Consider the following 136,883-nt stretch of genomic DNA (forward strand, 5'->3'; position numbering starts at 1 on the left):
GGTGCTGCCTTGCCTGCGGCCTTAATTTCTGAATACTATCACGATCAGGATCAAGATCACGGCTGCAGGCAAGGCAGCTCCTGGGTCCAGGGGTGCCGCCTGGTCTGTGGTCTAGCTTTGAAATCACGAACATGGGCCACAGGCAAGGCGGCTCCAGGGACCTCGGGTGCTGCCTGGCCTTGGTCTAAGCTTCCTGATCGAGATCATGATCCTGGGCCACAGGTAAGATGGCTGATGATTCCTGCGGTGCCACCTTGCCTGTGGTCCTCCTTTCAAACCTGTCACAGGCGGCAGGCACACCGGTTCCGGGGTACGTGGATGCCACCATGCCTGAAGCGTGGCTTCTAAATCACAAACATGGGCCACAGGCAAGGCCGCAACTGGTTCCCCTTGTGCCGCCGTGACTGAGGACAGCCCTCTGAACATGATCATGATCACGGGTCCACTTTGGTCCCAGGGTGCCGCCTTGCATGTGGTCCTGCTTTTAAATCTCGATCAGGATCACCATCACGGCTGCAGGGAAGTCAGCTCCTGCGTCCAGGGGTGCTGCCTTGTCTGTGGTCAGGCTTTGAAATCTCGATCATGGGCCGCAGGCAAGGCCGCAACTGGGTCCCCTTGTGCCGCCGTGACTGAGGACAGCCCTCTGCACATGATCATGATCACGGGTCCAGTTGGGTCCCGGGGTGCAGACTTGCCTGTGGTCCTGCTTTTAAATCTCGATCAGGATCACGATCACGGCTGCAGGCCCGGCAGCTCCAGGGCCCAGGGTTGCCGCCTTGTCTGTGGTCCGGCTTTGAAATCACGATCATGGGCCACAGGCAACGCCGCTCCTGGATCCCCTTGTGCCACCGTGCCTGAGGACAGCCCTCTGAACCTGATCATGATCACGGGTCCACTTGGGTCCCGGGGTGCAGCCTTGCCTGTGGTCCTGCTTTTAAATCTCGATCAGGATCACGATCACGGCTGCATGCAAGGCAGCTCCAGGGTCCAGGGGTGCCGCCTTGTCTGTGGTCTGTCTTTGAAATCACGATCATGGGCCACAGGCAAGGCGGCTCCTAGAAACCGGGGTGCCACTTTCCCTGTGGTCTGTCCTTCTGATCTCAATCACGGGACGTAGGTGTGGCGGCTCTGGGACCTAGGGTGCTGCCTTGCCTGCGGCCTTAATTTCTGAATACTATCACGATCAGGATCAAGATCACGGCTGCAGGCAAGGCAGCTCCTGGGTCCAGGGGTGCCGCCTGGTCTGTGGTCTAGCTTTGAAATCACGAACATGGGCCACAGGCAAGGCGGCTCCAGGGACCTCGGGTGCTGCCTGGCCTTGGACTAAGCTTCCTGATCGAGATCATGATCCTGGGCCACAGGTAAGATGGCTGATGATTCCTGCGGTGCCACCTTGCCTGTGGTCCTCCTTTCAAACCTGTCACAGGCGGCAGGCACACCGGTTCCGGGGTACGTGGATGCCACCATGCCTGAAGCGTGGCTTCTAAATCACAAACATGGGCCACAGGCAAGGCCGCAACTGGTTCCCCTTGTGCCGCCGTGACTGAGGACAGCCCTCTGAACATGATCATGATCACGGGTCCACTTTGGTCCCAGGGTGCCGCCTTGCATGTGGTCCTGCTTTTAAATCTCGATCAGGATCACCATCACGGCTGCAGGGAAGTCAGCTCCTGCGTCCAGGGGTGCTGCCTTGTCTGTGGTCCGGCTTTGAAATCTCGATCATGGGCCGCAGGCAAGGCCGCAACTGGGTCCCCTTGTGCCGCCGTGACTGAGGACAGCCCTCTGCACATGATCATGATCACGGGTCCAGTTGGGTCCCGGGGTGCAGCCTTGCCTGTGGTCCTGCTTTTAAATCTCGATCAGGATCACGATCACGGCTGCAGGCCCGGCAGCTCCAGGGCCCAGGGTTGCCGCCTTGTCTGTGGTCCGGCTTTGAAATCACGATCATGGGCCACAGGCAACGCCGCTCCTGGATCCCCTTGTGCCACCGTGCCTGAGGACAGCCCTCTGAACCTGATCATGATCACGGGTCCACTTGGGTCCCGGGGTGCAGCCTTGCCTGTGGTCCTGCTTTTAAATCTCGATCAGGATCACGATCACGGCTGCAGGCAAGGCTGCACCAGGGTCCAGGGGTGCTGCCTTGTCTGTGGTCCGGCTTTGAAATCGCTATCATGGGCCACAGGCAACGCCGCTCCTGGATCCCCTTGTGCCACCGTGCCTGAGGACAGCCCTCTGAACCTGATCATGATCACGGGTCCACTTGGGTCCCGGGGTGCAGCCTTGCCTGTGGTCCTGCTTTTAAATCTCGATCAGGATCACGATCACGGCTGCAGGCAAGGCTGCACCAGGGTCCAGGGGTGCTGCCTTGTCTGTGGTCCGGCTTTGAAATCGCTATCATGGGCCACAGGCAAGGCCGCTCTTGGGTCCCCTTGTGCCGCCGTGCCTGAGGACAGCCCTCTGAACATGATCATGATCACGGGTACACTTGGGTCCCGGGGTGCAGCCTTGCCTGTGGTCCTGCTTTTAAATCTCGATCAGGATCACGATCACGGCTGCAGGCAAGGCTGCTCCAGGGTCCAGGGGTGCCGCCTTGTCTCTGGTCCAGCTTTGAAATCACGATCATGGGCCACAGGCAAGGCGGCTCCCGGGACCCGGGGTGCTTCCTGGCTTTGGGCTCATCTTCCTAATCGTGATCATGTTCCTCGGCTACAGGCAAGATGGCTGATGATTCCTGGGGTGCCGCCATGCCTGTGGTCCTGCTTTCAGACCTCAATCACAGGCGTCAGGCACACCGGATCCTGGGGCCTTGGATGCCACCATGCCTGAAGCGAGGCTTCTAAATCACAAACATGGGCCACAGGCAAGTCCGCTCCTGGGTCCCTTTGTGCTGCCGTGCCTGAGGACAGCCCTCTGAACATGATCATGATCACGGGTCCAATTGGGTCCCGGGGTGCAGCATTGCCTGTGGTCCTGCTTTTAAATCTCGATCAGGATCACGATCACGGCTGCATGCAAGGCAGCTCCAGGGTCCAGGGGTGCCGCCTTGTCTGTGGTCCGTCTTTGAAATCACGATCATGGGCCACAGGCAAGGCGGCTCCTAGAAACCGGGGTGCCACTTTCCCTGTGGTCTGTCCTTCTGATCTCAATCACGGGACGCAGGTGTGGCGGCTCCTGGGACCTAGGGTGCTGCCTTGCCTGCGGCCTTAATTTCTGAATACTATCACGATCAGGATCAAGATCACGGCTGCAGGCAAGGCAGCTCCTGGGTCCAGGGGTGCCGCCTGGTCTGTGGTCTAGCTTTGAAATCACGAACATGGGCCACAGGCAAGGCGGCTCCAGGGACCTCGGGTGCTGCCTGGCCTTGGACTAAGCTTCCTGATCGAGATCATGATCCTGGGCCACAGGTAAGATGGCTGATGATTCCTGCGGTGCCACCTTGCCTGTGGTCCTCCTTTCAAACCTCAGTCACAGGCGGCAGGCACACCGGTTCCTGGGTACGTGGATGCCACCATGCCTGAAGCGTGGCTTCTAAATCACAAACATGGGCCACAGGCAAGGCCGCAACTGGTTCCCCTTGTGCCGCCGTGACTGAGGACAGCCCTCTGAACATGATCATGATCACGGGTCCACTTTGGTCCCAGGGTGCCGCCTTGCATGTGGTCCTGCTTTTAAATCTCGATCAGGATCTCCATCACGGCTGCAGGGAAGTCAGCTCCTGCGTCCAGGGGTGCTGCCTTGTCTGTGGTCCGGCTTTGAAATCTCGATCATGGGCCACAGGCAAGGCCGCAACTGGGTCCCCTTGTGCCGCCGTGACTGAGGACAGCCCTCTGCACATGATCATGATCACGGGTCCAGTTGGGTCCCGGGGTGCAGCCTTGCCTGTGGTCCTGCTTTTAAATCTCGATCAGGATCACGATCACGGCTGCAGGCCCGGCAGCTCCAGGGCCCAGGGTTGCCGCCTTGTCTGTGGTCCGGCTTTGAAATCACGATCATGGGCCACAGGCAACGCCGCTCCTGGATCCCCTTGTGCCACCGTGCCTGAGGACAGCCCTCTGAACCTGATCATGATCACGGGTCCACTTGGGTCCCGGGGTGCAGCCTTGCCTGTGGTCCTGCTTTTAAATCTCGATCAGGATCACGATCACGGCTGCAGGCAAGGCTGCACCAGGGTCCAGGGGTGCTGCCTTGTCTGTGGTCCGGCTTTGAAATCGCTATCATGGGCCACAGGCAAGGCCGCTCTTGGGTCCCCTTGTGCCGCCGTGCCTGAGGACAGCCCTCTGAACATGATCATGATCACGGGTACACTTGGGTCCCGGGGTGCAGCCTTGCCTGTGGTCCTGCTTTTAAATCTCGATCAGGATCACGATCACGGCTGCAGGCAAGGCTGCTCCAGGGTCCAGGGGTGCCGCCTTGTCTGTGGTCCGGATTTGAAATCTCGATCATGGGCCACAGGCAAGGCCGCAACTGGGTCCCCTTGTGCCGCCGTGACTGAGGACAGCCCTCTGAACATGATCATGATCACGGGTCCACTTTGGTCCCAGGGTGCCGCCTTGCATGTGGTCCTGCTTTTAAATCTCGATCAGGATCACCATCACGGCTGCAGGCAAGTCAGCTCCTGCGTCCAGGGGTGCTGCCTTGTCTGTGGTCCGGCTTTGAAATCTCGATCATGGGCCACAGGCAAGGCCGCAACTGGGTCCCCTTGTGCCGCTGTGACTGAGGACAGCCCTCTGCACATGATCATAATCACGGGTCCAGTTGGGTCCCGGGGTGCAGCCTTGCCTGTGGTCCTGCTTTTAAATCTCGATCAGGATCACGATCACGGCTGCAGGCCCGGCAGCTCCAGGGCCCAGGGTTGCCGCCTTGTCTGTGGTCCGGCTTTGAAATCAGGATCACGGCTGCAGGCCCGGCAGCTCCAGGGCCTAGGGTTGCCGCCTTGTCTGTGGTCCGGCTTTGAAATCACGATCATGGGCCACAGGCACGGCGGCTCCTAGAAACCGGGGTGCCACCTTCCCTGTGGTCTGTCCTTCTGATCTCAATCACTGGACGCAAGTGTGGCGGCTCCTGGGACCTAGGGTGCTGCCTTGCCTGCGGCTTAATTTCTGAATACTATCACTATCAGGATCAAGATCACGGCTGCCGGCAAGGCAGCTCCTGTGTCCAGGGGTGCTGCCTTGTAGGTAATCCGGCTTTGAAATCACGATCATGGGCCACAGGCAAGGCGGCTCCTGGGACCTGGGGTGCTGCCTGGCATTGGGCTAAGCTTCCTGATCGTGATCATGATCCTGGGCCACAGGCAAGATGGTTGAGGATTCCTGGGGTGCCGCCTTGCCTGTGGTCCTGCTTTCAGACCTCATTCACGGGCCGTAGGCACACAGCATCCTGGGTCCATGGATGCAACCATGCCTGAAGCGAGGCTTCTAAATCACAATCATGGGCCACAGGCAAGGCCGCTCCTGGGTCCCGTTGTGCTGCCGTGCCTGAGGACAGCCCTCTGAACATGATCATGATCACGGGTGCACTTGGGTCCCGGAGTGCAGCCTTGCCTGTGGTCCTGCTTTTAAATCTCGATCAGGATCACGATCACGGCTGCAGGCCCGGCAGCTCCAGGGCCCAGGGTTGCCGCCTTGTCTGTGGTCCGGCTTTGAAATCACGATCACGGCTGCAGGCCCGGCAGCTCCAGGGCCTAGGGTTGCCGCCTTGTCTGTGGTCCGGCTTTGAAATCACGATCATGGGCCACAGGCACGGCGGCTCCTAGAAACCGGGGTCCCACCTTCCCTGTGGTCTGTCCTTCCGATCTCAATCACTGGACGCAAGTGTGGCGGCTCCTGGGACCTAGGGTGCTGCCTTGCCTGCGGCTTAATTTCTGAATACTATCACTATCAGGATCAAGATCACGGCTGCAGGCAAGGCAGCTCCTGTGTCCAGGGGTGCTGCCTTGTCTGTAATCCGGCTTTGAAATCACGATCATGGGCCACAGGCAAGGCGGCTCCTGGGACCTGGGGTGCTGCCTGGCATTGGGCTAAGCTTCCTGATCGTGATCATGATCCTGGGCCACAGGCAAGATGGTTGAGGATTCCTGGGGTGCCGCCTTGCCTGTGGTCCTGCTTTCAGACCTCATTCACGGGCCGTAGGCACACAGCATCCTGGGTCCATGGATGCAACCATGCCTGAAGCGAGGCTTCTAAATCACAATCATGGGCCACAGGCAAGGCCGCTCCTGGGTCCCGTTGTGCTGCCGTGCCTGAGGACAGCCCTCTGAACATGATCATGATCACGGGTGCACTTGGGTCCCAAGGTGCAGCCTTGCCAGTGGTCCTGCTTTTAAATCTCGATCAGGATCACGATCACGGCTGCAGGCAAGGCAGCTCCAGGGTCCAGGGATGCCGCCTTGTCTCTGGTCCGGCTTTGAAATCACGATCATGGGCCACAGGCAAGGCGGCTCCCGGGACCCGGGGTGCTGCCTGGCTTTGGGTTCATCTTCCTAATCGTGATCATGTTCCTCGGCTACAGGCAAGATGGCTGATGATTCCTGGGGTGTCGCCATGCCTGTGGTCCTGCTTTCAGACCTCAATCACAGGCGTCAGGCACACCGGATCCTGGGGCCTTGGATGCCACCATGCCTGAAGCGAGGCTTCTAAATCACAAACATGGGCCACAGGCAAGTCCGCTCCTGGGTCCCTTCGTGCTGCCGTGCCTGAGGACAGCCCTCTGAACATGATCATGATCACGGGTACACTTGGGTCCCGGGGTGCAGCCTTGCCTGTGGTCCTGCTTTTAAATCTCGATCAGGATCACGATCACGGCTGCAGGCAAGGCTGCTCCAGGGTCCAGGGGTGCCGCCTTGTCTGTGGTCCGGATTTGAAATCTCGATCATGGGCCACAGGCAAGGCCGCAACTGGGTCCCCTTGTGCCGCCGTGACTGAGGACAGCCCTCTGAACATGATCATGATCACGGGTCCACTTTGGTCCCAGGGTGCCGCCTTGCATGTGGTCCTGCTTTTAAATCTCTATCAGGATCACCATCACGGCTGCAGGCAAGTCAGCTCCTGCGTCCAGGGGTGCTGCCTTGTCTGTGGTCCGGCTTTGAAATCTCGATCATGGGCCACAGGCAAGGCCGCAACTGGGTCCCCTTGTGCCGCTGTGACTGAGGACAGCCCTCTGCACATGATCATAATCACGGGTCCAGTTGGGTCCCGGGGTGCAGCCTTGCCTGTGGTCCTGCTTTTAAATCTCGATCAGGATCACGATCACGGCTCCAGGCCCGGCAGCTCCAGGGCCCAGGGTTGCCGCCTTGTCTGTGGTCCGGCTTTGAAATCACGATCACGGCTGCAGGCCCGGCAGCTCCAGGGCCTAGGGTTGCTGCCTTGTCTGTGGTCCGGCTTTGAAATCACGATCATGGGCCACAGGCACGGCGGCTCCTAGAAACCGGGGTCCCACCTTCCCTGTGGTCTGTCCTTCCGATCTCAATCACTGGACGCAAGTGTGGCGGCTCCTGGGACCTAGGGTGCTTCCTTGCCTGCGGCTTAATTTCTGAATACTATCACTATCAGGATCAAGATCACGGCTGCAGGCAAGGCAGCTCCTGTGTCCAGGGGTGCTGCCTTGTCTGTAATCCGGCTTTGAAATCACGATCATGGGCCACAGGCAAGGCGGCTCCTGGGACCTGGGGTGCTGCCTGGCATTGGGCTAAGCTTCCTGATCGTGATCATGATCCTGGGCCACAGGCAAGATGGTTGAGGATTCCTGGGGTGCCGCCTTGCCTGTGGTCCTGCTTTCAGACCTCATTCACGGGCCGTAGGCACACAGCATCCTGGGTCCATGGATGCAACCATGCCTGAAGCGAGGCTTCTAAATCACAATCATGGGCCACAGGCAAGGCCGCTCCTGGGTCCCGTTGTGCTGCCGTGCCTGAGGACAGCCCTCTGAACATGATCATGATCACGGGTGCACTTGGGTCCCAAGGTGCAGCCTTGCCAGTGGTCCTGCTTTTAAATCTCGATCAGGATCACGATCACGGCTGCAGGCAAGGCAGCTCCAGGGTCCAGGGATGCCGCCTTGTCTCTGGTCCGGCTTTGAAATCACGATCATGGGCCACAGGCAAGGCGGCTCCCGGGACCCGGGGTGCTGCCTGGCTTTGGGCTCATCTTCCTAATCGTGATCATGTTCCTCGGCTACAGGCAAGATGGCTGATGATTCCTGGGGTGCCGCCATGCCTGTGGTCCTGCTTTCAGACCTCAATCACAGGCGTCAGGCACACCGGATCCTAGGTCCCTGGATGCCATCATGCCTGAAGCATGGCTTCTGAATCACAATCATGGGCCACAGGCAAGGCCGCTCATTGGTCCCTTTGTGCTGCCGTGCCTGAGGACAGCCCTCTGAACATGATCATGATCACGGGTCCACTTGGGTCCCGGGGTGCCACCTTGCATGTGGTCCTGCTTTTATATCTGGATCAGGATCACTATCACGACTGCAGGCAAGGCAGCTCCTGGGTCCAGGGGTGCCGCCTTGTCTATGGTCCGCTTTGAAATCACGATCATGGGCCACAGGCAAGACCGCTCCTGGGTCCCCTTGTGCTGCCCTGCCTGAGGACAGCCCTCTGAACATGATCATGATCACGGGTCCACTTGGGTCCCGGGGTGCAGCCTTGCCTGTGGTCCTGCTTTTAAATCTCGATCAGGATCACGATCATGGCTGCATGCAAGGCAGCTCCAGGGTCCAAGGGTGCCGCCTTGTCTCTGGTCCGGCTTTGAAATCACGATCATGGGCCACAGGCAAAGCGGCTCCCGGGACCCGGGGTGCAGCCTGGCCTTGGGCTCATCTTCCTAATCGTGATCATGTTCCTCGGCTACAGGCAAGATGGCTGATGATTCCTGGGGTGCTGCCTGGCCTTGGGCTAAGCTTCCTGATTATGATCATGATCCTGGCCACAGGCAAGATGGCTGATGATTCCTGCTGTGCCACCTTGCCTGTGGTCCTCCTATCAGACCTCAATCACAGGCGGTAGGCACACCGGATCCTGGGTCCGTGGATGCCAACATGCCTGAAGCGTGGCTTCTAAATCACAATCATGGGCCACAGGCAAGGTCGCTCCTGGGTCCCCTTGTGCCGTCGAGCCTGAGGACAGCCCTCTGAACATGATCATGATCACGGGTCCAATTGGGTCCCGGGGTGCAGCCTTGCCTGTGGTCCTGCTTTTAAATCTCTATCAGGATCACGATCACGGCTGCATGCAAGGCAGCTCCTGGGTCCAGGGGTGCCGCCTTGTCTCTGGTCCGGCTTTGAAATCACGATCATGGGCCACAGGCAAAGCGGCTCCCGGGACCCGGGGTGCAGCCTGGCCTTGGGCTCATCTTCCTAATCGTGATTATGTTCTTCGGCTACAGGCAAGATGGCTGATGATTCCTGGGTTGCCGCCATGCCTGTGGTCCTGCTTTCAGACCTCAATCACAGGCGTCAGGCACACCGGATCCTGGGGCCTTGGATGCCACCATGCCTGAAGCGAGGCTTCTAAATCACAAACATGGGCCACAGGCAAGTCCGCTCCTGGGTCCCTTTGTGCTGCCGTGCCTGAGGACAGCCCTCTGAACATGATCATGATCACGGGTCACTTGGGTCCCGGGGTGCCACCTTGCATGTGGTCCTGCTTTTAAATCTCAATCAGGATCACTATCACGACTGCAGGCAAAGCAGCTCCTGGGTCCAGCGGTGCCGCCTTGTCTGTGGTCCGGCTTTGAAATCACGATCATGGGCCACAGGCAAGGCAGCTCCTAGAAACCGGGGTGCCACCTTCCCTGTGGTCTGTCCTTCTGATCTCAATCACGGGACGCAGGTGTGGCGGCTCCTGGGACCTAGGGTGCTGCCTTGCCTGCGGCCTTAATTTCTGAATACTATCACGATCAGGATCAAGATCACGGCTGCAGGCAAGGCTGCTCCTTGGTCCAGGGGTGCCGCCTTGTCTGTGGTCCGGCTTTGAAATCACGATCATGGGCCACAGGCAAGGCGGATCCGGGGACCTGGGGTGCTGCCTGGCCTTGGGCTAAGCTTCCTGATCGGGATCATGATCCTGGGCCACAGGCAAGATGGCTGATGATTCCTGCGGTGACACCTTGCCTGTGGTCCTCCTATCAGACCTCAATCACAGGCGGCAGGCACACCGGATCCTGGATCCGTGGATGCCAACATGCCTGAAGCATGGCTTCTAAATCACAATCATGGGCCACAGGCAAGGCTGCTCCTGGGTCCCCTTGTGCCGCCGTGCCTGAGGACAGCCCTCTGAACATGATCATGATCACGGGTCCAATTGGGTCCCGGGGTGCAGCCTTGCCTGTGGTCCTGCTTTTAAATCTCGATCAGGATCACGATCACAGCTGCAGGCAAGGCAGCTCCAGGGTCCAGGGGTGCCGCCTTGTCTCTGGTCCGGCTTTGAAATCATGATCATGGGCCACAGGCAAGGCGGCTCCCGGGACCCGGGGTGCTGCCTGGCCTTGGGCTCATCTTCCTAATCGTGATCATGTTCCTCGGCTACAGGCAAGATGGCTGATGATTCCTGGGGTGCCGCCATGCCTGTGGTCCTGCTTTCAGACCTCAATCACAGGCGTCAGGCACACCGGATCCAGGGGCCTTGGATGCCACCATGCCTGAAGCGAGGCTTCTAAATCACAAACATGGGCCACAGGCAAGTCCACTCCTGGGTCCCTTTGTGCTGCCGTGCCTGAGGAAAGCCCTCTGAACATGATCATGATCATGGGTCCACTTGGGACCCGGGGTGCCACCTTGCATGTGGTCCTGCCTTTAAATCTCGATCAGGATCACTATCACGACTGCAGGCAAGGCAGCTCCTGGGTCCAGGGGTGCCGCCTTGTCTGTGGTCCGGCTTTGAAATCACGATCATGGGCCACAGGCCAGGCCGCTCCTGGGTCCCCTTGTGCCGCCGTGCCTGAGGACAGCCCTCTGAACATATTCATGATCACGGGTCCACTTGGGTCCCGGGGTGCAGCCTTGCCTGTGGTCCTGCTTTTAAATCTAGATCAGGATCACGATCACGGCTGCAGGCAAGGCAGCTCCAGGGTACAGGGGTGTCGCCTCTCTGTGGTCCGGCTTTGAAATCACGATCATGGGCCACAGGCAAGGCGGCTCCTAGAAACCGGGGTGCCACCTTCCCTGTGGTCTGTCCTTCTGATCTCAATCACGGGACGCAGGTGTGGCGGCTCCTGGGACCTAGGGTGCTGTCTTGCCTGCGGCCTTAATTTCTGAATAATATCACGATCAGGATCAATATCACGGCTGCAGGCAAGGCAGCTCCTAGGTCCAGGGTGCCGCCTTGTCTGTGGTCCAGCTTTGAAATCAGGATCATGGGCCACAGGCAAGGTGGCTCCCGGGACCCGGGGTGCTGCCTGGCCTTGGGCTCATCTTCCTAATCCTGATCATGATCCTCGGCTACAGGCAAGATGGCTGATGATTCCTGGGGTGCCACCTTGCCTGTGGTCCTGCTTTCAGAACTCAATCACAGGCGTCAGGCACACCGGATCCTGGGTCCTTGGATGCCACCATGCCTGAAGCGCAGCTTCTAAATCAAAATCATGGGCCACAGGCAAGGCCGCTCCTGGGTCCCGTTGTGCTGCCGTGCCTGAGGACAGCCCTCTGAACATGATCATGATCACGGGTCCACTTGGGTCCCGGGGTGCCGCCTTGCATGTGGTCGTGCTTTTAAATCTCGATCAGGATCACAATCACGGCTGCAGGCAAGGCAGCTCCTGGGTCCAGGGGTGCAGCCTTTTCTGTGATCCGGCTTTGAAATCACAATCATGGGCCATAGGCAAGGCCGTTCCTGGGTCCCCTTGTGCTGCCATGCCTGAGGACAGCCCTCTGAACATGATCATGATCACGGGTCCACTTGGGTCCCGGGGTGCAGCCTTGCCTGTGGTCCTGCTTTTAAATCTCGATCAGGATCACGATCACGGCTGCATGCAAGGCAGTTCCTGGGTCCAGCGGTGCCGCCTTGTCTCTGGTCCAGCTTTGAAATCATGATCATGGGCCACAGGCAAGGCGGCTCCTAGAAACCGGGGTGCCACCCTCCCTGTGGTCTGTCCTTCTGATCTCAATCACGGGACACAGGTGTGGCGGCTCCTGGGACCTAGGGTGCTGCCTTGCCTGGGGCCTTAATTTCCGAATACTATCACGATCAGGATCAAGATCACGGCTGCAGGCAAGGCAGCTCCTTGGTCCAGGGGTGCCGCCTTGTCTGTGGTCCGGCTTTGAAATCACGATCATGGGCCACAGGCAAGGCGGATCCGGGGACCTGGGGTGCTGCCTGGCCTTGGGCTAAGCTTCCTGATCCTGATCATGATCCTGGGCCACAGGTAAGATGGCTGATCATTCCTGCGGTGCCACCTTGCCTGTGGTCCTCCTTTCAGACCTCAATCACAGGCGGCAGGCACACCGGATCCTGGGTCCGTGGATGCCACCATGCCTGAAGCGTGGCTTCTAAATCACAATCATTGGCCACAGGCAAGGCCGCTCCTGGGTCCCGTTGTGCCGCTGTGCCTGAGGACAGCCCTCTGAACATGATCATGATCACGGGTCCACTTGGGTCCCGGGGTGCAGCCTTGCCTGTGGTCCTGCTTTTAAATCTCGATCAGCATCACAATCACGGCTGCAGGGAAGGCAGCTCCAGGGTCCAGGGGTGCCGCCTTGTCTGTGGTCCAGCTTTGAGATCACGATCATGGGCCACAGGCAAGGCGGCTCCTAGAAACCAGGGTGCCTCCTTCCCTGTGGTCTGTCCTTCTGATCTCAATCACGGTACGCAGGTGTGGTGGCTCCTGGGACCTAGGGTGCTGCCTTGCCTGCGGCCTTAATTTCCGAATACTATCACAATCAGGATCAAGATCACGGCTGCAGGCAAGGCAGCTCCTGGGTCCAGGGGTGCCGCCTGGTCTGTGGTCCGGCTTTGAAATCACGATCATGGGCCACAGGCAAGGCGGCTCCCGGGACCGGGGGTGCTGCCTGGCCTTGGGCTCAGCTTTCTGATCATGATCATGATCCTGGGTACAGGCAAGATGGCTGAGGATTCCTGGGGCGCCGCCTTGCCTGTGGTCATGCTTTCAGACCTCAATCACGGGCCGAAGGCACACCGGATCCTGGGTCCTTGGATGCCACCATGAAGAAGCTCGGCTTCTCAATCACAATCATAGGCCACAGGCAAGGCCGCTCCTGGGTCCCGTTGTGCCGCTGTGCCTGAGGACAGCCCTCTAAACATCATCATGATCACGGGTCCACTTGTGTCCCGGGTTGCCGACTTGCCGGTGGTCCTGCTTTCAGATCACAATCAAGATCACGATCATTATCACAGCTGCAGGCAAGTCCGCCCCTGGGTCCTGGGGTGCCACCTTGCCTGTGGTCCTGCTTTCAGATCTCAATCAGTAGCTGCAGGCAAGGCGGCTCCTGGGTCCTGTGATGCTCCTTGCCTGAAGCCTGGCTTCTCAATCACAATCTTGGGCCATAGGCAGGGTGGCTCCTGGGATCCGAGGTGCCGCCTTGACTGCGGCCTGGCTTTCAAATCACGGTCAGGATCACGGCTGCAGGCAAGGCAGCTCCTGGGTCCTGGGGTGCCGCCTTGTCTGTGGTCCGACTTTCAAGTCAAGATCATAGGCCACAGGGAAGGCGGCTCCTGGGACCCGGGGTGCCTGCATCCCGGCTTTCAGATTACAGTCATCATCATGGGCCACAAGCAAGCTGGCTTCTGTGTCCAGGGGCCCCACTTTGCTTGTGGTCCGACGTGCGGATCTCAATAACGGGACGCAAGTAAGGAGGCACCTGGGAGCCAGACTGCTGCCTTGCCTGCAGCCTCAATTTCCAAGTACTATCATGATCACGATCATGATCATGGCTGCAGGCAAGGCACCTCCTGGGTACAGGGGTACCACCTTGCCTGTGGTCCTGTTTTCAGATCTCAATCACCGGCCGCAGGCACGGCGGATCCTGGGTCCTTGGATGCCACCATGCCTGAAGTGCGGCTTCTAAATCACAATCATGGGCCACAGGCAAGGCCGCTCCTGGGTCCCCTTGTGCCGCCGTGCCTGAGGACAGCCCTCTGAACATGATCATGATCACGGTTCCACTTGGGTCCCGGGGTGCAGCCTTGCCTGTTCTCCTGCTTTTAAATCTCGATCAGGATCACGATCACGGATGCAGTCAAGGCAGCTCCTGGGTCCAGGGGTGCCGCCTTGTCTGTGGTCCGGCTTTGAAATCACGATCACGGGCCACAGGCAAGGCGGCTCCTGGGACCCGGGGTGTTGCCTGGCCTTGGGCTCAGCTTCCTGATCGTGATCATGATCCTGGGCCACAGGCAAGATGGCTGACGATTCCTGGGGTGCCGCCTTGCCTGTGGTCCTGCTTTCAGATCACAAGCACGATCACGATCATGATCACATCTGCAGGCAAGGCCTCTGCTGGGTCCTGGGGTGCCACCTTGCCTGTGGTCCAGCTTTCAGATCTCAATCAGGGGCTGCAGGCAAGGCAGCTCCTGGGTCCCGGGGTGCCGCCATGTCCGTGGTCCGACTTTCAAGTCAAGATCATTGGCCACAGGCAAGGCGGCTCCTGGGACTCGGGGTGCCTGTATCCAGGCTTTCTGATTACAGTCATCATCATGGGCCATAAGCAAGCTGGCTCCTGTGTCCAGGGGCGCCACTTTGCCTGTAGTCCGACTTGCGGATCTCAATCATGGGACGCAGGTAAGGAGGCACCTCGGACCCAGACTGCTGCCTTGCCTAAAGCCTTAATTTCCGAGTACTATCATGATCACAATCATGATCATGGCTGCAGGCAAGGCACCTCCTGGGTCCCGGGGTGACACCTTGCTTGTGGTCCTGTTTTCCAGATCTCAATCACCGGCCGCAGGCAGGGAGGATTCTGGGTCCGTGGATGCCACCATGCCTGAAGTGCGGCTTCTAAATCACAATCATGGGCCACAGGCAAGGCCGCTCCTGGGTCCCCTTGTGCCGCCGTGCCTGAGGGCAGCCCTCTGAACATGATCATGATCACGGGTCCATTTTGGTCCCGGGGTGCCGCCTTGCCTGTGGTCCTGCTTTTAAATCTCGATCAGGATCACGATCATGGCTGCAGGCAAGGCAGCTCCTGGGTCCCGGTGTGCCGAATTACCTGTGGTCCTGCTTTCAGATCACAATCACGATCATGATCATGATCATAGCTGCAGGCAAGGCCGCTCCTGGGTCCAGGGGTGCCGCCTTGTCTGTGGTCCAGCTTTCAGATCTCAATCATGGGCTGCAGGCAAGGCGGCTCCTGGGTCCTGGTATGCTGCCTTACCTGAAACCTGGCTTCTAAATCACAATCTTGGGCCATAGGCAGGATGGCTCCTGGGATCCGAAATCCAGCCTTGACTGTGGCCCGGCTTTCAAATCAAGGTCAGTATCACTGCTGCAGGCAGGCAGCTCCTGGGTCCCGGCGTGCCACCTTGTCTGTGGTCCGGCTTTCAAATAATGATCATGGGCCACAGGCAAGGCGGCTCCTGTGACCCAGATCTCTGCCTTGCCTGCGGCCTTAATTTCCGAGTCCTATCACTATCATGATAGTGATCACGGCTGCAGGCAAGACACCTCCTGTTTCCCGGGGTGCCACCTTGCCTGTGGTCCTGCTTTCAGATCTCAATCACGGGCCCCAGGCACAGTGGCTCCTTGGACCCGAGGTTCCGCCTTGACTGCTACCGGGGTTTCAAATCAGTATCACAGGCTGCAGGCAAGGCAGCTCCTGGGTTCCGGGGTTCCGCCTTGCCTGTGGTCTGGTATTCCAATCTCAATCACGGGCCGCAGGCACAGCAGCTCCTTGGTCCTGGGGTGCCCCTTGCCTGAAGCCGGGCTTCTAAATCATAATCATGGGCCACAGGCAAGGCGGCTCCTGGGACCCGGGGTGTCACCATGCCTGAGTGCAGGTTTTCAAATCACGATCATGATCAACGTCCAGAGGCAAGGTGGCTCCTGGGACCCGGTGTGCGCTGTGCCTGAGGTCTGCCCTCTGATCATGATCAGGATCACCGGTCCCCTTGTTTCCTGGGATGCCGCCTTGCCTTGGTCCTGCTTTCCGATCTCAATCTCAGGCCGAAGGGCACAGTGGCTCCTGGGTCCTGGTGTGCAGCCGTGCCTGAGGCCGGGCTTTCTGATCACGATCATGATCATATGCCACAGGCAATGCGGCTCCTGTGTCCCGGGGTGTCACCGTGCCCGCGGCCGGCCTTCTGATCATGACATAGATCTCGGTCCGCCTTCAGTCCTGGAGTGCTGCCTTGCCTGTGGTCCTGCTTTCAGATCGCGATCAGGATCAAGATCACGGCTGCAGGCAAGGCAGCTCCTTGATACCGGGCTGCCTTCTTCATGCGGCCCCGCTTTTAAATCATGATCACATGTTGACATGTAAGATAAATTCTCATATTTTCAGTTAACAAAACTTTTCAAATGTATACCACGATATAAAAAATTTAAAATCTCATTTTTTTCATGTGCACTTTAAAAATGAGGCAAAGTAAATTGAAAAAGTACGAAACTATATTTTTCAAAGGGGAATTCAGTGTAGTATGCCCACCTTAATTAGTTACTGAAGTAGCAAACTTAATATATTATGAAGCCTTTTAATCTATCACTGTGGATCTTACAGCACTGTCCACAGTAAGTATGCAGTATATACTAAGATACTAATAAAAAAAGTTACAATAAAAGTTCTTACTATTTCCTTACTTTTTAATATAGAGACTGGCTTTAAGCACCTAATCTTTACAAAAAATTTTAATTACTTTAACTATTCCTGCCAACATTCTGATAACTTTAATGAAATATTAAATATACCTATATGCAACCCAGTAAAACCTGGAAAATATTTAAACTCAATCTTAATGACCCTTTTGACTGACATCCTAGCCTAGTGAATATTTTCTACTCACTTCCTTCAACTGTATTATCAACTCTAAACATGTTAAAATTTTTGAAAGGTTATGCTTGAAAAGACTCAAGAAGAAACATCATGGGAGTGTTCCAATTTTTAAAATTCTTCCTTGCTAATGTGCTTTTATAATTTGCCATTGTAACTGCAGATTTAGGAGAGAAAATGCTGACATCACAGACACATTTTAACTCAAAAAGTCAATAGTGCAACACAGACAGTCCTCTAGGGAAAGCAATATGTAGATCACAAACAATGAGATTTTACTTTCTAGATACTGGTTGTCTAATTTCTTTAAAACCAATTTCTAGACATGATAGCTAATGGCATGCATTATAGGTAGAGTAAGTCACTTACTCAATGTAAGCCCTTGGAAATACCTGCTAGCAAGGCGGTCCTGGAAAGTAATACAGAACAGCCACCCTTTGTATCCAGCGTCTGTACCACCAGAAATCGACACTTCACTAGTTCATTGTGGCAGTTTTAAGGCCAGTTACACAAGAATTTTCAAAGGCTAAAGAGCACAGAATATATGATTTTTATAATGAGAATAGTTGTTATTTAATTTCTTTGAAAGAGAAACCTTCACCCAGGCTAGATGGCTCAGTGGATTGGAGTGTCTTCCCAGGCACCAAAGGGTCCAGGATTCAGTGACCAGTCAGGGCACATACCCAGGTGCCAGGTTTGATCCCCAGTCCCAGACACTGGATGGGAGGCAACTGGTAGATATTTCTCACATATCCATGTTTCTCTCCCTTTCCCTTTCCTTCTCCCTTCCTTTCCCTCTGACATCAATTAAAAAGAAAGAGAAATCTTCAAAGTCAGAAAAACTAAAATGAAAACTCATAATTAAAATTATTTTAAAGTAATTAATATATGGTAACAATGTCCAAAAGGTTCAGGAGGAAAGGAAACAGCACATAATATATATATTAAAAAAGTAGCCATTTTGCTCTAGGAACCAATATAAAATATTTAAGGAATTTTCTACTGTAAAATAATCCATTTTCCACATTATTAAAGTAAACATGAAAGCATTTCAAACTATACTAGTATACAGAAATAGGTACTTTAAACTTACTAAGTGAGAGGACCAAAGCTGAAAAGAAAATGTCAAGTGGCAGGTTAACTAGAAATTGTTAAAAATTTAAGAGAGACATTTCCTTTTTATCCAAAAATGAAAACAAAATTAAACATATGTAATAACCTCTAGTAATAAAAATAATCAAAAGGGAAATGAAAAATACTAAGGATCATAAATTAAGCATAGGCTAAAAAAGATCCTCATCAGGTTAAAACCTTTCACTTATTTTTAAGAGGAAATACTAAACTTTCCAGAATAGGGAATATTATATTTCAACAGTCCTTGTTTTGGTAGGTGAGATACTCATTATGTCAATACGCCCCCCCCCCCCCGCCGCCCCCGTCTCCCTTAAAAGGAAATAACTTATCTGGGATTGGAGCAGGAGCTGTGATTCTTCTCCAGTCCTTGCAGATGAGGCACTCATCCTGTCACAGCCCTCATTCCTCCTTAAGATAAGATGGCATGGCCATGCTGCACATCAGTAAGGTTAGCACAGCTGCCAGATTTTTTTGTGGCCACCCTGCACAGGTTTTTGTTTTCACAATATCTGGAAATGGCCTAGGGGGAGACATGAGATAGAACACAGGCACATTCAAAATAAAGGAGCTGCAGCTTTCACAGAGAAAGCATCACTGATAGCCACACAGTCCCACTTCTTTATATGGATTATACTCATTGCCTCTTCGTAGAGCTGGCGTATACACTGCATGGTCCTTGGTATCCTATTTTATGTTCATCCACGAAGTTAAGTAGTTTAGGGACTCTGATTAGATTGACAGAGCAAAGGGGAACTTAGAATTTTTTAAAGTTTGGGTTTTTTCAACAATGTCAAAGGTGTGACAGTCTTTCTCACAATAGTATCATCTGTTGTCTGCATACTTGGTTCCTTAAATATAATAAATATACAGTTGGGAAAAGTCATTGTTTACTCAGCTATTTACATTCTACCCAATCTTCATTAGTTAGCATTTACTCTAAGGAAATTTTAATGAGGCAGGCATGTGCTGTATTTTACTGAAAGGTCAAAAAGTGTAGTGACTGATGCACCATCAAGGTACTATTTCACTTGCACATTAAGGTAGACGCACATCTTACTCTAAAGGGATATTAAGTACCACAAAAACTGTCCATTTTAGTTATAATTTTGTTGTATACTCCCTAGAATTCATAAGCTATAAATATTATTTTGTCGCACATACTTTACAATTGCCATTAAAAACCCATATACTTGATACACCCAGTGTTTGAAGTACATATTCTACAATCTAAGTATCACTCTCTCAGGTTACTTCTGTCTAACAAACTAAAGGTACTGAACTGTGACCTATACAGAAAAGACATGAATTTGCAAACTGAGTTAAGAGTGATAAGTAGAATATGGTTGTAGATATGATTAATGATATAATTGTAGTAAATTATTCATGTATGGTTATAAAATAGAATACAGTTTCAAAAAAAACCATCAAAGTTTAAAATGGATTTAAATTATTCTGAATCATGGTCACAGAAAAGGTAATTTTTTTTTAATTTTTTAATTTTTTTTATTTTTCGCTTAAAGTATTACAAAGGGTATTACATAAGTGTCCTTTTTTCCCCCCCGCCTATGACAAGCCCCTGCCCTCCCTTACCCCCCAGTGTCTTATGTCCATTAGTTATGGTTATATGGGTGCATACAAGTCCTTCGGCTGATCTCTTACTCCCCTCCCAGAAAAGGTAATTTTTATAATGTAGGATTCTTATATACACCATAAAAATACTGCTAATATGATGTGAGAGAGTTAATAAGTCTTATTCAATGTGTTAGTTTAAAACAGCTTTTCATTTTCCTAGTCTCTACATAATATGATTTATGCACAGATACTGGTTTTTGAGTCTAATAGAAAACCCCACTTTGTGATTCCACAGCCTTACCTCTAGGTTCAGTGCTCTTTCTTTTCGAAGAGGAGTCAATGCAATAGGCAACAATCCATGGTCACTTGCTAAGGACCGAAGGTCAAAATAGTATTGGGCATAGACACTGGTAGAAACATACAGACGAAACCGCAGTAGACATATGTATTGCCTTTCCAACTCATTTCTGGGGAAGAAGGAAAACACAAAACCACCACAGGGCAATTTTAGTCAACATGGTTCTCTTCAATATTGTCATTCTAAGCTACTAGGTTGGCTCTGAGTTTAGTTTTGAATTAAATAAAGGCTACCCAGCTGGGCTAATACACTAATGTTCAACCAGGCAAACAAGGCTCAACAATTTGTGGTCCCCTTTGAGTTTGGGACAAGGGGAAGGACTTTGAGTTTGGGACAAAGGGAAGGAGGTTATGTCTCTTGTGCACAACAGCTGTTGACTAGGGGCTCAATTATCAGAGTCCCATTAGTGCAGCTGTAGGTTTATTCTTCTTGCTCACTCTCAGGGCTCCACTCTAGTGCTCAGATGAAAGGAATGATGTATGCTGTTTCTTAGCCCTGAAGAACTTGCAGACATTTTACCAGGCTGATAGCAGGAAGGGGATTAGTAAAATAGAGATGTGCCAACAAAAGGACTGGGCACATCACCACAGCAACAAATGGATCCATTCAGAACCACCACTCTTATCTTTGAGGGGAAAACTCTTGGAAAATTATCAGACACCAAAAAACAAACTGAGGAAGAGACAAATCAATGGAAGCATGTACAGTGCTCATGGACAGGAAGCATTAACACCTTTAAAATGTCCATACCACCTCAAATAATCTCTTTCAACCAAATTCCTATCAAGATGCCAATGCCATCTTTTACAGAAGTAGAACAACTAATCCAGAGTTTTATACGGACCCACAAAAGACCCTGGACAATTCGTCACAGCAGTTGAGAGAAAAACAAAAGAGGCTGGAGGTATCACACTACCTGATATCAAACCCCACTACAGGGTTATAGTCATCAAAACAGCATGGCACTAGCATAAAAACAAACATAGATCAATGAAACAAAATTGAAAGCCCAGACATAACCCCACACCTATATGTTTAATTACTATTTGACAAAAGAGGAGACTTCATATAACGGTATGAAGACAGTCTATTCAAGAAATGATGTTGGGTAAATTGAACAGATACATTCAAACATTGAAGCTAGACCACTTCTTACACCATATACAAGAATAGACTCAAAATGGATTGTTAACCTAAATGTAAGTGTCAAAACCATAAAACTCCTAGAAGAAAACATAGGCACTAAAATCTGGAATATTTCTCTTAGTGCTTTGCTGATAGATTACCCTGAGCAAGCAAAATAAAAGAAAAAATAAAGGATTGGGACTATATCAAACTAATAGTTTTAGTATAGCAAAAGAAAACAGCAACAAAATAAAAAGACAACCCACTGATGGGAAAACATATGTGACATTGATATATCTAATAGGGGGTTTAATATTCAAAATTTATAAAAAACATACATAACGCAACACCTTATAAAAAACATATACAGCTCAATACCAAAAATACGAACAATCTAATTAAAAAATGGACAGAGGACCTGAAAAGACACTTATCCAAAGAGAGCATACAGATGGCTGATAGATAGGAAAAGATGCTTAACATCACTGATCATCAGTGATATGCAAATTAAAACCACAATGAGATATCCTCACACCTGTCAGAATGGCTATCATCAACAAACAGCAAGTGCTGACAAGGATGTGGAGAAAAGGGAACCCTTGTGCACTTTTGGTGGCAAGGTATATTGGTGCAGACACTGAGGGAAATAGTATGGAAGTTCCTCAAAAATTAAAAATTGAACTGCCTATGACTCAGTGATTCTACCCCTGGTATATATCTGAAGAAAACCAGGCCACTAATTGAGAGGATATATGCACCCTATATTCACTGCAGTATTATTCATAATCCTTAAGCTGTAGAAGCAACTCAAGTGCCCATTAACTGATGAGTGGATAAAAAAGCAGTGGAATATTATGACTCATCCATAAAAAAGAATGAATTCCTGCCATTTGTGAGAGAATAGTTGGACCTAGAGGGTATAATGTTAGTGAAATAAGTCAGTCAGGGAAATACAAATAACATATGATTTCACTAAAAAGCAATATAAATGAACAAACAAAACAGAAGCAGACTCAGAGGTAAAGGGAACATTTTGATGGTTGCCAGAGGAGAAGAGGTTTGGGGGCGCTGGGTGAAGAAGGTGAAGAAATTGAGAAGTACAGACTGGCAATTACAATGCAGTTATGGGGATATAAATTACACCATGGGAAAGAGAGTCAATAATACTGCAATAACTATGCATGGTGTCAGGTCAGTACTAAAAATACTGTGGAAAACACTTCGCAAAGCACATGATTTTCTAACCATTATGCTGTACACCTGAGACTAATATGAAATAACTAGAAGCCCGGTGCACAGATTTGTGTTCTTCCACAACCCGGGACCCCTCAGGGGATGTCAGAGAGCCAGTTTCGGCCTGATCCCTGCAGGCCAGGCCAAGGGACCCCACTGGTGCACGAATCTGTGCACTGGGCCTCTAGTATGCATATAAGATCTTTGGTTAATCTCTTCCCGCACTTCCCACTCCCCCATTCTCTCTGAGATTCATCAGTCTGTTTCATGTTCCCATTCCTATGGTTTCACTCCTGCGTTAAGCATCTGCCCAGGTCGCCAGTGCACATCATAACTACTGGCTGGGCAGCCGGTTGCTTAGGTTTTTCTTTATATATAGATATTGAATGTAAAGTCTTATTGAAAATAAATGAAATTTTGAAAACGGGGGAATAAAAGACCTGAACTGGTAGAAAGCGTTAAGAAAGGCATGAAGGTATTTACATTACTGTTGTTTTTGAATCTGAGCTTCTACAAACTTTGCTACCAGAGAAATATACCAAATTATCACACAGATTATTACAATAATAACACATGAAGACATACTAATTAATGAGGAGTTTGAAATGTCAAAGCAAATATGGATAGAAAAATGTATGTAATTTTATGCCTAGTTCAGTCCTCTGCACAATGTAACCTTTCAAAATATTTCTTATTTTGTAAACTTTATGGGGGCAAATAAGGTATTCAAAAATGGTTTGAAACTTCTTCAAAATCTTGCCAACTCACAAGTTCTTGATTGTAATGCCCCTTAGCAATGAGAAGAAGTGAAAATTCCACATAGCCTCATCGTGCAGATACTTGTAGGTCAGAATAATCGCTCCCAAAACAATGCGTTTCCAGTTAGATGGGCAAATGTCGATTTCAGCATAAGATAAAAGTCTTTCTATGTAAACCTGCAAAGTAGAACACTGGTTTTTGATTCTAGTTCAGTTTAAGTGCTGTGATAAGAACTTTCAGGAATGATAGATTTCATTAGTTTTTGACATGCCTTTTATTCATAGCTTCTAGAGAGACTGCTTGGCCAGCCAAAGCCAGAGGCCCAGAAACAGTTGCAAATCAGACACTTCTACTGCCTACTTTCCCATGTGAATTTCCAGCCTGCTCACCAAAGAGTCGCTGGTTCCACTCTTGGCCCCTGTCAGGACTCATGCGGGAGGCAATCCATAGATGTCTCTCTCTCATACTGATGATTCTCTCTCTATTTCTCCTCTCCTCCCCTTTCTTTTCTACTTTCTCTGAAAATCAATGGATAAAATATCCTCTGGTGAGGATTAAAAATTTTTTTAAAGAGAGTCCCCCCAGTGGCTGCTGTGTGGTCCAGCAGGACAGGCAGTGCAAACAGGTGTGTCTGAGGCAGGTCTCTACAACTGTCAGGTATTCCTGGACTTAGTGCCTTTGTAAGAAACACACACGCACACCAAGGATAGACATTTCATATCCCCTAAGCCTCACATCTCCATCACGATTCTGTGAAATCCATCTCTGTCTTACACAACCTGAAGCTTGGTCAGTTCTGTTGGTTTCAGTTGGTAGCAGAGCTGCCAGTCTCTATCTCCCTGATTCTCCTTTAACCTGCCAGATAGCTGGTGAGATCTCGTGATTTCTTCACATGTATTACATGTCTATTCTACAAAGAACTGGGTGAAGTTAACAGCTAAGCAAAGATTATAGAGGCAAGCTGTGATTTGCTGTTTCGTCAAAGGGTTCTTTGAAGGAGAATATGTTTACTGTCTGAGGTTATCAGACTGACAGCCCACATTAGCCAAAGGTGTTAAAACCCAACTGTATTTTAGAAAGCAAAAGGTTACTGAACATTATGTGCTATTAGTGAAAGTTTGCACCAATCTCCCAAAGCTAAATGCTCCCAGATATCCTATGAATGAACCTCCTTACAAGGTTCAACTGTCAACTTTCTGGGAATAATTAGAGACATACACAACATTGGAAATCACTCAACTTTCCTTCATCACTTCTATAGATTTAGAATGTGCCATTACTCATTCATTTATACCACTTGCCCTCCTGTGTCAGTGGAATTGAGATTTCTCTTCTCACTGAAACTCTTCTAGCAGTGAAGTCAATCCCATCCCACTTCTGAAGAACACCTCCCACAATTACCTCTTCTTGAACACTTTCCTGTGCCAGAGATTCTCCCCAATATGAATGTATTTATGTGATACCCATCCCACTCCCCACAATCCCTAGATTGCCTCCTCTCTGTTTGCTCACAGTGAATGCCCTGAAGCTGCTTCTCATCTCCCACTCTCTCCTTCACCCACTGTAGTCTGCCCCTGGCACTGTCACTCAACCGAAACTACTACTGCTAAGGTCATCGGTGCATGTGCACATACACCAGAGCTCTTCACCCCAGCTCCCCACTCCCTACGCATTCCCTAATGTCATGTGGGGCACTGCCATTTGCCTAAGTGCTTGGCCAAAGACATCCAATTGAGTTGACCTGTTGCAAACTGTTAGCAACTCTTGTTATCGCTGCCTGTCACTGATAGTGAGTCTGCTTCCTAGTCTATTTGTCACTTCTCACCCATGTCACTGTTATTGCCCCTGACTTCTCGGCCTCCACTCAGACTCCCAGCTACCATCATTCTCCCCAAAGCAGCCTGGATAGCTTTTGTAATCAAGAGCACTTCCCCACCCTGCTCAACTCTGCCAAAGTGTTTCCACCAAACAAATAAAAATGTCACTTTCTCCCATGGCCTGCAAGCTGCAAGGCCCAATCAGGTAGCACTTGCCCTTCTCGGTCCACATGACCTACATTCTCTCCCTCATTCCACACTCTGACCACACTGGCCATACCTCACTCTTACTCAAATACCAAGTATAAGTTCCCGTCTCAGAGGCTGGCACTTATTCCCTCTGCATATAACGCCAGAGCTCCTCATCTTCCTCAGTTCAGTCAGGCCAGAGTCAGATGTCATCTCTTACAGAGGCTCTTCCTGATCACCTCTCTCAAGTAGCAAGCCCCTCTCAGCATGATATCACGTCACCCTGCTGTACCTTCGTGATATTTACTACTACCTGAGATATTCACCTTTTAACAACACTCAGTTAAAGAAATATTTCTCTCTTCCTCACTAGGACAGAAGCTCCATAAAAGCAAACACTTTATTCAACCATGGCTCTCCTCTATCCTTTGCACTTAGATCTGTAAGGACTCAGCTCTGAAGGAGAAATCATCAGGCATAGCTTAGGGTGCTATGGAAAACAGGGAGAAACAATAAAATAGAAGGAAGATAAGCGAGGTTCCAGAAAGAGAGTGAGGTCAAAGTGCTCAATGCTCCCAAGAAGTTGCTCATTCCATAAATATCCACTAAATACCTGCTCTTGTTACTCTTCCTGCTTCCATGCACTTTTTATTCACACATTTTCTCGGTATTGGAATAGCTAATACTAATTCCCTGCCAGTAGCTCAGATTCATGCTCGAATTCCACATATTCACACGCGTGGCCTGGTTCATCAAAAGCGTGCATGGAGGGGAGGGTTCCCTCAGCCTAGCCTACACCCTCTCCAATCGGGAACCCCTTGGGGGATGTCCAACTGCCAGATTAGGCCCAATCCCATTGGCCTAAACTGGCAGTCGGACATCTCCCTCACAATCTGGAACTGCTGGCTCCTAACTGCTCACCTGCCTACCTGCCTGATTGCCCCTAACTGCCTCTGCCTGCCTTCTTGCCTGCCTGCCTGCCTGCCTGCCTAATTGCCCCTAACTGCCTCTGCCTGACTCCCTGATCACCCCTAACTGCCCTCCTCTGCTGGCCAATTTGGTTCTGACTAGTCTCTTTCTATGCCAATCAGCATCAAAAGCTCTGCTTCCTAGGCAGCCATTGGCTCCTCACACTTCACCCAGATTTGGTTCTGACTGGTCAGTTTCTATGCCAGTCAGCGTCTCTGGGTCTATCAACAGAGCCTGCTCAGAAGTGCGGCACTGATGAGCAGCCCCGGTGGAGGCCTGGAGAGAAATAGAGGTGCTGCTGCTGGCCCGGCTTGGAGAGAAAGAGAGAGGCAAGTGTTGATCAACAGCTGCCACACAGGCTATGGATCAGACCCTGCTTCTCTCTTCAGGCCTCTCTCTGGGCCTGGTTTGCAGTCCCCTCAGCAGTCAGTGCTGGGTCATAGTGCCTGCAGCCGCAGCAGTCAGTGCTGGGTCACCACGGCAACCAAGTGCTGACTGCAGGACTGACTTTCGGTTGGCTGAACCTCCGATTATGACGAACTCAGGGTTTTTATATAGTAGGATGATCTCTGGAGATGCCCCTCTGTCTCACAGGTGCATCATCTTAATGTGTTTGAAAAGCACTCACCCTCTTCTACCCCAGATGCTCTCCTTGCTGAGTTCCCTAGCTCTTCAAGTGGGAGCACCACTCCCGCCTTTGATCAGCTGTGCTCAGCACTCCAGAGGGCTGGCAGATATGTGGAATGGCCTGTGTCTAATCCAGTGCCCACTGAGGGGTCTCTATTCGGAAGCACAGGCTGCCTCTCCAAAATTCTGACTGAACACTGACGGAGGAGGCACTGCACTAAGTACTCTTCCCTCAGACCAAGCAGGAGACTTTCCCCTTTAGGATTATCCGAGGGAGGAATGATACAATCCCCATTCTTTCTCACGAGAATGGACCACTCATTCCAAATGACACACTCTTTCCACAGGAATCCTGGATGAATGACACAGAGCCCCTTACACAGCTGTAGCTGAGCAGACAACCAGCAAAGCCCTTTCAGGTCCTACTGGCACTAGAATCCTGGAAACATCACAGGCAGGCACAAGAGGACAGCAAGGATGGATGAACACCCATCATCCAAGGAACAGAGAACATTGGGCTCTAGTTCTCAGTCAGGACACACATTACAACTGCCTGGGGAATGCAGCCTGCGACTCAGCTTAGACCTACACTGAACCTGACACTGCCTGGGGCCCAGAAGGTTCTGTTATTGCCCCCATCCTGCCCCATCAGCCCACCTTGTATGTATGCCTGTGTGCACTGCATGTGCCTATGTCTCCTGAGGTCTGGAGGGAGAAATTGGAAACCTCTCCCTCCTGCTGCCTTTGATAACAATCGCTTTGTGGTGAAAAAAGCAAGGACATTTTAAATCATAGTGATTATTAAGCTCAAGTGTGTGAACTTTACATCCTTTGATAGGTTTCCCTTAATAAAGTTCTGAAGGAAGAACTATCTTACCAATGTTGTTATGGCATATCCTCCTGTTGCCTTAAAGGCAATGAAGAAAGGTCGAATAAATCTGTAAATTGATTCGGGATCAGGATTATGATGAAAGAATTCCTCAGGAACCTTTTCTTCCTGAAAGAAAGTATCCATTGAAGAAAAATATTAAGTACTTTTGTAACAACCATGTTCCACTTGTGCCCATGTGCCGCTTAAAATAATTTTGATTGGGTGACATGTATTTTAGCCTTTTAAATATAAATAATGGGACCTTAAAAAACAGCGACTGAATATTGACACTCAATAAAGATAAATACAGGCACAACCTCAGAATATTTATATATTCCTTTCCACCTTCCCCTACAATATTCTGTCTAAATGTGAACTATTTTTAGGCTCCAAAGACTTGTTGGTTATCATGTCATACTTCTCTGCAATCAACTTTGAGAATGTAACCATCAGGCTCTAAGGCTGTGCTGTGCATACAGTGCTCACCAGCCACATATTGTTATAGAGCATATCTGAAGACATTTGAAAATTTCTGTCATTCTAATTAATTCAATATTTAAATAGCTGTTTAATTGTCTTCTAGAGATCCTGACATATCTATTAGGTTTATGTACAAATATTCATATTGCTTGATGGTATTGAAAATTTTCTTTTAAAAATATACATTTTTGTTTTTCAGGCATGTTGTCCACTGTAGCTCACTAATTATACAAAGCTGAAACTCAGTTCTTACTGACCTATCCTATATAATAAAAGGGTAATAAGCAAATCGACTGAATGGCGGAACAATTGGTCACTGTGATGCGCACTGACCACCAAGGGGCAGAGCCTCAACACAGGAGCTGATCCCTGGTGGTCAGTGTGCTCCCACAGGCAGAGTGCTGCTCAGCCAGAAGCCAGGCTGATGGCTGGCGAGCACAGTGTCTGTGGCAGGAGCCACTCCCGCCTCCGCGGCAGTGCTAAGGATGTAAGCCATCAGTCAGACATCCCCTAAGGGCTCCTAGACTGCAAAATGCACAGACTGGGCTGAGGGATCCTCCATCCCCAGTACATGAATGTCACGCACCGGGCCTCTGGTTTCTTATATAACATGAGAGGCTCAGTGCACAAAATCTGTGCATGGGTGGGTGGCCCTCAGCCTGTGCCCTCTCTCAATCTGGAACCCCTCGCGTAGGGTCCCTAGGCTTGACTGGTGATGAGGCCCTATTGGAGCTTTCCTTCTCCTGGCTACTGGCACCTGGCCATGCCCCCGTTGCTGCCACTGCTTGCCATTGGTGTGGCACTGCCAACCCCTACCCCATAACTTGGCATCACCCTCTGCGGACAACAGGCGTGGGGTGTGATCATTGGCTGGCCTGGGATTTCCCTCTGCGGGGTGATCACTGGCTGGCCCTGCACACCCACCACCACATTGCTAGCCAGAGGGCTGGGCCTCCCTCTGTGGGTTGATTGATTGTGGGGGCCCCCAGATCAATCACTCTGCAGAGGGTGGACCTGCCCACACACGACAGTGCTGTCTGAAGGGGTAGCCTGGGTCTTCCTCTTTAGGACAATTAGTCGTGGGGCTCTGCCCACCCAGCTGGGGCTCCACAAATGGTCACCGCCCAGAGGATGGCCTGGGCCTCCCTCATTGGGGCGATCACGGAGTGCCACCCCACCCCGATCGATAGCCCCGCCAGCCAGAGGCATGTGTCTCCCTGTTTGGGGCCTTGGCCTCCCTCTGTAGGGCGATCATGGGGCGATGGCCGGGCCCCCTGACCAATCACATTGCACCCACCTTGCCAGGCCTTGCACCAGTGTGTGTCATCCAAAGTTCATCTGGAAGGTCGTTCTGCTGTTTGGTTGTTTGGTCGGTTTGCATAGTACACTTTTATGATTATAAACTAGAGGCCTGGTGCACGGATTTGAGCACAGGTGGGGTCCCGCGGCCTGGTCTACGGGGATCAGGCCAAAGCCAGCTCTCCAACATCCCTCGAGGGCTCCCAGACTGTGAAAGGGTGCACGTCAGGCTGAGGCACCCCTCACCCCAGTACACAAATGTTGTGCACTGGGCCTCTAGTTTCTTATATAACACTAGAGGTCTGATGCACAGATTTGTGCACAGGTGGGCTCCCCTGTTCTGGCCTGCAGGGATCAGGCTGAAACCGCTCTCCGACATCCCCCAAAGGGTCTGGGATTACAAGAGGGCAGTTCTCGGGTTACACACCCCAGAATCGGGTCCCTCCTCTCTGGTTCCAGGTTCATCACCCGAGAACCACAGCTGCCAAGTCACAGCAACTCAGTAGCATCTGCATTGAGTGTCAGCCCCCTGTTGGTCAGTGCGCGCCATAGCTACCAGTTAGACAGTCGCTTATGCTTTTATATATAGAGATTTCTTTTGTAAAATAATTAGATACAACATGTGTTGGGGAAGAAAACTTAAAGGAAGGTAATGTGAACTCCAAGCTGGAGAAAGTAATTTTTTACTAGTGATTAATTTTGAAGCAAATCAGCATGGAATAAGCACAACTGTCTGAGAGAAAAGGACAACCTCAATACAACTGGCACTTACTGTGACAGGATGGAGTCTCTCATCAAAAATGTCCTTGGATCTATTTGCATCTCTAGAAAACAAGAACGTGATTGAAAAAAAACTAATCCAGGAATTGTCGTGTTAGCAACACATCTGCTGGGGGTAGAGGGGGGTGGAGGGAGCTTAACCTTCAACAAAGAAAGTCCTTCTACAAATTCTTCTCTTAGATCCCGTAGGAATTTTCTGACCTCTTTTTATTCAGCACATCAAATTCTCTGAAATTTTTTCTACAATGACCTGCCAGAGCTGCCTTTATAAGCATTGACCCTCCCTAATAGGCAACGCTAGGCAACCAAATCGATGGCCAGTCCTCTAACCTCTCATTGGCAGACACAGGAACATTTTACAACGCAGTAGTAGTGGGCAATTCTTCATGTGAGAATGAGATTCCTGTTTTTTTTTCCACTGTTTTCTCTCTTACTAGTTTCCTATATTATATTCTTCTTGATTCTTTACAATAATCTGAGGTTAAAATTTGCCTTTGTATTTTAAAAGTGACCACTCTATTGATTTGAGGGGGAAAAATGGATTGGCTGCCTCCTATACATGGAACTGGAAAACTAGCTATGTGGCCTTACAGTATTGAACCTACAACCTAGGTATGTGCTGCCCTAACTTGGAATCAGACCTGCCAGCTTTTGGTGTACAAGACAATGCTCCAACCAACTGATTGAGGGAAACCAGTCTTCTGGGGGTTTTTAGGTTAAATATTCCACACTACTACACTCTGCTCATTTACACAGTGGTTCTCCAAGTGTGTTTTGCAGGCTTCAGTGGTTCCACTAGACCATTTCCAGGAGACCCATGAGGCCAAAACTGTTTGTATAGAAATATTAAGGCACTGCCTGCATTTACACTGACATTTGCAATGACTGGATAAAAGCCAAAGTCAGTAAAACTGGTTTCTGAGCAAGAATCAAGGCAGGGGTCCCAATCTGTGCTAGTAGTTATTCTATTCTTCACTGCCACTTGTTGACAAGAAATATGCTTTACTTAAGCACATCTTTGATAAAGCAGTGACAATGAATAATGTAATTAGAAGTTGAATCTTCTTTTTATACTCTACAGTGGTTCTCAACCTTCTGGCCCTTTAAATACAGTTCCTCATGTTGTGACCCAACCATAAAATTATTTTCGTTGCTACTTCATAACTGTAATGTTGTTACTGTTATGAGTTGTACTGTAAATATCTGATATGCAGGATGGTCTTAAGTGACCCTTGTGAAAGGATCATTCGACCGCCAAAGGGGTAGTGACCCACAGGTTGAGAAATGCTGCAAGGGGAAGTATGGATTAAGCATTTCTGCATACTGAAATGTGGTTGTTAAGGAAAAACACTTGGAATTAGTTGTGAGATGAATGCCCTACTGTTCTCAGAGAATAATATTTTCATTTGATAATACAAGTGTCGTGCACTCAAGACTGAAAAGTGAGTCTGTCACTTCCAGGAAAATAACTTATACATTTCTTGCCAATTGCACAGTTCCAGCTATCAAGCTCAAAATCAAGATTGGGGAAAACTTGTATCCTTTTTGTAACCTAACAGTTTTTCAATACCTAAAGGTTTTTCTGGGAAGACTGGTGGTTATGTGATGCTACCTAACAAAAGTGAGTTTTGATACTGTAAAAAGAAATGTGAGCTGATACTTTCCAAATGACCAATGCACAATGTTATTAGAAAATTACTTACAATTTAAGAGATTCATTTAGCATAGAAGATGTATGCATGGGTACTAATTTAACAGAGACCTTAGTACAAGTTCAAGGATAGGATTTAAAATTCCATTGTAACTAATTTCAGAAGACAGCTTCTGTGGACTTCTGGTATAGTATCAAAAAATATCCAAAATTATCTGAAGGCTTTGAAAATACAAACTTTTCTAGCCATAAAGATACATGAGGCTGGGTCTGCATATTGTTTATTCAAAACAAATTATTGAGATGACTGAGGTAATCACTAAGGATTGAAGACAGGGTGTAAGTGAGAATCAGCTGTCTTCTGTTGAACCAGACATAAAGAGATTTGCAAAATGTAAATAAGTGACACAATTTCCATTAGACCAATTTATTGTAGAAAATGATTCTCTTTTATAAAGAATTTTGTTACCACTATGACTTGCTATCAGGGGTGTTTCTGCCCCCCAGGAAACATTCGGCCATGGTGGATACAGCTTTTGTTGTCAAAATGAGGCCTGGGAAGATGATGCTACTGGCATCTAGTGAGGAGAGGCCAGGGAAGCTGTAAACACCCTGTAACGCACAAGGCAATCCGCCACAACAAAGCAGTATCCTGCTCAAAATTTCAACAGTGCTATAAAAACCATGTTTCAACATACAAGGAATTCATTTTTAAATTCTCAATTTTAATTTCTAATACAGTAAATATCAATATAAACCACATAAACAAATTTTCTTCAGGATCCTCAATAACTTATGCATTAGGAGTCCTAAGACTAAAACAAATGGTTCGCTTCAACAATGTAATAAGAGCACTATAGCTTACTCCAATAATATCCATAGTTAAAATCTAACACTAACTTTATATCTTGTAAGTTTATTAGCTAGAATAACAAGACTGGTTTTAAAACTCACCTCTTCTTTATGTGGTAATATATTGCTAGTGCCAGGCTGTGGAGAAAAGAAAAAGTAACAATCGACTTTATGTCAGGTCTGAAGACAGGTTTTAAAAGGGTTGTGGTGGGGGAAGACCATCCCAGCTGCCCAGTGGCCATGAGATCCTCATTCAGAAAGTATCGCCCAAGCACTTTCTGCCTTGTGGTAGTTCTTTGTCAGTTACTAAAATTAGGAAAACCAAAATGCTAAGGAATATGCTGTTAGAAGACATGTTTTGGGTGATCATTATAACATATAAGTTATTACACTCTTGCCCTATCTTTTGCCTTTCTATTCAGAGAACCTTTCATCCTGTACAAGTTAGATCTACTTGTACACATGCTTAAATTTAAGCCACAGTAGTTTTTCCACCTGCCCACCTATTTTCCTTCTTCCCCTAAAGTTAAATAAAATGCTCTATACTGAAGACAATCATTTAAGGTCACTTTTACATAATTGTTAAGAAAATATAATGACAAATATAAGAATGCAATGAAGTAAAATTATACACCGTGTAGTATTAAAAACATTTATATCCAAATTAGTTTAAATAAAATTTTAATGAGCAGATGTAAGTCCTCACATACTGCGTAAGTTCCTATATCCCTATGTTATTCCCAGATGCTGTGTAACATGAAACAAAGGATTGCTGTAGATCAAGTTATATGCTTTTTCTCTTTGCCCCAAATGTCAGAAATGAAGCTCCAAATAATTGAGGAAAAGCAAACCTGAATTTTATAACTAGGTTATAGAATATTAGCAGTTGTACAAAGGCCTGCAGCATTGTTAGCATCAAAGATGGGCACTTCTATAGTGCTTCAAACAGTTTCATCTTCAAAATGATTTTAAAATCATAGAATTTGAAGCACATAAGCTGAATGGAACCAATGAACTTGTGATGATATTTAACTCAGCAACCCATTTTACAGAGAAAGTAACCAAGGCTTAAAACTGACTTGCTCAAGCTCCCACCAAGAGTGAGAAGCAGTTCTCCTTCTTCTACCCTCTAACCAGGCAGTGTGTTTCCCAAGCTTGGCTGTGCATTGGGATCATCAGAGGAGTTTTACAAACTGCCTCCTTCCACCTTGAGATGCTCTGATTTAACGGGCATTGGTTAACTTTGGAAGCTTCTCAGGGGATGACAAAGTGCAGCAAAGTTTGAGAACACATGAAGTAGAGTTAAAATCAAAATCATCCCAGATGCTTTTCTCCACATAAAAATGCCTTCCATCCCTCCTCAGCTTATCAGAAAGCTTGTGAGAGTGACAGAGTGTGTTAGGGAAGGAGAAATGGAATGCATGTGTTTAGAGACACATTTAGACAAAAATTGCGTAAGTGATTCTAATAAGGCTCACCCATCACATTGAGAACAATGCACTATTACCCCAGAATAAACAGTTTTTCAAAACCATTCCTAAAAGCTAATGAGCTCTATTAATATTCTCACTAAACCTTTAATTTACCAATAGTAAATGTACTGAATGATCATTTTCAAAACTTGATAAGAGCAAATGAAAATTTACTGTACTTCCAAAAATTAGACGAATTTGGAGGGAAAAGGGGTAACACCCACTTGTCTAAGTAAGGCTAATCTTCAAAACAACTCTTGAATTATATATTGTAACACCAGAATCATCTAATTCAAAAGAAGCTATGAAATGGAGCCAGAAAGGACTGGTTTTTACTCCCGGATTTAGTGGCCAGACTGAAGAAAAAGACTCAGTGATTGTGAGTTGGGTGCCAAAGCTCAGGACTTTAGAGAGAGACGGGCTCCAGTTTTGCTGAAACTCAATTTGATCTCAACTGTTGTTATGAGAGAAGAAACTTACATTATTATGATTGTGAACTGGCTGTTATAATTAAAGTAGAAGTTACTGAGAATTTAATTAGCCAAAAAAGCTGATACAATATAAACAAAATTAAGTTTATAAATAAATTATGTCTTAGGACTGAAAAATAAAATCAGGAATGAGGATTTTAATATTTTCAGGTAGAATTTCCCAAACTGTGTTCTGGAAAGTCAACCCTCTCATCTTGTAGAGACACCAATAATGATCCTTGGACAGCACCAATGGGGTTCAGGAAGCTCCACATCCTAGTTTGGTTTTATTTTGCTCTTAAGTAAGCTTGAAAGTTTCATATTAGGGTGTTTTTAAAGTGCATCTCCAATTGTGGACTATGAACTCACAGAATTTAATGAATAGTTTTCATCATCATGACACTGTTATGTTTGCTTAAGCGTAAACCTGACTGTGACTATGTTTCCCAAACTTCACCTCTCTCATGATTTTTTGCTTTGATTTTGTTATATATGGATCGATAAAATGTAGTGTCTTGAAGATGTGTAAATATATATCTATACATACATATATATAACTAAATTTAATTCATCTATGAAATTAAAATCTCAGTTGAACAAATTTAACCCTCAAAGAAATTATCCTGAAAAGTTGTTCCTTTAGACTGCTTTGATGCATTTTTCCTGGAAGGAGAGTGCATTTCAATATAGAAATAGTGCAGAAAAAAAGAAAGTAGGATGGGGGAAACCTGACACAATCCAATGGGATGTAATTGCAGATACACTCTGGTGCCAGTAGGGGACAAGCTGTCCCTTCTTCCAAGAGCAGCTTCCAGGGTAGTACACATGGTTTTAGGCCTGTATCTCATGAAGAAATACTTTATTCCAGAAACATTCAGTAAAACACACCTCTCCTTTCATTGTGTTCAACAATGTCTCAGGAACAGTAATGCCTCAAGTAAAGATAAACACTTTTGGGGGGATTTTTCAATTGTTAAGTGGGTTTCCCTTCTTCCAGTCACTCTAAGATTAAAATGGAAGTGGAAATCAATATATAATTGACACCAGTGTTTTAACCTGAGCACTGAAAAGGACAATCAAATGAAAGTACATATGGGCAGGATAAGGGTTCTGTCCCCTATTTGTACTCACCACTGCAAGGTGATTTTCAAATCAGACTGAGAAATAGTGCTGTCTACAAATACTGTAGCACACGAGCTGTACTTTTCCCTAAGGTGACCAGGAGACACCTGAATGGGAAGGGGAGCAGAAGAAAATATCACAGTAACTTAAACCTACAAAAGTGTGTATTTCCTCGGTTAAAATGTCAGACAATTAAGCATTACAATTGTTCTCATACCCTATGAACTGCTTCAGTGCAATACCATGTTCAGCTCTGCAGTAAACACACTGCATGCTCTCACTTCCAACGATGAGAATTGACGAAGGGGTCATAAAATGCTGCCCTGGACATACTACCTATAATCCAACTTGGCAAACACCTATGATTAATTCCCTTTATAACAATGTAAAACATTTAAAATAAGATTTTAGTGTTTTTTCCTTGAGAAATGAATCCTGCCAAGATTTCTATTTCTACTATTTATTTTCTACATTAAGACATACTGCCTTCTATAATATTGAAGCAAGAGCTTTTACTGAAGTACATAAAAGCCAATAATAAATGTTAGTTCAGGAGACAGTGTGACAAAATACATGTATCTGAGGCAGAGGTGTGTGTGTGCTGGGACTGGCCTGCGGCTCACAAGTTAGGGGCCAGAGTTCTCTCTGGGCCTCAGTTTCCTTACCTTGAGAATTAAAAAGTATTGTTTTAAGATTCTCTCACATCCAAAAATAGATCAAACAACTCTGAGAATTTAACTCTCTCCTCATGTTGAAATAAGACTATTATTACATTACTCAAAAGAGAACCTCAGATAATATGGTACTTAACATGATATTATAAATTCTACTAGAGGCCTGGTGCACACATTTATGCACAGGTAAGGGGTCCCTTGGCCTGGCCCGCCAATCAGGGCTGATTGGGGCCGTCTTGCCCAGTCCTGATCCGGGCTGATCAGGGCCAACCAGCCAGGGGGAGGGACTATGGGAGGTTGGCTGGCCACAGGAGGTTGGCTTATGAGCACAATTAACACCAGGGGCAGTTTCTGCATTGAGTGTCTGCCCTCTGGTGGTCAGTGGGCATCATAGCGACTGGTTGACTGGTTGTAACGGTCTCCTAGGCTTTTATATATATATATAAACTAGATCCAATGCATGAGTTCATGTACGAGTAGGGTACCTCAATCAGGGCTGATTGGGGCTGTGGGACGTTGGCAGGCGGGACAGGCCATGAAAGGTTGGCCAGGCAGCCTAATCGGGGCGATTGGGGCCAGCTGACCAGGGGAGGGGTCATTGGAGGTTCCAATCAGGGCCATTGGGGCCAGCTGGAGGGAGGAAACGTGGGAAGTTGGTTGACTAGCCTTGGGTTACGGCCATGGGAAGTTGGTTGGTCAGCGGGAGGTGCTGCAAAGGGTTGGTAAGTCACCTGGGGGGAGGGGCTATGGGAGTTTGCCCGGCCCAAGGGAGAGACTGCGGGAGATTGGCCAGGCCATCGGGGCCATCAGGCTGGCTGGCCAGTGGGGGGAGGGTTTGTGGGACGTTGGCTTTGGAAGTACACTGACCACCAGGGGGCAGCTCCTGCATTGAGTGTCTGTCCCCTGGTGGTCAGTATGCATCATAGCTACCGGTTGTTCGGTTGCTTAGGCTTTTATATATATAGATTCCCTAAGCTACATGATACTAATCAGGACTCTGCCTAACTCAGATGCTCTCTCTGACTACAAGGCCTTTTTCTTCCACTTTTTCTCAGCAAGGTTAATCCCACTTCCCAGCTACCTCCAGGAGATTTCTGCCAACAGTTACACGACACAACTGCTCCCTTTCTCTACTCTCACACATCTGAGTTACTACTTGTTACACGGTATCAACTGCTTCCAGGGCATCCCTCTCATAAAAAGTGAGCTTCTCTAGGGAAGACAGGACTTTCACTCCTGTTATACATCCAACCTTCTCAGCACAGAATCTGGGGCAAGTTGGGCGTGCGACAAGTATTTGACCAATTGTCTAAAATCAATTGCAACTGGAAGGCAAATCCTACTACTGAGACAAATTAGAATTTACCTGCAGTGGTGTCAGACATATGACAATGATTTTTTGAGATATGCTAGAGAATAAATTATCTTTAAAACACTAGAAATATTCATGTCTTTTAGAAGTATCCATTGATTTAAGAGCCCAACAATACAGCAATAATCAAATACGGAAGAGCCCAAACAATGTTACAAAAATCCTCTTAGAGTAAAACCAAAACCCAATTCTAGTCACTGTAAGTAGTTGAAAAGTAATAGTAGTAGTCTTTAATATGACAGAATACCAACATTCTAATAAGCTTCATTTTGTTAGTGGCAAAATGGCACCAAATGTTTGACTTTTGTCGTTGAGTTTGGCTGAGGAAGAATTTAGAGCCAAGAACTTAAATTATAAGAGAAAGTATATTTAGAAAGTCACAGAGGTAGAAGTGAGCCAGTGTTGCTGCATGGGCTCCACACACAAGTTACAGAGGCAGAAGAAGGGCCCCTGGAACTTAGAAGAACGAAAGGAAGAATATACACACCCAGGGAAACAAGAGGGGGAAGGCATGGGCATGCTCCAGAGTGAGAGCACCTGAGAAGAGGGCGGGGAAAACTACAGGCATGCTCAAGGGAGAGAGAGCACAGGTGCTGGGTCCTTCATCTTAAGGGCTTTTACCTAAAGGCAGAAATTTTAGGGACGGTCTTAGGGGACCTAAGCTGGGCCTGAAGCTGAAACCAACTGAGGCCTATATATTACTTGTACTTTGACCAAAACTCTGTCTCTAAGCTCAGCAGACCTGAGGCTTTGTTACTAAGGTTGTTAGAATCAGGCCAGAACCTCTTTTGTCCTCAGGGCTTAATGCTATGGGAGTCAGGATGCAAGGGCATGCATGCAAGTTGTATGAGACTATTCACTGGGACCCTTGTTTCTCGTTAAGGGTGTCCATATGCTGGGGGAGGAAAGATGAGGGGACCAGCGATATGAAAGTTCAGGGGCTGTAAACTGCATGACCGGTGATATGCTAAGGGAGGAAAGGTCACCCTTGGGTGAGGTCCCACCCTACAATACTTGGTTTCCCAGTTTTGCCCATTGCTAGGCACCAACAGCTTTCTACTTTGGTGACATACTTGGCCTATCGTTCCTACTCTGTTCTTGTCTGCCTCACTGCCTACTGTATCAGTTTTCTTGTGTTATTATAAACTAATTCAGATAAGCCTTCTTTCCTCATATTCCTATAAAATAGCTTTCATCATGCTGTCACACTTTCCCACCAGGGTATCCCTCATATACACAAAAGGCAGGAAGGGAGATTATCCGGTTGATATCTTTTAAAATGCAGAGCATTTAAAAACTGCCAGTAGCCAATAATCAGAAATATCTTTATATTATACTAGAAGCCAGATACAGAAAATTCATGCAGGAGTAGGCCTTCCTTTCCCTGGCTGCCAGCACCAGCTTCCCTCTGGCACCCGGGACCCAGGCTTCCCTCACAGCCCTGTCTCCATCTGGAAGTTGGTTGTCCGGGAGGATGTGGGGTCAAATTAGTATATTATACTTTTATTGTTATAGATAAAATATCATTTTGCCTGTTTCAGATGCTTCCCTTTAAAGCCACTGACTCCTCAGTAACCAGAAGCAAGAGATGGCATAATTTGAAAACAATCATTATTTAGAGGAATAAATTCTCCTTCAAGCTAGAAATATTTTAACTATAGCTAAAACTCTGATATGTTTCTTAAGCCATGCAGTTAACATATACTTTACTATTGGGATCTCATCAGACGAATACAGCTTAAAATATGAAAACTCAATCAAATACTTTTTTTTCTAAATAGAAGGTTTACTACTATACAGCTGCAATATGGCATATAATACACCATAATAAAGTCAATTATGACCAGAAACCTATATAGAGGGGAGTAAAAAGAATAGGAAAAAATGCACCAAAATATAGACTAATTAGTAAAACTTTGGGTGATATTTGCTCCCATTTCCTCTATTTAAAATTTTTTCCATTATAAATGTACATTGTGTTCTATTTGAAAATAGTGCTAAAACACTGAAAATTTTTAATCAGACATGGGCTCACAGGTCTATGCGGGTTCATTTAGTAAAACAACACTTTACAGTATAGTACTGTTAGGTCCAATCAAAGCAACACTGAGTCCTTCCCCATCAGTCCAGGTCTACTCCCAATTTTTCAAAATTTCCAGTACCAAGTATCTAGTACCCACTATGGTGGCAGAATTAAACCTCATAGCAAATCCTGGATATACTGGCTGCCAGATGATAATGTTTCTCTCATCTTGCTTGAATATGTAAAACAATTGTTCTTTATGGTTAAAACTTTACTGTTGCTAGCGTACAACCTCAATAAACTCCACAGAAAAACATAGAGATAAAAATGCATATACTAAAAAAGAAAAAAGAGCCTAAATGCTAATGACAAGGTAGTCTTTGTAGGTATTTCAGTAGGTCACTAGAATACACTAGGCAAAAATCCTACTGTATGTTCACTCATTCAGAACAAATGGTAGAATAGATTGACTTTTACAATCTTTTCAAGAAAGGGAAGGGGTTTGTTAGATTTACTTAGTTATTATTATCATTGTTTTTTATTGTCTAAAGTTTTACATGTCTACTTTTTCCCCAATTGACTCCCCATGCCATTCCCACCCCGTGTGGGCAAGCCCCTACCACCCCAGTGTCTGTGTCCATCGGTTATGCTAATATGTATGCATATAAGTCCTTTGGTTTCTCTTCTTACCCCCTCTCCCCCCTCCCCACTGCTATTTGTCTCTGGATCTATTCCTGTTTATCAAATTATGTTCATCATTATATCATACATATGAGTGAGATCATGTGATATTTATCTTTCTCTGACTGCCTTATTTCACTTAGCATAATGCTCTCCAGTTCCATCTGTGCTGTTGCAAATGGTAAAAGTTCCTTCTTTTTCATAGCAGCACTAGAGGCACGGTGCATGAAATTTGTGCACTGGGGGCGGTGTCCCTCGGCCCAGCCTGCACCCTCTCCAATATGGAAACCCTAGGGGTTGTCCGACTGCTCGTTTAAGCCCAATCCATACACCGGCAGTTGGACATCCCTTTCACAATCTGGGACTGCTGGCTCCTAACCACTCGCCTGCTTGCCTGCCTGATTGCCCCTTACTGCTTCTGCCTGCTGGCCTGATCGCCCCAACTGCCCTCCCCTGCCAGCCTGATTGCCCCCAACTGCCCTCCCCTGATGGGCTGATCTTGCCCTCAATGGCCCTCCCCTGCTGGCCTGGTTGCCTCCAACTGCTCTCCCCTGCCAGCCTGATCTCATCCTCAACTGCCCTCCCCTACTGACCTGATTACCCCTAACTGCATCTGCCTTGGCCCCCACCACCATTGCTTGGTCCAGAAGAAAGTTGGAGGTCCAGAAGATGGTGGGTCAACCCAGTCTAATTAACATATTACCCTCTCATTAGATTATATAGGATAGGATTGCTTTAAGGGGGTGGGGAGGGAAGCCTTTTTCAGCAGGAGGAGATGCACTTGGCAGACAAAAATACATAATCACTATATCTTGATTGAGAGGCAGCCGTATGCACTGTACAGCCAAACTGGTCATTAAAAAATTGAACCACTTTCTTACACCTTACACCAAACAACCTTTGCCTTAAAACCTCTCCTCAGCCCCCACCTTAAGTTCTGCCTTCACAGTTCATCCAGATTAGGTTTTGATTGGTCAGTTTCTATGCCAGTCAGAATCAAAATCTTTGCCTCCTAGGCAGCCATTGGCTCTTCTCAGTTCACCCAGATTTGGTTGATTGGTCAGTTTCTATGCCAGTCAGCATCTCTGGGCCTATCTCCGGGCCTGATCAGACAGGTGTGGCTGAACAGCAGCCACCCCAGGCTTCTGGCAAGCAGGCTGAACTGCTCACCTCTCAGAGAGAGAGAGCTGCGGCTGCTGGTGAGGCCCAGAGAGAGAGGCAAGGGCTGATCAGCAGCTGCCACGGAGGCTGTGTATCAGACCCTGCTTCTCTTTCCAGGCCACAACAGCACCAACAGCAGCTGATCAGCTCTGTCTCTCTCATTTTCTGAGAGGTCAGCATTTCAGCCCGCTCGCCAGTCCCTGCTCACCCGAGCCTGCTCCATGTGAAGTGTGGTGTTCGGTCATCCCTTCAGTTGTTTTGTACATTATGGTCCCTGGCTCTTTATATATATAGACTAGTAGCCCGGTGGAGAAATTCATGCATGGGGGTGGGAGGGAAGGGGGACCCTCATCCTGATTGGCTGGTGAGCGTAGTGGAGAGGACGGTACCAGAGTTGGTGAAAGTCCTGAGAGCCCCTGGGTGTGGCTTGGCGTGCCTCCTGGGGCTGGTGAAGGTCACAAGAGCCCATGGCCATGGCCACCGTCACCTCCTGGGGCACTTGACACAGGCATATGCAAATTAACCTCCATCCTTGTGGGATACTTTGTATAGTCACTCAGATTGGCTTGTGGATGTGGCTTGTGGGCATGGCTTGGGCATAGCAGAGAGATGGTTAATTTGCATGTTTCTCTCTTATTATATAGGATAATGAACTCACAGAAAGAGAAATGAAAAAAAAATCCCATTTATCCGTGCACCAAAAAAATTAAGATCACTGGGAATAAATGTAATTAAGGAGGTAAAAGACCTCAACACAGAAAACAATAGGACATTGAAAAAAGAGGTAAAGGAAGATCTAAACAAATAGAAGAACCTAATATGTGCATGGATTGGTAGAACCAACATTATTAAAATGTCCATACTACCCAAAGCAATCTACAGAATCAATGCAATCCCCATTAAAACACCAATTGCACATTTCAAAGATTGATAACAAACTTTCCTAAAATTTATATGGAATACAAAAATACCCTGAATAACCACAGCAATGCTGAGAAAGAAGAACAAAGTTGGAGGGATCACAATACCAGAAATGAAGCTATATGAGCAAGACATGGTTCTCACAACTGCCTGGTACTGGGACAAGAAAAGACATATAGACTAATGGAATAGAACAGATAACCCAGGGTTCCTTAGATTTAAGTTCAATAGCAAAGGCTAGAAAAATTATCATGCCTGGGAGTCTAAGTGACAACGCAAACCTTACTATCAAGTACCTGTTGAAATCCTGCCTACTGCCTCATCTTAACATATCCTATATAATAAAAGCCTAGGTAGTGTCATGTGATGTTGTCACAAGATGGCTGTCACAAGATGGAAGTCACAAGATGGCTGGCAGGGGAGGGCAGTTGAAGGTGATGAGGCCATCAGGGTGGGCATTTGGGGGCGAACAGGCCAGCAGGAGAGGGCAGTTAGGGGTGACCAAACCTGCAGGGGAGGGTGTTAGGGGTGACCAGGCCTTCAGGGGAGGGCAATTGGAGCTGACCAGGCCTGTAGGGCAGTTTGGGGTGATTGGGCCTGTAGGGGAGGGCAGTTTGGGGTGATAGGGCTGTAAGGGGAGCAGTTAGGTGTCAATCAGGTTGGCAGGGGAGCGGTTAGGGTGCAATCAGGCTGGCAGGTAGAAGCAGTTAGGGGCAACTAGGAAGGCAGGCAGGCAGGCGGTTAGTATCCAGCAGTTCCGGACTGTGAGAGGGATGTCTGACTGCCAGTTTACCTATATTGGAGAGGGTGCAGGCTGGGCTGAGGGACCACCTCACCCCTCCATGCATGAATTTCAAGGACCGAGCATCTAGTTAATAAATAAAATGGAACTTTACTGTTTTCTCTCTACTTTTTCACAAGTTGTGGATATTAAGAATTAATAATGACTTCTGAATCACTTAAAATTTCTAACACTTATATGCATTAATGGGAACTGCTCCATCTATGTGGCACAGAAATGGGACAATCTGATGAAATGCAGTTTGAATAGAACTCTTAACCAAGCCTTTAGTAGAAAAATGGAGTATTCTAACTATAGAAGTAACCAAAAATATTCTCTGAATTAATATTTTTAACTTCATTGAATTAAAAATTTAAACTTTGATTTACACTTTAAATATAAGTTCTAAGTTCTAATTTTGAGTTAGAACGTGTAAGTTTGAGATTTCTGAATTGACCTCAATTCCATTTCCTTTCCCCTTTCTTTCAGAGATATGTCATTAGAATTAAAGGCATAAAAAAGCTACCCAAAGTATAAGAACAAAACAGAGGAAGCACACTTTAGTGTCTAAAGAGAGTGATTGGAATAGGGGTAAGAAAGCCAGTTTGTCTTACAGAACCCAAGGCAGGCTCAGAATGCAGACCCCAAATCTTGCAGTGTAGCCCTGAGAGTTAAAAGTTCCTGCTCAGGGGAGAACCAAGATGGTGGCATAGGTAAACGCCTGTATTTGCTGCCTCCCACAACTACATCAAAATTACAACTAAAAGACAAAATGGATATCATCCAGGACCACTGGAAGGCTGGTTGAGTGGAAGTCCGACAACTAGAGGGAAAGAGAAAAGCACATCTAGACTGGTAGGAGATGCAGAGGAGCAGAAGAGCAGAGGTACAGAGGCACGTGAAATGCACTGGCAACTGGGTATGCTGTTGTCTTTTTCAATTGGGAGGGAGATACAAACTCCCGAATGCTCTGAAATCCAGTACTGGGCCAGAATCTGGGGACCCACACTCATACGAGGAGAACCTGGATTGTCTGGCATCAGGCCGGAACATGAGGGCGGGTTTCTTACAGAGGTGCTTGTAGTGATCATTCTTCCTGCATGAAGCCGTGGGACACAGAGACCCAGGAACCTAATGGGGCAGGGCTGATGGGCAACCATTGCTGTTTGCACCACCCTGTGATTCCATGAGACTACACTCCACCCAATTTATAACCTCACCAAAGCTGTGCACAGAGGCTTTTGCATATGAATGGCCTGATCTTTTGCAAGCTAATCTAACAAACTGCAACTGGGTCTAAGAACCCCAGAGCTTCCAAAAGAAGGCCTAAGTCTCCTTAGCAGCCTTCACTGCATCACAGCTGCACTCCATGTGGGAACCTCCAAACCCCAAACAAAGAGGAGGAATCTGCAGATCTCATTGTAGCTCCTGCTGGCTGGACTCAGGCAGTGGCTGACTTTGCACCTCCTTGGAAATCCAAGAGCCAGTGTACGCAGTGGTCAAAGTGAGATCACACCAGTTTAAAACCCCACAGATTCATAAGACACACACTCAGGGAGCAGACTCAGTGAGCATCAAAGACTCACTGAAGCAAGTCCTGCCTCATAAGGTTGTCTCCAGCACAGCAGTTCTCCTATTGTTAATCCAACTGGTCATCACAGCCGACTGGCCTGGAGGTCAATTCCTTCCAGTGATACCAACAACAGTCAAGGCTTCACTACAACAAAACTGTACACAAAGCCCACAAAGGGGTGCACCAAGAGCGTTGACCTCAGGTGAGTGGGGTTCTGAGCCACTGGGCCCTATAGGATACCTGGCACACAAAACCACTCTATCAACACAGGGAAGGAGCCAAAATGCAAAGACAAAGAAACATGTCACAATCAAAAGAAATGGAGGAGGGAAAACTACTGGATACAGAGTTCAAAACCATGGTTATAACGTTACCCAAGAATTATCTAGAAACCCCCGAGAAATTTAGTGAGACCATTAAGGATATGAAACAGGACCAATTAGAAATTAAGCATACACTGACTGAAATAAAGAATAATATAGAGAGATCCAACAGCACACTAGAAGATCCCAAGAGTCAAGTCAAAGATTTGAAATATGAAAAGCTAAAAACACCCAACCCATAAAGTAAAAAGCAAAAAGAATAAAAAATATGAAGATAGTGTAAGGAGCCTCTGGGACAACTTCAGATATACCAACATCTGAATTATGGGGTTGCCAGAAGAAGAGAGAGAGCAAGACATTGAAAACCTATTTGAAGAAATAATGACAGAAAACTTCCCCTACCTGGTGAAAGAAATACACTTACAAGTCCAGGATGCTCAGAAAACCCCAAACAAGAGGAATCCAAAGAGGACCACATCAAGACACATCATAATTAAAATGCCAAGATCAAAAGGCAAAGAGAGAATCTTAAAAGCAACAAGAGAAAAATAGCTGGTTACCTACAAGAGAGTACCCATACAACTGTCAGCTTATTTCTCAACAGAAACTATACAGACAAGAAGGGAGTGGCAAGAAATATTCAAAGTGATGAATAGCAAGAACCTACAACCAAGATTACTCTACCCAGCAAAGCTATCATTTTGCATTGAAGGTCAGATAAAGAGCGTCACAGATAAGAAAAAGCTAAAGGAGTTCATCACCCCCAAACCAGTATTATACAAAATGCTGAAGGGAAATCTTTAAGATGAGGAGGGAGAAGAAAAAGGTAAAGATAAAAATTATGAACAACAAAGTGACAACAAATACATATCTATGAACAAGTTAATCTAAAAATCAAGTCAATAAAAAATATAATGAATAGAATAAACTGGTAAATATAATAGAATCAGGGACATAGAAAAGGAGTGGACTGACAATTCTAAGGGGCAAAGGGGGTGGTGGTGCAGAAAGAGACTGGACAAAAATCTTACACCTATGGATGAGGGCTGTGTGTGTGGGGGGGTAAGGACAGAGGGTGGGTACTGGGTGGAAGGTAGCTATGCGAGAAAAAGAGGAACAACTGTAATAATCTGAACAATAAAGTTTTATTTTTAAAAAGGTAAATAGTACCTTTACTGTGGACAAATCTGGCAGACAGAATCAGGGGCATAGAAAGGGAGTGGACTGACAATTCTTGGGGGGAAGGGGGTGGGTGGTGCAGAAAGAGACTGGAAAAAATTGAACAGCTATGGAGGAAGACAATGGGGGAGTAAGGGCATGGGGTGGGGTGGAAACCATGTAGAGGGGAGCTAACGGGGGAAACAAGACGAACAACTGTAATGACCTGAACAATAAAGACTTATTTAAACAAGAAAAGAAATAATGAAATTCTGGAGTAAATATGAAAAAAAATTATGCTCACACCTTGTGTTTCCAATAGAAAACTATCTTTAGGTCAGGATTAAATTTTTCTCTATATAAAAGCCTAACAACCGGAACAACTGGACGACTGGCCGGTAACTATGATGCGCACTGACCCAGACCTTGCACCTGGGGTCCTGACATCCTCAAATCTGGTTCACCTGCACACCGGACCCAGATAGGAGGGAGGAGGGAGCCCGATTCCTCATGGAATTGGCCGTGCCTTAACCGTGCCTTGCTTGCTGCTGGCAATAAGGGGGGGCTGGCTGGCTAACTTCCCAAGGTCCCTCCCTCCTGCAAGCCCCCCCTCCCCCCGTCGGTCCCAATCACCGAGGGACCCCACCTGAGTATGACTCTGTACACCAGGCCTCTAGTAAATAAACAAACAAATAAATAAATAAACCTCAGAAAAGCAAAACATTGCATTGGTAAAAGAATGAAATGCTACAAAAAATGACAGGATATAAGAGAACACTAACAATTAAAAACTAGATAAACAAAACAGAATTATAAAGTATTGGTGGCCCTAGCCAATTTGGTTCAGTGGATAGAGCATTGGCCTGCGGACTGAAGGGTCCCGGGCTTGATTATGGTTAAGGGCACATGCCCCGGTTGCGGGCTCAATCCCCAGTAGGGGTCATGCAGAAAGCAGCCAATCAATGATTATCTTTTATCATTGATGTTTCTATTTTTCCATTCCTTTCTGGTATCAATAAAAATGTTTAAAAAAGGAGGTTGGTAAACAAAGTGAAGGAAATCTCCAGGAAGCAGAAAAAGACAAAATGGGAAATAAGAGGGGGGAATATTTAGAGATTTATCCAGGAATACTGGTCTAAGAGTTCCAATGTCTGAGTAATGGGAATGTTAGGAAAAAGAAGGAATAAAGAATGTATAAAAGAAACAAAAATATTCCCGGAAAGTAGATAAGACCTGGAGTCTTGATGGCCACAATTAAATGAAGAGGTGCATACCAACACATACCATCAAATTTTAGAATCCCAGGAATAGATAAGCTTCTAAATATTTCCAGAGAAGAAAGGGTGGAGGAAATTACTGAAATTGCAAATATACAATGTATCATACGTTGCCAATATATTTGAGAGCAACATTATAATGAGAAAACAGTAGAAATGTCTTTAGAACTGCAAAAATTAATTTCAACTTAGAATTCTCTGCTTTGTTAAGTAGGAGGCATTTCAGAGGGGCTAGATCTTCAAACAATTTTTGCCCATGTATCCTTTCCCAGCAAAAAGTGCTTCAGTGAAACAAAGGAGAATAACAATACGGAGGAAAACATAAACACGGGACAAAGATTTTCAACCGGTGTACCACCCAGCACACTGGTGTGTGGCAAGAATGTTTACAAAATGCAATACCTGACTGTTTGGGCAGGGGCACTGACCTTTTCCCTTACATTGTCAAATAACAAAAAGACAACAACCAACACCACAATAGATGCCAAAAGTGAATGAATCACAGTTATACTTTTTTTTTAGATTGGTAAGACACATATTTTTTTAGTGTGTCACAGAATTTTAGTCATTAGTTTATGCATGCCATGAGATGAAAAAGGTTGAAAATCGCTGATCTAAGAAATCGGGGATCCAACATAAGAGAGCAGTATGTGAGATCCCAGATGACTTTAAAGAAATATGCTTCAAAGCAGACACAGAGCAGGCCTTCACAGAACAAGTGCATAGTAGAGGAGGATAACAAAAGGCTAGGGAGATGGCTTCCAATGACAAATGTAACAAATATGGTCAGTAAGTGGAAAATATTTTTGACAGGCCTGTGACAAAAGTCACAGCATGTTCGGGAAAAAAAATAGAAAAGAAGAAGTGAATACACTAAAAAAATTAATTCCACTACATAAAAAGGAAAACTTACTAGGTATTATGTTAATGTAGCATAAATGTAGAGTTTTTGCCAACAGTCATCTTTCTCTGCCAAGTTACTAGATTGTTAGATATAAAGCAGTTATTTCTGAAACCAGAGAGACCAGCCTACATGCTGCCTTTGACTACGTGAGATCATGTTGACGAGGGAGAGGGGTTTGGATTATTCTGATGAAGTGTAGCAGTGCTCAAATTTCAGTAATCCAGGGGGTCCCAAAAATGAATACACATTTTAACAGATGATAACTCAATTTTCACTCCTTTTCAGGTTTAATTGATTCAAAATAATAGGTAAAGTCAGACTATGCTTTGAATAAAGGAAACTTATTCTAAACTCTGACTAGCCTTTTTATTAAATGGGGAGATAGAAAACCGGCAATAGGTGACAAATTGAGGGCACACAAATATCGACTAAAATATTAATTCTTGACATTTGCAATTCCACTGCTTAGTTTTGTTAGCAGTGCCTGGACCAGAATGGCCATCAGTTTGATAACAGGTATTCACAAAATTATTCACTTCTGTAGATTCTTTCAAAATTTTATAATGAACTGTCCTATATAATAAAAGCCTAATGTGCAAAACGACCAAACGGTGGAATGACCAGTCGCTATGATGTGCACTGACCAGTGGGAGGCAGGCGCTCAATGCAGGAGCTGCCCCCTGGTGGTCACTGCACTCCCACAGTGGGAGTGCCGCTTGGCGGCTCCCACAGCGGGCCAATCCCCACAGGCCTCACCCCCCACCAGGCCCTGAATCACTGGCATGGGGCCTCAAGTAAGTTAATAAACACCAACATAATCATGCGGAGTGCGTATACATTTTTTGATCAAAAGAATGAAGGGTATACAAGAACAAGGCACAGCCAGAGAACTAGATGGCTCAACGGTAACAAACATTTGCATAGTCACGATAACAGAAACACTGATTCAGATTTACTAACAACCATGATACATGTTGGGAGAACAGAAGGAGGGAAAGAAGACCACAGTGGAGGGAGAAAGCTAAGCTGTCAGCTGCTAAAACAACAAGTCAATAGATAACACAAAAATTGCCGTAGCTATGATATGGTTGTTACTTTTGTTAAAAAACAAAATTAAAAGTTAAGGCACAAAATTAAGGCAGATCTTTATATCACAACCATGTTACTGACATTTAACTTAAAGGTCAGAACCCCTTAAAAATGACCATTACTAAACCAAAACTTTCCTGCATATGTAAACCTGTTAATTAAGGTAACAGAAGTGATTAAGAAAGTCTTCCAAAACAGGTTCTTGCTAATGATACTGGACTCATAACAGATTTTTAACAATTATGGCAGACAATTTTTAATTCAAATTATTAATTTCTTACATAACTTTTCCAGTATTTACTTACATGGTAGAAATAGTTGTTCTTCCTCTTTCCTCCAACTAAGAATAAAAAGAATGAACTGATCAATACTGATACAAATGCCACAGAAAAACAGAAGTTACTTATTACCTGAAAGATTACTAATTTACAATTCCCAGTGAAGGAATTTGTGCACTGGTGGAGTCTGGCTGGCCAGGCCCCAGTTAGGATGGATGTGGGCGGGCCTGTTGAGAGGAGGAAATGACAGACGGTTGGCTGGCCAGCCTGCCCTGACTGGGGCCTGATCAAGGCCTGGCTGGCTGTGGGGAGGGGCCATGGGTGATTGGCCAGAAGGCCCCGCCCCCAAGTGAGAGTAATAAGGGGCAGGGCCAGCCTGGAGGAGGGGCTGCAGGCCAATCAGAGTAGTGGGGGCCCAGCAGGGGTGGGGCCAGCCTGGGGTAGGGGCTGCAGGAGGTTGGCCAGGCAGCCCCTCCCCACAATCTGGTCAGTTCGCTGGCCACAGTGGGCATCAAAACGACTGGCCAGACCCCACCCGTTACGGTGTTCTAGTCGCTGGCTTTTTATATATATAGATAAAAACAAATTTTATTCCATTTCTTTTATAACTTCCAACAAAATTGAAAATTTAAAGCACCTGGCAAGATGAGTCCCATAAGCAGTATCTTAAAACTAAGTTTTACACTTTTGACCTAATGGATATTCTGTTTTAGGTACAAATAAAAGTCTCTCATGTCCAGAAGGAAAGGGCAAAAGGCAAAGCCAGGGGAGAAACTTAGCTAATAAAAAAACTTATTTGTTGTGCCTCTGAGCCACTACTCAGTCATAGTTTCCAATTCTACATGGATACCCTCTGTACTTGAACCACCAGGATCTAACAGTTGAGGGCTCTAAGAACCAGTTTCTGGCCAGGCACCTGCAAGCATCCCGAACCCTTAGGTAACCACCTAGAATATCTTACTAAGAAATTAAATGCGTCTCTACTCAACTGCAAAGTAACCTATCCAATTTAAACTTTTAAATGATGCGGCTAACCTAAGTAAACAACTGTACAGCACACAAAATCGTTTTGCTCCAATAAAGATCTGAAGAAAAATAAAAGCTCCAAAGAGGGTCTTGGGCTGAACTCTGTTTCCCACTCTGCCTCCTTTAACGTGGGAGGGGCATCATAGGCACACATTCCTCAGGACTGAGGAGAGGGGCATGGGATAGCACTTCCTTTACTCTCTCACCCTCTCTCTACAGCTGAGCAGCCCCTGGCTCTGGAAGAAACTGAGAAATGCAGAAATCCTAACCAAAATGATCAGCTCCAGACAGTCATGCACACGTGCCATGAAAACGCATGTTAAAACCCCCACTTTGTATTGAGCTGCATGGATTCAAATAAAATGGACCCTTCCCTGCCTGTACTTCTGCTGTCACAATCAACGGAAAGCCTCGATCCTTGTGCCTTTTTAAGCAAGTAAACTCGATTGAACATAACATTAAGGAAATAAGCAGGCAAGCAGAAGCATTAAAGTCCTACAGTTCTGGTTCTTATTCTAAAACAAACAGGACACAGGAAATTGACATAGTTGCACGTGCTCCTGCTAGGCTTCTGGGAACCCCATAGGGCTCTGTTCCTCTGAGGTACTCTGGCAGCATTACATAGGGGAGAGAGTTTGAATAGCTTCAAATTCTAATGTGGGACAGGATTCTGTGCTTGAGCACTATGTAAGATCACAAATTCAATCCTCATATGTAAACAACTGAAATGTTTTTTATTTGTTCAAACAAAAACCTGTGACCTCAATCCTATCTTGACTTACCAATCATTTGACATTTCTTCCGGAAAATTGTGCCAGCCCCAGGATGGCCAGAAGGGATTAAACCTGAAGGAAGAAGAGAAAAGGCATACAATTTTGTTGAGTAGAAAAATTCCTAATTTAAAAAACAGCTACACATCAACTTATATCATTTACTTTTGGGAAGAATATTTTTAATAATTTTATTGATTTTTTACAGAGAGGAAGGGAGAGGGAAATAGAGTTAGAAACATTGTTGAGAGAGATACATTGACCAGCTGCCTCCTGCACACCCCCTACTGGGGATGTGCCCGCAACCAAGGTACATGCCCTTGACCGGAATTGAACCTGGGACCCTTGAGTCCGCAGGCCGACGCTCTATCCACTGAGCCAAACCAGTTAGGGCATGGGAAGACATTTTAAGTAATGGTAATCAGCCAATTTTAGTAAAGGCAACAATATAAAAATTCTACTCAGAAAATTCAAAATTGCAGAATCTTGCTATACATGTGCAGTAAAACCCGGCTATGTCTTAGACTTTTTTTTTAACTTGCACCTAAATAATGTATGGATTATTTATGTGTTTCCCCATTTCAACTTATCAATTAGAAATACAGTCACTATCTTTCACACTGATATTACCAGCACATTTCAAATTAAACTGTGGCCAATTATTGTCAGGTACCTGCTAATATATCAAATATGCCCAAATCATGAGCTATATTTGGCAAATGTTCTTTGCCATTTGGCTAATTCTAACTCCATTCACAAAATGAACTTATTTAGTTAGCTGTGGCTTACTCGGGGCTATTCATCGTGGCACCTTTAAAAGGATAGTATAAAAGCTCAATGCTTTAATCTACGGGGAAACTTTCACGAGAGTGACTTTTTATACTTTCATCAAAGTGATTTTTTTTCAATCTTTATTGTTCAAAGTATTACAGATGTCCCCTATTTTCCACAATTGTCCCCTTCTAGCCTACCCTCAGGGGGTCACCCCCCTATTGTCTGTGTCCATGGGTTACGCATACATGTGAAAGTTTTCACTTGCATTCTTTGCTTGATCTAGTCCCACCCACCCACCCACTCCAGCCTTCTCTCTGAGATTCATCAGCTGTTTCATATTTCTATGTCTCTGGATCTATTTTGGAGTGGTAATTGTTGTTTCTGAGTTGTATACAATAATTTCAAATGGAAATAATCAAGACTGGAGCAAGTTAAATAGGCTCACTTTGTGGAGAGTTTATAACATATAGGCTGCATTCTAAGGAGCGCTGTGTGCATCAACATATTGAATTTGGCACATCTATCACCTGCATGTCAGCCTGTCCTGTTCAGCAGCTGGTTACACATCCGTTCACATCTCTAAGTCTCAGTTTCTTCATCAGCAATAGAAGAATATACACGGGACTTGTTTGCAGTTAGAAGGATCAAATGGGCTATACATGGGAGTGAGCTGTAAATCTTAAATATATAAAGGTCCTATTTTGGTCTCTCATCCAACACTACCCATCTACTAACTGGTTTATAAAACCACTCAGACAGAGGCTTACCTTATAGCACCAAACAGAGTGAACAGAACATTTCACAGGTTCTCACTTGTTTTGTGTTTAAAGGTACAATTCATTAATTCAAGTAAGTTGCTCGTTTTTTCATACTATTTTAATATACTGAACAGGGAGTACTTTTCAGTTATAAAGACATAGCGACCATCCAGGCGAACGCCTAGGCTTAATTATTCTAACTTTTAAAGAAATTAAAAGCTAAACTAGAGTTTAAATAGAATAAGAGCTATGATGTGTTTTCTCTATGAAATAATCTCTACCATTTAAATGAAAAAAAAAGGGCCAAAGAGGCTTTAACATCTTTGTAAATGTATGTTTCCTACTTCACAAATCACAGTCTTCATTAGCTATATTTGTTACCCAGAATTATTTTAAACCAAGTACCATATTTCCACTCTTCTCCCTCTCTCCTCCCACTTCTCCATTCCCCAAACCCCTCTTCAGGCATCTGGTCTTCAGAACTTTGACCTCAACATTCTTACAGTTAAACAGGAAGCTACTGGCAGTACGGGAGACGATGAAGACAAACATCCTTGCCCACAATTTTACATCTTAACTGCCAAGACTTTATGTTACAAACTAAAGTCTACATATGTGTGTTCTCTTTAGAAACTTTTGACCAACACTCTTGTGAACCATCCCCGCTCCTTTAGGACAAACAATGTGACAGGGAAGTCTGTTAGGTCACTGAAGGAAGACTGAGGAAATTTTGTGTCAACGTGGACATATCAAAGTAATCAGAACTCCCTGGGTTCTGCTATAAGTAAAAAAACAAACAAGCAACTATTCTCTGTAGAACTAGCAGTAACATTTCACATGATTCGAGAAATTTTGAGTTCCCTCTCCCACCATTTCCTTCTGTGTTCAAATTATAAGTTGGAAGGAAGAAATAGCTTCTATCCAGGCAACTGAAAACAGCCAATGTAATAACACTATATAGGTTCTATGTCGGTTATCGATTTCGAGTTTACCTAACAACCCCTAAAATCTTTGCAGCAGAACTGTTCAGAGTATCAACTGTCTTAACAGGTGGAAACAAGGGTATCACTGGGCCCTACCTGATTCCTTCACTAAGAACCAAAAGGCTAGGTAAGGACAGGGAGATGGGATGGAACCTTGGAAGTTGGGATGTTAAAGTTTTCACTGAGAAAAAGGAGAGAATATACCCACAATTCTTCCTGGAGTCCCAGGAGACACTACAGAGAGCCAGGAACAGGATGGGCCAACTGGAGTGTCTCAGGCTGAATGGGGATGGAAGAAAGAACTGGGTAGTTGGGTACTGAACAGGGAAAGAAACTGGCCAGACATGACGGGGGTGGGGAAATAAAGGTTCGGGGTGCCAGAAAGAAGGCAAGGAGGAGTCTGAGGTGGTGCCCATCTAGAGGGTCCTGGGGTCAGCAGAGCCCAGAGGTGTGACTGAGATCAGCGAACCCCTGCCACCCCTTACCTTTGGGCGTTTGCCGGTTACTGAGGCGCAGCACAGGGTGGCATTTGCAGAACAGGAGACCCAAGTCCTCATGTGCCCAGGCAGCTTGAGTCACCTCACAGGCATCAGACTCAGGGTGCGGATTCACCCACTCCAAGCTCTGGCCCACCTTGGGGCTGGCATTGGGCTTCATGCAGCAGCTGAATTTGTTTCCCATGAGGAACCTCTACTCCTGCTGCTGTCACTGCCTTCACTCAACAGTCCCCCTAACCACCCCCCGCCCCGCCCAACCCCCAAAAGGGCAAACCCAGGGGCCCCCGCCGCCCCCGCCCAGCTGTCAGCTGCTGCTGCCTACACAGAGTTGACTAGTCTGTGAGGACAGCCAGCAGTCTCACGTATTTAAAAGGTGTGCTGATCAGGCAACTGCTGAGAATCACAACCACTGCAAGAAGAGAGCACAGCCGAAGCTCCACCGCCTGCCACAGCTGCTTCTCAACTGAAGGCAGGGCTCCTGGCGGGCCCCAGCCAACCAGAACACATTCTGTGGTCACCTGGTTACGAGGGACCAATCAGGGCAGCGTTCCCTCCACGTGCCCACCTGGCAGGGAAGGCAGTGGGTCAGAATGCTGGTCCTCCCTGCCCTGTAGGCCCTCTATCCCCTCTCCCAGCGCACTCATGTGGCCCAGCCTCGGGCTCCAAACAGCATTTCCTAAACACACTCAAATGTTGTCAGGAGGGCAGGAAACCTGCAAATGCCCTTGGCGATGGCAAAGAAGTGAATACATTTTTCAGTTACTGTACATGTTTTGGAGAAAAACAGAAAAAAATCAAGAAGAAAAAGATGTGTACAGTAATTGCAAAATCTACAGACATTTACAAACCCTTCAATCAAATAGTTGCCCCCCCAAAGGACCAGAGGGAGTGTTTTCCTTTATTAAAAGAATAGGAGAAAAAGGTCACCTCAAAAAATCAGGGAAACAGAGATTGTTAATATTCAACAGTATAAGAGATATAAGTCTGGTGACAAGAATGAGCAAGATATTAACATGTGGAGACCACAGTGGAATGGGAAATGACCTGATGAACTTCAGTTTCTTTTAAATAGCATCTAGTTACATCCTCAGAACCTGGATGTAACTGGATGCTATTAATAATATTATTGTCTAAAGTCCTAGGAATGTCATTAGATAGCATTTTGGATGGCTCTTGGAAGCTTGAGACAACACTGAAGATTATGTTGTAAACAGTGCCTGCACTTAACGACAGAAAAGCACACAACAAAACTCAGACTTCAATTGCCAGACATTTAAGGTTTTCCCTCCAGGCCCCAGAAACCTAAGAACAGGTGCTCTTTCTGAGGACTGTGCCCTTCCTCCCACCTTCCCTTCCCAGGATCAGCAAGGAGAAAGCCTGTGCCAGAGGGCATAAGCCAGTACCTACAGCAGCTGGAACCCACTCTCCCCACTCCCTTCTACTTTTATGACAGCGCCCCAAACACTGCTGCCAGATCACAGGGAGCCAGGGCCTGGTGCTCAGGGTAAGGCGTCCTGTTGCCATAGTGTCTGAGGCTTCTCCTGGACAGGCAGGCTCCATGGATGCAGGGGGATGCAGACCTGGGAAGGAAGGAGCCGCCTGGCCCTCCTTCCATCTCTGCACCTCCACCCAGGAGAGGGGATGTCCATGGAAGCCGCTTGTGGGCTGGAGAAAGGGGCACATCCCTGCCACATCTGCATCTGCCAGGCTCCTCCCATTGTGCATAGCACCCAGCAGAGCCTAGCCCAGCAGCAATGCGCCCAGCCAGGAGTCAGCATCTTGGAGCCTGACACCTCCCAGAGACCACGCCCTGCCTCCAGGGCCAGGGTCTGCAGCCTTCCCTGAATTCTGAATCCACAAGGACCAGACGCCCTGAGCCTAGGATCCCCTTCCCCAGGGAGGACTCAGTGTAACCCGCGCTGGTCTTCCCACAGCACAAGGCAGACTGGGCAGGGGCTCAGCACCCCAGGAAGGCAGGCATGTGATGGCTGGGGGACTGGGCAGCCTCGGGGAGCCTGGCTGCCAGGTGGGGACACAGCTGTGCCTGAGCTGGAAGGCAGGTGAGTGCACACCCGGTGGGCAGGCCCAGCCCCCACAGGGCCCCTGTGCTCTCTGGAGGCTGGAGATGACCATCCCATCTCCTCAGTAAGAACCACGCTCCCATTTCCCCCGGACTGGACTGGAAATCTCCACGTGAGACCTGGACGCCCTGGTTCTCCCTCCGTGTGGGGTTTGACCAGCTTTCCAGCTGACTTTGGCAGACATAATCCTCAAAATTCGCGTTTTCTAGACGTGAATCTTTAGCCAGGAAAATTTGCTGCATGCTGCATGGCCCTTTCCGCTGTTTCTCTTTCCTAACACCTGACCTGTCCACCACGTTGGCTCAAGCCCACCACACCACGCAAGCCTTTCCCACTCTTGCCGCCAGCCCCCAGGAAGGGCCCAGAGCCTGGACTGCAGTGCTGAGTGGCCCCTCCGCCCTGGGAGCTCCCCCGGCTCAACAGCTTTCTCTACTGTCTCTGGTATGTTGTCCTGAAAGGGGTCCTGCAGAAGCAACCTCTGTTCTGCTCTAGATGCCTGGTGGTGTGGGGAAGCCACATGCGCTCTTGACATCAGGGGCACACGCTGTCCACGCTGGGGGCATGCACTTTGACACTGGGAACACGCGCTCTGATGCACAGGGCACGCGTATTGACGCACAGAGCATGTGGTCTGATGCCCTGGGCACTTGATCTGGACCTCCTGGGCAGGAGCTGCGGGAGTGGAGCACTTGGCTCAGGGAGGCCTGTGCACGTGGTGACACCCTGTGGTCCCTGTGCTCCCTTTATTCCAGGGGGAAGGCTCCTGGGGGTGGCTGTGACCACCCTGCCCTGCGGGGACCTGCAGGTAAGCAGAACCCCAGGGGAGCTACCACCACCAGTGTGGGTGAAAGGACGAAGGTCTCACTCCAGGCGTCCCTGTGGGTCTCTTTCTCCCATTTGTCAGAAGCCATGGCTCCGTTGCCTCGCAGGAGTGAAGCTGTCTGTCCACAGGAGTGATGTCTGTGCTGGTTGGGTGTGCTGGGGAGGGGAGGCTGGTCCTGCACCACTTGTTTTGGGTGCTGAGGTGGACCTGCTACCGAGCCTGGGGGAGGCCATAGGACCTGCACCTGCGGGTGCACCAGCTTGGTGGACCTGGGCAAGCAGGGCACCTGGACAGGGGTGTGCCCTGTTCTCTCAGAGGCCGCCTGTCCTTTCCAGCCCCCTGTGTGCAGTCCTGTTCCCTGGAGGAAACTGGATTCCTGCTGCAGGGGATGGGATGGGGAGTAGGAGTGTCGGGGTGGTCTCTCAGGCCTCCCTCCTGCTCCAGCTTCTCCCTCCTACCCCAGCATCTCCCACCTGCCCCAGCTTCTCCCTCCTGCCCTCAGACCCACCTCTCAGCCTGTTCCCACCTTCACAGTGCCTCCAGGGGCCCACACAGATACACAGTAGGTCTGTAACTGGGTTAGACTTGCCACCCAGAACCGTCAAGATAGGTTAGCATTAGAACATCCTCACTGCTGGGATAGGCACTGCCCACAACCTGCGTATGGCTATTTGCCCCCCTCTTTATCCTGCTGCACTGGGAACTGCAGTGTCACACCCACCCGGGTCCTCACAGGGCCCAGGGTATCACTGTGCTCACTGAGCATGCCTTCACCACACCTGGCCTGGGCCCAGTCAGGGTCCTTACCTGCATGGCCGTATCCCCTCTTCCCATCCTGTGTCTGTTTTTTGAAGGTGATTACTTCACTCAAGAGTTTCATTGAAATAATGGGACTGCTTAGTCATTCCCATGGAAGCGCAGAGCATCTGGCCACCTCACAATCCTTGGTAGGTCAGAGACGGGGTAAATCACAGAGCCCTAAGTACAGCTGCCAGCGCTGCAAAATGATTGCCTTGCTGGTGGATTTGGAGAGCAGGGTCTACAGCGACAGTCTTTCTTGGAATCTAATACTTGTTAAAAAGGATAAAGATTCAGATGACACAATTCAGAAATCATGAACGGCCCGGACAAATCCTCCACTGCATGCTGTTTCTATGGTCACTTCTTTGGGGAAGACCCTACCTTTAACAGCTGCCCAGCTTCTCTTCCCGACCTGGAAAAGTCACATGTCCACCTGCCAGAGATGGGAAGCGCTTGGGAGCCATCAAAGGTATTGAAAGCATTGTAGTTCCTGCTTTTCCCCTGCTGGCTGTGTGACCACAGAGGAGTGCCCAACCTCTCTGAGATGGTTTCTTCCTGCCTACATCAAGCGATTAAACAAAACTTTGTCCTGCCAGTGTCCCTCAGTGGTTGAGCATAGTCCCAGGAACCAGAAGGTTGTCTGTTTGATTTCGGTTGAGGCACATGCCTGGGTTGTGGACACAATCCCCAGTGTGGGGCATGTAGGAGGCAGCTGACCAGTGATGTTCCTCTCTCCTCAATGTTTCTATCTCTCTATCTCTCTCCCCTCCACTCTCTAAAAATCAAGCAAAACAAAACAAAAACTTATCCCTGGAATCCTGCACATCCCTTTGCTGTTGCCGATTGTGAACAGCCAGCATGTCTCTGGCACTCAGGTTTCAAATCTCGAAGATAGACACGCAGAGGATGCGCCAAGGTCAGGGGTCAAAAAGATTCACATAAAACAGCCTGCAGTGAAAGAGCCATCTTCCTGTCAACGTGAAAGGTGGGCCATGTTTCTGGAAATTGACTGTGTTAGACTTGGGAAATTATCATCTAGATAGAATCTTTTGCACATCTTGCTTCTGAGATGTTGCTGCCAAGTTTCCTAATTCTGTTTCCTCTATCCTCTGTACTCTCAGACATACACATCTGAGAGAATATATATATGACACATACATACATTACATTTTCCCACAAAACGAAGCTCAAACCCCTGTGGAAAATCACCAGGCGTTAGTGCACAGGTTCCAGATAGTAGGCATTTCCTATAAAATGAAGTTGGGGATGGAATTTATTATATTAACTAAACCAATTTCCATGTGATGACGGTGAAAATTCTGTCTGGCAGCCTGGCTGTCTTTGTGGCGGCAGCATTCCTTCACCAGGAACATCTTGGCTGCCCCTGCAAGAGCACTCCCAGTTAAGAAGGTGCGGTTACATGGCAGTGTCACTGTGCTTTGTGCTGCCAGCTGTGGAATGAGTGCTCCAAGCTGGGGAACAGCTTTGGCCCCCCTCATGCCTGCTTATGACCTGCATCAGAATGGGCTGCTTTCTTTGTCATTTTACTTAGTTTTCTTAGAGCCAGATTCAAGTTTTGTTCATAAAATCATGACGGTGATAAATGAAGGGGGCCCTATAAACCCTCGGAAGCATATAGATCGTGGGCTAGGAATAAAACCGCTGGTTTTGCAAATGGAAGGAAATACGTCAACTCCTAGGTTACAGATTTTTAAACATGTATTTGCTTAATGACAAGGTGGTACAAGTGTGTGTGTAAAACTCACAGGATACGAGAGTTACAAGGGTACAGCGGAAACCTAAAACTGGTCTCCAGCTAACAAAGCTCAGTCTAGGGGCAACTAAGGTTATCGATCCTTATGTGTCCTCTGGCTTATCTGACAGTGAAGGAAAATGGCACTCAGACCAGCAAAGCGATTAATTGAGCCGCACCACTGGTTACTTGCTGTAGCTAGGCCACTAAACCAGGACCTGGCCTCCCCCAACCCTAACACATTCGTCCCCATCATCCATGGCTGTCCACAGGCCCCAGGCAAACTGGAGACATTCTTTTCTTAAAACACAAACTACAACGTTAATAAAGCAGAAGGCTGAGGAGAACCTTCAGACACAGTGCTTTCACTTGGATGAATGTTCAATGCAGGACACCAGAGATTAGCTCTGAAATAGACATATAGGGAATCCATTCCAATGGCCTCAGCTTATAGATGAGGGAGCTGAGTTTCCAACAAGGAAATAAATACCCAGCACATTAATGCTGACGGGACCCGTTTGCGTGAACTCCAAGCAGTGCGTCTGACTTTGCAGAGGCAGTCTGGGTTCTCTCTCCCTTGCCCCATTGTCATCTCTTTGTCTGCCTGGCTACGTCAGGGCATTATGGCTAAGTTGGAATGGAAAATGCAGGAGCTCACTGATTTTCAAAATGGTTTTACCTATAGGAACTTGCGAGGACATCTCTGGCTAGAAGATTTGGCATTGAGTGTCTGGAAACCTTGAACTGAGACTGATGTTCAAAAGCAGTATCTCCCACTTGCTCCTGGAGAAAAGCCTTTCCCGCATGGTGAGTCCTTGATGGTGAGTCCTTGACTGGTCACTACTAAAAGGTGCACCAACTTAGTAATCCACACGTTAAACCTAAATGTTCATGTTAACTAATGTCACCTCAAAAAATTTAATGAAAAGAAATAAAGAAAAAGAAAGGAAAAAAAAAACAACCAATGAAACAATAAATAAAAGGTGCACCTTTTATTTATAAAATAAAAGTGGGAAATGGGTTGCTAGGCATTTGGACATCTTTTGTCTTGTTAGTAGAGCAAGTTATGGGCTTTGGAAAAAATAAAGCAATCATGAATCAAGCTTTGAGAAAAAGCTATGTAGTAACAAGTTTCCTCATATCTTTCTAATTTGGGTTGTATCCAGTGGTTCTCAACCTTCTGGCCCTTTAAATTCAGTTCCTCATGTTATGACGCATCCATAAAATTATTATCGTTGCTACTTCATAATTGTAGTGTTGCTACTATTATGAATCATAATATAAATATCTGATATGCAGGATGGTCTTTGGCGACCCCTGTGATATGGTCGTTTGACCACCAATGGGGTCACGACTACAGGTTGAGAACCGCTGTATTATACAGGGTGATTACAGAGAACAAGAGGAAGATTGACAGCAAGATGAAAGTTTGAGTACAGTCACCCTCCTCCCCTGCCCAGGCAAGACGAAGAGCTTCAAAATGTCCCAGCCTGTGCTACCTCTACAGTCCTTTATATTTTAAATCTAACAACCAACTTGGGAGGCAGAAATTCTCACCACTTTCATTCTAAAGGTGATTATAATGAAACTAATGGCCTGGTGCACAAAATTCATGCACATTAAAAGGGGATTAATTAGAAGAAATAATTTGATATTGCTATTTGCCCTTTCTCTATAATAGAATTGTCAGAGATAAAAGAAAATTAGTAAAATGTATATGAAAGTCTTTCTCCTATCAGAGTCTGGGGTTCACCGTGGGAATCAGTCAAGTCCCCGCCTACCAAAATCGCCAGAAACCCAGACCCAGACCCCGCCAGCCCCACCACCATTGGGTGAGATCCAGACCCAGCCAGCCCCACCTTTGTCAAGCCCCACCAGGTTGGGGGGGTGCAGCCTCAAGTCCCCTGGCCTGGAACTAGGCAGGGGGTGCATCCTCAGGTCCCCAAGTGCACACTCAGGTCCCTTGGCCCAGAACCAGACCAGGGGGCATGTCCTGAGGTCCCTTGGCCTGGCACCAGTGCGGGTGGCATGGCCTGAGGTACCTCGTCATGCCCCGCCTGGTGGGGAGGCACAGCCTCAGGACCCCAACAAGCCCTGCCTGGTGGAGGGTGCAGCCTCAGGTCTCCCAGGCCAGGGCAGGGGGAGCAGCCGGAGGATTCCCAGCCCAGCATCTGGGCAGGGGGTGTATCTTGAGATCCCCTGTCAAGTCCCACTGGATGGGGGGTGCGAGCTCAGGTCCCCTGGCCCAGTGCCAGGGTGGGGGGCAAGGTCTGAGTTCCCCCGAACCAGCACCGGGGTGGGTGGTGCAGCCTGAGGTCCCCCGTCAAGCCCTGCTGGGCAGGGGGTATGGCCTGAGGTCCCCTGGGCTGGGGCGGGGGTCATGGCCTGAGGTTCCCTGTCAAGCCCCACTAGGCAGGGGGTGCAGCGTCAGGTCCCCTGCCCAGGCCCAGCACCACGCAGCCTCAGGTCCCTGCTGATTGCTCATTAAGGCTTCTTACAGGAACTCAGCCTCTGCTGTGAGTGCAGTCTTTTTTGTTACGGAAACCCCGCCTCCGCTGTGGGAACTGCCATCTTCTTGATGGTGTGATGGTCAATTTGCATATTCCCTCTTTATTAGATAGGATGATAACATTGTAAGGTATTGTATCATTCCCTCTCTCATTTTCCTGTGTCTTGGGTATGTCTTGTAATGATCATTGAGGCAACAATTACAATGAGGTATTCTCAGCAGTTCTTGACCCTGGATATTATTTTTGCATCGTTCACTTAGTCAACAAATAATTACCAAATGCTTATTATGTGCCAGGGTATGTTCTAAGTATAGGTGACTTGAAGGTGAACAAGTGGTCTTCCTGCCTCCAATCTTGCCTGTGTTTATCCTTTCTTCCCAGCATAGTCAGAGGGAGCCTCCTCTACAAAGTGCAAATCTGATTCTGTCACCATACTGTCATTAATGTTCAGATTCAGTTCAAAATACTTCAGGCTTTTGGTTTCTGTTAATTTCTTAGCCTTCTTTCTATAACCTTCTCTCTCCACTCTTACACTGTAGTCATACTGAAGTCTCAGTTTTGTCAGCTCATCCAACTTTTTTGTTTTGAGCTTCATTTATATAGTTCCTTCTGGTCTGAATACTCTCCACTCCACTTACCTCTCTACTCCCTCCAGATTTTTAGCAGGCAATCTTCCCAAATACCTTCAGCTGTCAAGTTAGATGTCACTGCTCCTGGGTTGCCTTTTCTGTGTTCTTTAAAGCCTACTCTTGTATATGTGTGCAGAGCACACTCTACTTCATATTTCGTTGCATACATCATAATGTGTTACATTTGTTTACCTCTCACAGCTCCTTTATAAGTTCTTTGAGATCAAAGACAATTGTGTTTTCAACACCTTGCCTATACTTAAGATATACTACTTTTATTTTCAGTTACATTTACATTTAATATTATTCTGTACTAGAAGCCCAGTGCATGAATTTGTGCATGGCTGCAGTCCAGCTGGCCAGGCCCTGATTGGGGTGGATCAGGGCTGGGCCTGTCGGGAGGAGGAGAAGGTGGGAGGGTGTCCAGTCAGACTGCTCCGATCTGGGCCAGGCCAGATGGGGGAAGAGGCTGTGGGTGATTGGCCGGTGGACCCCGCCCCCAATTGGGGTGGGGGTGCCAAATGGGGGTGGGGCAAGGAATGGGGTGGGGCTGCAGGAAGTTGGTTGTCTGCCCCGCCCCTCATTGGGGTAGAGGGTGTCGATCAGGGGCAGGGCCAGCTGGGGAGAGGGGCTGCAGGCTGAGCAGGGTGGTGGGGGCCCATTGTGGTTGGGGCTGGCTAGGAGGAGGGGCTGCAGGAGGTTGGCCACCAGCCCCACCTCCTATTGGGGTGGGGGGGCAATCAGGCACAGGGTGAGCCCATCGGGGGCTGGGCTGGCCAGGAGGAAAGGCCAGGAGAGTTTGGCTAGGGGGCCAAACCCCGGAACGGCCCTTTCGTTGGCCACAGAGGGCGTCATAGTGATCAGTTGTTCCAGTCATTACAGCGTTCTGGTCACTGGGTTTTTATACATGTTTAGAATACTTTCAAATGTACAGCATAGTGGTTAGAAAATCATGTAATTTACAGACTGGTTCCCCCAATATTTCAAGTACCTACATGGCCCTATACATAGTTATTACGATATTGATTAGTCCCTGTGCTATAATTTACATCCCTGTGACTATTCTCTAACTACCAATTTGTACTTCTTAGTCCCTTCACCTTTTTCACCCAGTGCCCACAGCCTTCATCTCCTCTGTCAATTGACACTCTGTTGTCTCTATCTGTGAATCTGTTTCTATTTTCTTGCTTATTTTGTTCTTTAGATTTCACATGTAAGGGACATCATACGGTATTTGTCTTTCTTTACCTGACTTATTTCACTAAGCATAATACCCCCTAGGTCTATTCATGCTGTCACAAAAGGTAAGATTGCTTTTTAATGTTCAAGTAGTATTCCATGTGTATATGTACCACAGCTTTTTTTTTTATCCTCACCCAAGGACATGCTTAGAGAGAAAATGGGAGAGGGAGTGAACAAGGGAGGGAGGGAGGGAAAGAGAAAGAGCATTGATGTTACAGAGAAACATCAATTTGTTGCCTTCTGTATGTGCCCCTACCAGGGATGGAGCCCACAACCTGGATACGTGCCCTGACCAGGAATCAAATGGGCAACCTTTAAGTGCAAGGGATGGTGTCCAATCATCTGAGCCCCACTGGCCAGGGCCCAACAATTCCATTTTATGGTATACACTAAAAGGAATTGAAATCTGGAACCCAAATGGATATGTGTACACCAAGGCTCATAGAAGCATAATTTACAATAATGTAGAGGCGGAGATAACCTAAATGTCTATCAACAGAGGAATGGACCAACAACAGTTGTATATTCATACAACAGAATATTATTCATTTTACAAAGGTAATGAAATTCTGATTCATGCTGCCGTAGGTGAACCTTGAAAACATGGTAAGTATGAAGTAAGCCAGGGGAAAAAAAGGACAAATATGTTTCCATTTCTATGGGATATCTACAGTGGACAAATTCAAAGAGATGGAAAGTTGAATAGAGATTACAAGGCCCTGGACGTAGGGAGAAATGAGAAGTTAGTGTTTAATTTGTATAGAATATCTGTTAGTTATGATAAAAAGTTCTGGAAACGACAGTGGATGATGGTTACACAATATTGTGACTGTGCTTCATGCCACTGAATTATACATTTAAAAATGGTTAAAATAATACATTTTGTTAGGCATAGTTCACCACAATAAAACTAAATTAAATTGAAAAGCAAAACAAAGATAAGAAGGAACCAGGGAATCTAATGAACAAAATAAACTGATGGACAAAATAGATCCAGAGACACAGAAGCATGGAATAGTCTGAGTAATCTGAGGGAAGGTAGGGGTAGGATATGGGTGGGGAGACAGTAACCAGGGCAACTCATATGTATACATGCATAGCCCTGGGACACAGACAATAGTGTGATGAAGACCTGCAATGGACATATATAGGGCGGAGGTGCTTACTGGGGAAGGGGAGAGAGGGGGAGACAGCTGTAATACTTTCCACAATAAAGATACATTTTTTAAAAAGTAACCAGGGGAACCAGAAATCTTGACTATGACTGAAATAGGACCAAAGGCTCAGTTTATAGGGACTTGTTTTAAAAGAAACAAAGTTGAGATGTTAAATATCTTTATAAACAAAAGATTGAGGTAATATGTATATAAATTATATCTATGTAATATGAGAATGAATGGGTAATTTTTTTGTCTTTGGAAATGTTTGACATTTTCTAATTAATATTCAGTAGACATGCAGAATCAAAGTAATTAGGCCTATGTTGCATTGAAAGGAATTAAAGAAAAGTGCTAAGATTATTTTGAGGCTATTTTATATTCTCCACTTGATTATTATTTTCTCTAGAGTAGGAGCTGCCTTAATGCATGTATGTAGTTCTATTCCTTGCCACTTGGTAAACCCTGATCTGTTTTTTGAATGAATGATTGTGGGCAGGATTAGCAAGGTTGTTTTTGTTTGGGGCCTAACTGCATTGCAATGTAGGTGTTAGCAGCAATGTCTCCAGTATGCCACTGGAACAAGAAAAATACAATAGGAGCTCAAAGCTATAAAGTTGGGGGTATGGGAGGAATGTAAAGATGTATCCTATATGTTAAAGTTCAAAAAGAGTTTCACACTATTTTATCAGTTTGTATAGAGTACAGTAAATTATTCTACAAATATTAGAATACAATATGTGAACTATTTTAATATTAGGTATTAGATAGATCATGTTGCTCCTTCAGTGGAGACCCCAGTGAGATCATTAGCTGCTCCCTATTTCAGTGTGCTGTAATATCTGGATTCTAAATTGTCATGCCTTTGCTCACCAAGGATCAATCACTATGGATTCCTAATGGATAGGGCTTTGTGCCTGCAAAGTTTACCAGCCTGTGCAGTTGAAACTTGCAATTGTGGTCTTCTATAAGATGGTCTAACCAGGCAATTTCGGCATAAAAATGATCACTAAATGAAGTGCAAGACTATGAAAAGTCACAGGTCACATCATTAAATGTATCTGAGATAAGCGTCATTATTCTCTGTTCATGTTACTTGGCAATACTATTTATGTTACTTTAATCTAATCCTAAATGTTATTGTAAATGTTTTCTTTTTATTCTATTTTTAAATGCTTTATTGTTTAAAGAATTACACAAGTCTCCCTTTCCCCCCATTGACCTCTGCCTGGCCGCCCCCACCCCCAGCATATGCCCTCACACGCCTACTGTTTGTGTCCATTGGTTATGCTCATATGCTTGCATAAAAGTCCTTTGGTTGCTCTCTTACCCCCTCACCCCCTGCCTTCCCTCACAGGTTGCACAGTCTGTTAAATGCTTCTATGACTCTGGTTCTATTTTTGTTCACCAGTTTATGTTCATTATATTCCACAAATGAATGAGATCGTGTGATATTTTTCTTTCTCTGAATATCTTATTTTCCTTAGCATAGTGCTCTCCAGTTCCATCAATGCTGTTGCCAATGGTAAGAATTCCTTCTTTTTTACTGCAGCATAGTATTCCATTGGGTAGATGTACTCCAGTTTTCTAATCCACTCATCTGCTGTTGGGCACTTAGGCTGTTTCCAAATCTTAGCTATGGTAAATTGTGCTGCTATGAACATAGGGATGCATGTATCCTTTCTGATAATTGTTTCTGTTGTCTTGAGACATATTCCTAGAAGTGGGATCACTGGGTCAAATGGGAGTTCCATTTTTAATTTTTTGAGGAAACACCATACTGTTTCCATAGTGGCAGCACTAGTCTGCATTCCCACCAGCAGTGTAAGAGGGTTCCTTTTTCTCCGCATCCTCTCCAGCACTTGTCATTTCTTGATTTGTTGATGATAGCCATTCTGACAGGTGTGAGATGGTATCTCATTGCTCTTTTGATTTGCATCTCTCAGATGATTACTGATTTTGAGCATCTATAAATATACTAGATGCCTGGTGCACAGTAATTTGTGCACTGGCGGGGGCGGGGGGGGGGGAGTCCCTCAGCCCAACCTGTGCCCTCTCACAGTCTGGGACCCCTCGAGAGATAACCACCTGCTGGCTTAGGCCTGCTCCTCTGGTGGCCGCTGGCACTCCCAATACCGCAGTGTCTGCCCCGTCTCTCCTGGTCGCAGATGGCAGGCCCGGATCCCGAGTTGGGTAGGGTGGCCAGTCAGATCATGCTGCCTCCCGCTCCGCCCCACACACGACAGGCCCGGATCCCATGCTGGGGTGGGCGGAGGCTCTGGATTGCGCTGCTGGGGCACTGTTGGCCCTGAATCTGTTTTACTGTACACCCGTGTTTGCGTTTCACAGCCTGTAGGACAGCAACTTTGAAGAATGCCCTCTCGCACTCCTATATATTTCCTATATAATAAAAGAGGAATATGCTAATTAGCCCAGATATACTAATTAGTTATGACCAGTCAGGTGCTTAATAATAACAACCTGTTAGGTGCAGCCCGGGAGTGGCCCCCAGAGGATGTGGCCACCATCAGGGGCGCCGCTCAGCTCTGAGGCTACCCCGCTAGGAGTCACAAAGAGGCAAGCCTCACTGCCTGGCCTAGGCGCTGCTCCAGGCAGAAGTGGCCATCGGCAGAGGTGCAAGCAGGCACCCTGCATCCGGGCTGGATGCCACCCAGCTGAAAGAGTCACTGAAAACTCTGGTTAAATTCAATAGTTAAAATCACTATGATCTGTAAGAGCTGACATCCTCAAACACTCAGGACCCTAAGTCATACAAATTAATAGGAAACAATTGCATAATGCTTTGGCCTAATTGTACACACTTTAGTATTGTTTACAAATTATTCTACATCCTTCAAGTAAATTCAGCAGCTGACTGAGGAGAGCAGGTGCTGTGATGTGAAGGGCCCCAGCTCTGCTATCTTGAGTTTGTGGTTCCCAAGGAAAAAGCCAGAAGGGATGATAAACCCTCCTCAAACTCAGCCAGCGCCTATCTAAGCTGTGGCAAGCGGAGGCTTGGTTTAAATTGAGCCTCTCCAGCAGTGAATGACGCCAGCCCTCCCTGGAACAGGCAGGTTTCTGTGGAGTGCAATCTCCAGGTAATACAAGGGGGCCCCAGTTTCATCCCTGGCGATGTCATGTGCATTAGCTCAGTCAGCAGGGAAAGAAGGGAAAAGGCATCATGTGGGGCAGCTCTGGCGAGCAAGTGGAAGGAAACCATGTCTGGCAGACACTCCCATGCTACCCCCTTCAACCAACATGTAAGAATAATCAAATAAACCAATACAAACACCCCTCTCTGCACTGGAGAGATCTGGGACTGAGGGACGACTTGCCCAGACATTGTGTACCTGCTTCCCACCCACTTTATCCAAAAGGACAGGTTAGGGGGTTAAGGGGAGGAGGAGGGGCCCTGCAGGACGGGGACACCCTGGAACTGCACCCCTGCCCTCCATCTAGACCTGACCTCAGGGAGTACAGGGCCTGACCCCACCCCCAGAAGATTTGCATATCAGAGACCCTCCAGTACTTCCAGGCACTGTGCATTCTGGCATCTACCCTGCCTCCAGGCCACTGACCCTCACTGTCTCCAGCCCCAGAAACACTCTGTCCTCCACAAATTTTGGTCTTTATAGCCTAAATTCATGGTGGGTTTAGTTGCTCGTCCACGGATTTCATTTGATAAGAACCCAGTGAAGTTGCTTAGCAACTGAGCTGCTCAGACTTCATCAGAGACATCGAATGACACACCTTACTTGGCTTTGATAGCAAAGCAATCTTATTCTTTTATTTTTTTAAGTACATTTTTATTGGTTTCAGAGAGGAAGGGAGAGGAAGACAGATAGAAACATCAATGATGAGAGAGAATCATTGATCGGCTGCCTCCTGCACGCATCCTACTGGGGATCGAGCCCGCAACCCAGGCATGTGCTCTTGACCAGAATCGAAGCTGGGACCCTTCAGTCCTCAGGCTGAAGCTCTAGCCACTGAGCAAAACCAGCTAGGACAAGCAATCTTATGCTTAAAGGCTTGATTTTTGTCATAAACAAGTGGATTTGAATCATAGCAAACTAATATACATTTTTAAATGAAATGTCTCTTCATTTCTACTAATGCAACTCTGCCTTAAAGGTTATGTTGTATGATCTATATTAATAAAAGGGTAATATGCTCATTAGACTGGACATCTTCCAGACATCAATCCGGATGTCCTTCTGCACAAAGCTATGATGGTAGGGGCCGAGGCAACGGCACATAGGGGCGACCAGGCCGGAAGGGGAGACCAGTTAGCTGCAATCAGGCTGCCAGGCAGGTGAGCAGTTAGCTACCAGTGGTCCCAGATTGTGAGAGGGATGTCTGACTGCCAGTTTAGGCCCGATCCCACAGGGGATCTCCTGAGGGGACCCGGATTGGAGAGGGTGCAGCCTGGGCTGAGGGACATTTCCCCCACTCCCTGTGCATGAATTTCGTGCACCAGGTCTCTAGTATATATATAATGCTAAGTGACTGGCCGTCTGTGTGATGATTTGACTAATTTTCTTTCATCTCTGACACTTACAAAGACAGGGCGAAGAGTAATATTAAAATATTTCTTCTAATTAATTTCCTTTCAATGTGCACTAATCCGTGCCCTGGGCAATAGTGTTTTCATATTGGCCTTCTGTATGTTCTCTTTTGAAAAGTGTCTATTTAGGTCCTTTGCCCATTTTTGGATGGGATTGTTTATCTTCCTTTTATGAAGTTGTATGAGTTCCCTATAAATTTTGGAGATTAAATCCTTATCGGAGATAAAATTGGCAAATATGTTTTGCCATGCAGTGGGCTTTCTTGTTCTTCCGTTGATGGATTCTTTTGCTGTGCAGAAGCTTTTTCATTTGATGTAGTACCATTTGTTTATTTTCTCCTTAGTTTCCATTGCCCTTGGAGCTGTATCAGTAAAGATATTGCTATGACTCAGATTCATCACTGTAACGTTTAAGTGTAAGTAAAATAAGGAATTTAGGGACTGCTACTTCTTCCATAGTACCTAGATTTCTACTTTAAATATAACTTGATCATCCCAAAGATATTTGCCAAATACTATTCTAGGTGCATGGGATATGTTGGTAAACAGAAGAGACAAAGGGCTCTGCATTTGTGTAGTTTATATTCTAGTGAGGAGACACAGACAATACTTAATAACCATAATATATGAGTAAATAATATAGATATTAGTAAGTTAAAAGGGCTATAAAAACACTATGTTTAGTGAAGTACAATTATGATATTATAGAAGTTGGTAAGGCTTGGTCTTATGGAGAAGATGAATTTGAACAAAGGTCTGAAGGAGTTAAGAGGCTCCCTGAGGTAACTCTTCCAAGCAACGCAAACAGCCAGTGCCAAGGCTGTAAGTCAGGGGTATGCCTGGTATATTTGGGAAACACAGAGGCCCATGAGGCTGAAGGTAAGTGAGCAGGAAGAGAGGGAAGGTAAGTGAGCAGGGAGAGAGGAACTGGAGATGTGGCTGGAGGGGTAATAGGAATGTGAAGAGGTGGCAGATCTTATAGGTTCTTGTAGGCCATTTAAAAACCTTTAGCTTTTACTCATAGTGAAATTGAGGGACCACTGTGGGATTCTGAGAAGAGGAGTCAACCTGATCTGCCTGATGTTTAAAAGTCTCACCTCCACTGCTTGAGCATAAACTGACAGGAGCAAGGATGAGAGCAAGGAACCCATTAGGAAGCTTTGGGAATCAGCGTATATTTTGAAGGTAGAACCAACAGAATCTCCTGACAGAATGGATGTGCAGTGTGAGGGAATGAGGAGTCAAAGCTTTTGGCCAAAACACCTGGAATGATGGAATTGTCATCAACGTGGGGCTGTTGGGGGAGAGACAACAGAAATGCACTTTTGAATGTGGAGATAATGCATCAACTGGTAGTAAGTATTTGCTTATTATATATAAGACTAAGGTAGTCAGGCTAAGTTAACTATTTGAGAAGATGCTATTATTCTTCTCATTTTAAGAAATTGTGACCACAGAACCAGCTTAAACTGGTCCTATGCTGTTTCTAACCAGATTCGAAATGTTTAAACCTTGGATACACCACTTATAGGGAAACACCACACATGAGTGACACTTGTGCCCAAGTAACTACTCTCCCCCCCCCCCCATGGATCCAAAATAACCATATGATTAGAACCTGAACCCCAGAACCCTTTCTGAAGTGAAGTATCTATTGTCCAGGATTATCTGGTAGTGAAGCCCCTTAAATCTTGCCCCTTGACCAGCGGGACAGATTTGGCACTAGCCTCCTGTTTTCTTGGAAGTCAACTTGCAAATAAAAGCTCTTTCTTTTACCTCCTATGTAATTTTATTCCTAAGAATCTTAATTTTTTTGTTGCAGTGGTAAATGGAACTTTTTGTTTAGTTTCTCTTTCTATTAGTTTATTATTGGTGTATTAAAAAGCCATCGGTGATTCAGTGTTAATTTTGTATCCTGCTACATTTCCAAATTTATTAAATCCAGTAATTTTTCGATGGAGTCTTTAGGATTTTCTAGTACAGTATCATGTCATCTGAGAATAAGGAGTTTTGCTTCCTCCTTTCCAATTTGGATCTCTTTTTTATGACTTCTTGACTGATCACGGTGGCTAGGACTTCCAGTACTATGCTGAACAAGAGTGGTGAAAGGACATCCCTGTATTGTTCCTGTTCTTAGGGGAAATGGTTTTCTTTTTTGCCCATTGAGTATGATGATGGCAGTTGGTTTTGTCATATATGCCTTTTATTATGATGAGATATGATCCCTCTATTCCTATTTTACTGAGAATTTTTATCAGCAATGGGTGTTGGATTTTGTCAAGTGCTTTTTCTGCATCAATTGATATAATCATAAGTTGATGGAAATTCGGGAGTCAGTGATGAAAAGGAACTATTGGGATTAGGGTGGCAGTTAGAGCAAGATTATCACTACTTATCTTTTTGTCACTACTTATCTTTTCGATTTGCTTTGCACTTAGAATTTAAAAGCATTCTCTAATCTAGTTTATAGTTTCTCCTACTAATATTGAAACTCATGGAGCTTGGACCCTATATTGATGCACATACTTTATTGATTATTGATATTATCCTATTGGTCCTTTTGCATTTTTGTTGATCCAGAATATCCGTTTCAGATTTTAAATTTGCATTAGACAGAGCTAAAACGTGCATGCTTAGTTTATTTTGTCTACTTATTGCTATCCTATCCCCTGTACTAGGTGTTATTTTTTTCTCATGTTCGTGAGCCACTATTTCTTTAAATTAATTTTCTGCAGTATAGAGTGATCATGTCTAACAAAAAGGAATTTGAAGCAACATTCATTCCACTCATTTAAAAGCAGTATTGAACTTTTGCTACGCTAGAGTCAGAGTAAGAAGACAAATGATACAGGTTCTTTTCCCTCAAGGGTTGGTGCTTGGTAGAGGAGAAGAGGAAAAGAATATGCAAAAACAAAACTTCCCAATTTGATGAAATAAAAACTACAGGAAGATCGCCATTATTAATTTCCATCCTTTTATAAATGAAATCTTATCTTTGGTAAACACCATTTGATTTAATTAAGTACATTTTTTGTTTTTTAAAACATATTTTTATGACTTCACAGAGGAAGGGAGAGGGAGAGAGAGATAGAAACATCAATGATGAGAGAGAATTATTAATCAGCTGCCTCCTGCATACCCCCCACTGGGGATCGAAGCCGAAACCCGGGCATGTGCCCTCACCAGAATTGAACCCGGGTCACTTCATTCCACAGGCCAACACTCTATCCACTGAGCCAAATCAGCCAGGGCAAATTAAATAAGTACATCTTAAAGACCTACTAGGGGGAGTCCTTGGGGTCAACTAGCCAATGTTCCTGTCCTCAAGGAGCTGAAAGGGCTGGTAATGTGGATGTAGATTTCCCTGTACACCCAGCCCTTCCCAATTGCAAACTGACAGGGTTCTTGAGAAAACCAAATTGAAGGAATTGAGGATGGCACACACAGGAACATTAAGTTCTCCAGGTTTATGTAGTTTTTTTCCAGCTGCAAAAACTTTCTCTTTCTAGTATCCCAAATTATTCCTGTGATGGCTTAAATATTTGATTGAAATGCCAGGAGCTAGTCTCTTGGCTAGGTTTCTAAGTGGAATTCCCCTTATGCTATCCTCTATACAACAAAATATTGAAGAGTTGCCTGGCTTTGTGTCTTGATGAATAATCATTGGGATAAGACATATTTCTCTGGAAAGGACATATTGTTTATACTTCCTGCTGGACTTGGCTCATAGTTTCAGTGTTTCCTGAAATTCATACTGATATCTCTTGAATGGATCTTTTTCTTTTGATGGCCCTCCTTATGTAAAACCATCTTTATTTTCTTTGGAGAGTCTATTGTTAGCAAAATTACTTGTTAATATTAAATATGAGAATGATTTCTATTCCAGTGGGAGGGGAATAACTGCTGGTCCCCTTCCTTTTTTTGGCATCTAAATATTAAGAAAGAGTACAGCACCTGTCCTAGACTTGTAGGCTTAATCTTCAGAAAACTGTAAAACTCCAAACATATTTTTTGACTCCTGGGAATTCAACATGTTCCTTAAAACATTATTTTTATTACAGAAAATTCCTTGTCATTTTCTAAAAGCATAGATTTTCCTCTTACTGATAAGTTACTCCATTTTTAAACATTTTAATTTAATTCTAAAATATTTCATTATATTAGTTATGTTGTTAGATGATTCAATATTTACTTTCACTTCTTTTTATATGAAATCAAAACAACTATTTGATTCACTCACATGAATGATAATTTGTGAATAAAAGAAAGAAAAGCCGGTGTGGCAGTGGTTAGAATCTCGGCTTGCACACGGAGGGTCACAGGTTTGGTTTGAGGTCAAGGACGGGTATCTGGGTTGCAGGTTCAATCCTGAGTGCAGGAGGCAACTGATCTCTCTCTCTCTCTCTCTCTCTCTCTCTCTCTCTCTCTCTTCTCCACTCTCTCAGGAAATAGATGGAAAAAGTATCCTTGGGTGGGGATTAACAAAAAGAAAACACAAACCAAAAAAGGCATGATTGTTGTCTTGGCAGTTAGTTCATGTTATCATCCCCTAAACCTGGCTTTTCTTGACATTTCCACTTTCCCAACAGTACTGATACAAATTGTCCCCAACAATGGGACATAAAGAAGGGACATAAACGATGGATTTACCCTCCATCCACCCAATAATTCTTGGACACCAAGTGGGGGGTCCTGCAATTTGACTCAATTCTGACAGTATCTATCTGAAGATAGTGTCAGGTCTCATAGGTAAGGACTCAGTCCTACAAGACTGCTCCCCCGCACCCCCCCCCCCACCCTCCGCCAACACACACACCTCAGATTCTAGTCACAACTTCAGGTTGTCACCTGTGTTTCTAACTGGCGATAAGGTGGAGGTTCCAACCACCTCCTCTTTGGGAATTATTTGCTAGAGTGGCTCACAGAACTCAGAGACACATTTTACTTAGTAGATCACTGATTTATTCTAAAAGGGTATAACTCTGGAGCAGCCAAATGGAAGAGAGCTTAGGTAAGTCAAGGGGAAGGGCGTGGAGTTTCTACAGCCTCTTCAGGTGACACTGTTCCAGCAACCCCCTGTGTTCACCGGCTCAGAAGCTCTCTGAACCCCCTCCTGGTTTAATGAGCTCTAATCAGGGTCTTCCTCTGTAGTAGTCTGCTTTGGCCTGCACAACAGAAATTGATTCTCTCACAGTTCTAGAAGCTAGAAGTCCACTGAAGGTCTGGTCCACTGAGGCCTCTCTTTTTGGCTTGCAAATGGCTATCCTCTTGCTGCCCCTTCACGTGGCTGTCCCTCTGTGTATGGGAGCTTCTGACCCCCAGTATCTCACTGTATATTCTAATCTCTTCTAATGTGGATGCCTATCATATTGGATTAGGGCCCATCCTAACAGCCTTATTTTAACTTAGTTACCTCTTTTAAGGCCCTATCTCCAAATACAGTCACATTCTCAGGTACTGGAGGTTGGGCTTCAACATATGAATTTTGGACTTACGTGAATTTAACAGGTTCCTGGATACAAGTTTAGAATATAATTATCACTTGTGTTTCTATGTGTTAGCAATTAACAAAAAGAAAATGAAATTGGAATGGAATTTATAATAACATGAAAAATGTAAAATATATAGTAATATATCTAAAAGATGGGTGTAATGTCTGCACTGAAAACTACTAAGCATTGCTGAGAGAAATGAAAGAATATGCCACATTCATGGCCAGAAGACTCACTATTATTGTCAATTCATCCCAAATTGACCCATAGATGCAAGGCAACACAATTTAAATTTAAGCAGAGTGTGTTAGTTTCTAGTGAAAACTGACAAGCTGAGTCTAAAATTTATATGGAAATGTAAAGAAGCTAGAGTAACCAAGCCAGGCTTTAAAAAGCAGTACATGCCCTAACCGGTGTGGCTCAGTGGATAGAGCGTCGGCCTGCGGACTCAAGGGTCCCAGGTTCGATTCCGGTCAAGGGCATGTACCTTGGTTGTGGGCACATCCCCAGTGGGGAGTGTGCAGGAGGCAGCTGATCGATGTTTCTCTCTCATCGATGTTTCTAGCTCTCTATCCCCCTCCCTTCCTCTCTGTAAAAATTCAATAAAATATATTTAAAAAAATAAATAAAAAGCAGTACATAATGAACACTTTTACCGCCAGAAACCAATTTACTATAAAGTTAGAGTTCTAAGACATGGGACAGTACTGGCATGGGGAAAGTCAAGCAGATTGGTGGAACGGGATAGAGATAGAGAATCCAGAAATAGCCCAAACATACAGTTTCATAACTTCCCAATTTATGGCAGAATTTCTACTGAAACTCAGAAGGAAAAGAAAATCTTCTGAAAAAATGATGCTTGATCAAGTGGATAGCAATATGGAAAAAATAAAGTATCCCTCTTCCTTACTAAATATTCCAAGTTCAATTGAGTAGTATTGTATACCTAACTATGACAGGTTAAAAACTAAACTTTAGGACAATGACATAGGATAATATCTTCCTGATCTTCAAATAAGGAATGATTTCTTAAACAGAAAATTGGACTACATAAAATTAAGAACTTTTGTTCACCAAAATAAACCATTTAGATGCCCAAAAGGCAACCAGAGAGTCCTATACAATGTTTACAACACATATAACTAATAGTTCAAATATATATATATATATACTAGAGGCCCCGTGCACAAAAATTTGTGCACTCGGGGGTCCCTCAGCCCAGCCTGTGCCCTCTCGCAGTCTGGGACCCCTCCGGGGATGTCCACCTGCTGGCTTAGGCCTGCTCCCCGGGGGATTGTGCCTAAGCTGGCAGTGATACATCCCTTGGGGGATGTCCACTTGCCAGCGGGCCGAAGCTGCAGTTGAACATCCACAGAGCTGCTGAGGAGGCAGGAGAGGCTCCCACCATCGCCAATGTGATGCCTCCAGCCTGGCTTGTGGCTGAGCAGAGCTCCCCCTGTGAGAGTGCACTGACTACCAAGGGGCAGCTCCTGCATTGAGCATCTGCCCCCTTGGTGGTCAGTGTGTGTCATAGTGACCAGTCATTCCCAGTCGTTCTGCTGTTAGGGTCAATTTGCACATTACCGCCCTAACGGGTTTGGCTCAGTGGATAGAGCATCGGCCTGCGGACTGAAGGGTCCCAGGTTCGATTCTCGTCAAGGGCATGTACTCTGGTTGCGTACACATCACCAGTAGGGGGTGTGCAGGAGGCAGCTGATCAAAGTTTCGCTCTCATTGATGTTTCTAACTCTCTATCCCTCTCCCTTCCTCTCTGTAAAAAATCAATAAAATATATTTGGGGAAAAAAATTGCATGTGCACATTACCCTTTTATTATATAGGATAGAAGCCTGGTGCACGGGTGGGAGCCAGCTGGTTTGCCCTGAAGGGTGTCCCAGATCAGGGTGGGCAGGGTACCCCCAGCTCCCTACGATCGCCCACGCCGCCCCTGCTCACGATCGCTGGCTCTGCACATGCTCACGCCTAACACCTCTGGCCAAGGCATTAGGCCTGGGCAAGAGACCCCCAGCTCCCCACCATCGTCAACTCGGCCCCTGCTCCCTGCAATTGACCGCTCCGCCCTAATGCCTCTCGCCCAGGCATTAGGCCTGGGCAGGGGACCCACAGCTCTCCAAGGGACCTCCTGCTCCACCCCTTCCCAGGCCTAACGCCTGTGGCCAAGGCATTAGGACTGGGCAGGGGACCCCAAGCTCCCACCATCAGCGACTGTGCCCCTGCTCCCCATGATCGCTGGCACTGCTCCTGCCCAGGCCTAATGCCTCTGGCCAAGGCATTAGGCCCGGGCAGGGGACCCCCGCAGCTGCAGCCTCCCAAGATCATGGGCTCCACCCCTGGCCGGGCCTTATGCCTCTGGCCGAGGCGTTGGGCCTGGGCAGCGGGGACCCCCAGCTGCAGCTGCCCCTGCCCCGGCCTAACATCTCCTCTGGCCCAGGCGTTAGGCCTGGGCAGGGCCCCCCCCCCCCCAGTTGCAGCCGCCTGCGATCATGGGCTCCACCCCTGCCTGGGCCTTACTCCTCTGGCTGAGGCGTGAGGCCCGGGCAGTGGGGACTCCCAGCTGCAGCCGCCCGCGATCGTGGGCTCTACCCCTGCCTGGGCCTAACGCCTCTGGCTGAGGCTTGAGGCCCGGGCAGTGGGGACTCCCAGCTGTAGCCGCCCCTGCCCAGCCTAATGCCTCTGGCCGAGGCATTAGACCCAGGCAGGGGACCCCCCAGCTGCAGCCGCCCCCATCGTGAGCTCCGCCCCTTCGCGGGCCTAACGCCTTTGGCCTGCTTTAGGCCTGGGCAGCAGGGAGCCCAAGCTGCAGCCACCCCCCGATTGTGGGCTCCGCCCCTGCCCGGGCCTTACGCCTCTGACCCAGGCAACCGGGCAGGGGACAACCCCCAGGTGCAGCCGCCCGCGATCGTGGGCTCCACCCCTGCCCAGGCCTTATGCCTCTGGCCGAGGTGTTAGGCCCGGGCAGGGGACCCTCGCTGCAGCTGCCCCCCGATGGTGGGCAGGGGACCCCCCCCAGCTGCAGCCGCCCGCGATCATGGGCTCTACCCCTGCCTGGGCCTAACGCCTCTGGCTGAGGCTTGAGGCCCGGGCAGTGGGGACCCCCAGCTGCAGCCGCCCCTGCCCAGCCTAAAGCCTCTGGCAGAGGCGTTAGGCCCGGGCAGCGGGGACCCCAGCTGCAGCCGCCCCCCATGGGCTCCGCCCTTGCCCGTGCCTAATGCCTCTGGCCAAGGCGTTAGGGCAGCGGGGAGCCCCAGCTGCAGCTGCCCCCCCACCCAGCTGCAACTGCTCCCTGATTGTGGGCTCCGGGCAGCGGCTGCAGCTGCCCAGCTCCCATTGCTGGCTCCACCCCTACTTCCTGCTATCACTGGCCAGTGCGGCAAAGGCCAGGATTCTCTGATCATGGCTGGGGGGCAGGGCAAAGGCGGCCCTGGGAGTGCCTTTGCCCTGCCCCCCGGCTCTTAGCTTCCCCCTGGGAGTGCCAGGGGGCTTCTTCCGTGCTTTCCATTTTGCCTCCCTGCATTGTGCCTACATATGCAAATTAACCGCCATCTTTGTTGACAGTTAACCGCCATCTTGGCTGGTGATTAATTTGCATATCTCACTAATTAGCCGATGGGAAGGGTAGCGGTCGTACGCTAATTACCATGTTTCTCTTTTATTAGTGTAGATGGCCCGGTGCATAAAATTCATGTAGGGAGGGTGGTTCCCTCAGCCCAGCCTGCACCCTTTCTAATCAGGGACCCCTTGGGGAATGTTCAGCAACCAGGCATCACTCTGGCAATCTGGGACTGCTGACTCCTAGCTGCTCACCTGCCTGCCTGCCTGATCACCCCTAACTGCCCTCCCCTGCCAGCCTGATCTCGCCCCCACCTGCCTCTGCCTGCCTCATCATCCCTAACTGCCTCTGCCTGCCTCATTGCCCCTAACTACACTCCCCTGCCAGCCTGATCTCGCCTCCAACTGCCTCTGCCTTGGCCCCCACCACCATCGCTTTGACTGGAAGGAAGTCAAATGTCCGGAAGATGGCTGGTGGACCTGATCTAATTAGCATATTACCCTTTTATTAGTATAGATAGATTATTTAGGATAGGATTGCTTAAATGGAGGGGTGGGGAGCCTTTTTCAGCAGGAGGAGATGCTCTTGGCAGACAAACACACATAGTCCCTATATCTGGACTGATAGCCAGCCATATGTACTATACTGCCAAAGCGGTCATTAAAAAATTGATCTGCTTTCTTACACTTTACACCAAACAGCTGTTGGCCTTAAAACCCCTCCTCAGCCCCTACCTTAGGTTCTCCCTTTGCAGTTCACCCAGATTAGGTTCTGATTGGCTTGTTTCTATGCCAGTCAGTGTCAAAAGCTCCACCACCTAGGCAGCCATTGGCTCCTGGCACTTCACCCAGATTTGGTTCTGATTGGTCGGTCTCTGCCAGTCAGCGTCTCTGGGCCTATCTCTGGGCCTGATCAAAGAGGCAGAGCTGATCAGCACCCCCTCCCCCACTCTTGTGGAGGCCCAGAGAGAAACAGAGGCATGGCTGCTGGAGAAGCCAGGAGAGAAAGAGAGAGGCAATGGCTGATCAACAGCTGCCACTGAGGCTGCAGATCAGACCTTGCCTCTGTCTTTGGGCCTCTCTCCAGGCCTCATCTGCAGCCCCCTCGGCAGTCAGTGCTGGGTCACTGCCCTGGTACTGGCTGCAGTCAGTATTGGGTAGCCACGGCTACCCAGAACTGACTTCCAGTGTTCGGTGTTCAGTGGAGCCTTGGTCATTGTGGATGTTACGGATCCTGGCTCTTTATGTATATAGATAAGCCTAAGTGAGCTCTGACCATTCGACCATCCAACCAGTAGCTATGATGCACAATGACCACCAGTGGGCAGACGCTCAATATAGGAGCTGCCAAGCTGCGATGACTTGGCAGCTGCGGTTCTCAGGTGACACACCTAGAACCAGAGCAGATAGAGCCCAATTCAGGGGTATGTCACCTGAGACCTGCCCTCTCACAATCTGGTACCTCTCAGGGGATGTCAGAGAGCTAGTTTCGGCCCGATATCCATAGGCCATGTGGAGGGACCCCACCTGTGCACAAATCTGTGCACCAGGCCTCTAGTATACTAATAAATACTACAAACCAGTAAGAAAAATGCACATACATACACAACCCGCTGGCAAATGGGCTTGAGAAGGCAGGCACCTCAAGAAAAGAGTATATCCAATGGTCAATAAACATGTGTTCATCTTATTATTAAGCAGGTAAAGTACAATTAGAAACACAATGTGGTGGCATTGTATATATGTCAAAATGGTCAAAAATTAAATTAAAAATGGTGTCAAATGTTGGTGAGGAAGTGGAGTAATTCTAGCTCTCAGATGCTATTGGTGGGGATGTAAATTCCAACAACCTCTTTGGGAAACTGCCAGTATCTTCTAAAGTGAAACATGGACATTCCCTATGACTAGGCGACCATGTCCTGGTTTTCCCTGCACAGTTTTGGCTTGTGCACATTTTCTCAAAATGCTTTTTAGGTTAGCATTTGTCCTAGGCTTTTTCATGTTGAAACAAAATTTTGTTTAATAGTTGCATTCAAATAAGACAGGAAAGTTCTAGTGGACCTTCTTCTTTCAGCATCTGCCAGGATTTGCCTAGTAGCGTGGGATGTATAAATAGTAGAGTTCATACTTTAACACATTGTTAAATCTTAAAGGCAACCAGAGATAACACAGTTTCCTTTCACCAACTCTCTCCTGATGCCACATAACTAAACTTTTTCTTTGATGGACACCATGCAGAGTCCTTTAAAAATAAACATTCTTCTTTGTCTTGAATTGTAGTAAAAGAAGTTCTTGATAAAAACTTCTGATGGGTGTCCAAGTGGTCCCTTCTGGCCATTTGGTATAATACCAGCCTATTGTGCCATGGCCCCTATCCATTGTCCTATGAGAATCATGAAGCCCATAAACTGCCAGCTGGTGTGATCAGCGGGAAAGTTGGGAAACTATATTTAGGAGTATTTGAAATATGTACAGAAAATAAAAGCTGAGCTGTCCTGTTAAAGAGTGAATCGAGTAGTTTTGTTATCTATTGTATGGTGTAAATCTACAATTGTTCATTAATCATGCCATTATTTGGTAATGCTTTTTAAATTTCACAATAAATTTCCTTAAGAGCAATGAGCTAAAAAACAAACAAACCTGGAAATGCATATTTAATTAAAACAATTAGGTACTATTTCTGTTTCTCAAGGAAGGTGATGATAAATGAATTATTTTCACAAAATATCTATGGACTGACATCAACTATCCATCACAGGGTGATATCACTGATCACAGAACAAATGGATTGAAGAAATGTCCGCATATATATTAAAGTGGTAGGGATTTTAGAAGGGCTGTAAGTAGCCACAAAAGGTGAGTTTACATGTCACTCCATGAAGCATGACTTTACATTAAGATCAAATGACCATTGCAAATTAATTTTTTTCATTTAAAAATTTCTAATTTTCTTGTGCAAATACAAAACATGAAATGATAGCTGTCGGTGTGTTTAGTCCATTAGCAGAACAAGAACTTTTAATTTATTTTTTGTTAATCCTCACCTGAGGAAATTTTTCCATTGATTTTTTTTATTGAGAGTTGTGGGGGGATGGAAGAAAGAGAGAGAGACATCAATGTGAGAGTGAGGGAGAGGGACATAGGGAGAGGGAGAGAGAGAGGGGGGAGACATCAATGTCTGTGAGAGAGAGAGAGAGAGAGAGAGAGACATCAATGTGAGAGAGACACATTGATTTCTTGCCTCTTGCAGGTGCCCCAACCGGGTCGGGGACTGAACTCACAACTCAGGTACATGCCTTTGACTGGGAATCAAACCTGAAACCCTTTGGCACGAAGGCTGATGCTCTAACCCCTGAGAAACCCCAGCCAGGGCAGAACAAGAACTTTTAAAACAGTTAAATGATAACAACAGAATAGCAATGTCATTGATGCCTCAGAAGGTTGACTGTTAAGCCTTTTACAGTACACTCCTCTGGCACCCTAAATCCCACTTTATGCTCCATACTTCTGAAGTAAAAGACATCTTAAGACTGTCTTTTTGTAAATAATAATATAGTACAGTAATTTGTAAACAGCAAAACCAAACCTCATCATTTGAAATACTTCTGTAGCATTGCTGTTACATGTTCTACATTCCTACTTTCATTAGTATTAAAGGATAAAATAAATATGTCAACTGTAAAGCTTTCCTGAGGCATTGTACTTTTATATATTTACTAGAGGCCCAATGCATGAAATTCGTGCAAGAGTAGGCCTTCCTTCCCCTGCTGCCAGCACCGGCTTCCCTCTGGCACCTGGGACCCGGTCTTCCCTCGAAGTCCTGGCTTCATCTGGAAGGTCATGCAGAAGGACGTCCAGTCTCATTAGCATATTACACTTTTATTATTATAGATCCTTCACTTCAACCTATGTTTTCTATACCTTGGGACAGGTCCCAAGTTTCTGTGTAAAGTTATCAAGGGCTCAGTAGATGGCGATGTTACATTGTCTTTTCATCATTTTTCAGAGCTGTTGCTTTCTAGGACACTCATCAGAAACTTGTCATCTTAGAACAGGGGTTGGGAGGAAAAACCCAGTTCTCTTAACCTGGTTCTAATTAGATACCAACTGAGATTCTAAGTCTCCTTTTTATTTTCCAAATCCTATAAAAATTTTGGGTCTTATGTAAATAGATATTGTCTAAATATCCATTCCTTAGGCATTTTTCTCTAATACCTCTCATCTGAGATTCTGAATGTATTCTGTTAATATTTCCTCTTCAGGTCTTAAAATCTAGATAAGTAGATGAATCCCCTCACAAATCCTTTATTATTTTTTTCAGTACATAAAACAACAAAGTCCAGAGAAGTGATGTTACTCTGAAAATTGAGTTTTGCCTCCCAGAGAACAGCCTTTCAATTTTTAAAATATCGCTAACACTAACAAATAGGATAAAGTCTATCTGATGGGTGAATGAATGAGTGACAATCTGGCTGGTTGCAGTATCTTTTCTGCCACCCCCAGGCCTGTCACTGGAGCTGGCTAATAGGAATGTTGTTCAATTTTTACTTTGTCTTATCAAAACTAGGAGCTCAGTGCATGCATTTTTGCACCTTGAAAGGAACTGTAGGCCACGAGGCTGTGGTGGGCACAGAGTCGGGTCTCAGCCCATCCTCTGTGCCCCTACCCGGCCCCTCCTGCCATGGACCGCATTCCCCTGTCTGCCAGCAGCCTAGCTCCTGCTGCTACTGCTCCCATGTGCAGACAGCATGGAGCAATTGGGACTGGCGCCGGGCACTGGCAGCTGGTGGGAGTGGTGGCTCTGGCGCTGGCTGTGGGTGTGAGCAGGGCTAGTGCCAGCAGTGGGTGTGAGTGGTGGCTCTGTTGCCGGCAGCGGGTACGAGTGGGGCCGTCGCAGGCAGTGGGTGTGAGAGGCGGCTGCTGGCCCTGATCGCCCCTCAGGAACAGGAGGAGGTAGAGAAGCCCTGAGGGGCGATTCGGGCCAGTAGCCACCACTCACACCCACTGACGGCACTGAGTGATCAGGGCCAGCGCTGGCAAGCGCCGGGCGGGACAGTGGCACGTGGGAGCAAACAATTTTCTGTAACCATCAGAGGCTCACCCTGATGACAGCAACCAGTGCTCTGCCTTGGTCTGGCGCCCCTGCTCACCTGCTCCACCATCCCTCTGTGGCCAATGCCCACCATTTTCCACACTCTGCATCCTGCTGGCGACACCGCCATGTTCCACGCACGACCCTTGGTAGTCAGCGCACGTCATAGTGAACGGCTGTTCAGTTGTTCGGTTGTTCTGCCATTTGGTCTATATGCATATTAGGGTTTTATATATATACTAGAGGCCAGGTGCACAAAAGTTTGTGCACTCAGGGGGGAGGAGGGGATCCCCCCAGCCCGGCCTGTGCTCTCTCACAGTCTGGGACCCCTCGGGACATAACGACCTGCTGGCTAAGGCCTGCTCCCGGGTGGCAGAGGGCAAGCCCAATCCCAAGGTGCAGCCCCTGGTCAGGCTCAGAGCAGGGCCGATTGGGGAGTTGGGGCACCGCCCCCTGTCATGCACAGAGCAGGGCGGATAGGGAGGTTGCGATGCCACCCTCAGTCATGCTCAGGGTAGGGCCAATTGGGGGGTTGGGGCACTGCCCCCTGTCACACTCAAGGCAGGGTCAATGGGGAGGTGGCAGCACCACCCCCTGTCAAACACAGAGCAGGGCCGATCAGGGGTTTGGGGCACTGTACCCTGTCACTCACAGAGTAGGGCCAATCAGGGGTTTGGGGCGCTTCCCCCTGTCACGCACAGAGCAGGGCCTATCAGGGGGATTGGGGCTCCGTACCTTGTCACGCTCAGAGCAGGGTCAATCCGGGGATTGGGGAGCTCCCCCCTGGCATGCACAGTGCAGAGCCCATCATGGGGTTGAGGAGCTCCCCCCTGTCACTCACAGAGTAGGGTGGATAGGAGAGTTAGGGCACCGCCCTGTCAAACACAGAGCAGGGCAGATCAGGGGGTTGGGGCGCTGCATCCTGTCACACTCAGGGCAAGGTCAATGGGGAGGTTATGGCTCTCCTCCGTCACACACAGAGCAGGGCCCATGGGGTTGAGAGGGTTGGGGCGCCGCACCCTGTCACACACAGAGCATGGCCAATCAGGGGGTTGGGGTGCCGCCACTGTCACACTCAGGGCAGGGAGGATGGGGAGGTTATGGCTCTACCCCGTCACACACAGTTCAGGGCCCGTTGAGTGGGGGAGAGTTAGGGCGCCGCACCCTGTCACACACAGAGCAGGGGCCATGGGGGTGGTTGGGGCGCCGCACCCTGTCACACACAGAGCAGGGCCCGTGGGGGTGGGGGGGTTTGGGGCGCTGCACCCTGTGAAACACAGAGCCACAGGGCGATCAAGGGATTGGGGAGCTCCCCCCTATCAGGCACAGAGCAGGACAGATCAGGGGGTTGGGGTGCTGCCCCCTGTCAAGCTGATCCTGGGGCTGGGAGGAAAATTACCCTTTTACTATATAGAATAGAGGGCTGGTGCATGGGTGGGGGATGGCTGGTTTGCCCTGAAGGGTGTCCTGGATCAGGGCGGGGGTCCCCACTTGGGTGCCTAGCCAGTCTGGGTGAGGGGCTGAGGGCCGTTTTCCGGCTGGCGGGTGACTGAAGCTCCCAACCACTCCTTTTTGTCTTTTTTTTTTTTTTTCTATTCTAGGCCAGCTTTAGCTCTGAGGCTTCCGCTGCTGAAAACTTTGATACAATGTTGCGGTCAGGCTGGCTGAAGCCCGGCTGACTGAAAGCCGGTTTCTGGGGTTATGTTTAGCTTCTATATTTGCAGCAGAGTTGCTTAGAGTTGCAGCTGAGAGGCCGGCAAGTCAGGCGGGGGAACGTTGGAGTCCGCAGTCACTGGAGCAAGCAAGCCTCCCTGTTCGCTTCAGTGCATGGCTGCTGGCCGCCATCTTGGCTGACAGTTAATTTGCATAAGGATATGCTGATTAGCCAATGGGAAGGGTAGCGGTCGTACGCTAAGTACCATGTTTCTCTTTTATTAGGGTATAGACAGATAGATTTCAGGGCTACAAAAAGGTATAGCTAATCTAACCAACATATACACACCTACGCTCATCTGTAGAAAAAAAAGATCACAGGTGCACTTGAACACCATATGCATTATTCCTATTTGCACTCATTGTTCTTATTCCCTAGTATTTCAAGTCCAGTTTTTTCATTCATGTCTTTGTCATCTATCCTACTGACTTTCTTCTGTTGTTGTTAATCCTTACCCAAGAATATTTTGCCCACTGATTTTTAGAGAGAGTGGAAATGGAGGCAGGGAGGGAAGAGAGGGAGAGAGAAACACTGATGTGAGAAGAGAGATATATCTGTTGGTTGCCTCCTGCCCATGACTCAACAGGGACCTGGGATCGAACCTGCAACCCAGGTATGTGTCCTTGACCCCTTGAACCGGTGACACTTTTGTGTGCAGGCCCACACTCTAACCACGGAACCACATCGGCCAGCGCCTGGCTGATCTTTTATACTTGCTTTTTTTTCTGTTCAACATTATGTTTTGGAAACTTCCCACGTTTATATCTAGTTTATTCATTTTTACGTTTGCACATTGAGTGCATTACCATTCTTCCACTAATGCATATTTATATCACTTCCAATTTTCCACTATGGACCACACCCATAGTTGTTTGTGTGAGATATTTCTATAAATCTGTTTACTGCATGCACCTTAGATATTTCATAAAAACAACAAAACATAAAAACCGATATCTAGAGTCATGGCAGCCAGCTTATCTTCCCATTGCCTCATTAAATGTAACTTGTGTTATTTCTTATAAGCATTGATAATTTTAAGATATTAAGAAGGCAATAGCCTGAGATTTCAAAAACCTTTCAGCGTGTCATTCAGCCTCTCAGAACTTGAATTTTCTAAACACCAATGAGTGGAACGGTACGGTTGTAGGCATGCACAGATTCCACGTGACTTCAAATCTCTGTGTTTAAGGACTTTGGCTGCTTGTTATCCCCCCAAGACTGTCAACCCACCCCCACTTTTAAAAATAACTTTTTGATATTGAAATTTAAAATGTATACAAAAATAGAGAAAATAGAATAATGAACTTTTATGTTCTTATCATTTAGTTTTAACAATTATTAATTCAGGCCCTCTTGAATCATACATGCCTATTTGCCTACACACTCCCCTCTCCCCCACATTCTTTGAAGCATATCTTGGAATTCTAGGATCTTAATCTGAAAGATAACAATTTTTTCTTTTAAACAATGGCAATAACATGATCACACAAACACAATTAATAGTCAGTCTTTATTAATAAAATAACCAGTAAGAGTACACATTTTCAATATTTTCTCATAACAATTTTATGAACCTTGGTCCCGGGGTTCCGCCTTGCCCACCGCCAGGCTTTCTGATAACGGTCACGATCACGATCACAGTCACGATCATGGGCCGCAGGAAAGGCAGCTTCTGGGTCAGGAGACATCGCCTCTCCTGGGGCCTGGCTTTCAGATCACAATCACTATCATGTCCACAGGTAAGGCAGCTCCTGGGTCCCAGGGTGCCTCCTTGCCTGCGGCCCAGCTTTCAGATCATGATCACGATCATGGGCCGCAGGCAAGGGGGCTCCTGTGACCCAAGGTGCTGTCCTGCCTGTGGCCTGGCTTTCAAATCTCAATCCCGGGCCGTAGGCAAGGAGGTACCTGGGTCCCGGGGTGCCGCCTTGCCAAGAGCCCAGCTTTTTGATCACGATCAAGTGCTTGATCACGAGCTGCAGGCAAGGCAGCTCCTGGGTACTGGGGTGCTGCCTTGCCTGCGGCCCAGTTTTCCAATCATGAAAACAAACAAAGGCCACAGTCAAGGTGGCTGATGGGTCCTGGGGTGCCGCCTTGCCTGCGGTCCTGCTTTCAGAGCTCAATCACGGGCCACAGGCAGGGCAGCATCTTTGTGCCCAGGGGCTGCCTTGCCTGGGGTCCTCTTTTCTGATCTCGATCTTAATCACAAGCCACAGGCAAGGTGGCTCCATGGTCTGAGGGGCACCCCTTGTCTGTGACCTGGCTTTCAAATCACTAGCACGGGCTGCAGGAAAGGCAGCTCCTGGGTCCCGGGGTTACGCCTTGCCTGTGGTCCTGCATTCCAATCTCAATCATGGGCCACAGGCAAGGCGGCTCCTGGGACCCGGGGTGCCCCCATGCCTGAGGCCAGGCTTTCAGATCAGGATCATGATAATGGGCCAGAGGCAAGGCGGCTCCTGGGTTCCAGTGTGCCGCCATGCCTGAGGCCGGCCCTGTGAGCATTATCACGATCACGGGCCCCCTTGGGTCCCGGGGTGCCCCCTTGCCTGTGGTCCTGCTTTTAAATCACGATCACAATCACTGCTGTAGGCAAGGCAGCTCCTGGGTCCCGGGGTGCCGCCTTGTCTGTGGTCCGGCTTTCAAATCACGATCATGGGCCACAGGGAAGATGGCAGATGGGTCCTGGGGTGCCGCCTTGCCTGTGGTCCTGCTTTCCTATCTCAATCACCAGATGCAGGCAAGGCTGAGGACCCAGGGTGTTGCCTTGCCTGCGGCCTTACTTTCTGATCATGATCGCAATCACAGGCCGCAGGCAAGGCGGCCCCTTTGTCCCGGGTTGTCACCTTGCCTGTGGTCCGGCTTTCAAATCACCATCATGGCCCACAGGCTAGGCGGCTCCTGGGATTCGGGGTGCCACCTTGCCTGTGGTCCGGCTTTCAGATCTCAATCATGGGAAGAGGGCAAGGCGGCTCCTGGGACCCAGGGTGTCGCCTTGCCTGCGGCCTTAATTTCCAATTACTATCACGATCACAATCACGTTCAGGGCTGCAGCCAAGGCATCTCCTGGGTCCCGGGTTGCCGACTTGCCCGTGGTCCTTCTTTCAAATCACAATCATGGGCCACAGGCAAGGTGACTCCTGGGACCCGGGGGGCCACCTTGCCTGTGGTCCGGCTTTCCTATCTCAATCACCGGATGCAGGAATGCTGGCTCCTGGGACACAGGGTGTTTCCTGGCCTGAGGCCTTACTTTCTGATCACTATTATAATCATGGGCTACAGGCAAGGTGGCCCCTTTGTCCCCGGTGCCACCTTGCCTGTGAGACAGCTTTCAAATCACTATCATGGCCCACAGGAATGGCAGTTCCCGGGACACAGGGTGCTGCATGGCCTTCGGCTCAGCTTTCTGATCATGATCATAATCACGGGCCACAGGCAAGATGGCTGATGGGTCCTTGGGTGCCGCCATGCCTGTGGACTTCTTAAGATCAAGATCAAGTTCACGATCATGGCTGCAGGCAAGGCAGTTCGTAGGTCTCGGGGTGCCGCCTTGCCTGCGGCCCAGCTTTCAAATCTCGATCACAGTCCTCAGGCAAGACGGCTCCTGGGTCCCGGTGTGCCACCTTGGCTGTGGTCCTTCTTTCTGATTTCAATCACAGGACACAGTCAAGGCGGCTCCTGGGACACAGGGTGCTGCCTTGCCTGTGGCCTTAATTTCTAATTACTATCACGATCACATTCAGGATCACCCTGCAGGCAAGGCACCTCCTGGGTCCCGGGTTGCCGCCTTGCCTGTGGTCCGGCTTTCAAATCACGATCATGGGCCACAGGCAAGGCGGCTCCTGGGACACGGGGTGCCACCTTGCCTGTGGTCCAGCTTTCCTATCTCAATTCCCGGATGCAGGCAAGGCGGCTCCTGGGACCCAGAGTGTTGCCTTGCCAGCGGACTTACTTTCTGATCTTGATCACGATCACAGGCCGCAGTCAAGGCGGCCCCTGTTCCCAGGTTGCAGCCTTGCCTGTGGTCTGGCTTTCAAATCACGATCATGGCCCTCAGGCATGGCGGTTCCTGGGACACAGCATGCTGCCTAGCCTTCGGCTCAGCTTTCCAATCATGATCATAATCACGGGCCACAGTCAAGATTGCAGATGGGTCCTGGGGTGCGGCCTTGCCTGTGGTCCTGATTTCAGATCAAGATCAACATCACCATCATGGCTGAAGGCAAGGCATTTCAGAGGTCTCGGGTGCGGCCTTGCAGGTGGCCAGCTTTCAAATCACGATCACAGTTCTCAGGAAAGGCGGCTCCTGGGTCCCATTGAGCCACCATGGCTGTGGTCCGGCTTTCCTATCTCAATCACAGGACGCAGGCAAGGTGGCTCCTCGGACCCAGGATGTTGCCTTGCCTGAGGACTTAATTTTTAATCTTGATCACAATCACGGGCCTCAGGCAAGGCGGCCTCTTTTTCCTGGGGTGCCACCTTGCCTGTGGTCCTGCTTGAAATCATGATCATGGGCCACAGGCAAGGGGGCTCCTGGGACCCGGGGTGTCACCTTGCCTGTGATCCAGCATTCCGATCTCAATCACGGGACACAGGCAAGTCGGTTCTCTGGACCGAGGGTGCTGCCTTGCCTGCGGCCTTACTTTCAGATTACTATCACATTCCTGATCACGATCACAGCTGCAGGCAAGGCACCTCCTGGGTTCCGCAGTGCCGCCTTGCCTGTGGTCTGGCTTTCAAATCACTATCATGGGCCACAGGCAAGGCGGCTCTTGGGACCCGGGGTGCTGCTTGGCCTTGGGCTCAGCTTTCTGATCGTGATCAAGAACCTGGGCCACAGGCAAGATGGCTGAGGATTCCTGGGGTGCCGCCTTGCCTGGGGTCCTGCTTTCAATCCTCCATCACAGGCTGCTTGCACACCGGATCCTGGGTCCTTGGATGCCACCATGCCTGAAGCGGGGCTTCAAAATCAAAATCATGGGCCACAGGCAAGGCCGCTCCAGGGTCCCGTTGTGCCACCATGCCTCAGGACACCCCTCTGAACATGATCATGATCATGATCACGGGTCCGCTTGGATCCCGGGGTGCCGACTTGCCTGTGGTCCTGCTTTCAGATCACGATCACGATCACGATCATGATCACAGCTGCAGGCAAGGCCGCTCCTGGGTCCTGGGGTGCCACCTTGCCTGTGGTCCAGCTTTCAGATCTCAATCAGGGGCTGCAGGCAAGGCGGCTCCTGGGTCCTGGGATGCTGCCTTGCCTGAAGCATGGCTTCTCAATCACAACCTTGGGCCATAGGCAGGGTGGCTCCTGGGATCCGAGGTGCCGCCTTGACTGCGGCCCCTCTTTCATATCAAGGTCAGGATCATGGCTGCAGGCAAGGCAGCTCCTAAGTCCCGGGGTACCGCCTTGTCTGTGGTCTGACTTGAGGATCTCAATCACGGGACGCAAGTAAGGAGGCACCTGGGACCCAGACTGCTTCCTTGCCTGCAGCCTTAATTTCCGAGTACTATCATGATCACGATCATGATCATGGCTGCAGGCAAGGCACCTCCTGGGTCCCGGGGTGCCACCTTGCCTGTGGTCCTGTTTTGAGATCTCAATCACCGGCCGCAGGCACAGCGGATTCTGGGTCCATGGATGGCACCATGCCTGAAGCGTGACTTCTAAATCACAATCATGGGCCACAGGCAAGCCCGCTCCTGGGTCCCGTTGTGCCGCCGTGCCTGAGGACAGCCCTCTGAACAGGATCATGATCACGGGTCCAATTGGGTCCCGGGGTGCCGCCTTGTCTGTGGTCCTGCTTTTAAATCTCGATCAGGATCACGATCACGGCTGCAGGCAAGGCAGCTCCTGTGTCCAAAGGGCGCCACTTTGCCTGTGGTCCGACTTGAGGATCTCAATCACGGGACGCAGATAATGAGGCACCTGGGACCCAGACTGCTTCCTTGCCTGCAGCCTTAATATCTGAGTACTATAATGATCACGATCATGATCACGGCTGCAGGCAAGGCAGCTGCTGGGTCCATGTGTGCCGCCTTGTCTGTGGTCCGGCATTGAAATCACGATCATGGGCCACAGACAAGGCAGCTCCTGGGACCCGGGGTGTTGCCAGGCCTTGGGCTCATCTTCGGGATCGTGATCAAGATCCTGGGCCACAGGCAAGATGGCTGAGGATTCCTGGGGGCCACCTTGCCTGTGGTCCTGCTTTCAGAACTCAATCACGGGCCTCAGGCACACCGGATCCTGGTTCCTTGGATGCCACCATTGCTGAAGCGCGGCTTCTAAATCACAATCATGGGCCACAGGCAAGGCTGCTCCTGGGTCCCGTTGTGCCGCCGTGCCTGAGGACAGCCCTCTGAACATGATCATGATCACGGGTCCACTTGGGCCCCGGGGTGCCGCCTTGCCTGTGGTCCTGCTTTCAGATCACAATCACGATCACGATCATGATCACAGCCGCAGGCAAGGCCGCTCCTGGGTCCTGGGGTGCCACCTTGTCTGTGGTCCGACTTTCAAGTCAAGATCATGGGCCACAGGCAAGGCGGCTCCTGGGACCCGGGGTGCCTGCCTCCCGGCTTTCTGATTACAGTCATCATCATGGGCCAAAAGCAAGATGGCTCCTGTGTCCAGGGGTGCCACTTTGCCTGTGGTCCGACTTGTGGATCTCAATCACGGGACGCAGGTAAGGAGGCACCTGGGACCCACACTGCTGCCTTGCCTAAAGCCTTAATTTCCGAGTACTATCGTGATTACGATCAGGATCATGGCTGCAGGCAAGGCACCTCCTGGGTCCAGGGGTGCCACCTTGCCTGTGGTCCTGTTTTCAGATCTCAATCACCAGCCGCAGGCATGGCGGATCCTGGGTCCTTCGATGGCACCGTGCCTGAAACGAGGCTTCTAAATCACAATCATGGGCCACAGACAAGGCCAATCCTGGGTCCCGTTGTGCCGCGTGCCTGAGGACAGCCCCCTGAACATGATCATGATCATGGGTCCACTTGGGTCCCGGGGTGCGGCCTTGCCTGTGGTCCTGCTTTTAAATCTCGATCAAGATCACGATCACGGCTGCAGGCAAGGCAGCTCCAGGGTCCAGGGGTGCCGCCTTGTCTGTGGTCCAGCTTTGAAATTATGATCATGGGCCACAGGCAAGGCGGCTCCTAGAAAAAGGGTGCCACCTTCCCTGTGGCCTGTCCTTCTGATCTCAATCACGGGACGCAGGTGTGGTGGCTCCTAGGACCTAGGTGGATCCTGGGTCCTTGGATGCCACCATGCCTGAAGCGTGGCTTCTAAATCACAATCATGGGCGACAGGCAAGGCCGATCCTGGATCCCGTTGTGCCGCCGTGCCTGAGGACAGCCCTCTGAACATGATCATGATCACGGGTCCACTTGGGTCCCGGGGTGCCGCCTTGCATGTAGTCCTGCTTTTAAATCTCGATCAGGATCACGATCACGGCTGCAGGCAAGGCAGCTCCTGGGTCCAGGGGTGCCGCCATTTCTGTGGTCCGGCTTTGAAATCATGATCATAGGCCACAGGCAAGGCCCTCCTGGGTCCCCTTGTTCCGCCATGCCTGAGGACAGCCCTCTGAACATGATCATGATCACGGGTCCACTTGGGTCCCGGGGTGCCGCCTTGTCTGTGGTCCTGCTTTTAAATCTCGATCAGGATCACGATCACGGCTGCAGGCAAGGCAGCTCCTGTGTCCAAAGGGCGCCACTTTGCCTGTGGTCCGACTTGAGGATCTCAATCACGGGACGCAGATAATGAGGCACCTGGGACCCAGACTGCTTCCTTGCCTGCAGCCTTAATATCTGAGTACTATAATGATCACGATCATGATCACGGCTGCAGGCAAGGCAGCTGCTGGGTCCATGTGTGCCGCCTTGTCTGTGGTCCGGCATTGAAATCACGATCATGGGCCACAGACAAGGCAGCTCCTGGGACCCGGGGTGTTGCCAGGCCTTGGGCTCATCTTCGGGATCGTGATCAAGATCCTGGGCCACAGGCAAGATGGCTGAGGATTCCTGGGGGCCACCTTGCCTGTGGTCCGGCTTTCAGAACTCAATCACGGGCCTCAGGCACACCGGATCCTGGTTCCTTGGATGCCACCATTGCTGAAGCGCGGCTTCTAAATCACAATCATGGGCCACAGGCAAGGCTGCTCCTGGGTCCCGTTGTGCCGCGGTGACTGAGGACAGCCCTCTGAACATGATCATGATCACGGGTCCACTTGGGCCCCGGGGTGCCGCCTTGCCTGGGGTCCTGCTTTCAATCCTCCATCACAGGCTGCTTGCACACCGGATCCTGGGTCCTTGGATGCCACCATGCCTGAAGCGGGGCTTCAAAATCAAAATCATGGGCCACAGGCAAGGCCGCTCCAGGGTCCCGTTGTGCCACCATGCCTCAGGACACCCCTCTGAACATGATCATGATCACGGGTCTGCTTGGATCCCGGGGTGCCGACTTCCCTGTGGTCCTGCTTTCAGATCACGATCACGATCACGATCATGATCACAGCTGCAGGCAAGGCCGCTCCTGGGTCCTGGGGTGCCACCTTGCCTGTGGTCCAGCTTTCAGATCTCAATCAGGGGCTGAAGGCAAGGCGGCTCCTGGGTCCTGGGATGCTGCCTTGCCTGAAGCATGGCTTCTCAATCACAACCTTGGTCCATAGGCAGGGTGGCTCCTGGGATCCGAGGTGCCGCCTTGACTGCGGCCCCTCTTTCATATCAAGGTCTGGATCATGGCTGCAGGCAAGGCAGCTCCTAAGTCCCGGGGTACCGCCTTGTCTGTGGTCTGACTTGAGGATCTCAATCACGGGACGCAAGTAAGGAGGCACCTGGGACCCAGACTGCTTCCTTGCCTGCAGCCTTAATTTCCGAGTACTATCATGATCACCATCATGATCATGGCTGCAGGCAAGGCACCTCCTGGGTCCCGGGGTGCCACCTTGCCTGTGGTCCTGTTTTCAGATCTCAATCACCGGCCGCAGGCACAGCGGATTCTGGGTCCATGGATGGCACCATGCCTGAAGCGTGACTTCTAAATCACAATCATGGGCCACAGGCAAGCCCGCTCCTGGGTCCCGTTGTGCCGCCGTGCCTGAGGACAGCCCTCTGAACAGGATCATGATCACGGGTCCAATTGGGTCCCGGGGTGCCGCCTTGTCTGTGGTCCTGCTTTTAAATCTCGATCAGGATCACGATCACGGCTGCAGGCAAGGCAGCTCCTGTGTCCAAAGGGCGCCACTTTGCCTGTGGTCCGACTTGAGGATCTCAATCACGGGACGCAGATAATGAGGCACCTGGGACCCAGACTGCTTCCTTGCCTGCAGCCTTAATATCTGAGTACTATAATGATCACGATCATGATCACGGCTGCAGGCAAGGCAGCTGCTGGGTCCATGTGTGCCGCCTTGTCTGTGGTCCGGCATTGAAATCACGATCATGGGCCACAGACAAGGCAGCTCCTGGGACCCGGGGTGTTGCCAGGCCTTGGGCTCATCTTCGGGATCGTGATCAAGATCCTGGGCCACAGGCAAGATGGCTGAGGATTCCTGGGGGCCACCTTGCCTGTGGTCCTGCTTTCAGAACTCAATCACGGGCCTCAGGCACACCGGATCCTGGTTCCTTGGATGCCACCATTGCTGAAGCGCGGCTTCTAAATCACAATCATGGGCCACAGGCAAGGCTGCTCCTGGGTCCCGTTGTGCCGCGGTGACTGAGGACAGCCCTCTGAACATGATCATGATCACGGGTCCACTTGGGCCCCGGGGTGCCGCCTTGCCTGTGGTCCTGCTTTCAGATCACAATCACGATCACGATCATGATCACAGCTGCAGGCAAGGCCGCTCCTGGGTCCTGGGGTGCCACCTTGTCTGTGGTCCGACTTTCAAGTCAAGATCATGGGCCACAGGCAAGGCGGCTCCTGGGACCCGGGGTGCCTGCCTCCCGGCTTTCTGATTACAGTCATCATCATGGGCCAAAAGCAAGATGGCTCCTGTGTCCAGGGGTGCCACTTTGCCTGTGATCCGACTTGTGGATCTCAATCACGGGACGCAGGTAAGGAGGCACCTGGGACCCACACTGCTGCCTTGCCTAAAGCCTTAATTTCCGAGTACTATCGTGATTACGATCAGGATCATGGCTGCAGGCAAGGCACCTCCTGGGTCCAGGGGTGCCACCTTGCCTGTGGTCCTGTTTTCAGATCTCAATCACCAGCCGCAGGCATGGCGGATCCTGGGTCCTTCGATGGCACCGTGCCTGAAACGAGGCTTCTAAATCACAATCATGGGCCACAGACAAGGCCAATCCTGGGTCCCGTTGTGCCGCGTGCCTGAGGACAGCCCCCTGAACATGATCATGATCATGGGTCCACTTGGGCCCCGGGGTGCCGCCTTGCCTGTGGTCCTGCTTTCAGATCACAATCACGATCACGATCATGATCACAGCCGCAGGCAAGGCCGCTCCTGGGTCCTGGGGTGCCACCTTGTCTGTGGTCCGACTTTCAAGTCAAGATCATGGGCCACAGGCAAGGCGGCTCCTGGGACCCGGGGTGCCTGCCTCCCGGCTTTCTGATTACAGTCATCATCATGGGCCAAAAGCAAGATGGCTCCTGTGTCCAGGGGTGCCACTTTGCCTGTGGTCCGACTTGTGGATCTCAATCACGGGACTAAGGTAAGGAGGCACCTGGGACCCACACTGCTGCCTTGCCTAAAGCCTTAATTTCCGAGTACTATCGTGATTACGATCAGGATCATGGCTGCAGTCAAGGCACCTCCTGGGTCCAGGGGTGCCACCTTGCCTGTGGTCCTGTTTTCAGATCTCAATCACCAGCCCCAGGCATGGCGGATCCTGGGTCCTTCGATGCCACCATGCCTGAAGCGTGGCTTCTAAATCACAATCATGGGCGACAGGCAAGGCCGATCCTGGGTCCCGTTGTGCCGCCGTGCCTGAGGACAGCCCTCTGAACATGATCATGATCACGGGTCCACTTGGGTCCCGGGGTGCCGCCTTGCATGTAGTCCTGCTTTTAAATCTCGATCAGGATCACGATCACGGCTGCAGGCAAGGCAGCTCCTGGGTCCAGGGGTGCCGCCATTTCTGTGGTCCGGCTTTGAAATCATGATCATAGGCCACAAGCAAGGCCCTCCTGGGTCCCCTTGTTCCGCCATGCCTGAGGACAGCCCTCTGAACATGATCATGATCACGGGTCCACTTGGGTCCCGGGGTGCCGCCTTGTCTGTGGTCCTGCTTTTAAATCTCGATCAGGATCACGATCACGGCTGCAGGCAAGGCAGCTCCTGTGTCCAAAGGGCGCCACTTTGCCTGTGGTCCGACTTGAGGATCTCAATCACGGGACGCAGATAATGAGGCACCGGGGACCCAGACTGCTTCCTTGCCTGCAGCCTTAATATCTGAGTACTATAATGATCACGATCATGATCACGGCTGCAGGCAAGGCAGCTGCTGGGTCCATGTGTGCCGCCTTGTCTGTGGTCCGGCATTGAAATCACGATCATGGGCCACAGACAAGGCAGCTCCTGGGACCCGGGGTGTTGCCAGGCCTTGGGCTCATCTTCGGGTTCGTGATTAAGATGCTGGGCCACAGGCAAGATGGCTGAGGATTCCTGGGGGCCACCTTGCCTGTGGTCCGGCTTTCAGAACTCAATCACGGGCCTCAGGCACACCGGATCCTGGTTCCTTGGATGCCACCATTGCTGAAGCGCGGCTTCTAAATCACAATCATGGGCCACAGGCAAGGCTGCTCCTGGGTCCCGTTGTGCCGCGGTGACTGAGGACAGCCCTCTGAACATGATCATGATCACGGGTCCACTTGGGCCCCGGGGTGCCGCCTTGCCTGTGGTCCTGCTTTCAGATCACAATCACGATCACGATCATGATCACAGCCGCAGGCAAGGCCGCTCCTGGGTCCTGGGGTGCCACCTTGTCTGTGGTCCGACTTTCAAGTCAAGATCATGGGCCACAGGCAAGGCGGCTCCTGGGACCCGGGGTGCCTGCCTCCCGGCTTTCTGATTACAGTCATCATCATGGGCCAAAAGCAAGATGGCTCCTGTGTCCAGGGGTGCCACTTTGCCTGTGATCCGACTTGTGGATCTCAATCACGGGACGCAGGTAAGGAGGCACCTGGGACCCACACTGCTGCCTTGCCTAAAGCCTTAATTTCCGAGTACTATCGTGATTACGATCAGGATCATGGCTGCAGGCAAGGCACCTCCTGGGTCCAGGGGTGCCACCTTGCCTGTGGTCCTGTTTTCAGATCTCAATCACCAGCCGCAGGCATGGCGGATCCTGGGTCCTTCGATGGCACCGTGCCTGAAACGAGGCTTCTAAATCACAATCATGGGCCACAGACAAGGCCAATCCTGGGTCCCGTTGTGCCGCGTGCCTGAGGACAGCCCCCTGAACATGATCATGATCATGGGTCCACTTGGGTCCCGGGGTGCGGCCTTGCCTGTGGTCCTGCTTTTAAATCTCGATCAAGATCACGATCACGGCTGCAGGCAAGGCAGCTCCAGGGTCCAGGGGTGCCGCCTTGTCTGTGGTCCAGCTTTGAAATTATGATCATGGGCCACAGGCAAGGCGGCTCCTAGAAAAAGGGTGCCACCTTCCCTGTGGCCTGTCCTTCTGATCTCAATCACGTGACGCAGGTGTGGTGGCTCCTGGGACCTAGGGGGATCCTGGGTCCTTGGATGCCACCATGCCTGAATCGTGGCTTCTAAATCACAATCATGGGCGACAGGCAAGGCCGATCCTGGGTCCCGTTATGCCGCCGTGCCTGAGGACAGCCCTCTGAACATGATCAAGATCACGGGTCCAATTGGGTCCCGGGGTGCCGCCTTGCATGTAGTCCTGCTTTTAAATCTCGATCAGGATCACGATCACGGCTGCAGGCAAGGCAGCTCCTGGGTCCAGGGGTGCCGCCATTTCTGTGGTCCGGCTTTGAAATCATGATCATAGGCCACAGGCAAGGCCCCTCCAGGGTCCCCTTGTTCCGCCATACCTGAGGACAGCCCTCTGAACATGATCATGATCACGGGTCCACTTGGGTCCCGGGGTGTAGCCTTGCCTGTGGTCCTGCTTTTAAATCTCGATCAGGATCACAATCACGGTTGCAGGCAAGGCAGCTCCAGGGTCCAGGGGTGCCTCCTTGTCTGTGGTCCAGCTTTGAAATCATGATCATGGGCCACAGGCATGGCGGCTCCTAGAAACCAGGGTGCCACCTTCCCTGTGGTCTGTCCTTCTGATCTCAATCACGGGACGCAGGTGTGGCGGCTCCTGGGACCTAGGGTGCTGCCTTGCCTGCGGCCTTAATTTCCGAATACTATCACGATCAGGATCAAGATCACGGCTGCAGGAAAGGCAGCTCCTGCGTCCAGGGGTGCCGCCTTGTCTGTGGTCCGGCTTTGAAATCACGATCATGGGCCACAGGCAAGGCGGCTCCCGGGTACCGTTGTGCAGCCGTGTCTGAGGACAGCCCTCTGAACAGGATCATGATCACGGGTCCACTTGGGTCCCGGGGTTCCGCCTTGTATGTGGTCCTGCTTTTAAATCTCGATCAGGATCATGATCACGGCTGCAGGCAAGGCAGCTCCTGGGTCCAAGGGTGCCGCCTTGTCTGTGGTCCGGCTTTGAATTCACGATCATGGGCCACAGTCAAAGCGTCTCCGGGGACCTAGTTTGCTGCCTGGCCTTGGGCTAATCTTCCTGATCGTGATCATGATCCTGGGCCACAGGCAAGATGGCTGATGATTCCTGCGGTGCCACCTTGCCTGTGGTCCTCCTTTCAGACCTCAATCACAGGCGGAAGGCACACAGGATCCTGGGTCCGTGGATGCCACCATGCCTGAAGCATGGCTTCTAAATCACAATCATGGGCCACAGGCAAGGCCGCTCCTGGGTCCCGTTGTGCTGCCATGCCTGAGGACAGCCCTGTGAACAGGATCATGATCACGGGTCCACTTGGGTCCTGGGGTGCCGCCTTGCATGTGGTCCTGCTTTTAAATCTCTATCATGATCACGATCAAGGCTGCAGGCAAGGCAGCTCCTGGGACCAGGGGTGCCGCCTTCTCTGTGGTCCGACTTTCAAGTCAAGATCAAGGGCCACATGCAAGGCGACTCCTGGGACCAGGGGTGCTGCCTGGCCTTGGGCTCAGCTTCCTGATCGTGATCAAGATTTTGGGCCACAGGCAAGATGGCTGATGATTCCTGGGGTGCCGCCTTGCCTGTGGTCCTGCTTTCAGGCCTCAATCACAGTAGGCTTGCGCACGGGATCCTGGGTCCTCGGATGCCACCATGCCTGAAGCGCGGCTTGTAAATCACAATCATGGGCCACAGGCAAGGCCTCTCCTGGGTCACGTTGTGCCGCAGTGCCTGAGGACAGCCCTCTGAAAATGATCATGATCCCGGGTCCACTTGGGTCCTGGGGTGCCGCCTTGCCTGTGGTCCTGCTTTTTAATCTCGATCAGGATCACCATCATCGCTGCAGGCAAGGCAGCTCCTGGCTTTAGGGTGGCGCCTTATCCGACTTTCAATTAAGATCATGGGCCAAAGGCAAGGCGGCTCTGGGGCCCGGGGTGCCTGCATCCCGGCTTTCTGATTACAGTCATCATCATGGGCCACAAGCAAGCTGGCTCCTGTGTCCAGGGGTGCCACTTTGCCTGTGGTCTGGCTTGAGGATCTCAATCACGGAACAGAGGTTAGGCGGCACCTGGGACCCAGACTGCTGCCTTGCCTGTCGCCTTAATTTCCGAGTACTATCATGATCACAATCATGATCATGGCTGCAGGCAAGGCACCTCCTTGGTCCCGGGGTGCCACCTTGCCTGTGATCCTGTTTTCGGATCTCAATCACCGGCCGAAGGCACGGGGGATCCTGGGTCCATGGATGCCACCATGTCTGAAGCGAGGATTCTAAATCACAATCATGGGCCACAGTGAAAGCCGCTACTGGGTCCCGTAGTGCCGCCATGCCTGAAGACAGCCCTCTAAACATGATCATGATCACGGGTCCACTTGGGTCCCCGGGTGCCGCCTTGCTTGTGGTCCTGCTTTTAAATCTCAATCAGGATCATGATCACGGCTGCAGGAAAGGCACCTCCTGGGTTCAAGGGTGCCGCCTTGTCTGTGGTCCGGCTTTCAAATCACCATCATGGACCACAGGCAAGGAGGCTCCTGGGACCCGGGTTGCTCCCTGGCCTTGGGCTCAGCTTTCTGATCATGATCATGATCCTGGGCCACAGGCAAGATGGCTGATGATTCCTGGGGTGCCGCCTTGCCTGTTGTCTGGCTTTCAGACCTCAATCACGGGCCGCAGGCACAGCGGATCCTGGGTCCTTGGATGCCACCATGCCTGAAGCGCGGCTTCTAAATCACAATCATGGGCCACAGGCAATGCCGCTCCTGGGTCCCGTTGTGCCCCCGTGCCTGAGGACAGCCCTCTGAACATGATCATGATCACAGGTCCACGTGGGTCCCGGGGTGCCGCCTTGCCTGTGGTCCTGCTTTTAAATCTCGATCTGGATCACAATCATGGCTGCAGACAAGGCAGCTCCTGGGTCCCTTGGTGCCGCCTTGTCTGTGGTCCTGCTTTCAAATCACAATCATGGGCCCCAGGCAAGGCGGCTCCTGGGACCCGGGGTGCTGCCTGGCCTTGGGCTCAGCTTTCTGATCGTGATCATGATCCTGGGCCACAGGCAAGATGGCTGATGATTCCTGGGGTGCCGCCTTGCCTGTGGTCCTGCTTTCAGACCTCAATCACGGGCCGCAGGCAGACCGGATCCTGGGTCCTTGTATGCCACCATGCCTGAAACGCGGCTTCTAAATCACAACCATGGGCCCCAGGCAAGGCCGCTCCTGGGTCCCGTTGGGCCGCCGTGCCTGAGAACAGCCCTCTGAACATGATCATGATCACGGGTCCACTTGGGTCCCGGGGTGCCGCCTTGCCTGTGGTCCTGCTTTTTAATCTTGATCAGGATCACGATCATGGCTGCAGGCAAGGCAGCTCCTGGCTTTAGGGTTGCGCCTTGTCTGTGGTCCGACTTTCAATTAAGATCATGGGCCAAAGTCAAGGCGGCTCCTGGGACCCGGGGTGCCTGCATCCCAGCTTTCTGATTACAGTCATCATCATGGGCCACAAGAAAGCTGGCTCCTGTGTCCAGGGGTGCCACTTTGCCTGTGGTCTGGCTTGAGGATCTCAATCACGGGACAGAGGTTAGGCTGCACCTGGGACCCAGACTGCTGCCTTGCCTGTCGCCTTAATTTCCGAGTACTATCATGATCACGATCATGATCGTGGCTGCAGGCAAGGCACCTCATTGGTCCCGGGGTGCCACCTTGCCTGTGATCCTGTTTTCAGATCTCAATCACCGGCCGAAGGCACAGCGGATCCTGGGTCCTTGGATGCCACCATGCCTGAAGCGAGGATTCTAAATCAGAATCATGGGCCACAGGGAAAGCCGCTCCTGGGTCCGGTTATGCCGCCGTGCCTGAGGACAGCCCTATGAATATGATCGTCATCACGGGTCCACTTGAGTCCCGGGGTGCCGCCTTGCCTGTGGTTCTGCTTTTAAATCTCGATCTGGATCACGATCATGGCTGAAGGTAAGGCATCTCCTGGGATCACAGGTGCCGCCTTGACTGTCGTCCGGCTTTCAAATCTCCATCATTGACCACAGGCAAGGAGGCTCCTGGGACCCGGGGTGCTGCCTGGCCTTGGGCTCAGCTTTCTGATCGTGATCATGATCCTGGGCCACAGGCAAGATGGCTGATGATTCCTGGGGTGCCGCCTATCTGTGGTCCTGCTTTTAAATCTCAATCAGGATCATGATCACGGCTGCAGGAAAGGCAGCTCCTGGGTCCATAGGTGCCGCCTTGTCTGGGGTCCAGCTTTCAAATCACGATCATGGGCAACAGGCAAGGCGGCTCCTGGGACCCGGGGTGCTGCTTGGCCTTGGGCTCAGCTTCCTGATCGTGATCATGATCCTGGGCCACAGGCAAGATGGCTGATGATTCCTGGGGTGCCGCCTTGCCTGTGGTCCTGCTTTCAGTCCTCAATCACAGTCGGCTTGCACACGGGATCCTGGGTCCTCGGATGCAACCATGCCTGAAGCGCGGCTTATAAATCACAATCATGGGCCACAGGCAAGGCCTGTCATGAGTCCCGTTGTTCCGCAGTGCCTGAGGACAGCCCTCTGAACATGATCATGATCCCGGGTCCACTTGGGTCCCGGGGTGCCGCCTTGCCTGTGGTCCTGCTTTTTAATCTCGATCAGGATCACGATCATGGCTGCAGGCAAGGCCGCTCCTGGCTTGCGGGGTTGCGCCTTGTCTGTGGTCCGACTTTCAATTAAGATCATGGGCCAAAGACAAGGCGGCTCCTGGGGCCCGGGGTGCCTGCATCCCGGCTTTCTGATTACAGTCATCATCATGGGCCACAAGCACGCTGGCTCCTGTGTCCAGGGGTGCCACTTTGCCTGTGGTCTGGCTTGAGGATCTCAATCACGGGACAGAGGTTAGGCGGCACCAGGGACCCAGACTGCTGCCTTGCCTGTCGCCTTAATTTCCGAGTACTATCATGATCACGGTCATGATCATGGCTGCAGGCAAGGCACCTCCTTGGTCCCAGGGTGCCACCTTGCCTGTGGTCCTGTTTTCAGATCTCAATCACCGGCCGAAGGCACGGCGGATCCTGGGTCCTTGGATGCCACCATGCCTGAAGCTAGGATTCTAAATCACAATCATGGGCAACAGGGAAAGACGCTCCTGGGTCCTGTTGTGCCGCCGTGCCTGAGGACAGCCCTCTGAACATGATCATGATCACGGGTCCACTTGGGTCCCCGGGTGTCGCCTTGCCTGTGGTCCTGCTTTTAAATCTCGATCTGGATCACGATCTTGGCTGCAGGCAAGGCATCTCCTGGGTTCAAGGGTGCCGCCTTGTCTATGGTCCGGCTTTCAAATCACCATCATGGACCACAGGCAAGGAGGCTCCTGGGACCCGGGTTGCTCCCTGGCCTTGGGCTCAGCTTTCTGATCATGATCATGATCCTGGGCCACAGGCAAGATGGCTGATGATTCCTGGGGTGCCGCCTTGCCTATTGTCCTGCTTTCAGACCTCAATCACGGGCCGCAGGCACAGCGGATCCTGGGTCCTTGGATGCCACCATGCCTGAAGCGGGGCTTCTAAATCACAATCATGGGCCACAGGCAATGCCGCTCCTGGGTCCCGTTGTGCCCCCGTGCCTGAGGACAGCCCTCTGAACATGATCATGATCACAGGTCCACTTGGGTCCCGGGGTGCCGCCTTGCCTGTGGTCCTGGTTTTAAATCTCGATCTGGATCACGATCATGGCTGCAGGCAAGGCAGCTCCTGGGTCCCTTGGTGCCGCCTTGTCAGTGGTCCGGCTTTCAAATCACAATCATGGGCCCCAGGCAAGGCGGCTCCCGGGACCCGGGGTGCTGCCTGGCCTTGGGCTCAGCTTCCTGATCGTGATCATGATCCTGGGCCACAGGCAAGATGTTGATGATTCCTGGGGTGCCGCCTTGCCTGTGGTCCTGCTTTTAAATCTCAATCAGGATCATGATCACGGCTGCAGGAAAGGCAGCTCCTGGGTCCAGAGGTGCCGCCTTGTCTGTGGTCCAGCTTTCAAATCACGATCATGGGCAACAGGCAAGGCGGCTCCTGGGACCCGGGGTGCTGCCTGGCCTTGGGCTCAGCTTCCTGATCGTGATCATGATCCTGGGCCATAGGCAAGATGGCTGATGATTCCTGGGGTGCCGCCTTGCCTGTGGTCCTGCTTTCAGACCTCAATCACGGGCCGCAGGCACACCGGATCCTGGGCCCTTGTATGCCACCATGCCTGAAACTCGGCTTCTAAATCACAATCATGGGCCACAGGCAAGGCCGCTCCTGGGTCCCGTTGGGCCGCCGTGCCTGAGAACTGCCCTCTGAACATGATCATGATCACGGGTCCACTTGGGTCCCGGGGTGCCGCCTTGCCTGTGGTCCTGCTTTTTAATCTCGATCAGGATCACGATCATGGCTGCAGGCAAGGCAGCTCCTGGGTTGCGGGGTTGCGCCTTGTCTGTGGTCCGACTTTCAATTAAGATCATGGGACAAAGGCAAGGCGGCTCCTGGGGCCCGGGGTGCCTGCATCCCGGCTTTCTGATTACAGTCATCATCATGGGCCACAAGCAAGCTGGCTCCTGTGTCCAGGGGTGCCACTTTGCCTGTGGTCTGGCTTGAGGATCTCAATCACGGGACAGAGGTTAGGCGGCACCTGGGACCCAGACTGCTGCCTTGCCTGTCGCCTTAATTTCCGAGTACTATCATGATCACGATCATGATCATGGCTGCAGGCAAGGCACCTCCTTGGTCCCGGGGTGCCACCTTGCCTGTGGTCCTGTTTTCAGATCTCAATCACCGGCCGAAGGCACGGCGGATCCTGGGTCCTTGGATGCCACCATGCCTGAAGCTAGGATTCTAAATCACAATCATGGGCAACAGGGAAAGACGCTCCTGGGTCCTGTTGTGCCGCCGTGCCTGAGGACAGCCCTCTGAACATGATCATGATCACGGGTCCACTTGGGTCCCCGGGTGCCGCCTTGCCTGTGGTCCTGCTTTTAAATCTCGATCTGGATCACGATCTTGGCTGCAGGCAAGGCATCTCCTGGGTTCAAGGGTGCCGCCTTGTCTATGGTCCGGCTTTCAAATCACCATCATGGACCACAGGCAAGGAGGCTCCTGGGACCCGGGTTGCTCCCTGGCCTTGGGCTCAGCTTTCTGATCATGATCATGATCCTGGGCCACAGGCAAGATGGCTGATGATTCCTGGGGTGCCGCCTTGCCTGTTGTCCTGCTTTCAGACCTCAATCACGGGCCGCAGGCACAGCGGATCCTAGGTCCTTGGATGCCACCATGCCTGAAGCGCGGCTTCTAAATCACAATCATGGGCCACAGGCAATGCCGTTCCTGGGTCCCGTTGTGCCCCCGTGCCTGAGGACAGCCCTCTGAACATGATCATGATCACAGGTCCACTTGGGTCCCGGGGTGCCGCCTTGCCTGTGGTCCTGGTTTTAAATCTCGATCTGGATCACGATCATGGCTGCAGGCAAGGCAGCTCCTGGGTCCCTTGGTGCCGCCTTGTCAGTGGTCCGGCTTTCAAATCACAATCATGGGCCCCAGGCAAGGCGGCTCCCGGGACCCGGGGTGCTGCCTGGCCTTGGGCTCAGCTTCCTGATCATGATCATGATCCTGGGCGACAGGCAAGATGGCTGATGATTCCTGGGGTGCCGCCTTGCCTGTGGTCCTGCTTTTAAATCTCAATCAGGATCATGATCACGGCTGCAGGAAAGGCAGCTCCTGGGTCCAGAGGTGCCGCCTTGTCTGTGGTCCAGCTTTCAAATCACGATCATGGGCAACAGGCAAGGCGGTTCCTGGGACCCGGGGTGCTGCCTGGCCTTGGGCTCAGCTTCCTGATCGTGATCATGATCCTGGGCCACAGGCAAGATGGCTGATGATTCCTGGGGTGCCGCCTTGCCTGTGGTCCTGCTTTTAAATCCCAATCAGGATCATGATCACGGCTGCAGGAAAGGCAGCTCCTGGGTCCAGAGGTGCCGCCTTGTCTGTGGTCCAGCTTTCAAATCAGGATCATGGGCAACAGGCAAGGCGGTTCCTGGGACCCGGGGTGCTGCCTGGCCTTGGGCTCAGCTTCCTGATCGTGATCATGATCCTGGGCCACAGGCAAGATGGCTGATGATTCCTGGGGTGCCGCCTTGCCTGTGGTCCTGCTTTCAGACCTCAATCACGGGCCGCAGGCACACCGGATCCTGGGCCCTTGTATGCCACCATGCCTGAAACTCGGCTTCTAAATCACAATCATGGGCCACAGGCAAGGCCGCTCCTGGGTCCCGTTTGGCCGCCGTGCCTGAGAACTGCCCTCTGAACATGATCATGATCACGGGTCCACTTGGGTCCCGGGGTGCCGCCTTGCCTGTGGTCCTGCTTTTTAATCTCGATCAGGATCACGATCATGGCTGCAGGCAAGGCAGCTCCTGGGTTGCGGGGTTGCGCCTTGTCTGTGGTCCGACTTTCAATTAAGATCATGGGACAAAGGCAAGGCGGCTCCTGGGGCCCGGGGTGCCTGCATCCCGGCTTTCTGATTACAGTCATCATCATGGGCCACAAGCAAGCTGGCTCCTGTGTCCAGGGGTGCCACTTTGCCTGTGGTCTGGCTTGAGGATCTCAATCACGGGACAGAGGTTAGGCGGCACCTGGGACCCAGACTGCTGCCTTGCCTGTCGCCTTAATTTCCGAGTACTATCATGATCACGATCATGATCATGGCTGCAGGCAAGGCACCTCCTTGGTCCCGGGGTGCCACCTTGCCTGTGGTCCTGTTTTCAGATCTCAATCACCGGCCGAAGGCACGGCGGATCCTGGGTCCTTGGATGCCACCATGCCTGAAGCTAGGATTCTAAATCACAATCATGGGCAACAGGGAAAGACGCTCCTGGGTCCTGTTGTGCCGCCGTGCCTGAGGACAGCCCTCTGAACATGATCATGATCACGGGTCCACTTGGGTCCCCGGGTGCCGCCTTGCCTGTGGTCCTGCTTTTAAATCTCGATCTGGATCACGATCTTGGCTGCAGGCAAGGCATCTCCTGGGTTCAAGGGTGCCGCCTTGTCTATGGTCCGGCTTTCAAATCACCATCATGGACCACAGGCAAGGAGGCTCCTGGGACCCGGGTTGCTCCCTGGCCTTGGGCTCAGCTTTCTGATCATGATCATGATCCTGGGCCACAGGCAAGATGGCTGATGATTCCTGGGGTGCCGCCTTGCCTGTTGTCCTGCTTTCAGACCTCAATCACGGGCCGCAGGCACAGCGGATCCTGGGTCCTTGGATGCCACCATGCCTGAAGCGCGGCTTCTAAATCACAATCATGGGCCACAGGCAATGCCGTTCCTGGGTCCCGTTGTGCCCCCGTGCCTGAGGACAGCCCTCTGAACATGATCATGATCACAGGTCCACTTGGGTCCCGGGGTGCCGCCTTGCCTGTGGTCCTGGTTTTAAATCTCGATCTGGATCACGATCATGGCTGCAGGCAAGGCAGCTCCTGGGTCCCTTGGTGCCGCCTTGTCAGTGGTCCGGCTTTCAAATCACAATCATGGGCCCCAGGCAAGGCGGCTCCCGGGACCCGGGGTGCTGCCTGGCCTTGGGCTCAGCTTCCTGATCATGATCATGATCCTGGGCGACAGGCTAGATGTTGATGATTCCTGGGGTGCCGCCTTGCCTGTGGTCCTGCTTTTAAATCTCAATCAGGATCATGATCACGGCTGCAGGAAAGGCAGCTCCTGGGTCCAGAGGTGCCGCCTTGTCTGTGGTCCAGCTTTCAAATCACGATCATGGGCAACAGGCAAGGCGGTTCCTGGGACCCGGGGTGCTGCCTGGCCTTGGGCTCAGCTTCCTGATCGTGATCATGATCCTGGGCCACAGGCAAGATGGCTGATGATTCCTGGGGTGCCGCCTTGCCTGTGGTCCTGCTTTTAAATCCCAATCAGGATCATGATCACGGCTGCAGGAAAGGCAGCTCCTGGGTCCAGAGGTGCCGCCTTGTCTGTGGTCCAGCTTTCAAATCAGGATCATGGGCAACAGGCAAGGCGGTTCCTGGGACCCGGGGTGCTGCCTGGCCTTGGGCTCAGCTTCCTGATCGTGATCATGATCCTGGGCCACAGGCAAGATGGCTGATGATTCCTGGGGTGCCGCCTTGCCTGTGGTCCTGCTTTCAGACCTCAATCACGGGCCGCAGGCACACCGGATCCTGGGCCCTTGTATGCCACCATGCCTGAAACTCGGCTTCTAAATCACAATCATGGGCCACAGGCAAGGCCGCTCCTGGGTCCCGTTTGGCCGCCGTGCCTGAGAACTGCCCTCTGAACATGATCATGATCACGGGTCCACTTGGGTCCCGGGGTGCCGCCTTGCCTGTGGTCCTGCTTTTTAATCTCGATCAGGATCACGATCATGGCTGCAGGCAAGGCAGCTCCTGGGTTGCGGGGTTGCGCCTTGTCTGTGGTCCGACTTTCAATTAAGATCATGGGACAAAGGCAAGGCGGCTCCTGGGGCCCGGGGTGCCTGCATCCCGGCTTTCTGATTACAGTCATCATCATGGGCCACAAGCAAGCTGGCTCCTGTGTCCAGGGGTGCCACTTTGCCTGTGGTCTGGCTTGAGGATCTCAATCACGGGACAGAGGTTAGGCGGCACCTGGGACCCAGACTGCTGCCTTGCCTGTCGCCTTAATTTCCGAGTACTATCATGATCACGATCATGATCATGGCTGCAGGCAAGGCACCTCCTTGGTCCCGGGGTGCCACCTTGCCTGTGGTCCTGTTTTCAGATCTCAATCACCGGCCGAAGGCACGGCGGATCCTGGGTCCTTGGATGCCACCATGCCTGAAGCTAGGATTCTAAATCACAATCATGGGCAACAGGGAAAGACGCTCCTGGGTCCTGTTGTGCCGCCGTGCCTGAGGACAGCCCTCTGAACATGATCATGATCACGGGTCCACTTGGGTCCCCGGGTGCCGCCTTGCCTGTGGTCCTGCTTTTAAATCTCGATCTGGATCACGATCTTGGCTGCAGGCAAGGCATCTCCTGGGTTCAAGGGTGCCGCCTTGTCTATGGTCCGGCTTTCAAATCACCATCATGGACCACAGGCAAGGAGGCTCCTGGGACCCGGGTTGCTCCCTGGCCTTGGGCTCAGCTTTCTGATCATGATCATGATCCTGGGCCACAGGCAAGATGGCTGATGATTCCTGGGGTGCCGCCTTGCCTGTTGTCCTGCTTTCAGACCTCAATCACGGGCCGCAGGCACAGCGGATCCTGGGTCCTTGGATGCCACCATGCCTGAAGCGCGGCTTCTAAATCACAATCATGGGCCACAGGCAATGCCGTTCCTGGGTCCCGTTGTGCCCCCGTGCCTGAGGACAGCCCTCTGAACATGATCATGATCACAGGTCCACTTGGGTCCCGGGGTGCCGCCTTGCCTGTGGTCCTGGTTTTAAATCTCGATCTGGATCACGATCATGGCTGCAGGCAAGGCAGCTCCTGGGTCCCTTGGTGCCGCCTTGTCAGTGGTCCGGCTTTCAAATCACAATCATGGGCCCCAGGCAAGGCGGCTCCCGGGACCCGGGGTGCTGCCTGGCCTTGGGCTCAGCTTCCTGATCATGATCATGATCCTGGGCGACAGGCTAGATGTTGATGATTCCTGGGGTGCCGCCTTGCCTGTGGTCCTGCTTATAAATCTCAAACAGGATCATGATCTCGGCTCCAGGAAAGGCAGCTCCTGGGTCCAGGGGTGCCGCCTTGTCTGTGATCCCGCTTTCAAATCATGATCATGGGCCCCAGGCAAGGCGGCTCCTGGGACCCGGGGTGCTGCCTGGCCTTGGGCTCAGCTTCCTGATCGTGATCAAGATTTTGGGCCACAGGCAAGATGGCTGATGATTCCTGGGGTGCCGCCTTGCCTGTGGTCCTGCTTTCAGTCCTCAATCACAGTCGGCTTGTGCACGGGATCCTGGGTCCTCGGATGCCACCATGCCTGAAGCGCGGCTTATAAATCACAATCATGGGCCACACGCAAGGCCTCTCCTGGGTCCCGTTGTGCTGCAGTGCCTGAGGACAGCCCTCTGAACATGATCATGATCCCGGGTCCACTTGGGTCCCGGGGTGCCGCCTGGCCTGTGGTCCTGCTTTTTAATCTCGATCAGGATCACGATCATGGCTGCAGGCAAGGCCGCTCCTGGCTTGCGGGGTTGCGCCTTGTCTGTGGTCCGACTTTCAATTAAGATCATGGGCCAAAGACAAGGCGGCTCCTGGGGCCCGGGGTGCCTGCATCCCGGCTTTCTGATTACAGTCATCATCATGGGCCACAAGCAAGCTGGCTCCTGTGTCCAGGGGTGCCACTTTGCCTGTGGTCTGGCTTGAGGATCTCAATCACGGGACAGAGGTTAGGCGGCACCTGGGACCCAGACTGCTGCCTTGCCTGTCGCCTTAATTTCCGAGTACTATCATGATCACGATCATGATCATGGCTGCAGGCAAGGCACCTCCTTGGTCCCGGGGTGCCACCTTGCCTGTGGTCCTGTTTTCAGATCTCAATCACCGGCCGAAGGCACGGCGGATCCTGGGTCCTTGGATGCCACCATGCCTGAAGCTAGGATTCTAAATCACAATCATGGGCAACAGGGAAAGACGCTCCTGGGTCCTGTTGTGCCGCCGTGCCTGAGGACAGCCCTCTGAACATGATCATGATCACGGGTCCACTTGGGTCCCCGGGTGCCGCCTTGCCTGTGGTCCTGCTTTTAAATCTCGATCTGGATCATGATCTTGGCTGCAGGCAAGGCATCTCCTGGGTTCAAGGGTGCCGCCTTGTCTATGGTCCGGCTTTCAAATCACCATCATGGACCACAGGCAAGGAGGCTCCTGGGACCCGGGTTGCTCCCTGGCCTTGGGCTCAGCTTTCTGATCATGATCATGATCCTGGGCCACAGGCAAGATGGCTGATGATTCCTGGGGTGCCGCCTTGCCTGTTGTCCTGCTTTCAGACCTCAATCACGGGCCGCAGGCACAGCGGATCCTGGGTCCTTGGATGCCACCATGCCTGAAGCGGGGCTTCTAAATCACAATCATGGGCCACAGGCAATGCCGCTCCTGGGTCCCGTAGTGCCCCCGTGCCTGAGGACAGCCCTCTGAACATGATCATGATCACAGGTCCACTTGGGTCCCGGGGTGCCGCCTTGCCTGTGGTCCTGGTTTTAAATCTCGATCTGGATCACGATCATGGCTGCAGGCAAGGCAGCTCCTGGGTCCCTTGGTGCCGCCTTGTCAGTGGTCCGGCTTTCAAATCACAATCATGGGCCCCAGGCAAGGCGGCTCCCGGGACCCGGGGTGCTGCCTGGCCTTGGGCTCAGCTTCCTGATCGTGATCATGATCCTGGGCCACAGGCAAGATGGCTGATGATTCCTGGGGTGCCGCCTTGCCTGTGGTCCTGCTTTTAAATCTCAATCAGGATCATGATCACGGCTGCAGGAAAGGCAGCTCCTGGGTCCAGAGGTGCCGCCTTGTCTGTGGTCCAGCTTTCAAATCACGATCATGGGGAACAGGCAAGGCGGTTCCTGGGACCCGGGGTGCTGCCTGGCCTTGGGCTCAGCTTCCTGATCGTGATCATGATCCTGGGCCACAGGCAAGATGGCTGATGATTCCTGGGGTGCCGCCTTGCCTGTGGTCCTGCTTTCAGACCTCAATCACGGGCCGCAGGCACACCGGATCCTGGGCCCTTGTATGCCACCATGCCTGAAACTCGGCTTCTAAATCACAATCATGGGCCACAGGCAAGGCCGCTCCTGGGTCCCGTTTGGCCGCCGTGCCTGAGAACTGCCCTCTGAACATGATCATGATCACGGGTCCACTTGGGTCCCGGGGTGCCGCCTTGCCTGTGGTCCTGCTTTTTAATCTCGATCAGGATCACGATCATGGCTGCAGGCAAGGCAGCTCCTGGGTTGCGGGGTTGCGCCTTGTCTGTGGTCCGACTTTCAATTAAGATCATGGGACAAAGGCAAGGCGGCTCCTGGGGCCCGGGGTGCCTGCATCCCGGCTTTCTGATTACAGTCATCATCATGGGCCACAAGCAAGCTGGCTCCTGTGTCCAGGGGTGCCACTTTGCCTGTGGTCTGGCTTGAGGATCTCAATCACGGGACAGAGGTTAGGCGGCACCTGGGACCCAGACTGCTGCCTTGCCTGTCGCCTTAATTTCCGAGTACTATCATGATCACGATCATGATCATGGCTGCAGGCAAGGCACCTCCTTGGTCCCGGGGTGCCACCTTGCCTGTGGTCCTGTTTTCAGATCTCAATCACCGGCCGAAGGCACGGCGGATCCTGGGTCCTTGGATGCCACCATGCCTGAAGCTAGGATTCTAAATCACAATCATGGGCAACAGGGAAAGACGCTCCTGGGTCCTGTTGTGCCGCCGTGCCTGAGGACAGCCCTCTGAACATGATCATGATCACGGGTCCACTTGGGTCCCCGGGTGCCGCCTTGCCTGTGGTCCTGCTTTTAAATCTCGATCTGGATCACGATCTTGGCTGCAGGCAAGGCATCTCCTGGGTTCAAGGGTGCCGCCTTGTCTATGGTCCGGCTTTCAAATCACCATCATGGACCACAGGCAAGGAGGCTCCTGGGACCCGGGTTGCTCCCTGGCCTTGGGCTCAGCTTTCTGATCATGATCATGATCCTGGGCCACAGGCAAGATGGCTGATGATTCCTGGGGTGCCGCCTTGCCTGTTGTCCTGCTTTCAGACCTCAATCACGGGCCGCAGGCACAGCGGATCCTGGGTCCTTGGATGCCACCATGCCTGAAGCGCGGCTTCTAAATCACAATCATGGGCCACAGGCAATGCCGTTCCTGGGTCCCGTTGTGCCCCCGTGCCTGAGGACAGCCCTCTGAACATGATCATGATCACAGGTCCACTTGGGTCCCGGGGTGCCGCCTTGCCTGTGGTCCTGGTTTTAAATCTCGATCTGGATCACGATCATGGCTGCAGGCAAGGCAGCTCCTGGGTCCCTTGGTGCCGCCTTGTCAGTGGTCCGGCTTTCAAATCACAATCATGGGCCCCAGGCAAGGCGGCTCCCGGGACCCGGGGTGCTGCCTGGCCTTGGGCTCAGCTTCCTGATCATGATCATGATCCTGGGCGACAGGCTAGATGTTGATGATTCCTGGGGTGCCGCCTTGCCTGTGGTCCTGCTTATAAATCTCAAACAGGATCATGATCTCGGCTCCAGGAAAGGCAGCTCCTGGGTCCAGGGGTGCCGCCTTGTCTGTGATCCCGCTTTCAAATCATGATCATGGGCCCCAGGCAAGGCGGCTCCTGGGACCCGGGGTGCTGCCTGGCCTTGGGCTCAGCTTCCTGATCGTGATCAAGATTTTGGGCCACAGGCAAGATGGCTGATGATTCCTGGGGTGCCGCCTTGCCTGTGGTCCTGCTTTCAGTCCTCAATCACAGTCGGCTTGCGCACGGGATCCTGGGTCCTCGGATGCCACCATGCCTGAAGCGCGGCTTATAAATCACAATCATGGGCCACACGCAAGGCCTCTCCTGGGTCCCGTTGTGCTGCAGTGCCTGAGGACAGCCCTCTGAACATGATCATGATCCCGGGTCCACTTGGGTCCCGGGGTGCCGCCTGGCCTGTGGTCCTGCTTTTTAATCTCGATCAGGATCACGATCATGGCTGCAGGCAAGGCCGCTCCTGGCTTGCGGGGTTGCGCCTTGTCTGTGGTCCGACTTTCAATTAAGATCATGGGCCAAAGACAAGGCGGCTCCTGGGGCCCGGGGTGCCTGCATCCCGGCTTTCTGATTACAGTCATCATCATGGGCCACAAGCAAGCTGGCTCCTGTGTCCAGGGGTGCCACTTTGCCTGTGGTCTGGCTTGAGGATCTCAATCACGGGACAGAGGTTAGGCGGCACCTGGGACCCAGACTGCTGCCTTGCCTGTCGCCTTAATTTCCGAGTACTATCATGATCACGATCATGATCATGGCTGCAGGCAAGGCACCTCCTTGGTCCCGGGGTGCCACCTTGCCTGTGGTCCTGTTTTCAGATCTCAATCACCGGCCGAAGGCACGGCGGATCCTGGGTCCTTGGATGCCACCATGCCTGAAGCTAGGATTCTAAATCACAATCATGGGCAACAGGGAAAGACGCTCCTGGGTCCTGTTGTGCCGCCGTGCCTGAGGACAGCCCTCTGAACATGATCATGATCACGGGTCCACTTGGGTCCCCGGGTGCCGCCTTGCCTGTGGTCCTGCTTTTAAATCTCGATCTGGATCATGATCTTGGCTGCAGGCAAGGCATCTCCTGGGTTCAAGGGTGCCGCCTTGTCTATGGTCCGGCTTTCAAATCACCATCATGGACCACAGGCAAGGAGGCTCCTGGGACCCGGGTTGCTCCCTGGCCTTGGGCTCAGCTTTCTGATCATGATCATGATCCTGGGCCACAGGCAAGATGGCTGATGATTCCTGGGGTGCCGCCTTGCCTGTTGTCCTGCTTTCAGACCTCAATCACGGGCCGCAGGCACAGCGGATCCTGGGTCCTTGGATGCCACCATGCCTGAAGCGGGGCTTCTAAATCACAATCATGGGCCACAGGCAATGCCGCTCCTGGGTCCCGTAGTGCCCCCGTGCCTGAGGACAGCCCTCTGAACATGATCATGATCACAGGTCCACTTGGGTCCCGGGGTGCCGCCTTGCCTGTGGTCCTGGTTTTAAATCTCGATCTGGATCACGATCATGGCTGCAGGCAAGGCAGCTCCTGGGTCCCTTGGTGCCGCCTTGTCAGTGGTCCGGCTTTCAAATCACAATCATGGGCCCCAGGCAAGGCGGCTCCCGGGACCCGGGGTGCTGCCTGGCCTTGGGCTCAGCTTCCTGATCGTGATCATGATCCTGGGCCACAGGCAAGATGGCTGATGATTCCTGGGGTGCCGCCTTGCCTGTGGTCCTGCTTTTAAATCTCAATCAGGATCATGATCACGGCTGCAGGAAAGGCAGCTCCTGGGTCCAGAGGTGCCGCCTTGTCTGTGGTCCAGCTTTCAAATCACGATCATGGGGAACAGGCAAGGCGGTTCCTGGGACCCGGGGTGCTGCCTGGCCTTGGGCTCAGCTTCCTGATCGTGATCATGATCCTGGGCCACAGGCAAGATGGCTGATGATTCCTGGGGTGCCGCCTTGCCTGTGGTCCTGCTTTCAGACCTCAATCACGGGCCGCAGGCACACCGGATCCTGGGCCCTTGTATGCCACCATGCCTGAAACTCGGCTTCTAAATCACAATCATGGGCCACAGGCAAGGCCGCTCCTGGGTCCCGTTTGGCCGCCGTGCCTGAGAACTGCCCTCTGAACATGATCATGATCACGGGTCCACTTGGGTCCCGGGGTGCCGCCTTGCCTGTGGTCCTGCTTTTTAATCTCGATCAGGATCACGATCATGGCTGCAGGCAAGGCAGCTCCTGGGTTGCGGGGTTGCGCCTTGTCTGTGGTCCGACTTTCAATTAAGATCATGGGACAAAGGCAAGGCGGCTCCTGGGGCCCGGGGTGCCTGCATCCCGGCTTTCTGATTACAGTCATCATCATGGGCCACAAGCAAGCTGGCTCCTGTGTCCAGGGGTGCCACTTTGCCTGTGGTCTGGCTTGAGGATCTCAATCACGGGACAGAGGTTAGGCGGCACCTGGGACCCAGACTGCTGCCTTGCCTGTCGCCTTAATTTCCGAGTACTATCATGATCACGATCATGATCATGGCTGCAGGCAAGGCACCTCCTTGGTCCCGGGGTGCCACCTTGCCTGTGGTCCTGTTTTCAGATCTCAATCACCGGCCGAAGGCACGGCGGATCCTGGGTCCTTGGATGCCACCATGCCTGAAGCTAGGATTCTAAATCACAATCATGGGCAACAGGGAAAGACGCTCCTGGGTCCTGTTGTGCCGCCGTGCCTGAGGACAGCCCTCTGAACATGATCATGATCACGGGTCCACTTGGGTCCCCGGGTGCCGCCTTGCCTGTGGTCCTGCTTTTAAATCTCGATCTGGATCACGATCTTGGCTGCAGGCAAGGCATCTCCTGGGTTCAAGGGTGCCGCCTTGTCTATGGTCCGGCTTTCAAATCACCATCATGGACCACAGGCAAGGAGGCTCCTGGGACCCGGGTTGCTCCCTGGCCTTGGGCTCAGCTTTCTGATCATGATCATGATCCTGGGCCACAGGCAAGATGGCTGATGATTCCTGGGGTGCCGCCTTGCCTGTTGTCCTGCTTTCAGACCTCAATCACGGGCCGCAGGCACAGCGGATCCTGGGTCCTTGGATGCCACCATGCCTGAAGCGCGGCTTCTAAATCACAATCATGGGCCACAGGCAATGCCGTTCCTGGGTCCCGTTGTGCCCCCGTGCCTGAGGACAGCCCTCTGAACATGATCATGATCACAGGTCCACTTGGGTCCCGGGGTGCCGCCTTGCCTGTGGTCCTGGTTTTAAATCTCGATCTGGATCACGATCATGGCTGCAGGCAAGGCAGCTCCTGGGTCCCTTGGTGCCGCCTTGTCAGTGGTCCGGCTTTCAAATCACAATCATGGGCCCCAGGCAAGGCGGCTCCCGGGACCCGGGGTGCTGCCTGGCCTTGGGCTCAGCTTCCTGATCATGATCATGATCCTGGGCGACAGGCTAGATGTTGATGATTCCTGGGGTGCCGCCTTGCCTGTGGTCCTGCTTATAAATCTCAAACAGGATCATGATCTCGGCTCCAGGAAAGGCAGCTCCTGGGTCCAGGGGTGCCGCCTTGTCTGTGATCCCGCTTTCAAATCATGATCATGGGCCCCAGGCAAGGCGGCTCCTGGGACCCGGGGTGCTGCCTGGCCTTGGGCTCAGCTTCCTGATCGTGATCAAGATTTTGGGCCACAGGCAAGATGGCTGATGATTCCTGGGGTGCCGCCTTGCCTGTGGTCCTGCTTTCAGTCCTCAATCACAGTCGGCTTGCGCACGGGATCCTGGGTCCTCGGATGCCACCATGCCTGAAGCGCGGCTTATAAATCACAATCATGGGCCACACGCAAGGCCTCTCCTGGGTCCCGTTGTGCTGCAGTGCCTGAGGACAGCCCTCTGAACATGATCATGATCCCGGGTCCACTTGGGTCCCGGGGTGCCGCCTGGCCTGTGGTCCTGCTTTTTAATCTCGATCAGGATCACGATCATGGCTGCAGGCAAGGCCGCTCCTGGCTTGCGGGGTTGCGCCTTGTCTGTGGTCCGACTTTCAATTAAGATCATGGGCCAAAGACAAGGCGGCTCCTGGGGCCCGGGGTGCCTGCATCCCGGCTTTCTGATTACAGTCATCATCATGGGCCACAAGCAAGCTGGCTCCTGTGTCCAGGGGTGCCACTTTGCCTGTGGTCTGGCTTGAGGATCTCAATCACGGGACAGACGTTAGGCGGCACCTGGGACCCAGACTGCTGCCTTGCCTGTCGCCTTAATTTCCGAGTACTATCATGATCACGATCATGATCATGGCTGCAGGCAAGGCACCTCCTTGGTCCCGGGGTGCCACCTTGCCTGTGGTCCTGTTTTCAGATCTCAATCACCGGCCGAAGGCACGGCGGATCCTGGGTCCTTGGATGCCACCATGCCTGAAGCTAGGATTCTAAATCACAATCATGGGCAACAGGGAAAGACGCTCCTGGGTCCTGTTGTGCCGCCGTGCCTGAGGACAGCCCTCTGAACATGATCATGATCACGGGTCCACTTGGGTCCCCGGGTGCCGCCTTGCCTGTGGTCCTGCTTTTAAATCTCGATCTGGATCATGATCTTGGCTGCAGGCAAGGCATCTCCTGGGTTCAAGGGTGCCGCCTTGTCTATGGTCCGGCTTTCAAATCACCATCATGGACCACAGGCAAGGAGGCTCCTGGGACCCGGGTTGCTCCCTGGCCTTGGGCTCAGCTTTCTGATCATGATCATGATCCTGGGCCACAGGCAAGATGGCTGATGATTCCTGGGGTGCCGCCTTGCCTGTTGTCCTGCTTTCAGACCTCAATCACGGGCCGCAGGCACAGCGGATCCTGGGTCCTTGGATGCCACCATGCCTGAAGCGGGGCTTCTAAATCACAATCATGGGCCACAGGCAATGCCGCTCCTGGGTCCCGTAGTGCCCCCGTGCCTGAGGACAGCCCTCTGAACATGATCATGATCACAGGTCCACTTGGGTCCCGGGGTGCCGCCTTGCCTGTGGTCCTGGTTTTAAATCTCGATCTGGATCACGATCATGGCTGCAGGCAAGGCAGCTCCTGGGTCCCTTGGTGCCGCCTTGTCAGTGGTCCGGCTTTCAAATCACAATCATGGGCCCCAGGCAAGGCGGCTCCCGGGACCCGGGGTGCTGCCTGGCCTTGGGCTCAGCTTCCTGATCGTGATCATGATCCTGGGCCACAGGCAAGATGGCTGATGATTCCTGGGGTGCCGCCTTGCCTGTGGTCCTGCTTTTAAATCTCAATCAGGATCATGATCACGGCTGCAGGAAAGGCAGCTCCTGGGTCCAGAGGTGCCGCCTTGTCTGTGGTCCAGCTTTCAAATCACGATCATGGGGAACAGGCAAGGCGGTTCCTGGGACCCGGGGTGCTGCCTGGCCTTGGGCTCAGCTTCCTGATCGTGATCATGATCCTGGGCCACAGGCAAGATGGCTGATGATTCCTGGGGTGCCGCCTTGCCTGTGGTCCTGCTTTCAGACCTCAATCACGGGCCGCAGGCACACCGGATCCTGGGCCCTTGTATGCCACCATGCCTGAAACTCGGCTTCTAAATCACAATCATGGGCCACAGGCAAGGCTGCTCCTGGGTCCCGTTGGGCCGCCGTGCCTGAGAACAGCCCTCTGAACATGATCATGATCACGGGTCCACTTGGGTCCCGGGGTGCCGCCTTGCCTGTGGTCCTGCTTTTTAATCTCGATCAGGATCACGATCATGGCTGCAGGCAAGGCAGCTCCTGGGTTGCGGGGTTGCCCCTTGTCTGTGGTCCGACTTTCAATTAAGATCATGGGACAAAGGCAAGGCGGCTCCTGGGACCCGGGGTGCCTGCATCCCGGCTTTCTGATTACAGTCATCATCATGGGCCACAAGCAAGCTGGCTCCTGTGTCCAGGGGTGCCACTTTGCCTGTGGTCTGGCTTGAGGATCTCAATCACGGGACAGAGGTTAGGCGGCACCTGGGACCCAGACTGCTGCCTTGCCTGTCGCCTTAATTTCCGAGTACTATCATGATCACGATCATGATCATGGCTGCAGGCAAGGCACCTCCTTGGTCCCGGGGTGCCACCTTGCCTGTGGTCCTGTTTTCAGATCTCAATCACCGGCCGAAGGCACGGCGGATCCTGGGTCCTTGGATGCCACCATGCCTGAAGCTAGGATTCTAAATCACAATCATGGGCAACAGGGAAAGACGCTCCTGGGTCCTGTTGTGCCGCCGTGCCTGAGGACAGCCCTCTGAACATGATCATGATCACGGGTCCACTTGGGTCCCCGGGTGCCGCCTTGCCTGTGGTCCTGCTTTTAAATCTCGATCTGGATCACGATCTTGGCTGCAGGCAAGGCATCTCCTGGGTTCAAGGGTGCCGCCTTGTCTATGGTCCGGCTTTCAAATCACCATCATGGACCACAGGCAAGGAGGCTCCTGGGACCCGGGTTGCTCCCTGGCCTTGGGCTCAGCTTTCTGATCATGATCATGATCCTGGGCCACAGGCAAGATGGCTGATGATTCCTGGGGTGCCGCCTTGCCTGTTGTCCTGCTTTCAGACCTCAATCACGGGCCGCAGGCACAGCGGATCCTGGGTCCTTGGATGCCACCATGCCTGAAGCGCGGCTTCTAAATCACAATCATGGGCCACAGGCAATGCCGTTCCTGGGTCCCGTTGTGCCCCCGTGCCTGAGGACAGCCCTCTGAACATGATCATGATCACAGGTCCACTTGGGTCCCGGGGTGCCGCCTTGCCTGTGGTCCTGGTTTTAAATCTCGATCTGGATCACGATCATGGCTGCAGGCAAGGCAGCTCCTGGGTCCCTTGGTGCCGCCTTGTCAGTGGTCCGGCTTTCAAATCACAATCATGGGCCCCAGGCAAGGCGGCTCCCGGGACCCGGGGTGCTGCCTGGCCTTGGGCTCAGCTTCCTGATCATGATCATGATCCTGGGCGACAGGCTAGATGTTGATGATTCCTGGGGTGCCGCCTTGCCTGTGGTCCTGCTTATAAATCTCAAACAGGATCATGATCTCGGCTCCAGGAAAGGCAGCTCCTGGGTCCAGGGGTGCCGCCTTGTCTGTGATCCCGCTTTCAAATCACGATCATGGGCCCCAGGCAAGGCGGCTCCTGGGACCCGGGGTGCTGCCTGGCCTTGGGCTCAGCTTCCTGATCGTGATCAAGATTTTGGGCCACAGGCAAGATGGCTGATGATTCCTGGGGTGCCGCCTTGCCTGTGGTCCTGCTTTCAGTCCTCAATCACAGTCGGCTTGCGCACGGGATCCTGGGTCCTCGGATGCCACCATGCCTGAAGCGCGGCTTATAAATCACAATCATGGGCCACAGGCAAGGCCTGTCCTGGGTCCCGTTGTGCCGCAGTGCCTGAGGACAGCCCTCTGAACATGATCATGATCCCGGGTCCACTTGGGTCCCGGGGTGCCGCCTGGCCTGTGGTCCTGCTTTTTAATCTCGATCAGGATCACGATCATGGCTGCAGGCAAGGCCGCTCCTGGCTTGCGGGGTTGCGCCTTGTCTGTGGTCCGACTTTCAATTAAGATCATGGGCCAAAGACAAGGCGGCTCCTGGGGCCCGGGGTGCCTGCATCCCGGCTTTCTGATTACAGTCATCATCATGGGCCACAAGCAAGCTGGCTCCTGTGTCCAGGGGTGCCACTTTGCCTGTGGTCTGGCTTGAGGATCTCAATCACGGGACAGAGGTTAGGCGGCACCTGGGACCCAGACTGCTGCCTTGCCTGTCGCCTTAATTTCCGAGTACTATCATGATCACGATCATGATCATGGCTGCAGGCAAGGCACCTCCTTGGTCCCGGGGTGCCACCTTGCCTGTGGTCCTGTTTTCAGATCTCAATCACCGGCCGAAGGCACGGCGGATCCTGGGTCCTTGGATGCCACCATGCCTGAAGCTAGGATTCTAAATCACAATCATGGGCAACAGGGAAAGACGCTCCTGGGTCCTGTTGTGCCGCCGTGCCTGAGGACAGCCCTCTGAACATGATCATGATCACGGGTCCACTTGGGTCCCCGGGTGCCGCCTTGCCTGTGGTCCTGCTTTTAAATCTCGATCTGGATCATGATCTTGGCTGCAGGCAAGGCATCTCCTGGGTTCAAGGGTGCCGCCTTGTCTATGGTCCGGCTTTCAAATCACCATCATGGACCACAGGCAAGGAGGCTCCTGGGACCCGGGTTGCTCCCTGGCCTTGGGCTCAGCTTTCTGATCATGATCATGATCCTGGGCCACAGGCAAGATGGCTGATGATTCCTGGGGTGCCGCCTTGCCTGTTGTCCTGCTTTCAGACCTCAATCACGGGCCGCAGGCACAGCGGATCCTGGGTCCTTGGATGCCACCATGCCTGAAGCGGGGCTTCTAAATCACAATCATGGGCCACAGGCAATGCCGCTCCTGGGTCCCGTAGTGCCCCCGTGCCTGAGGACAGCCCTCTGAACATGATCATGATCACAGGTCCACTTGGGTCCCGGGGTGCCGCCTTGCCTGTGGTCCTGGTTTTAAATCTCGATCTGGATCACGATCATGGCTGCAGGCAAGGCAGCTCCTGGGTCCCTTGGTGCCGCCTTGTCAGTGGTCCGGCTTTCAAATCACAATCATGGGCCCCAGGCAAGGCGGCTCCCGGGACCCGGGGTGCTGCCTGGCCTTGGGCTCAGCTTCCTGATCGTGATCATGATCCTGGGCCACAGGCAAGATGGCTGATGATTCCTGGGGTGCCGCCTTGCCTGTGGTCCTGCTTTTAAATCTCAATCAGGATCATGATCACGGCTGCAGGAAAGGCAGCTCCTGGGTCCAGAGGTGCCGCCTTGTCTGTGGTCCAGCTTTCAAATCACGATCATGGGGAACAGGCAAGGCGGTTCCTGGGACCCGGGGTGCTGCCTGGCCTTGGGCTCAGCTTCCTGATCGTGATCATGATCCTGGGCCACAGGCAAGATGGCTGATGATTCCTGGGGTGCCGCCTTGCCTGTGGTCCTGCTTTCAGACCTCAATCACGGGCCGCAGGCACACCGGATCCTGGGCCCTTGTATGCCACCATGCCTGAAACTCGGCTTCTAAATCACAATCATGGGCCACAGGCAAGGCTGCTCCTGGGTCCCGTTGGGCCGCCGTGCCTGAGAACAGCCCTCTGAACATGATCATGATCACGGGTCCACTTGGGTCCCGGGGTGCCGCCTTGCCTGTGGTCCTGCTTTTTAATCTCGATCAGGATCACGATCATGGCTGCAGGCAAGGCAGCTCCTGGGTTGCGGGGTTGCCCCTTGTCTGTGGTCCGACTTTCAATTAAGATCATGGGACAAAGGCAAGGCGGCTCCTGGGACCCGGGGTGCCTGCATCCCGGCTTTCTGATTACAGTCATCATCATGGGCCACAAGCAAGCTGGCTCCTGTGTCCAGGGGTGCCACTTTGCCTGTGGTCTGGCTTGAGGATCTCAATCACGGGACAGAGGTTAGGCGGCACCTGGGACCCAGACTGCTGCCTTGCCTGTCGCCTTAATTTCCGAGTACTATCATGATCACGATCATGATCATGGCTGCAGGCAAGGCACCTCCTTGGTCCCGGGGTGCCACCTTGCCTGTGGTCCTGTTTTCAGATCTCAATCACCGGCCGAAGGCACGGCGGATCCTGGGTCCTTGGATGCCACCATGCCTGAAGCTAGGATTCTAAATCACAATCATGGGCAACAGGGAAAGACGCTCCTGGGTCCTGTTGTGCCGCCGTGCCTGAGGACAGCCCTCTGAACATGATCATGATCACGGGTCCACTTGGGTCCCCGGGTGCCGCCTTGCCTGTGGTCCTGCTTTTAAATCTCGATCTGGATCACGATCTTGGCTGCAGGCAAGGCATCTCCTGGGTTCAAGGGTGCCGCCTTGTCTATGGTCCGGCTTTCAAATCACCATCATGGACCACAGGCAAGGAGGCTCCTGGGACCCGGGTTGCTCCCTGGCCTTGGGCTCAGCTTTCTGATCATGATCATGATCCTGGGCCACAGGCAAGATGGCTGATGATTCCTGGGGTGCCGCCTTGCCTGTTGTCCTGCTTTCAGACCTCAATCACGGGCCGCAGGCACAGCGGATCCTGGGTCCTTGGATGCCACCATGCCTGAAGCGCGGCTTCTAAATCACAATCATGGGCCACAGGCAATGCCGTTCCTGGGTCCCGTTGTGCCCCCGTGCCTGAGGACAGCCCTCTGAACATGATCATGATCACAGGTCCACTTGGGTCCCGGGGTGCCGCCTTGCCTGTGGTCCTGGTTTTAAATCTCGATCTGGATCACGATCATGGCTGCAGGCAAGGCAGCTCCTGGGTCCCTTGGTGCCGCCTTGTCAGTGGTCCGGCTTTCAAATCACAATCATGGGCCCCAGGCAAGGCGGCTCCCGGGACCCGGGGTGCTGCCTGGCCTTGGGCTCAGCTTCCTGATCATGATCATGATCCTGGGCGACAGGCTAGATGTTGATGATTCCTGGGGTGCCGCCTTGCCTGTGGTCCTGCTTATAAATCTCAAACAGGATCATGATCTCGGCTCCAGGAAAGGCAGCTCCTGGGTCCAGGGGTGCCGCCTTGTCTGTGATCCCGCTTTCAAATCACGATCATGGGCCCCAGGCAAGGCGGCTCCTGGGACCCGGGGTGCTGCCTGGCCTTGGGCTCAGCTTCCTGATCGTGATCAAGATTTTGGGCCACAGGCAAGATGGCTGATGATTCCTGGGGTGCCGCCTTGCCTGTGGTCCTGCTTTCAGTCCTCAATCACAGTCGGCTTGCGCACGGGATCCTGGGTCCTCGGATGCCACCATGCCTGAAGCGGGGCTTATAAATCACAATCATGGGCCACAGGCAAGGCCTGTCCTGGGTCCCGTTGTGCCGCAGTGCCTGAGGACAGCCCTCTGAACATGATCATGATCACGGGTCCACTTGGGTCCCCGGGTGCCGCCTTGCCTGTGGTCCTGCTTTTAAATCTCGATCTGGATCATGATCTTGGCTGCAGGCAAGGCATCTCCTGGGTTCAAGGGTGCCGCCTTGTCTATGGTCCGGCTTTCAAATCACCATCATGGACCACAGGCAAGGAGGCTCCTGGGACCCGGGTTGCTCCCTGGCCTTGGGCTCAGCTTTCTGATCATGATCATGATCCTGGGCCACAGGCAAGATGGCTGATGATTCCTGGGGTGCCGCCTTGCCTGTTGTCCTGCTTTCAGACCTCAATCACGGGCCGCAGGCACAGCGGATCCTGGGTCCTTGGATGCCACCATGCCTGAAGCGCGGCTTCAAAATCACAATCATGGGCCACAGGCAATGCCGCTCCTGGGTCCCGTTGTGCCCCCGTGCCTGAGGACAGCCCTCTGAACATGATCATGATCACAGGTCCACTTGGGTCCGGGGTGCCGCCTTGCCTGTGGTCCTGGTTTTAAATCTCGATCTGGATCACGATCATGGCTGCAGGAAAGGCAGCTCCTGGGTCCCTTGGTGCCGCCTTGTCAGTGGTCCGGCTTTCAAATCACAATCATGGCCTCAGGCAAGGCGGCTCCCCGGACCCGGGGTGCTGCCTGGCCTGGGGCTCAGCTTCCTGATCGTGATCATGATCCTGGGCCACAGGCAAGATGGCTGATGATTCCTGGGGTGTCGCCTTGCCTGTGGTCCTGCTTTCAGACCTCAATCACGGGCCGCAGGCACACCGGATCCTGGGCCCTTGTATGCCACCATGCCTGAAACTCGGCTTCTAAATCACAATCATGGGCCACAGGCAAGGCCGCTCCTGGGTCCCGTTGGGCCGCTGTGCCTGAGAACAGCCCTCTGAACATGATCATGATCACGGGTCCACTTGGGTCCTGGGGTGCCGCCTTGCCTGTGGTCCTGCTTTTTAATCTCGATCAGGATCACGATCATGGCTGCAGGCAAGGCAGCTCCTGGGTTGCGGGGTTGCGCCTTGTCTGTGGTCTGACTTTCAATTAAGATCATGGGACAAAGGCAAGGCGGCTCCTGGGACCCGGGGTGCCTGCATCCCGGCTTTCTGATTACAGTCATCATCATGGGCCACAAGCAAGCTGGCTCCTGTGTCCAGGGGTGCCACTTTGCCTGTGGTCTGGCTTGAGGATCTCAATCACGGGACAGAGGTTAGGCGGCACCTGGGACCCAGACTGCTGCCTTGCCTGTCGCCTTAATTTCCGAGTACTATCATGATCACGATCATGATCATGGCTGCAGGCAAGGCACCTCCTTGGTCCCGGGGTGCCACCTTGCCTGTGGTCCTGTTTTCAGATCTCAATCACCGGCCGAAGGCACGGCGGATCCTGGGTCCTTGGATGCCACCATGCCTGAAGCTAGGATTCTAAATCACAATCATGGGCAACAGGGAAAGACGCTCCTGGGTCCTGTTGTGCCGCCGTGCCTGAGGACAGCCCTCTGAACATGATCATGATCACGGGTCCACTTGGGTCCCCGGGTGCCGCCTTGCCTGTGGTCCTGCTTTTAAATCTCGATCTGGATCACGATCTTGGCTGCAGGCAAGGCATCTCCTGGGTTCAAGGGTGCCGCCTTGTCTATGGTCCGGCTTTCAAATCACCATCATGGACCACAGGCAAGGAGGCTCCTGGGACCCGGGTTGCTCCCTGGCCTTGGGCTCAGCTTTCTGATCATGATCATGATCCTGGGCCACAGGCAAGATGGCTGATGATTCCTGGGGTGCCGCCTTGCCTGTTGTCCTGCTTTCAGACCTCAATCACGGGCCGCAGGCACAGCGGATCCTGGGTCCTTGGATGCCACCATGCCTGAAGCGCGGCTTCAAAATCACAATCATGGGCCACAGGCAATGCCGCTCCTGGGTCCCGTTGTGCCCCCGTGCCTGAGGACAGCCCTCTGAACATGATCATGATCACAGGTCCACTTGGGTCCCGGGGTGCCGCCTTGCCTGTGGTCCTGGTTTTAAATCTCGATCTGGATCACGATCATGGCTGCAGGCAAGGCAGCTCCTGGGTCCCTTGGTGCCGCCTTGTCAGTGGTCCGGCTTTCAAATCACAATCATGGGCCTCAGGCAAGGCGGCTCCCCGGACCCGGGGTGCTGCCTGGCATGGGGCTCAGCTTCCTGATCGTGATCATGATCCTGGGCCACAGGCAAGATGGCTGATGATTCCTGGGGTGCCGCCTTGCCTGTGGTCCTGCTTTCAGACCTCAATCACGGGCCGCAGGCACACCGGATCCTGGGCCCTTGTATGCCACCATGCTTGAAACTCGGCTTCTAAATCACAATCATGGGCCACAGGCAAGGCCGCTCCTGGGTCCCGTTGGGCCGCTGTGCCTGAGAACAGCCCTCTGAACATGATCATGATCACGGGTCCACTTGGGTCCTGGGGTGCATCCTTGCCTGTGGTCCTGCTTTTTAATCTCGATCAGGATCACGATCATGGCTGCAGGCAAGGCAGCTCCTGGGTTGCGGGGTTGCGCCTTGTCTGTGGTCCGACTTTCAATTAAGATCATGTGACAAAGGCAAGGCGGCTCCTGGGACCCGGGGTGCCTGCATCCCGGCTTTCTGATTACAGTCATCATCATGGGCCACAAGCAAGCTGGCTCCTGTGTCCAGGGGTGCCACTTTGCCTGTGGTCTGGCTTGAGGATCTCAATCACGGGACAGAGGTTAGGCGGCACCAGGGACCCAGACTGCTGCCTTGCCTGTCGCCTTAATTTCCGAGTACTATCATGATCACGAACATGATCATGGCTGCAGGCAAGGCACCTCCTTGGTCCCGGGGTGCCACCTTGCCTGTCGTCCTGTTTTCAGATCTCAATCACCGGCCGAAGGCACGGCGGATCCTGGGTCCTTGGATGCCACCATGCCTGAAGCGAGGATTCTAAATCACAATCATGGGCCACAGGGAAAGCCGCTCCTGGGTCCGGTTTTGCCGCCGTGCCTCAGGACAGCCCTGTGAATATGATCATGATCACGGGTCCACTTGGGTCCTGGGGTGCCGCCTTGCCTGTGGTTCTGCTTTTAAATCTCGATCTGGATCACAATCATGGCTGCAGGTAAGGCATCTCCTGGGTTCACGGGTGCCGCCTTGTCTGTGGTCCGGCTTTCAAATCACCATCATGGACCAAAGGAAGGAGGCTCCTGGGACCCAGGGTGCTACCTGGCATTGGGCTCAGCTTTCTGATCGTGATCATGATCCTTGGCCACAGGCAAGATGTTGATGATTCCTGGGGTGCCGCCTTGCCTGTGGTCCTGCTTATAAATCTCAAACAGGATCATGATCACGGCTCCAGGAAGGGCAGCTCCTGGGTCCAGGGGTGCCGCCTTGTCTGTGATCCCGCTTTCAAATCACGATCATGGGCCCCAGGCAAGGCGGCTCCTGGGACCCGGGGTGCTGCCTGGCCTTGGGCTCAGCTTCCTGATCGTGATCAAGATTTTGGGCCACAGGCAAGATGGCTGATGATTCCTGGGGTGCCGCCTTGCCTGTGGTCCTGCTTTCAGTCCTCAATCACAGTCGGCTTGCGCACGGGATCCTGGGTCCTCGGATGCCACCATGCCTGAAGCGCGGCTTATAAATCACAATCATGGGCCACAGGCAAGGCCTCTCCTGGGTCCCGTTGTGCCGCAGTGCCTGAGGACAGCCCTCTGAACATGATCATGATCCCGGGTCCACTTGGGTCCCGGGGTGCCGCCTTGCCTGTGGTCCTGCTTTTTAATCTCGATCAGGATCATGATCATGGCTGCAGGCAAGGCCGCTCCTGGCTTGCGGGGTTGCGCCTTGTCTGTGGTCCGACTTTCAATTAAGATCATGGGCCAAAGACAAGGTGGCTCCTGGGGCCCGGGGTGCCTGCATCCCGGCTTTCTGATTACAGTCATCATCATGGGCCACAAGCAAGCTGGCTCCTGTGTCCAGGGGTGCCACTTTGCCTGTGGTCTGGCTTGAGGATCTCAATCACGGGACAGAGGTTAGGCGGCACCTGGGACCCAGACTGCTGCCTTGCCTGTCGCCTTAATTTCCGAGTACTATCATGATCACGATCATGATCATGGCTGCAGGCAAGGCACCTCCTTGGTCCCGGGGTGCCACCTTGCCTGTGGTCCTGTTTTCACATCTCAATCACCGGCCGAAGGCACGGCGGATCCTGGGTCCTTGGATGCCACCATGCCTGAAGCTAGGATTCTAAATCACAATCATGGGCAACAGGGAAAGACGCTCCTGGGTCCTGTTGTGCCGCCATGCCTGAGGACAGCCCTCTGAACATGATCATGATCACGGGTCCACTTGGGTCCCCGGGTGCCGCCTTGCCTGTGGTCCTGCTTTTAAATCTCGATCTGGATCACGATCTTGGCTGCAGGCAAGGCATCTCCTGGGTTCAAGGGTGCCGCCTTGTCTATGGTCCGGCTTTCAAATCACCATCATGGACCACAGGCAAGGAGGCTCCTGGGACCCAGGTTGCTCCCTGGCCTTGGGCTCAGCTTTCTGATCATGATCATGATCCTGGGCCACAGGCAACATGGCTGATGATTCCTGGGGTGCCGCCTTGCCTGTTGTCCTGCTTTCAGACCTCAATCACGGGCCGCAGGCACAGCGGATCCTGGGTCCTTGGATGCCACCATGCCTGAAGCGCGGCTTCTAAATCACAATCATGGGCCACAGGCAATGCCGCTCCTGGGTCCCGTTGTGCCCCCGTGCCTGAGGACAGCCCTCTGAACATGATCATGATCACAGGTCCACTTGGGTCCCGGGGTGCCGCCTTGCCTGTGGTCCTGGTTTTAAATCTCGATCTGGATCACGATCATGGCTGCAGGCAAGGCAGCTCCTGGGTCCCTTGGTGCCGCCTTGTCAGTGGTCCGGCTTTCAAATCACGATCATGGGCCCCAGGCAAGGCGGCTCCCGGGACCCGGGGTGCTGCCTGGCCTTGGGCTCAGCTTCCTGATCGTGATCATGATCCTGGGCCACAGGCAAGATGGCTGATGATTCCTGGGGTGCCGCCTTGCCTGTGGTCCTGCTTTTAAATATCAATCAGGATCATGATCACGGCTGCAGGAAAGGCAGCTCCTGGGTCCAGAGGTGCCGCCTTGTCTGTGGTCCAGCTTTCAAATCACGATCATGGGCAACAGGCAAGGCGGTTCCTGGGACCCGGGGTGCTGCCTGGCCTTGGGCTCAGCTTCCTGATGGTGATCATGATCCTGGGCCACAGGCAAGATGGCTGATGATTCCTGGGGTGCCGCCTTGCCTGTGGTCCTGCTTTCAGACCTCTATCACGGGCCGCAGGCACACCGGATCCTGGGCCCTTGTATGCCACCATGCCTGAAACTCGGCTTCTAAATCACAATCATGGGCCACAGGCAAGGCCGCTCCTGGGTCCCTTTGGGCCGCCTTGCCTGAGAACAGCCCTCTGAACATGATCATGATCACGGGTCCACTTGGGTCCCGGGGTGCAGCCTTGCCTGCATCCCGGCTTTCTGATTACAGTCATCATCATGGGCCACAAGCAAGCTGGCTCCTGTGTCCAGGGGTGCCACTTTGCCTGTGGTCTGGCTTGAGGATCTCAATCACGGGACAGAGGTTAGGCGGCACCAGGGACCCAGACTGCTGCCTTGCCTGTTGCCTTAATTTCCGAGTACTATCATGATCACGAACATGATCATGGCTGCAGGCAAGGCACCTCCTTGGTCCGGGGGTGCCACCTTGCCTGTGGTCCTGTTTTCAGATCTCAATCACCGGCCGAAGGCACGGCGGATCCTGGGTCCTTGGATGCCACCATGCCTGAAGCGAGGATTCTAAATCACAATCATGGGCCACAGGGAAAGCAGCTCCTGGGTCCGGTTTTGCCGCCGTGCCTCAGGACAGCCCTGTGAATATGATCATGATCACGGGTCCACTTGGGTCCTGGGGTGCCGCCTTGCCTGTGGTTCTGCTTTTAAATCTCGATCTGGATCACAATCATGGCTGCAGGTAAGGCATCTCCTGGGTTCACGGGTGCCGCCTTGTCTGTGGTCCGGCTTTCAAACCACCATCATGGATCACAGGAAGGAGGCTCCTGGGACCCAGGGTGCTGCCTGGCATTGGGCTCAGCTTTCTGATCGTGATCATGATCCTTGGCCACAGGCAAGATGTTGATGATTCCTGGGGTGCCGCCTTGCCTGTGGTCCTGCTTATAAATCTCAAACAGGATCATGATCACGGCTCCAGGAAAGGCAGCTCCTGGGTCCAGGGGTGCCGCCTTGTCTGTGATCCCGCTTTCAAATCACGATCATGGGCCCCAGGCAAGGCGGCTCCTGGGACCCGGGGTGCTGCCTGGCCTTGGGCTCAGCTTCCTGATCGTGATCAAGATTTTGGGCCACAGGCAAGATGGCTGATGATTCCTGGGGTGCCGCCTTGCCTGTTGTCCTGCTTTCAGACCTCAATCACGGGCCGCAGGCACAGCGGATCCTGGGTCCTTGGATGCCACCATGCCTGAAGCGCGGCTTCAAAATCACAATCATGGGCCACAGGCAATGCCGCTCCTGGGTCCCGTTGTGCCCCCGTGCCTGAGGACAGCCCTCTGAACATGATCATGATCACAGGTCCACTTGGGTCCCGGGGTGCCGCCTTGCCTGTGGTCCTGGTTTTAAATCTCGATCTGGATCACGATCATGGCTGCAGGCAAGGCAGCTCCTGGGTCCCTTGGTGCCGCCTTGTCAGTGGTCCGGCTTTCAAATCACAATCATGGGCCTCAGGCAAGGCGGCTCCCCGGACCCGGGATGCTGCCTGGCCTGGGGCTCAGCTTCCTGATCGTGATCATGATCCTGGGCCACAGGCAAGATGGCTGATGATTCCTGGGGTGCCGCCTTGCCTTTGGTCCTGCTTTCAGACCACAATCACGGGCCGCAGGCACACCGGATCCTGGGCCCTTGTATGCCACCATGCCTGAAACTCGGCTTCTAAATCACAATCATGGGCCACAGGCAAGGCCGCTCCTGGGTCCCGTTGGGCCGCTGTGCCTGAGAACAGCCCTCTGAACATGATCATGATCACGGGTCCACTTGGGTCCCGGGGTGCCGCCTTGCCTGTGGTTCTGCTTTTAAATCTCGATCTGGATCACAATCATGGCTGCAGGTAAGGCATCTCCTGGGTTCACGGGTGCCGCCTTGTCTGTGGTCCGGCTTTCAAATCACCATCATGGACCAAAGGAAGGAGGCTCCTGGGACCCAGGGTGCTACCTGGCATTGGGCTCAGCTTTCTGATCGTGATCATGATCCTTGGCCACAGGCAAGATGTTGATGATTCCTGGGGTGCCGCCTTGCCTGTGGTCCTGCTTATAAATCTCAAACAGGATCATGATCACGGCTCCAGGAAAGGCAGCTCCTGGGTCCAGGGGTGCCGCCTTGTCTGTGATCCCGCTTTCAAATCACGATCATGGGCCCCATGCAAGGCGGCTCCTGGGACCCGGGGTGCTGCCTGGCCTTGGGCTCAGCTTCCTGATCGTGATCAAGATTTTGGGCCACAGGCAAGATGGCTGATGATTCCTGGGGTGCCGCCTTGCCTGTGGTCCTGCTTTCAGTCCTCAATCACAGTCGGCTTGCGCACGGGATCCTGGGTCCTCGGATGCCACCATGCCTGAAGCGCGGCTTATAAATCACAATCATGGGCCACAGGCAAGGCCTCTCCTGGGTCCCGTTGTGCCGCAGTGCCTGAGGACAGCCCTCTGAACATGATCATGATCCCGGGTCCACTTGGGTCCCGGGGTGCCGCCTTGCCTGTGGTCCTGCTTTTTAATCTCGATCAGGATCACGATCATGGCTGCAGGCAAGGCCACTCCTGGCTTGCGGGGTTGCGCCTTGTCTGTGGTCCGACTTTCAATTAAGATCATGGGCCAAAGACAAGGCGGCTCCTGGGGCCCGGGGTGCCTGCATCCCGGCTTTCTGATTACAGTCATCATCATGGGCCACAAGCAAGCTGGCTCCTGTGTCCAGGGGTGCCACTTTGCCTGTGGTCTGGCTTGAGGATCTCAATCACGGGACAGAGGTTAGGCGGCACCTGGGACCCAGACTGCTGCCTTGCCTGTCGCCTTAATTTCCGAGTACTATCATGATCACGATCATGATCATGGCTGCAGGCAAGGCACCTCCTTGGTCCCGGGGTGCCACCTTGCCTGTGGTCCTGTTTTCAGATCTCAATCACCGGCCGAAGGCACGGCGGATCCTGGGTCCTTGGATGCCACCATGCCTGAAGCTAGGATTCTAAATCACAATCATGGGCAACAGGGAAAGACGCTCCTGGGTCCTGTTGTGCCGCCATGCCTGAGGACAGCCCTCTGAACATGATCATGATCACGGGTCCACTTGGGTCCCCGGGTGCCGCCTTGCCTGTGGTCCTGCTTTTAAATCTCGATCTGGATCACGATCTTGGCTGCAGGCAAGGCATCTCCTGGGTTCAAGGGTGCCGCCTTGTCTATGGTCCGGCTTTCAAATCACCATCATGGACCACAGGCAAGGAGGCTCCTGGGACCCGGGTTGCTCCCTGGCCTTGGGCTCAGCTTTCTGATCATGATCATGATCCTGGGCCACAGGCAAGATGGCTGATGATTCCTGGGGTGCCGCCTTGCCTGTTGTCCTGCTTTCAGACCTCAATCACGGGCCGCAGGCACAGCGGATCCTGGGTCCTTGGATGCCACCATGCCTGAAGCGCGGCTTCTAAATCACAATCATGGGCCACAGGCAATGCCGCTCCTGGGTCCCGTTGTGCCCCCGTGCCTGAGGACAGCCCTCTGAACATGATCATGATCACAGGTCCACTTGGGTCCCGGGGTGCCACCTTGCCTGTGGTCCTGGTTTTAAATCTCGATCTGGATCACGATCGTGGCTGCAGGCAAGGCAGCTCCTGGGTCCCTTGGTGCCGCCTTGTCAGTGGTCCGGCTTTCAAATCACGATCATGGGCCCCAGGCAAGGCGGCTCCCGGGACCCGGGGTGCTGCCTGGCCTTGGGCTCAGCTTCCTGATCGTGATCATGATCCTGGGCCACAGGCAAGATGGCTGATGATTCCCGGGGTGCCGCCTTGCCTGTGGTCCTGCTTTCAGACCACAATCACGGGCCGCAGGCACACCGGATCCTGGGCCCTTGTATGCCACCATGCCTGAAACTCGGCTTCTAAATCACAATCATGGGCCACAGGCAAGGCCGCTCCTGGGTCCCGTTGGGCCGCCGTGCCTGAGAACTGCCCTCTGAACATGATCATGATCACGGGTCCACTTGGGTCCCGGGGTGCCGCCTTGCCTGTGGTCCTGCTATTAAATCTCGATCATGATCACGATCACGGCTGCAGGCAAGGCAGCTCCTGGGTCCCAGGGTGCCGCCTTGTCTGTGGTCCGGCTTTCAAATAATGATCATGGGCCACAGGCAAGGCAGCTCCTTGGACCCAGACCAATGTCTTGCCTGGGGCCCTAATTTCCGAGTACTATCACTATCATGATCGTGATCACGGCTGTAGGCAAGGCACCTCCTGTTTCCCGGGGTGCCACCTTGCCTGTGGTCCTCCTTTCCGATCTCAATCACGGGCCGCAGGCACAGTGGCTCATGGGATCCGAGTTCCTGCCTTGACTGGGACCGCGCTTTCAAATCACTATCACAGGCTGCAGGCAAGGCAGCTCCTGGGTTCCGGGGTTTCGCCTTGCCTGTGTTCCGGTATTCCAATCTCAATCACGGGCCGCAGGCACAGCAGCTCCTTGGTCCTGGGGTGCCCCCTTGCCTAAGCCCAGCTTCTAAATCGCAATCATGGGCCACAGGCAAGGCGGCTCCTGGGGCCCGGGGTGTCACCATGCCTGAATGCAGGCTTTCAAATCACGATCATGATCAAGGTCCAGAGGCAAGGCAGCTCCTGGGTCCCGGTGTGCGCTGTGCCTGAGGTCGGCCCTCTGATCATGATCAGCATCACTGGTCCCCTTGTTTCCTGGGATGCTGCCTTGCCTGTGGTCCTGCTTTCTGATCTCAATCTCAGGCCGAAAGGCACAGTGGCTCCTGGGTCCTGGTGTGCAGCCGTGCCTGAGGCTGGGCTTTCTGATTACGATCATGATCATATGCCACAGGCAATGCGGCTCCTGTGTCCCGGGGTGTCACCGTGCCTGCGGCCGGCCTTCTGATCATGAAGTAGATCTCGGGCCGCCTTCAGTCCTGGAGTGCTGCCTTGCCTGTGGTCCTGCTTTCAGATCGCAATCAGGATCAAGATCACGGCTGCAGGCAAGGCAGCTCCTTGATCCCAGGCTGCCTTCTACACGGGGCCCGGCTTTTAAATCATGATCACATGTTGACATGTAAGAGAAATTCTCATATTTTCAGTTAACAAAACTTTTCAAATGTATACCACGATATAAAAAATTTAAAATCTCATTTTTTTCATGGGCACTTTAAAAATGAGGCAAAGTAAATTGAAAAAGTACAAAACTATATTTTTCAAAGGGGAATTCAGTGTAGTGTGCCCACCTGAATTAGTTACTGAAGTAGCAAACTTAATATATTATGAAGCCTTTTAATCTATCACTGTGGATCTTACAGCACTGTCCACGGTAAGTATGCAGTATATACTAAGATACTAATAAAAAAAGTTACAATAAAAGATCTTACTATTTCCTTACTTTTTAATATAGAGACTGGCTTTAAGCACCTAATCTTTACAATAAATTTTAATTACTTCAACTATTCCTGCCAACATTCTGATAACTTTAATGAAATATTAAATATGCCTATATGCAACCCAGTAAAACCTGGAAAATATTTAAACTCAATCTTAATGACCCTTTTGACTGACATCCTAGCCTAGTGAATATTTTCTACTCACTTCCTTCAACTGTATTATCAACTCTAAACATGTTAAAATTTTTGAAAGGTTATGCTTGAAAAGACTCAAGAAGAAACATCATGGAAGTGTTCCAATTTGTAAAATTCTTCCTTGTTAATGTGCTTTTATAATTTGCCATTGTAACTGCAGAGTTAGGAGAGAAAATGCTGACATCACAGACACATTTTAACTCAAAAAGGCTATAGTGCAACACAGACAGTCCTACAGGGAAAGCAAGAGGTAGATCACAAACAATGAAATTTTACTTTCTAGATACTGGTTGTCTAATTTCTTTAAAACCAATTTCTAGACATGATAGCTAATGGCATGCATTATAGGTAGAGTAAGTCACTTACTCAATGTGAGCCCTTGGAAATACCTGCTAGCAAGGCGGTCCTGGAAAGTAATACAGAACAGCCACCCTTTGTATCCAGCGTCTGTACCACCAGAAATCTACACTTCACTAGTTCATTGTGGCAGTTTTAAGGCCAGTTACACAAGAATTTTCAAAGGCTAAAGAGCACAGAATATATGATTTTTATAATGAGAATAGTTGTTATTTAATTTCTTTGAAAGAGAAACCTTCACCCAGGCTAGATGGCTCAGTGGATTGGAGTGTCTTCCCAGGCACCAAAGGGTCCAGGATTCAGTGACCAGTCAGGGCACATACCCAGGTGCCAGGTTTGATCCCCAGTCCCAGACACTGGATGGGAGGCAACTGGTAGATATTTCTCACATATCCATGTTTCTCTCCCTTTCCCTTTCCTTCTCCCTTCCTTTCCCTCTGACATCAATTAAAAAGAAAGAGAAATCTTCAAAGTCAGAAAAACTAAAATGAAAACTCATAATTAAAATTATTTTAAAGTAATTAATATATGGTAACAACGTCCAAAAGGTTCAGGAGGAAAGGAAACAGCACATAATATATATATTAAAAAAGTAGCCATTTTGCTCTAGGAACCAATATAAAATATTTAAGGAATTTTCTACTGTAAAATAATCCATTTTCCACATTATTAAAGTAAACATGAAAGCATTTCAAACTATACTAGTATACAGAAATAGGTACTTTAAACTTACTAAGTGAGAGGACCAAAGCTGAA

General features: G+C 50.8%; 1 protein-coding gene across 1 annotated transcript; it reads right to left on the reverse strand.

Moving 5' to 3' along the window:
• Positions 1 to 18,478: 18,478 nt before the first annotated feature.
• Positions 18,479 to 89,628, reverse strand: LOC139015151 (cyclin-Y-like protein 1). Its single transcript, XM_070422575.1, has 8 exons — positions 89,500 to 89,628; positions 35,725 to 35,822; positions 32,754 to 32,789; positions 30,141 to 30,192; positions 27,596 to 27,715; positions 23,126 to 23,292; positions 19,943 to 20,108; positions 18,479 to 18,589 (listed from the first exon to the last, which is right to left on the reverse strand). The coding sequence occupies exons 1-8, from the start codon at positions 89,626 to 89,628 to the stop codon at positions 18,479 to 18,481; spliced, it is 879 nt and encodes a 292-aa protein (XP_070278676.1).
• Between the last annotated feature and the right edge of the window lie 47,255 nt (positions 89,629 to 136,883).

Source organism: Myotis yumanensis, unplaced genomic scaffold (genome assembly GCF_028538775.1).
Source record: "Myotis yumanensis isolate MYYU_CA2020_CCGP unplaced genomic scaffold, mMyoYum1.0.hap1 SCAF_1, whole genome shotgun sequence".
In the NCBI taxonomy this organism is placed as follows: Eukaryota; Metazoa; Chordata; class Mammalia; order Chiroptera; family Vespertilionidae; genus Myotis; species Myotis yumanensis.

Coding starts and splice junctions, on each gene's coding strand:
- LOC139015151 (XM_070422575.1), bottom strand. CDS start 89,628: ATGGCGGCACCCAAGGACCCATCAGCCATCTTGCCTGTGGCCCGTGAT. Junction 32,790..35,724: donor TTGAAAATCACCTTGCAGTG/GTGAGTACAAAT, acceptor TTTTCTCCACAG/CCTGGCACTAGCAATATATT. Junction 30,193..32,753: donor TATTACCACATAAAGAAGAG/GTGAGTTTTAAA, acceptor CTTGTTTTCTAG/AGATGCAAATAGATCCAAGG.